At 36.8% G+C, this 144,179-nt stretch overlaps 3 protein-coding genes and 1 pseudogene across 3 annotated transcripts; 1 reads left to right on the top strand and 3 right to left on the bottom strand.

Annotated features, from left to right (window-relative positions):
- Positions 1-64,259: 64,259 nt before the first annotated feature.
- Positions 64,260-83,922, bottom strand: LOC144374210 (uncharacterized). The gene is made up of 3 exons (XM_078037142.1): positions 83,848-83,922; positions 65,323-65,492; positions 64,260-65,253 (listed from the first exon to the last, which is right to left on the bottom strand). The coding sequence occupies exons 1-3, from the start codon at positions 83,920-83,922 to the stop codon at positions 64,260-64,262; spliced, it is 1,239 nt and encodes a 412-aa protein (XP_077893268.1).
- Positions 83,923-84,107: 185 nt separating this feature from the next.
- On the bottom strand, positions 84,108-108,833 carry LOC144374209 (uncharacterized). The gene is given in 3 exon segments (XM_078037141.1): positions 84,108-84,195; positions 107,467-108,368; positions 108,456-108,833. Coding segments are annotated over 3 exon segments (1,368 nt in total).
- A 19,972-nt stretch (positions 108,834-128,805) lies between these two features.
- Positions 128,806-138,055, bottom strand: LOC144374208 (vomeronasal type-1 receptor 97-like). The gene is made up of 2 exons (XM_078037140.1): positions 137,918-138,055; positions 128,806-129,645 (listed from the first exon to the last, which is right to left on the bottom strand). Exons 1-2 carry the CDS (start codon positions 138,053-138,055, stop codon positions 128,806-128,808), a joined length of 978 nt encoding a protein of 325 aa, XP_077893266.1.
- Positions 138,056-138,879: 824 nt separating this feature from the next.
- On the top strand, positions 138,880-139,874 carry LOC101961030 (olfactory receptor 6E1-like; annotated as a pseudogene).
- The last annotated feature ends 4,305 nt before the right edge of the window (positions 139,875-144,179 follow it).

Here is a 144,179-nt window from a genome sequence, read left to right as displayed (position 1 = left end):
AATAGGCTAAGGAACTGAACAAACACTTCTCAGAAGAAGATATACAATCAATCAACAAATTATTGAAAAAAATGTTTCACATCTCTAGTAATTAGATAAATGCAAATGAAAACTACTCTAAGATTTCATCTCACTCTGTTCAGAATGGCAGCTATTAAGAATACAAACAACAATAATTGTTGGTGAGGATGTCGGGTAAAAGGCACACTCATACATTGCTAGTAGGACTGCAAATTGGTGCAACCAATATGAAAAGCAATATGGAGATTTCTTAGAAAACTTGGAATGGAACCACCTTTTGACCCAGCTATCTCACTCCTTGGTCTATACCAAAAGAACTTAAAATTACTATACTACAGGGACACAGCCACATCAATGTTTGTAGCAGCACAATTTACAGTAACTAAACTGTGGAAGCAACCTAGATGCCCTTCAATACATGAATGGATAAAGAAACTATGGTACATATACACAATGGAAATTTACTCAGAATTAAAAGAGAATACAATTATGGCATTTGCATCATGCTAAGCAAACTAAGCCAATCCCCCAAAACCAAAGGATGACTATTCTCTCTGATGAGTGGATGCCGACTCATAATGGGGTGAGGGAGCATGGGAAAGATGGAGGAACTTTGATTGGGTAAAGGGGAGGGGAGGGGATGTGGGGGCAGGAAAGACGGTGGAATGAGATGGACATCATTACCCTAAGTACATGTATGACTGCACATAGGGTGTGATGCTACATTGTATATAACCAGAAAAATGAAAAGTTGTGCTGCAGTTGTGTACAATGAATGAAAATACATTCTGCTATTATATATACCTAATGAAAATACATATTTTTTTTTTAAAAAAAGTCTGTGTGCTTTTGCAGGGGGGAAAAAGCAAAACAATACTTCATATATTCAGGAAATTTGGGTGAAAAGATGATGGGTTAGCCTTAGAAAAGACTAACTTGATTCAGCTTGACCAGAAGAGTAAGAGAGTACCTATCTCAGAGGACATGGAATTCAGTGAAGTTCTGTGCTTCTCAGCCCCCTGCCTAGAGTCTTTGGACAGCCCATGTGAATATACCTGAGAGTTCTGAGTAGTGACACTTTAAGGAGCAAGGCCGGGTGCCTACCTCAGTCAGCATCATTAATGTCCTCTGGACCTCCGTGCATTCAGTGATCTGCAGTACTTCTGGAGACCACCTGCTCTAAATATTCTCATTTCATGGACTCCCGTGAAGATGCTGAAATTGGTATCTAAGCAGTATGCAAACACTTCTAGACATGAACTTGTTTTCCAGGAAAACAGTATTACTGTCTTGCCAGATTTCTAGATAAAATGTATAAGGAGAAAATTGTCTCATGGGATTAAGCAAACCGGCAAGTACTAGAAAGAACAGAACAAATAAAAACAGCAAAGAGAGCATCTTGAGTCAACTTCTAAAAACAGGCTCAAAGCACCTTCTTCAGGCAGTAGAAAGTGTTAGGTGTGTGGGGTTTCTTTAAAGGGATTTCAGCTTTACTGCAGATCCCGTTTTCAAAGGCAGGAATATTAGCCTTGGCCTTACTCTCCTGTGATCAGTCCGTTGTATTTAGATGGGGAGCTGCTGATGGGACTCACCATCCTCAGTAACCAGCCCTAGCACAGTGTCCCAAACACACAGGCACCTTCAACATGCCTGCACCCTACTGTTCAAGATTACATGGTCAGTGAGCCTGGCCCCCAAGAAGATTTCCTTCTGTCATCCAATGCCGCACTGATAAAATTGGACTGCCAAGCAGATCAATTATAAATTCTACTAATAAACACATTTTTATAAATGTAGGATTTCACTTCATAACCTGGAACTCCACGCTAGGAGGCTGGTATTTATTTTAGAACTCGGCCTTAGTTCAACATTGATTTTTATCTTCTGACCTTTCAGCATTTGGCCAAATATGTATTTGATGGAGCTTCAATATTTTTCTATTATTCTCAGGAGCTCAGGAAAAGGCCTCAGTGCTTTCAGGAGTATTAACGGTTTATTTCCTCACCCAGTCCAGCCGGGTGGACAAATTCAATAAAGAATTTTTGTAATCTGTTATTTTGGAGTGAGGAGGAGCAGCTTAGGTGATAGAGGAGGAGAAGCCCCAACCTTGCTCCTCTTCCTGCAGGACTTTAGAACACAATGCTGACATTCTTCACCTCAAATGATTCTAGGTGAGATCATCATTCCCCTACATCCATGTTTCATCCTACCTATGATTATATAAGGTGAAGAATAAGAACAAATTTAAAAAAAAATATAAGAGAGACCAGTAGAATAGAGGAAGGGTATCACAGGCGGGGAAGGGAGGTACTGGTGAATGAAATTGATCAAATGATACTGTTTTGTTATGTGCCCATGTGAATGTATCCTAAAAAACCCCACCATCATGTAGAATTATAATGCACCAATAAAAATATTAAAAAGAAAATAATGATTCTAGGTAGGAAATACTGAGATGCAAATGACAACATTTGACCACGGATTCATTCATTAATTAGTCCATCTGTCTGTCCCAAGTGTCGTTGGATTTTGGAATTCAGGTTCCAGGATTGTGGAAGGGACAGAACCACGTATCACAGATCATGCAGTGGAGCAGGGTGGGCACTGGAGCAGTCCCAGCTGGTACCCAGTGTGCTGTGTCTCTACCTGCCTTTTCTCCAATCCTTCTGGGAGCATCATATACAGCTCCTTCCCTCAGAGGCAAGGGGAATGCTCCTCACTGCAGATTCCCTTTTAAGCCTAATAAGTTAGAGACGGGCACCTCCTTTTGTTGGGCTCAACTGTTTCACTTTGGAACGTTGAGCTGCATGGAGTGACATTAAACAATACAAAAGAACATCTGGTACTGAAGCCAGGGTTGGAGATCCAACCTTGCGTCACTTGTGGATCCATTGCCTTTCAGATCCAAATCCATCCTTTTGTCTGCTGCCAACATCTGGGCCCTTTAATTATTTTTTCTTTACCACGGGGCACAGGATCAAGACTCATCAGTAGAGGATGCAGGAGAGAGGCTGCGGATACCAGGGTTTTGTTTTCTGGTCCTGGAGGTTCATCCAGCTCTTGCAGCCTAGGAAGGTTCTCTAGTGCCCCACAACTGGAAACCACAGCAGGAAGCAGCACCCAGGCCCAGAAGCCTCCCCCCTTACCACTCTTCCTGTATTGTTGCTTTTGCTGGGGCATCTCCATGGAGACACAGCCCTGGGAACAGGTTTTATCATGGCCCTAGTGGAACAATGTCTGGCAAATTTCAGAAGGCAGGCTTCAGCAAGTTCTGCAAACCCTGCCGTTCATTGATCATGCAGTAGAGCAGGTGTGCACTGGAGTGGTGGTATTGATTGCCATTCATTGAGCCATAGCTGCCCCCTCCAACAAGGAAGGACTGGGTCTCAGCCTCGTGTGGTAGGGTGCACGGGGTGTTCTCAGTGGGTGCTCTCTCTCTCCACCCTGGGTGGTACCTTCTTCTTGTATCCACTGCCCTTACACTCTTGAGAATTATTTTTAATTCTTACTCGCCAGTGAATCATTATCTCCATTTCTTCTTTATTAAGCAATTATTTTCATTAAAATTTCCTCCTTCAAATGATTATGTTGTCGGACTGGAGTTGTGGCTCAGTAGTAGAGTGCTTACCTAGCTTGTGAGAGTCACTGGGTTCAATCCTCGGCACCACATTAAAAAAAATGAATAAAAAAAATGTTGTATTTGTTTTAAAAAGAAAATTATTATGTTGTATCCCTACTGTTTGAATCCACACTGTTATGACCTCTGATCCACCATGGTGTTGTAAACCTCATGACCTTCCAACCAAATTACCTCATTTCTCATCTTTCAAAAATAGTGAAATATTTACTTATAAGGCACCCAATTTGTGATAGCAATTGCCCCTGGAGAGAGAAGAGGAAGAAAATGGGGAAAAGATAGCTAACTTTTGCTGTACCTTTTACTTTTTTTGATTTATTTAAAAGTCCTTGAAGGATTTCCCTATCTGCTGAGGAAGAAATAATTGCAACAAAATTACCCTTCCACTGTGAATAAGTAGAAAAACAAAACAGAAATCAATAAAACATTGGCTTCCAGGCATCAGAAAACAGCAGAGCATGACCATGGTGATTGGGGGGAGGCCATCTAGAGAGGTGGGCCCTGGGAGTGCCCTGCATAATGCCTTCAGGTGATTCTCAGGCTCAGGGCAGCCAGGGAAACCTTCCATTAGACTGAGAGGAAGGAGAGCTAGTTTGGACGAAAAAGAGCTGAATAGAGACAGAACTCTAGGCTTTTGACCACTTCATAACTTTGAGTATTTGTTTAAGAGCTATCTGCACAAAACTGCATCATTCCTAGGACTGAGGAAAGAACAGCTGGGAAAGATTAGGTTGAACAATCCATTGAGGGTACAGGTCTGGATGCATTAGCATTCCTACCAGTCTGAGCACAAAGGCATTGTAGGGGAGTGATCCATGAGGTTTCCTAAAGGAACAAACCATTTTAGTGAGGCAAAATTCATCCAAGATTAAAGTCTGTTCTGGACCTGCCATGATATGTCTTTTGAAAAAGTCTCCAAAAGATGGTAGAATTTGATTCATAAAAAGGTACATCTGTGAGCAATCAAAACCCACCACTTTCTAAAATAAAAACCCAAATCTAGGCACCATGGCATACACCTTCAATCTAGTAACTTTGGAGGCTGAAGCGGGAGGATTGCAAATTTCAGAAAACCCGACTCAATATAAAATAAAAGGGCTGGGGATGTAGTTCAATGGTAGAGAAGCCCAGGTTTCAATTCCCAGTACTACCAAAAAAAGAAAGAAAGAAAGAAAGAAAGAAAGAAAGAAAGAAAGAAAGAAAGAAAGAAAGAAAGAAAGAAAGAAAAACAAAAGAAACCAAAACCCCAATATAAAATTAACAATATTGAAGAACAAATTACCAGAACAATCTACAAAAATAAACCCACATTTCATTATATACAAGAACCTTGAAATAATTATTGTAAATATAAATAATTGCCAAGATTTGGAAAATAACAACTAAAATGATTAAAAAGAAAACATAATAAGAGGCACAAATGAATTTTCAGAAGTTAATGATTCACTATTCAGAAGTCAGACATCATAACAAATGTAATTACCAGAAGAGTAGGCAACAAGAAAGGAAAGATTAGTGGGCTCTAAGTTCTAGCAATAGAAAAAATTTAAAAAATGAAGCACCAAGTAAAAGAATAAACAAGAAATGGTTCAGCACTTCAGAGGGTTGCGGGGCAATATTTTTTAATAAATTATTAATTTATTTTAATTAGGTCTATAAGACAGCAGAATGCATTTTGATTCATTGTACACAATGGCAGCACAACTTTACATTTCTTTGATTGTACCCAATGTATAGGCATACGTGTACCTAGGGTAATAATGTCCATCTCATTCCACCATCTTTCCTGCCCCCATATCCCCTCCTCTCTCCTTCATCCCCTTTGTACAATCACAGTTTCTGCATTTTTCCCATGCCTCCCCTTTATCATGGGTCAGCATCCACTTATCAGAGAGAACATTTGGCCTTTGATTTTGGGTAGATTGGCTTACTTTGCTTAGCATGATATTCTCCAACTCCATCCATTTACCTGTAAAGGTCATGATTTTATTCTCTTTTAATGCTGTGTAATATTCTATTGTGTATATATACTGCAGTTTCTTTACCTATTTATCTGTTGAAGGGTATATAGGTTGGTTCCACAGTCTACCTATTGTGAATTGAGCTGCTATAAACATTGATGTGGCCACATTACTGTAGTATGCTGATTTTAAGTCCTTTGGGTATAGACAGAGGAATGGGATAGCTGGGTCAAATGGTAGTTCCACTCCAAGTTTTCTAAGAAATCTCCATACTGCTTTCCAGATTGGGTGCAACAATTTGTAGCAATGTATGAGTGTGCCTTTTACCCCACATCCTCACTAATACTTATTGCTGTTTATAGTCTTGATAACTGTCATTCTGACCTACATGAGATGACATATTTGAGTAGTTTTGATTTGCATTTCTCTAATTACTATGTTGAACATTTTTTCATATATATGTTGATCGATTGGTGGGGCAATATTATTCTGCCTAAGAAGTAGATCATTATAGATCCCAAAAGAAGAGAAATGGGCAGAAATAAATACAGAAAATAATAGTAAAATATTGTCTGGTAGTATGAAAATGAAAACCACAGATCCAAGGATTTCAACAAACTCAAGCAAAAGAAATGTACATGCATATGAATGTTAATCTAACTGCTGAAAACCAGTGATTAAAAAGAGAAGTGTATGGGCTGGGGCTGTAGCTCAGCAGCAGAGCGCTTGCCTAGCATCCGTCAGGCACTGGGTTCAATCCTCGGCACCACATAAAAATAAGCAAATAAAATAAAGGCATTCTGTCTATCTACAACTACATTTTTTTAAGGGAAGTGTCCTTAAAATAGCCAGGGGTGGGGGGGGGGAGACAAAGATAAGAATCTCAGAAGCCTTCTCATCCCAAGCTAACTGAGCTAATAGATAATGGAGTATAATCTTTAAGAACTGGATATATGCATAGATAGTTTTAAATGTAGAGTATTTTTAGATGGGTAAAACAAAATTGATGTAACATCATTCTCAAAGTTGAAAGTTCTCACCATTAGCAGATTTGCACTGCTAGAAATATTAAAGCATTCTTTCAGAGACAAGAAAAAGGATATTACATAAAATGTCTAATTGGCACAATAATTAGTATCAAAAATGTTGATTTTGATAGAATTTACCTTCTCATGATCCATATCCTTTACCTCTGTTCTTTAACTGTTAGTGAAAGCAGAGTTTATTGAAGACAAAATTCATTATAGATTCATGCAATGCAAATCAAGTATGTAGTGCTCTTCAAGATTCCTTGTTTTCATTATAATTTGATTTCTGAGTATAGTTCCTAGAGTACAGTTTCTGGGGATTAAAGAAACTATTTTTTCCATTTTCCATTACCTTCAAATCCTTTCAACTACCACCAGGACAGATTTGAAGATGGGACAGATAAGTAAATGTTCGACAACTACTTTTCATTCTGTGGTATATCCAGAAATTTAAAGGGACAAACTTCGGACACATGAAATTATGTGGATTATCCTCTAATGCCCAATGCCAAGTAAAACAAGTCAGGAGTAAAAGTGTTCCATAGTGTGTGCTGTAGGATTCACTTATGTGAAATTTTAGGACAAAACAAATAAGAGTGAAAGAAAGCTATTGTAATCTGCACAGTGTGGTGTTAACATAGTAAATGAATGGAACAGAACAGAGAGGACATAAATCAGCTCACACACATATGGCTAATTGATTGCCAGTGAAGGTGTCATGGACATTCATTGAGGAATAGATAATCTGTCCACCAGGGCTGCTTCAAAACTCACATATCTACATAGAACAAAATGGACCTAGACCCTTACATCATGTGCAAAAGTTAATGAGAAATAAAGAGTGACTCTAAACATATTTTAGTCTTAAATTACTGTGTTAGGTAAAGCTTTTTTACATATGGCATAAAAGGAATTAACTACCAAATTAAAATAGTGATCATTTTAAGAGTTCATCAAAATTAAAAAAAAAAAACTATTTTTTCCCTTTGAAAGATATTTGTAATGAAAGATAAAGGGTCACTGTTAGAAAATATTCACCAAACATTTCTGGTAAATATCATATACAGAATATCCAAAGATCTCTTTTCATGGAGTATGTAGCTAACAACTTAAAAAACTAACAAACTGTTTTCTGAAATAGTGGTCATATCTTACATTCCCAAATGCGGTATCTGGGAGGCCCAAGGGTATTTCTTACTTCACAATGTATTATATGGTCAGTTTTTATAATCTTTATCATGGAAATGAGTATGTGGTTACTTTAATTAGGATTTAATCTGTGTCCATCTATAGACAAAAATGTTGAGGCTTTTTTTCTGGGTTTATTTGACATTCATATATATATATATATATATATATATATATACATAACCTTATAATATATATTACTGTAATATATATATATATATATATATATATATATATATATATATATATATATATAAATCTTTCATCCAGTAATTTATCATGGTGCTAGTGTTGTTGCTATAGGAAAGAGCTGTCAGACAAATGATTGTGTTGACCCAGCCACAGTTACGGATTCGGAAGCTGACATTTAGCAAGGCTAGATGGCTTAAGTTTTGCAGCTAATGAGTAGTCAAGAGACTTGATTTTGAGCTATAAGAACTCAGATCTGCACAACCTGAAAGCCTATGTCCTCATATATTTATGTATTTCTTCCACTATAGAGTATGTTCCCTGTGATGTCAATTTTACGTAGCCACTTGACTGGGCCAGAGGGTGCCCAGGTGTTTGATAAAAACACCCTTCTGGATCTGTCTGTGAAGGTGTTTTGTGAAGAGACTGAATTGGTCTGCTGAGTTACGCAGGCGGTCCTTCCTGCTGTTAATGTTCTTGATCTGGCCTGTTGACATCCTGAATAGAACACAGAGGCTGACAGTGTGCTGATTCTCTTTTTCTGATTGTTTGGAGCTGGAATGTGGCTCTTGTACCTCTGCACACAGATTTGGACTGACTTTATGCCACCTGTCTTTCTTGTTTTCAGGCTTTAGGACTTGGAGGAAGGCTGCACCTGCAACAGGTCTCCAAGGTCTCAACTTGCCACCTGCAGGCCTCAGCAATTCTTTGTATTCACAATCTGGTAAGCCAGTTTGTAGGGGTTCTGTGTTTGGGATTGGGATCCCTGATGACTTCAGGGCTGTGGCATGCTCGGTGCCTGGGAAAGTTTATGTGCAGTGGCATAGGATGCCTGGTTGCTATGGCAATGCCCTCCATGCTAGAGTCTTATCAGCTTCCACCTTAATCTTAGCTTCCACTTTAATCATAACTCCTGGGAATAAAGGAACTTGCTGGCTGGATAAATACAATGTTTCACCAAGCTCTGGTGCTCCTGGAGCTGCCCATCCAACAGTAACTTCAGACAATGGACCTTCTTGAGAGCTGCACAAATCTCCTAACATTGCATATTGTAACTAGGAAATGTAACTGCAGAAGAGCAACCTTCCTGATACTCTAAACAATAATGTGGTTATGGTACTGATGACCTAATGGAACCTATGGGTATAAATAAACGTGGCCTCTTGGACAAAGAGCCAATCTGCCACTTTGGCTGCCTCTGCCCTTGCACCTTTTATTATTCTTTATACCAATTCCTTACAATCACTGTCTCTCATATTTATATGAATACATATGTCTATTCTGATTCCGTTGCCCTGTAGAACTCTGGCTAATATAATTGCTGAGAATTATTTTCTCCAAAATACCTACATTGAGGCCAGGTATCTCAGTACCAACCTGAATGGACAACTCCTTACTAAGAGACTGTGAAAGTTCTCACTGAATTTTTGATCCACAGATCGGGTAAAAATTCTCATCGAATAAAAATTCAGATGGGTTTCTATTACCATTAACCTTTTAATAAAGGGAAAACACACGTTGTAAAGAAAGCAAAGAATTATGGAATTTGGGGCAAGGTGTGGTGAGCCGTTCCTGCGGACTGTGGTCGCCATTACATGATGGCGCTGGCTCCGTTGTGGTCTGTGAAGGACAACTCCATATCAAAGAGAGTTGGCGTGTTCCCAGCTCCTTATCAGAGAAAGTTGGCGTGTCATTTTCTAGCACCCTGTGAGAAGGGTACACGTGGCAGTTTTGCATTGGGGTTTGCGGTGCTTTATTAAGGCTGGGAGGGGCATCCGAGGTAGAGTAGAAGAATTATTAGAGTAGTAGAAGAATTATTAGAGTAGTAGAAGAATTATTAGAAGAATATCAAGGGCCTGAATAAACTGCTGAAAGAAGATTCCTGAGTCGTGTCTTCCTTGTGGGCAAGGGGGGTCGCGACAGCAAGGAATTGAAGAAGCATCTAGTTTGGAGAGTTCCCAGCATTACAATGGTGAATTGATTGAGTTAGAATCTTTCAACCCTCTTGAGTTTATTTAATAATTTATATGTCAAGTTCCCTAAAAGCTCTCAGATCTTTGAATGAAAGCAGGCATCTGGTAAGTTAGAGGTTGACACAAATTCTGTCCCGTGTCATTCTGTTTCAATACAGTACTCAAGTGATCTTCTGCCACTTTTTTTTAGTGCTCATTTATTCAAAGGGAAATACATCATCTTTGTTCTTTCCTCAATTCTAATACATCTAATAGTAAAAGTGAAAATCATCTAAGAACCATAAATGTTGGCATGCATTTATACTCTCATAGGGTAATACATATGATTGAATTACTTCCACTTTCATAGAGACAGTTGGAATTCAACTAGCAATTTTATCATGATCAAAGCTATTCAGATTTTTTTTTCCAATCTGAGTTTAGCGTCATCACTCTGAGTATAGGGCCTATAAATTTTGCTCAAACCATAGAAATAGGTGTGTGTGTGTTTGTGTGTGTGTGTGTGTGTGTGTGTGTGTGTGTGGTGTGTGTGTATGTGTTGTGTGTGTGTTTGTGTTAATAAGTTATTGAAGGGAGGAAAAATAGAGTTACATGTAACTAAAGACCAACAGGAATTTAAGAGGTTTCATAAAATGCTGTATCTACACCTGTGACAAGACTAATAATGTCAGAGAAATGAGAGGCAATAAAATCTTCCTTTAATTTATGATTGGCAAAGCATCTGCTGAGATGAGGTCCATAAACCACAGGGCACGTGGGTGACAACGTGTGTGCCTTATGGTAGTCTGCAGCGGCAATAGGGAGAAAGAAAACATTCCCAAGAACAGGAAATTTCACTTCTCTGTTTAATTGTGCTGAGATTTACTGGCTTTCAACATGGTTTTACACACTGTATAAAAGATGACACAGCTCCTTCCCCCACCATCTAGCCTTAAAGCACACATTTAAATTTTGTTATTCAATGAGCAACTTATTCTAATAAGTTCATGTTTTAAGACCTAATTCTCATTTACACCTGATTGTTCAAAATATGTGTATATTTTTTCAAAACAGGGCAAAATTTATATTCATATGCAGTTTATCATTGTCCTCTGGGAACCTGATTTTCTACAGAATTAGATTTGAATTCCCAGCATTTTGATGACTCTTTAATAAATGCATTAAATATGAAGGGAATTCTATTTATTTTATTCAACATTTATGTATGCCCAGAAGTTAATTGCAAAGAGAATTCTTATAGAACTCTTAAAATATAGAGATTTCGGGTAGTAATCTAAGACACAACTTCGGAAATTATTAAAAATTGTAAGCGATGTTTAGGCTGTGATTAAGAGCACCCCCTTAGAAAGCACAATATACTTTAAACCCCACTAATATCTCTTTATATGCACCCAAACTGTTACTATTTTTACATTTAAAAAGTGTACATTTAGGGCTGAGGCTGTATCTCAGTGGTAGAGCATTTGCCTTGCACATGTGAGGTACTGGGTTTGATCCTCAGCATCACATAAAAATACATGAATGAAGATATTGTGTCCATCTACAACTCAAAGAATTTTTTTTAAAGTGCAAATTTAAGCCAAGTGTGGTAGTGCATACCAATAATTTCAGCAAGTTAGGAGGCTCAGACAGGAGGATCCCAAGTTCAAAGTCAGCTTCAAAAACTTAGTGAGGCCCTATCCTCAAAATAAAAATAAAATAAAATTAAAAAATAAAAAAAAAAGGTTGGGGATAGCTCAGTGATAAAAACACCTGGGATAAATCCCCAGTATAACACCTGTAATTCCAGTGGCTCAGAAGGTGGAGGCAGGAAGATTGTGAGTTGAAAGCCAGCCTTAGCAATTTAGCAAAGCACTAAGCAATTCAGTGAGACCCTGTCTCTAATAAAATAGAAAATAGGGCTAGGGATGTGGCTCAGTGACCCTGAGTAATTCCTGGTACCCCAAAAAACAAAAATTAAAAAACAAACAAACACATAAATAAAAATGCAAAATGAAGCCATGCAGTTAAAGCTCCATGCACACCCCACATGTCATCTTGAGCAGGCTGACTTTGCATGAAGAAGTCCTCCTCTCATTTTTGTGTTGAGATCAATTGAATTCCTCTGATTAAATCACCAGGAAGTGGGTATGTGTACACAATATGTTCTTTAAACAGATGGCTTAGCTATAGATGTTTACGATCCCAGAGTTTTATTTTACCCTCAAGTGAAAGCAGTAAGAAAAGTGCGAAAGAAAATGCAGTTTCTATTTATCTGGGTCAAATGTTACAGATTTAAATTTGGATTCCGTGTATGTCACAGCACTGCACATAAGCCTGTTCTGCATCGTCCAATTCTTATTGACACGAGTTCCCCTAATGGAAAGTCATAAAAAAGCTCTCTTACACAAGCATAAACTTCACAATGTAACTCGTGGCCAACTCTTGGCCTTATAGACAGGGTTGTCCCATGGCTATTCTCCCCTTTTCAGGGGAATCTGAAGAAGTAAAGTTATTTGTTTTCCATAAAGGAGATGGTGAATTGCAAAGACATGATTTAAAAGTAGTTATCTGATTTCTATATGCAGTCCCTTTATTCTTGTTATTTTATTATCAGGCAATATTCTGAATATTTCATATTTTAGCATAAATATTTTAAGCCTGGAGAAGATAATTCTTTAAAGGGAAGCTGTTCCCATCTTGTGATGGCTTTTGGTGTTTTTTTCCTATTTCCAGCTGTGCATTGGAATTATCCAAGAGTACTTCAAAAATAGATCCATTCCTGGAAATGAGTCCCATAGAATCTGAGGCAACAGGCAGGTAGTGGAGCTCAGCATTTGGCATAGTTAATAAAGTCCATTTGTGCTGTTGGATCCCACAGGGAACACTACCCTTTCCGCGAGGTTTCATGGCTCTTACATTGGCCAGGATCTTCTCTGGCTCTCAAGGTTGCTGTTTAAGACAATGCCAAGAACCTTTTTTAGTTAGTTAGGCGGTTGATGGAGATTTCCTTAAGACTGACCCATTTATTCTTTGGCCTCATAAAATCCTGGTCCTTATAAGTCAGTCTTACACTCACCCAATTAATTTTGCAACATGTATATTTCTATTATTTTAGCTTGGCAACTATAAATGTTTCACAGTTTAATGAGCCGTTTCAAGCAGACATGAGCATAGAGAATCGAAGGTAAACAGTGTTAAGGCTTCTGGGTAAATTAGTAGCTGATGAGCCCACAGAAACCACCTCCAACTATGTTGTGCAAAAGGTCCAGAATAACATCATTTTGTTTTTTGGACTGCTCTATTATTTTAATTAGAAAACTCTCATTGACCATAGTCATTTATAACAAAGTAAAATACTATGTATATGAGTAATACCTGTTCATATCATGTAGACTAGTTTTAAAAAATGTATCCCTTACCCAACTTCCTGACATTAAAAATGTTTAAACCTAAACAAATATTAAAAGAGAGCAGCATTTGTATAAGAGGCTATTTTTTCTCCAATGCACGTTTTTTGGCACCTTCTCTAGATTTCAGATCAACACCCTGCCCCATATCTATCTGGTTGTAGGAACTTTTCTGCTTTTGTCTGATGAATCATAAGAAAGCATTTGGCAAACGTTAGAATTTTTATCTCTAAATATTTTTCTGTGTATCTTCTAAGAAATAGAGAGTTTTCTTTGTGACCACAATACCATTATCGCACTTAAGAAATTAACATCAAGAGCTGATTTTGTGGGTCAGTGGTAGAGTGCTTGCCTGGCACACATGAAGCACTGGGTTCCATTCTGAGCAGCACATAAAAATAAATAAAGGTTTTGTGTCCATGAGCAACTAAAAAATATGAAAAAATTAACATCAGTTAAATAATATCTTACATAAGTGTCATAAATTTTCCCCATCTAGTTCCAATAATTTTTATATTTCTTTCCTTTCAAAAGTTCATCAGAATTCACCAGAGGATGCACGCAACTTCTTTTATGATATATTAGTTACACTTAATCTGAAACAACAATCCCCTTGCTGCTTCTGTTAATTTTTATATTACTTTTTTCTTTCTTTCTTTTTTTTTTTTTTTTGGTACCAGAGATTGAACCCAGGTCCGCTTAATGACTGAGCCACATCCCCACCCCTTTTTCATGTTTTATTTTGAGACAAGGACTTGCTAAATTGCTTATGGCTGAGGCTGGGCTCAAACTTCCCAAACTCCTGCCTCAGCCTCTTCAGCTGCTGGTATTACAGGTATGTGCCTTTGCAACTAGCTGCATTACTTAATTTTTGAGACTTCAAATTTATTTTTGTTGTTGTGATTGTCAAGATTAATGTTGTTTTGAAGAATTTTTCTCATTCTGAATTTTCTGGGCAGTTTCTATTCTTTTTGGAGTGGGAATGGTTTGCAGGAGATTAAACTCAGGGGCACTCAGTCACTGAGCCACATTCCCAGTCTGTTTTGTATTTTATTTAGAAACAGGGTCTCACTGAGTTGTTTAGCACCTTGCTTTTGCTGAGGCTGGCTTTGAACTCGAGATCCTCCTGCTTCAGCCTGGGATTACAGCTGTGTGCCACAACACTCAGCTTCTGGGCAGTTTCTTATCTTTTGTGCCAGGCCACAGATTTTAACCTAATATGTAAATAATGGTATTATTACTAAGTCATATCAGGAAGCATATGATATCTTTTTATTACCCTGTTAATGTTGCCATATGATAACTTGGTGGAGATAATGACCATGAGATATCTCTATTTTAAGGTTCCATTTATTTTTTCTACCATAAAAACTAATTCTAGTGTGATATAATAAGAACTCATAAGACATTTCTTTTCTTTGTTCTCTTTAACTCACTCTTTGCTTTGTTTAAAATAATCATTGAATATGGTCACACTCTGTTGTTATGGTTCAGATGTGGAACGTCCCTCCCAATGCTCATGTGTTAGGCAATGCAGCAATGTTCAGAAGTGAAAAGACGGGGTTGTGAGCTATAACCTCATCAGTGGATTAATCCATTTGATGAATAATCTCAGTGGATTCCTGGGTGGTAACTGTAGGCAGGTGGGGCAAGGCTGAAGGAAGTAGGTCACTGGGAATATACCCATGGGATTATATCTTGTCTCTGGCTTCTCTCCTCCTTCTCCTTCTCCTTCCTTCTTCTCCTCTTCCTATTCCTCCTCCTCCTTCTTTCTTCTCTCCCCCTCCTTCCCTCCCTCCCTCTCTTCCTCTCTCACTCCCCCCCCACATCCTAGCTGCTATGTGCTGAGCTACTTTCCTTCACCACACCCTTGATGTCCTTAGATCTCCAGAGGTTCAAAAGATAAATGCCCTGCCATTTGAATCAGCTCCTCTGTGAATAATGCATTGTCTCCCTCAGACAGTTATTAATGGTTTCCTTCATTTCTAGATTCACAAGTTTAATCACGAGGTGATTTTCTGTGAATTTCTTAAATGCACCCTATTTTTAATTGACTAAGTTTCTTTACCTGTAGATTAACGTCTTTTGCCAAATTCAGGAAGTTTGCAGCCATTATAGTTTGAGTATTTTTCTAGCTCTATATTCTCTCTCCTCTTCTTCTCAAACATTTTCATGTACATAGCAGATTTTCTTTTTTGTTTCACAAGCTCCCAAGTCCTGATGTTCAGAATGAGGACATTCTGTTGATCTGTCTTCAAATTAATCAAATCTCTCCTTTTCCATTTCTGTTCTCTTGTTGATTCCACCAGGGGAAGCTTTTATTTTAGTAACTATGTTTCTCATTCATCTAAGTACTCTTTGTTTATTTTTGTGACTTTTTCCCTTTGTAACTTTTAATTTTTTTGTTTCAAGATAATGATAATGATTATATCAAGGCTCCTTTAAAAATGCACCTTGGGTTATACCAGTGTGTATACCCACATATTCATCTTAGTTTTCATATCAGTGGACTATCTTTCTCATTCAAATTATAGCTTCCTAGCTCTTGAGTGACTTGGGGCTGTCCCTTGGATACCTGGTTATGAAGTCAGGAGGCCCTTAATCCTTCCTAAGTCTCCTAATCATCAGGAGTCCACCCTGGTTAGGTTTCTCATGTAGACTGTGGCCTTTGGGTAGCAGACATTTCCATGACACTTTAACTGTGAAAGCCCATATAATTGTGACCTGGGTATAGTTAATAATTGTGCCATTGCTTCTCAATCTCTGCTGGTGCTGATTGGGAGGGCAGCCATGGCTTCCCTGGACCCCTGGGTATCTTGGTGTCACCTTCTGCAGTAGGGAGGTAGGTGGAAGTCACCACACCTGGCTCTTCTTATGATGTTAGGTTGAGGGCAGGAGGACACCAGGGCTCATTGGTGCTGCACAGACTGTCCCATCAGAATCCAGATGAATCAGGGGTTGGATATGCCCCTTGGGCTTTGGAGATGATGGTACAGAATGGTTAACCTGCTTGCTCCTGTCCAGGAGAGCTTGGGACTTCCCACTAGTACTCTGTTGGACTTACTCTTTCCTCCTCTTTGTCCCCCAAAGAGCAGCAGTTCCTGGTTTTCTCTTCTGTCTGTTAGGCATAGTAGATTGCACGCCTCTGAGGTGCCCGTCTAGGAAATATGGGAGATTAAAAATAAAATGGATCATGCTATCTTTCTCAAGTTCTGAGAGCTCTGCCCAGTATGACTTCTGCTTCTAGCTACTGGAGTTTTCTGTCAATTTCCTTTAATTATTTTCAGAGTGTGTGATTAGAGTTAGATTGTAGGATCAGGAAAATGTGGTTCTCTTAGTTTGTATTTTAAGTATTTGTATAATGTATGACTTTACTGTGTATTTTTACTTGAAAGTAGAAACAGCATAAGCTAGGAGGAATAGACCCACAAGATTCACCTACACACTGAGAACATGCATGGAGATCCTGAATCCCTTCTCCTGTCCAGCTGCTTTGGAACATGGAATGTGTCTTGGCTGCAGTTTCCCCACTACTTGGGAAATTATAGCTAGTGAATATTGACATATAATATTGGAGAGACGTATTTTACACTGGAATTCCAAAAAATAGAAATAAATCAAAATTTCTGGTTTCTTGAACAAATAAATATTTTTAGCTGCATAGAAACCAGGTGTTAAGGACCATTGACTTTGATCTCTTTTCAAGGTTGGAGATTAGCATTGATGAAGACAAATGGCCCTGTTAAGATTGAGATTAAAGCTGTGATGCATTATGCAAACAAACAAAAACAAAACAAAACAACATACACAGGATCTGAAATTCAATTTGTCTAAGAAATTATGCATATTAAGCCTTAAATGACTTTAACTGCCTAATCTACTGGTAATGGACTTCAACGTCTGAAGGTCAGGATATAGTCTTACTCTCCTTGCTCAACAAATATGTAGGAAAAGTGCTGAGGAGCCATGGAAGAATGAAGAAGTCATATATGGACAAAGATGACCATGACCCTGCTGCTTGAACTCTGCAGAAAAAATGCAGGTACGACCCTGGGATAATTTTAGTTTATATACTTCAATTGTACAGACTTTTAGGTATTGCTCCTATGGTGCAGGCAGAGAAAATGCATAGAGGTTCAATGAAATCAATTTCGAAAAAAAAAATAAAAACATGAGGTGCTAGAGACTGCTATGAAGATGGTGGATAGTAGAGAATGGGTACTCAGTAGATCGGGTTTCTAAAGATGGGTTGTTCATGGCTTTGGCATTGTGGAGGCTATCACAAACCCAATTTGGAGATCCAGAGGGTTTTGTTCACTGAACTTGGCCTATTTATTCCCTAAAAGCTTGCTTATTTATAATCTTGAAGTTAAAATTCTGACTTACCATTAGAAAAATGAGGGTGCAGGGGGCAGACTCTCAGTAACCCAGTGCTTGAGACTGAAGTATAGATGAAGGCTTTGCAGATATACTAGTTGGTAGTGAGAGATGTAACTTTGGAGAATGTTTAATGGTGTCTCACATGTCATCCACTGGCTCTCGGGCTCTATTTCCTAGGCCAAATTGTGATCTGAAAATCACATGGTGGGCAAGGGATTAATGATGGGAGGTATAAGATTTTAACTGTACCTAAGTGTGTAATGCTTGCATCTGCAAACTATAGGGATGCACTACCCACTGAGACTGACCTTATTAATTTTTGGTATCACAGTGGCAATTTCCCCTCCTGGACAGTTCTTCAGACAGGGACAGACAATCCATGCATTTATAATTGCTTCTCATTTGCATTTCTTCCTACTCTACATTCTTTTAGACACACTCGCAGGGGTATTAAAAATTCCATCAGGTTGCAATCGAGCCCTGTTGGCATTACATATTTCTCCTTTGATCTTCATTAGGCTGATTTTGCAGTTTATGGTTTAACTCTGAGAGTCAATATGCTTGCCTCCTTTCCAACTTCCCAGGAACACCTTCTTTGGGGCCAAAAAAAATGGAGAAATGAGCAACCCATGTGGAGAGGCCAGAAGAAAACCATAAAAGCCATCATCAATAATAATGTTATGGATGTCATCGTATTTCATAATTGGGACGTCTTTTTGTTTTTAACTTTACAAAAGTAGTGAAAGAATTCTTCATTTAATGAGTGCTACTGGCTATGTGATAAAGGGTACACATGAACAATACACAGCCTGTCAAGAGTTGGATTGTTACATCAGACTATCATTGTTCTCAGATTCAATATACTCACGTACATAGGCATGAATTTATTTCCACATCATTTATGTAGGTTACCAACCTTAAATTGAATACCTCCAATTTTCATCAGCCATACAGTGGTTTTGTTATAGCCTCTGCACATTGGTTGCTCATTTCTCCAGTGGTGAAACATGAACCTCCATTGGCAGAAATAAAAGTCCCTCCTTACTTGACTAGAATCACCAAAAGTAGCCTCAGAATTGCTTATTCATTCAGAGCCAGAAAATGCCAATAAATTAGAGTTCAATGCATCCTTGAATGATTTTTTTAGCTTTTAACATAAGTGTGTGTGATTAAAATGCTGCTCCATATTTACTTACACTAACTCCTTCCCTTGACCTTCAGGAGGTTTTGTTATTGATTTAAGAAAATGCCAATTCCTCCACTTTTCCCATGTCCCCCCAATATGAATCAGCATCCACTTATGAGAGAGTGCATTCAGCATCTGATTTTTTGGGATTGACTTACTTCATTTTACATGATATTCTCCAACTCCATCCAATTACCTACAAATGCCATAATTTCATTTTTCTTTATGAATTCTCTGCAGTGTATCTTAATGGAATCTTTTTTTTGTCTTCTCATAGAAAAATATTAGGATATATGTTTAGAGAAAAAAATATAGTGGCAGTGAGAAGGCTTTTCATACTGAAAAGATTTTTGTGCATCTTAGAAAAAAATTTAAAGTAACCATTTTATTGTGAGCCCTTTTTTAAAAAAAATTTATCTAGGTATGAAAATAAATTCAAATAGCAGTATGTGAGGTCTTTTAATCAGTTCTTAGATTTCAGCTTGGCATAAGTTGGGGTCCAGCATAGCATATTTTATAAATGCTTACTTTTTTTTTTTAACTTTTCAAGTTTGACAGCTCACCCTACTATGAATCTGTGACAAGCAGTATTTTCATTTCACTTTGCTCTCCGTCTTCCTGTGTTTGCAGTGGATGCAGAAATCCCTCCTCTGTAAGAGTTATTCAGTATTTAATGATAGTTTTTACTCCCTATTAATCATGATTTTTAAAACGTGGTTCTGTGTCCGATGCCTCCTCTCATCATCCAAGTGAAAGGCCAAGATGTGCTTTTTTCTCAGGACTAATGTTCCTGTACTGGAGTGGTTCCTGGGTTTAGTACTCCTAAAAGCTTCATTACTTTGAAATAAAAAATTGAATCAATTCCTTCTAAACGAAAGCTTTCTTCCTTCTAAACACCACTTTTGCTTCTGAAGTCTGCTATTAATGTCTCATGTGCTTCTATGAGGATCGAAACACAGAGCTGATGGCTGAAGCAACTACAAGGTGTCGGTCATCAACTAGAGGGTTATTTTTTTAAAGGTAGCATCCTCTTTGTCAGAATTTTTATTTTCTTGAAATTTAGTGCAATAGCATAAAACTTTTTTATAGCTGATACATAATGTATGATGGACCATAAATCTGAAATCTGTCTGGCATTGAACATGTACAAGCACCATGGTATAATAAATTGATTACGATGACTGATTTTAATAGCCCCCACAGTCTAAGTTCAAAGCATTAGAGCTTTTGCAATGTTTTAAAACATTTTAAGTTCTAGCTATCCCATCACTTTCATCTGTTGAGATGGAGATGAACTAATTGAAAAGCATTTTTTCTATAACTGTTTGGTTAAACCAATTCTACCCTTCTACCCTAACCACTGGCATTTGAAAGCCTCCTGACACTACTTAATTTAAAATTCCAAATTCTTCTCATATTGAAAAAAAACAAGCTGGGATCATTTAGTTCTCAGGGAATACTGAGAATTAAGCTAAATACTCTCTGCAGTTACTAATATAGTAAACACTAGGTGAAATTTCCTCTGTAGTATCTAGTCCTTTCTTTCTCCCCATATGTCTAGTATCCTAGAACCTCTGGCAACAAGAGGCAAGCTCAAGATCAAAGCTTAAACTGCTAGAAAATTGCCACGCTTTCCCCAGGGCCATCGATGCAGAATTAATCCAAGGTGTTTTCCAACCTTTGCTGAGATGCCAGGGAGGAAGGAGCTGCATCTTCCTACCATGGAGACATGACAAGGAGTGCTGAGGGGTCACCCTGGAGACATGTCCTAGCCCCATCAAGAGAAGAACAGTCAAGGACTACAGAGGGACCTGGTCTTGATAGCACTAAGATCCTGGACCCAACTATACCTGAAGACTTCCAATTCCTAGAGTTTTCTTAGGTTACAAAATAAATGCCATTTGGACTTTGCCAGTTTGAGGTGGGATTTGTCTTTTGCATCAAAAGTGTTATGAATAATGGAGTTCCTGACTTTATTTAAAAAACAGATTGATCAACTCAGGAGGCCTCTTCTAAGTACCTCAGAAACAGCTGGGAATCAAAGGGGAAACCTTACTCATCATGTTAGGGAAAACACTGGTCACGTGTTTTGAAAAGATTCCTTTGGAGGACACTTCAGATTTCAAGTGAAAGGACCCGGGTTTAATCCCTTGATCTAGTACTTACTGTGTAAGATGTTGGGCAACTCAGTAATTTTCTCAGGATATGTAATGAAAATAATCATCTCTCTTATCTACTTTATAGAGCTACTCCAAAAAACAAATGATAACAGATATGTAGAAGCTTTTAGTATTATAGAGCACCTAAAAATAATTAATAACAGTGAAAAATAGTTTCCCACTTGTATCAAGTAGTTTATTTCTATTTTGTACCTATTTTTTCTTTTTCCATTAGGTAATCTATCCAGGTTTATCATGTTTTCAGAATTACTTCACTTAGAACTGAAACAAATCAGAGCAATGTAGGATGCTTAAAATGAGTGGCCAATTATCCCAGAGTCTTGAAAAATATTTTAATTTAAACATTTCATTTGATAAGGTCCTTTTAATAAAGCAGGTACCATTGAAGAAAATATTCTTAAAGGTTAATAGGAAGAGAGTTCCTTTTCTAGAGAACATAGTAAGGTTCCCATGAAACAAAATTAAATTTTGATTTTTTTTTAATTTGCAGAAGTTTAATGTACAACTTCGGCAATGTACATTGGCTCTCATAATTCTATTTAAGCATAAAATGAGAACAAACAGCTGTAATGTGATGGAAGTCAAATACATAGACATGTGCCAATATTAGGGGCTTAACCACGGAGTGGTTGGAAGCATCCAAGTGGAGAGAAACTCAGAAGAGGAAGTGCTATATCATGTGGGTGATGAAAGATTCATAAGTAAAAGAAAAAAAAGAATAAATACATAATTTAAGACTTTTTTCAACTTATTCTAATCAGTTATACGTGATGGCAGAATGCTCTTCCATTCATTGTACACAAATGGAGCACAATTTTTCACTTCTCTGTACATGAATTATGGTCGCACCATTAGTGCAATCATACGTACCTAGGGTACTGATGTTCGTCTCATTCCACCACCTTTCTGGCCCCCTTGCTCCCTTCTCCCCTCCCCTTTGCATCCAAAGTTCCTCCACTTTTCCCATGTCCCCCCAATATGAATCAGCATCCACTTATGAGAGAGTGCATTCAGCATCTGATTTTTGGGGATTGGCTTACTTCATTTCACATGATATTCTCCAACTCCATCCAATTACCTGCAAATGCCATAATTTCATTTTTCTTTATGGCTGAGTAATATCCAATCATGTATATATACCATAATTTCTTTACCCCCATTCATCTATTTAAGGCATCTAAATTGGTTCCGTAGCTTAGCTGTAGTGAATCGTGCTGCTATAAACACTGATGTGGTTCCCTCACCATACTGTGCTGTTTTTAAGTCGTTTGGGTATATACATATATATAAAAATCAACAAAATAATTCAAAAAATTTTTCAGAAGTAACCAAAATGCGGATTAAATCAAAATTGTGAACATAACTGGAGAACCACAGGGTTACAGAACTTTGCATGAAATTAAAAAAAAAATGACATCACAGTGACATTACAGAGGCTCAAGCAGTCCTATGGTGACACAGTCATAATGGTGACAGAGTTAAGGTGCTAGGAAAAGATGCATTATGGGGTTCCTCCCACCTGCCCCCCACACATCCCCAGAGACCCCGCCAGCCCAGGCTGCATGGCAGCCTGGTTCTCTCTGGTTCAGTGGAGAGCCTTGTGAGGTCACCACAGGGAGAATGACAGTATCCAGCCAGCTTCCTGGGGGCACCTGTTCACAATGAAGGTGCTACTGCCCTACTGCGTGCCTTGTCAAAGTAGCTGGCGTGGCAGCCTCAAAAACACAGTCACATGCAAACAGCAGGATGATTCGATGGAGCACGTGGTGGGCCACACTCTGAGAGCTCTTGCACTAAGGATGACCTTGGCTTTTGAAACCTGCCTATGGATCCTTAAGGTTAGAGAAAGCTACCGAGGCCAGGTGTGTGGAATAATAAGAGTGTCTATAGAGAGATGACATTCACATCTCCAGATTTTTTTTTCCCTGAATTCACACCCATACCCCACAGATGGCTGACGGCTCCAGGTTGATGTCTGACGGGTGTCCGTCACTCAGGATGAACAAAACCGTCCTTGACCACCTGCCCTGGATGCTGCCCCACCCACGTCCCCATGTCAGTGGCTCCCTAATAATTGCTAACGTCAGAATCCTGGAGTGGCTGTTTCCATCAGCCTCATCTCCAAGGGTGCCCTGGCCCCTCATGGCAGACACTCCTGCCTGCACCTCCAAGTTCACCTTGCCTTGCTCCGTTCATCTGCATTTGTTTAACTGAAATAGAATCTTCACAGTGACCAGGTTACCAAGGCTGCTGCCCTTTCACTGTCAGGGCTAATGAAAAACACGGCTCTCTCTGCTTCCCTCCGTAATCCACAGACATCCACTGACCCTCGACCACACCCAGCAATCACTTAACAATTGCAATCAGATCTTGGCTCACCTCAGCAGACCCAGAGTGAACATACGCCCCACTTCAATTAGGGTGGCCCCAGACTGTGTCTTCTGTCCTGATGTCCTCATCAGGAAAATTATCTTTCTCTAAACTATGCTGACTACAACTTTCATAAGTTGTATGAAAATTATATGGAAAAGTTTGCAGTGGTTTCTTATTGAAGTTATAATCAGATGCTCACCTTTGCTCAGACGGTTGATGTGCTGGGGTGTCCTGTGGCGGTCCCAACTCCCCAGCTCCCTCTCCTGAGCCACATCTCTCCCTCCTTGGGTGCTGGTCACACTGGCTGCCTGTGTCTACCTCAGACCTTTTGTACAAGAGCTCTTCTATCCCTGGGCATACTCTTCTTCCAGAAGTCTTCTTGGCTGATTTCATCTCTTCCTCTTATTGATTTACTTAAAAAACATTTTTAGATGGATCCAATGACTTTATTTTGCCTAATTATTTTTATATGGTGCTGAGGATCGAACCCAGGATCTCACACACGCTAGGCAAGTGCTCTGCCTTTTAAGCCCCATATATTCTTCTTGAAGTCTCATTTTTAACCTTAGATAAATGCATCTGACTGCTCCATTTAAATCAGGCCCCCAGCCATTTGCTGTCACTGTCCTATATTTATCACTGTCTATTTGCAACATGTCACCTGCCACATGATATTCTGTTACTTCATTTATGTGTTTATTAGTTGTAGCCTCCATTATAACATCATCTCATAAAAGCAGAGATTTTTTTTCTTCTTGTTCACACTTATACTCCCAGTTATAAAGGGATCCTGTGCTAAGGGGAGTCTCTGGAAATGTTTGTTGAGTGAATGAATGATGAATGAATGATGCCTATAGACAAATTATCTCTTCTCTCGGTATAACTCATCAAATCGGGTAACTCCTTGCTTTTCTAGTTGTTTCACCACTGGAAAGCTTTGAAACAAGTTTTTTTTTTTAATTCTCATTTGTTATATTTGACAGCAGAATGCACTTCAATTCATATTACACATATAGAGCACAGTTTTTCATATCTCTGGTTGTTCACAAGGTAGAATTACATCATTTGTGTGTTCATACATGTACTTAAGGTAATGACATCCATCTAATTCCACCGTGTCTTCTACCTTCATACTCGCTTCCTGAAACAAGATTTTGATGAAAAAGCCGAATGCACATCCTTTCGTTCTTTCTTTTGTTTTTGTTTTGCCAAAATGCTGCAAAACAGTCATGCAAAGATTTCCTTGATTTGGGTGGATACAGAAAAGTTTCATATCTGTCTTAAATTCGGTGCCAATTCCCTGTCTGGGTCATTCTGCAGGGTGGATTCTGAGACTTTGTTGTGATGTGGGATGCCCCTCAGAAGAGCTTTGTGTTTGGATGTTGAAAAGGTGGCTTGGGAAGCACCTTCCGCCTCACACACATGAGGCAGAAGCAATGCTTTTAGCTTCTTTGGAGAGTAGAAGTCTGGTACTCACCCCTTCAACAAGCCCCGTACCATGTATGACCCCCTCTTAGGTTTGGCCCAGTTCTCAGAGAACAGCATTGAATCCCACTGTTTCTCTCCTCCTCCTGCCCATCATCCATTTACACCAAACATAGAAGGCATAATAGACACTGCAGTGTGACTTTTTTTTTCTACTGTGGTTCCCAAGGACATGGGACAAGCAGAACTCAGTAGGGCAGAGAAGGGGCCTGGACTTTTCGATCAACTCCTGTGACTTATGAGTTGTGTCCACTCCCTCTGTACCACCTTTCCAAAAAATGGGAGTGATATGAGTGCCTGCCTCATCCAGGTGCTGGGATGCATGTGCAGGACAATTCACAGGCAGTGCTGAGTACAGACAGTATATGCCATATACAAGAAGAAAAGAGGTTTTATTATCAGTGCATGTTTTCTATGATTATTGCTTTTGCACCCGGGTCTGGCCTGGGTGCTCCCTGCAAGCCTTTTCAGACAGCAGCAGGATTAATGGGAGCCAGATGCATGAGTCTCCCTCCACAGGCAGCCCTGGGGCAGCTCCTCAGGTGGCTGAAGACAGAGAACAGAGTGGCAGAGAGAGCTGACCATTGCCATGGGGTGCAGAGAGGACTGAACACAGCCTGAAGCTTCAAGAGCAAGGCCAGAGTTCTCTTGCATTTTGGCCCAAGAAGTGATATAACTGGGTGGTTTTTATATTTCCTTGAGAGAGAAAAGAAAAAAAAAGAACCCTTTAGAATTGTTTTTCTGTTTCTCGTTTATTGAAATGGGTCTGATTTTTGGGGGTATGAAATTTGAAATGCGTTTCCTTTCCTCACTTGTCTTCCTGTAGCCATCAAACCAGTATTTCCTCTTGAATACCTATGGCAGCTGTACCTTCTTTCTAATGACAGCACACAGACCCAGGTTTGGTTCTGACCATGTGGCTTCCCTGAAGCCACCTCCTGTTCCTTTGAAATATGTGCCATCTGCGGCCACATAAATCTTTCCTGAATCCACATGGGAATTCAAACATATGGTAAAGGAAATTCTGAGGTTTTATCTGCCAAGCCTGACCTCCAACTTCCAGCTAACAGATTGCTGTGTGATTTTTAATTAAGTCTTCATACTCACAAGGACCGGTTGTTAGATAAATGTGGTGTAGATAGCATATTGTGGCATCATTATGGTTTTTAGTCTGAGTATCATTTCCTTCAAAGAAGCTTATCAAAATGAAATTGACATTATTTCACTTTTTGTTGTTGTTGTTGTTGTTAGTGGGGATGGAACCCAGGAGTGCCTTACCACTGAGCTACATCTCCAGCCCTTTTCATTTTTTATTTTGAAGCAGAGTCTCACTCAGTTGCATACAGCCTCACTGAATTACTGATGTTGGCCTCAAACCTGTGATCCTTCTGCCTTAGCCTCCATAATGAGATGAGATGGCAGGCATGTGCCACTCCTCCTGGTCCATTATTACACTCTGTCACTATTGGGCTTCATAAGAACTTTACAGGATATTCACTGTCCAATGTATTTTAAAAATATAAAAACATGGGAAACTACCAGCAGAATGAACCTGGCAAAAAATGAAATATTCTGATATTGTAGACTTCTGTTTTCCCCTCCACAGGGGATAAACCCCAGATGGAGTCATGATTTAAATACAAACAAATTAATCAGTAAATAACTTGGAGGAAAGTACAGAAAATGACTTGCATTACCTTGCGATGAGGAGAGTTTTCTTCAATAAACTATGTATCACAGGGAAGAGGCTGCAATGCTTGATTGGTAACATTATTTAAGAGTTTGCAAGACAAAAATACAGCAAAAATACCAAATAAGTATTTGTGCAACATAGTATTAAACTGGAGGCAGATCCATGAACCCGAGATATAATAGATACTCAAAAATGAATGTCAAGTCAAAATACAAACATTCCAAACAGGTATCTGAATACGAGTGACATCTTTTGATCCCTAACTTGCATTATAAAAGGATCTGGGCAGTCATTGGTGGTAGGCTGAGGAAGGGTGGAATGGAGACTGGAAGAAGTATTTGTCCAGGGGATATCTGGGGGTAACTGCTGCTGTCCTAAAAATCCCCATCCTTGTCCCCTTACTCCAAGACTAGTGAGAGGGGCTTTGCTTGAATCATAAGGAAATCCTCTCTGGTGCATTTGGAGGAGAACTATCTGGGCTAAGAGCTGAGCTCCCAAGCTGACCTGCTGAGCCACAGGAGTTGCTCTTACCGTAGTGTCTGATTGTTCTCCCAGAATGTACCAGGGCAGTTTGTCCTGATTCATGTGTGGTTAGGACAGGGATGTATCCTAGAGATTGGCTGCAGGACCCCATGTCCAAAGAGGAGAGATCCCAGGAGGGCTTATTTATGGCCACAGGGGAGTCTGACTGCAGAATCTGCAACTCTAAGAGAGCAAGAGTCCGTCCTGTGACAGTGTCCAATGATGAAGAGCCTCTGCCCCCGCCCTCAACTTTTTCTTCCTCCTCCATACCTCAGCCACACAGGTCCTAAAGTTAGCCATTGTGAGAGAGTAGAAAATGAATGAAAACCCAGCCACACCCCAATTTCCAAACAGAGGCTTCTCTGTCCGACACAAACCAGAGCTTTAAAACAACCTGGATCTTTGATTATTGAATGAGATTCTGCATTTTCTAGTTCTATGTTATCTTCCTACTCTTGTTGCTTTCTGAATCTACACAGTTTGTGTGATCTAAAAGTTTACCGAGTTTTCACTCAGAGACAGAGGAAGAATGTGTGTCACAGAATAAATGGAAAAATGAAAAGGTGGGGAGAAAATACTGACTTAAATGAAGCTCCCGAGTCCTGCTTATTCAATATTAGTGGTTGCCTTCATGGTATAGGTAAGAGACAAAGGCCTAACTCTGGGATTCTTAAAGACTTCCTAGACATCCACGCTACTTGTTAGGAAATAAAAATAAGCACTACAGATGAAATTATGCTCAAGTCAAGAAGGAATCTAAGAAAAAAGCAACAGAAAGCAAAGAGGGCTCATTCTTTGGGCTCATTAAATGGATAAAAAATACTCAAACTAGTAATCGGCCACGTTCTTAAGATGGGAAAGAAACAGGCATATCCATCTACCATTGATAAGGCCGTAAATTGGACTCTCCATTTTAGAAGAGAACCTAATAGAAACGATCAGATTTTAAATTGGACATACCATAAGACACAGGAACTCCACTGTTAGTGATGCTCTTGAGATAAATCTTTACACCTCTGTACTTAGAGATATTCATATTTTTATCTGAAATCATAGAGAATGTATTATATCAAAGAAGTATGCTAGAAACTGGCAAAATCACATCACAGGTGAAATAAACACAAGGCCTCTGCCCTTATGAGGCTTACTTTCTATAAGTACAGTTTTAAAAAATTTATATGAAGGGTGCAGTGGTGCACACCTGTAATCCCAGTGGCTCAGGAGGCTGAGGCAGGAGGATCTTGAGTTCAAAGCCAGCTTCAGCAACTTTGTGAGGCCCTGACTCTAAATGAACTATTTAAAAGATCTGGGGGATGTGGCTCAGTCCTTAAGTACCCCTGGGTTTAATCCCTAGTACAAAAAAAAAAAAGTAAATTACAAGACAGTGAGTTATGGAGACAGGAGTGGAATTAACAGCCATGTGGAATGCTTGTATGGGGCAAGGTGAATATTTGGTTTTGTAGTCCGACTGTGCTTGTGAAAGAGGTAAAGGGGAAGCCACATGATCATGTGGAAAATAAAAGAGGCACAGAGGGGTGGGGGACCATACAGTGGCTGCAGAAGTGACTTACTGTCCAGCCTTCCTGAATGCTTTCCTAGAAAAATATCAATGAAAATAATAGATCACACAATAAAGAGTATAATCAACTCAAGCAAACAAACAATGTAATACTAGTAATTGAAAGTTCAAAAATTGATGTTGTTAATTATCTAAGTAATGCCAGAAAACCACCTGAAATATGTTTAATAAAATAAATAACAATGTAGAAAATTGAAAAAAAATCAGAAAAAAATAGCAACAGAAAAGGTAAAAATTATATACTAAAAATATTCTTTTAAAAACAATGTCTCAGGCTGGGGACACAGCTCACATGTTTGAATGCTTGCCTCACATGCAAAAGAATGGGCTTAGTCCCCAGCACCACACACACACACACACACACACACACACACACACACACACGCACGCACAGTCTCATAAATTAAAAATTTGAGGAAGAAAATATATCAAAGGCTAGAATCAATTAAAATACACAGGTACTGATCAAAAATGTGGTACATGACTGTAATCCCACTATCTGGGGAGAATGATGTGGGAGCATAATGAGTTCAAAGACAGACTCAGCAATGGTGAGGCACTAAGCACATCATGAGATCCTATGTACTTTTATATAATTCCAAAGGAATGATAAAATAAACATTGAAGGGAATAAAATAAAATAATCCCATAAAATCTATGAAATACAAATTAAGGCAGCTTTTTTCATAGTAGAAAAATTTATAAAATATCAACAAAATTTGAAATCTACAGAAGTAAGTCCTTTATCTTCAGTAATTTAAGTAGAAATGAACTAATTTGAAAAAACTAATCAGAAAATGTGATTAATAAGAATATATTAAAATAAAATAAAAATATATTAATAATGTCAGATGCAAATCTACAGAAAGTTCTCTTATGATATAAGGTCACAAAAGACTAAAAACAAAAAGATATAACAAATATTACATTCAAAATTGCAAAGGTGATAATAATTATACAAATGAGATAGAAAGTAGAATATCATATAAAGATAAATATGACTAAACACTGGAATACAATCATAGAAGAAACATTTATAACTTCAATCATATTTTTATATATAGAAAGAAATCACAGAAAAAAAAATCTAGAAAGAAATCACAGAAAAAGTTTCAATAGCACAAAAACCAACACAGTAATAGTAGGATACATCAATCCCCAGTTAATGCAAATAAAAAAACATTATTGCATTAGTACCCAGAGAGTGAAAAAACTTTAGAAAACATTAAAAAACTAACTAGGTTTACAGAGGCAATCTTCTTTGTAGTGTATGGAATATTGTTCCAACGAGATCAGGTTAAAAATACAAAACAAATGTTAAAGATATTAAAATATTGAAGTTGCTTTGTAACATAAAATAATAAGTTGAAACACAAAAGTGAAAGTGATATTCAAAATTTATGAATATTAGTTCATAAACCCAAATTCAGCAAGGAAGCAAGGCCCTAAGCAACTTACCTAATCACTGTCACAAAATAAAATATAAAAACTGCTGTCAGCTAGGCACGGTAATATACACCTGGAATTCAAGCAGCTTGGGAGTCTGAAACAGCAGGATTGAGTGTTCAAAGCAAGCCTCATTAACAGCAAGGTGCTAAGCAAATCTAGGAGACCATGATTTTATGTAAAATAAAAAATGAGGCTTGAGATGTAGCTCAGTGGACAAGTGCCCCTGAGGTCAATCTCCAGTACCCTTCCCCCAAAAGATCTTTGATGTAGCTCAGTTGTTAAGCACCTGTTCTAAGAAACAGTGTCAGTAGCACCCCCAAAAAATCTAAGAAGTATATGTAACACCAAATAATAAGCATTATTTTTATATAAACAAAATAAGTTATTTGAACAATTCTTTAGAATATTCTTGGTGCATCAATAACTACACATAAATAATAAAAATGCTTCCTGACATAAAATAATAAAAGCCACAATATTCAATTGAATGAGGTTAAATGAGAAAGCCATGAGTAATAAAATTGAAAGTATATCAATTAGCCTTCAACTTGATGGTCAAATCAAAATATATTTACAGAGCTATTCTCATTAAACAACATTCAAAAGAGACCAATGTTGCAAGCCAATCAAGTATCATTTCAAATTACTACATGTAGGCAATTTGGAATGAAAAAGTCAGAAATCTCTTCAAAGATAATAAATTATGTAATATCTACAATGATCAACATTCAGGAGAGTATGTTAAGTAAAAGAGTAATTCACACACCCCCCCACACACACAAAAAAAAAAAACAGGTAATTCTTCTGAGAGATATCTATTATACCCAAATATAAAGACCAAAAGAAATGGCATTAGGGATGAAAAAGTAAGAAAAAGGAGAACTTGTTTGAAGAAAATATTTTCTGACGTATTTTAGCTTATCAATTAACATTTTTAAATGTGAATTCCTCTTTAACTTTGGACCTCTTATCTGTATTCTTTGCTTCATTGGTTTCTACCCAATTTGATATGTCTACTGTCATTTTTCTCTTCAGATCCCAAGGTTATTTTTTTGGAGATCAAATGGTGACCAAAGATTACAGAGAGACATCAATATTTTGATGGAATATGTCACATTTTGTTATTTTCTTGGAAACTAAATAAGTCTTTTTAATGTTACCCTCAGTAGGAAAAACCATTTTCATTTTCTACATTGTGAGCACTACTTAGAAAAGATAAGTTACACCTGAAAAGAAAAAATCTTTAACATTTTTTTTCTACATAAACAAATGCCCAATCTTTTTACTAAAAAGAAGAAACAAACTTTTTAATGCAGAATGAAAGCTACCATAAGATACTCTATAAAGTTACTAAAATAAATATTGGTTTTGAATTAAAAATTCTGAATGAAATTTAGGCTCACCAATAAAGAGTATGTTTTTACAGATCTCTAACATCACATCTCCATATAAAGTATGCTGAGAAGGGTCTAGGAATTTCCATTCCCCTTCCGAAAATTCAATGACCACATCCCTTAATGTCAATGGTTCCTGAAATAAAAATGAAGAAATACATATCACATAAACAATATAATTAATGACATAGTATTTAATTTCATACGAATTTTAATGAAAGTTAAAAGAGGTGGCTTTCACAAATGGTAGTGATGTCAACCATTCAATAATGTACTTTTTTTGTGGTGCTCAGGATTCAGCCCAAGGCCTTTTGCATGAAAGGTAAGCACTGTAACAACTGAGCTATATCCCAAGCCCCAATAATTCATTTTAAGCAGTAAAATTGGTAGAAAATTTTGTTATAATGAAACCCAGGGAGCAGCACAGGTGAAGCAAAACACTGAAGCAAAAAAGTGGGAAAAAATCCAAAATAATTCCAAAAGATAAATAATAGTTGCAATTAGTTATTGAATATTCAAAAAACCACAACCAAACAAATCAATGATACTTGAGATATACATAGCAAAATTGTAAATAATAACTATACTCATATGACGGTGGTCACCTTAGTGAGTAGAAGACATAAGAGATCACTAAAAACACACTAAAATTTTCAACAGTCAACATAATTATTTGAATGTTTATCTCTAAAGTTGTCTATTTTCTCATTGTTTAAATATACCATAAATCTATACTGTATTTAAAAAATTACTTTCACAACATCACAACTCACTTCTGAAACAAAAGAATAAAGTTTTTAACTATCAAACTATTACAAAACACTTAGGTACTTGGGTCACCTTGAATCACATGGCACAATGTTATAACAAAAAATAAATAAATAAATAAAAAAGCAAATTAAGCGAATAGACTCTTAATCTCTCAGTTCATAAGGAAACTGACATATCAGGTTTAACATTCCCAGATTTGTAAAACCACTCTCACTGTGAAACTGTATCCTCACTTGGCTCATTTCAAAGTAGAAAGTGAGAGAATACTAAGCAGTTAAGGGAAAAAATTCTGAAAGGTTCTTGCACCCTAAATGCCTCTCTGACAGCTTGGAAATACTTCTTTTACCAGGGTCTCAATTATCACTAGTGAACAAACACATACATGAAGTTACTTTAACAGTCTGATCTGTGATGTCTTTCTTCTGAAACAGCATTATTATTATTATTATTTTTAATTTAGGGGCACTCTACCCCTGAAATGCATTTCAAGAAGTTTTGATTTTTTTTTATAGTGATGAATGGGCTTACAATGTTGCTTAGGGTCTCTGAATTACTGAGTCTTGAATCATATTTACTTTCTTCCTACCTTATTTTTCCATATCACTATGATTACAGGTTTGTGCCACCTTTCCTGACTCTGCAACCACTTTTGATACCAAATGTGAAAACTTGCACAACAACCAATATTTCAACAACTATTAGTCCAATAATTCAGTTCTAACACTATCTAGTACAGATTCCACAAGTTTGGTGTTCTCTACTATCAAATTTTACTAACTTATGTGCCAGTTTCAAGCCCCAGAATAAAACAATATGAATATTTATAATTCATTTCCTATAAATTAGGGGTCTCTACATCTACTCACTAAATTACTTATTCTGATAAGAAAAAGAACACACTTATGTATACCAGCTTGTTATAAATTATATAAATCTGGAAGTTGACAATTGAAACATTGCACAGAATATAAAAAAAAGTCAGAGGAAAATGGGACACTATATAGGCCATTTTAGGAAATAAGTGGTTGAAGATATTACCTCCAATTTTTATGTTCTGCCATAGAAGAGCCCCTTTCCCAATATGATTTAGAAGATCCTCACTATTTTAAATATGCTGATTCAGATACTCATTCTGAATATTCCCATTGTTTTACATAAAATAATATTTAATTGAAAACTTTACATTCAGGGATAAGAACAAAATATTTGTTAAAAAAAAAAACAGGTTGGTATTCTCTAGATAATTTCCTTCATATGAAACCCTTAGAATACTGAGCCATCTCATGGCAGCCCAAACCAACATACACACAATTTTCTTAAAACTCCTAAGTATTCTTTGGCTTCAGGGTAAAGGATACTTCATTTGGAATTTTGATTTTTTTTTTTTTTTGGTTCAGGGGGATTCTACAACTAAGATATATTCTAGGCCTTTTATTTATTTAATTATTTTTGAGACAGTCTCTCACTAAGTTGCTACACTAAGCTTCAGTTTTGAACTTTCTTCCTCAACCTCCAGGTTGTTGTGATTACTGGCATGTCACAATATGCCCAGAAAGATAGGAATGCTCTAACCTCCTTTGGTCCATTTTCATTTCACCTTATTTATTTGCTATTTCTTCTAAAAAGAAACCCTTGACAAACTAAGATTTTGGATGCATCCATATCTTATATTTGATGAATTTAAAGTATTGCAAAGTAGATTTAGTAAAACAAAATCTAATTATTGCCTATCTCTGATTTTTTTTTCCAATCTGACATTCTAGAAATAGCTCCACAGCAATGAAAATTATAGCCACAGATACAACTAAGATCTTACTTAACCTTCAATGATGTTCTTTTTCAGGCTCAAAAAAAATTACCTTAGTTTGAATACAATTTTATTTGAAATTTGCCTCTATCTTTTCTCTTCAACAACTTTTCTTAATTTTTCAAATATTAGTGATACATTGCATTTTATAGGTAATAAAAATATTAGACTAAGTGAGATATGCTCAATTCACCAAACTATTTATTTAAATATTTAGTTTCCCCCCCCAAACTTGAGGCATTACATTATGTCTTCCAATTAGCATATACTGAGTTTTTCCTTGAAGACTTCTGCACAAACACACTAGAATTTTTTTTTCTAAATCCTTGCTACAGCTTATTCTTCTTTCAAATTATGGCCCCTTAAAATCAATCTTCCCTACATGAGTAAGAACAAGGAGGACAACAAATCATATTTGCCTTTTTTTCAGTTACAGAATCAATAGATCTGAGCACTAATGTGTTTCTGGGGAGCTGAACCTAACATTTGGGGAAGATAAAATTAATATTCCAATATCTGAACCATTTAGATGAAACCTATAAAAGATATTTTTGTAATCTCTAGAGTATCTAGAGTATCCAGCTAGTCCAACAAGGTGTTCCATTCCCTGACCACAAGCTGCTCTGTAGGAAGAGAGGATTACACACAGGTTAGCATTCTCTAGGTAATTCAACAAACAGGGAACCTGTGGGCACCTTGGATCAGCTTCATGTAATTTTTACCCCATACCCTCAAAGACATGGCAGATACTGAAGAGACATGACACTCTAAACTTTCTTAAGAGGGCCCTAAACTTGCTGTCTATGCTTATGAAAAACAAATAAACACAAGTTCAAAGATTTTTTTAATTTAATATCAAGGATTAAACTCAGCAGTGCCTACACACTGAGCAACATTCACCTCCCCTTTAAATTTTTATTCTCAATATATTAATTTTAATAGGCTGAATTATTCTGAGATTATGAATTTGCATTTTCACACTTGATATTAGGTACAAATACTTTTTAAAGAGTTTCATGTTATAATCACATGTTCCTCTCATGTAAAAGTACAACCACACAAATGCACACACACACTCACTTTTTAAAATTCCATACAAAACTAAAAGAAAAAGATGAATTCAAACTCCGTGTAATTTGATATATTCCAGAGAACAATACTTCATAATATATAGCAGAGAAAATATGGCATTTAGGAGAATCATGCTTGCCTACATTGGAAGATGCACTTAAAAAAGTGGGTGCCCCCTGATAAGGAAAGAGAAACTGAAAACTCCTTGGACCACAACTCCTCTCAAATATGAATTATTTATATGAGTCAAAATTCTCATGTCCTGATCCTGTATTTAACAACCACTCTTAAGGGGTGTAGGTAAGAAAGTACAGAGCTGGTTTCAAGCCAGACAGAGGTCACCAATCAGAGGACAAAAAGTAGAATCCTGACTGTCAACCCCATTCTTAGGGACAGACGTGGCAGTATATTGAGCTCTATCAAATTTAGACTAGGGTTAAAATATTACAAAGGTGACCTCAGAAAAGTGCAGGTTCTCACAGTTAGTTATGAATACTTTTACTCAGCCCATTTGTTTTATTTTATAATGCCCAGCCCTGAAGTCGTCTTATTTTTAAATAATCTAGACCCTGAAAGTCAAAAGGAAAGGGCCCATTACAGAGGCACCCAGGCATCCAAAAACCTGGAGATGGATCAAGAGATATGCCTGAGACAGAGATGAATTGTTTCCCAGAATTTGAAGCCTTACCTCTATTCTATCCTTTTTCCTCTGATTCAATAATTATCACCTCAATCATTTTCATTTTATAATTTTTACCTGAATAGAAAAATACCATGTTTAGACCCCTGTGCCTCTGAGTGTAAGATGAATAATTTCTACTCAGGCTGTAGGACCCAAAAATAATAAAATGTTAATTATATTCCTTCTCAGACAGAGCTTTCTATGTGCAAGAATACCTGGCCATAAAAGGGGATATAAGTATTTAATGTTGAATATAATTTTATATCAATTATCAATGACAGTAATACTAATGACAGATTCACAAATGAAAATAATAGAGTGAAAATAACTTTACATTTTTGGATTTCATAACCTTTATACTCTGGATAAATAAGGCTTTTTGTTTGTTTGTTTGTTTTTGTTCCAGAGATAGACCCCAGGAATGCATTACTGAGGAACATCTCCAGTTGTTTTCATTATTTTTTTTTGCCAGAATCTCACTATGTCTTTGAGGCTGTCCCTAAGCTTATGATTAAATTTCTTTAGTATCCTGATTCACCAGCATTACAGGTATGCAACAACACACCCAGCTCATGTTCAGAAATTTTGAAGCTACTAGATTTTAGAAAAAGTAGACAATCTTCTACACATCATAGTTGGAAGAAATAAAATGATAAATATATGTGTAACTGAACTTTTAGAGTTTGTAAGGAAAACAAATAAAATAAAGTATTATAAGAATGTATAAATAAATTCTTATAAATTATTATAACTTATAGGTTATTACAAATAATTGGCACTTTATAATTATTTAAATTATAAAATAATTAAACATTACATTATATAATAAAATCATGATTAAAATTTCTAAGTTTTTTTTTTATATTTTTAACCCAAATATTCATAATTGGGTTAAAAATATAAACAATGAAAATTGTTAGCTAACTACATGTATTTTTTTATTAAATTTTCAAATCTCAAACTTCTTTCTACTTCTAATACTTCTCAATGAAGATCAACCACATTCCAAGAACTCATTACCCACATGTGGCAAATGGCTGTCACATCACAAGTGTATATCTGATATGCTGTGATTCCCTGGACTGCAGATAATTGAATGAATAAAACCCTTCTTTCTTATCAGAGGTAAAGAAATATGTCTTCCTTAACAATATTGCTCCTTTAAACCAAATGAGAAAGAACTGATATTTTTAGACCAAGGAGTGTGATCTAAGGTGAGACTTGCCTAAGGCAGGCCATTCTTCCAAACTGAAAACTCTTAAGGTCAGTAGCCTTTTCATATATTAGACAGAAAACAATGGATGATGCAAATCCAGGGAAAAGTGTCCTCATGTCTTCATATCTGTCTACACCTTGAAACTAAAATTTAGTTGTAAACAAAAAAATTAATTTTTTTGTTTGTTTTGCCATTGGGCCTTCATCCTAGTGATCAAGCTATGGTTGTCTGGTTTATCTTTTGTTGCAGAGTTAAAGTACTACTAACATTTTCATGTCTACATGAATTTTGGCATTACTCAATATAATTTTATAGGACTTTCAACATTAAATCAAAAAAGATAAATTCAGTGCTTTTTCCAAGCCTAAATCTATGCAGTTAACTTGAAATTAGAATGTTTTGAATTCTGGCTTCCTTTTTCCATTAAATGTATTTAAGCTATTAAGTATTACAAAGCTGTTAATTATCACAAACTACCAGCAAACTAATTCATGAATCAAATGAGCAGTTTATGAGCAAGCGAAATTTGGACTGAATTTATCTGAACTATTTTGATTTCAGCAGATACTTTACAAGTGTAAGCTCAGCTATTCGACATGGTTACCCTATTTCTGGAATATAAATGGCTGTCCACTCTGGTCTTTTAATTTTGATGAAAATGAAAATCTACTGTTGTTTTTCATTCTCATCCACATAACCTCTTCTCCTTCATAAGCTTAATATGAGCTTCTTCTTCTTAAGATGATGAAGTTTACAAAGACAAAAACAGAAAGAATTCAAGACACTTTAGATCTAAGCACAATACCAGTACATTTGCATACTCTTTCTCTTCTATTTGGTGTAATATAATAGCTATTTTTAAATTCACATATTGGCAAAGAGATACTGCCTCTTCATAAGGACACTTATAAAAGAATATTGCCAATTGCTGAGATACAGGGAAGGATATGGAACTGGAGATACTTTTTTCATTTTATGCTTTTTTTCCTTTTCTTTCAGAGAACATTTTTTATGTTTATTCTAAATGAATAAAACTTTAAAATGCCACAGGTACTAAAAGGTTATTCAAGTTTTAAACTTAGAATCACAATGGCCTGCCTCAAGAATTCATATTTTCCCCAGGTCACAATAATCATGAAACTTTTCTAGGGCTCTTGATATAGTTCAATTGAATGCAAAAGACCATGGGTTGAATTACCAGCACTAAAAAAATCATAAAAAATTTTCTAAGAATTAAGAAACTGAAGAATTACCCCTATGCTATAGAAGCACAATTTTTTAGGCCTCATATCCTTTACTATTTTTTTCTATTTAAACACTTTTAAAAGCATTCAAGTTTGTGTGTGTGTGTGTGTCTGTGTGTGTGTTTAATAGGGAATAATTTGGGTAAGTCAATTTGGACTATGTTTTAAAAATAAAGCTAAATGATTCATTTTTATTTTTTATCATGAGATAATAGTAAAAATGTACATTACACACAATGTATCTTTAACTTCATTTATTTTTTTTTTTGGTGTTCATAGTCTACTTATGATTTTTAACCTAGAATAACCTTAGACATAATATTTATAAAAGAGTTTCTTAATATGAAAGCAAGAGAACAAGATAGGTATACTGAAAAAATATTTCCTCCACAAGGAGTTTGAATAAACATCTGAAGATATATTAAAAAAAAAAAAAACATTCTTTGATTTTTTTTTCAACGTGGCAAAACAATTCACTATATACCCCCACATGAAAGGCTGAAGTGGACAACTCCAAACAACACACAAGGAAACCACTTGGAGCTAATGTGTTTTCAACTATGAACCAATGGTTCCTAGTTCTGGCTAAAGTGTACAGTCACCTGAAGGGCTCCTTAATTTCCAAAAATAAAAATAAATAAATATTGCATTAAAACAATGCAATCCATATCCCTGGAGAACAACCCAGGCATATGTGTCTTTGAAAGATATGAAATAAATTACCATGTGCAGTAAAAACAAAACAAAAAAAACTACTACTTTAAATTAACATCTTTTGATGAATGAGTTGCAAAGGCATATAAGATATGTGCTCATGACTTTGGCCACCTAATTTCTCAGTATTTTTTGTTTGTGTGGTTTTTTTAGCTATGAAATATACTTGTGATAATCAACTAGAAAATAAAAAATTTTATTTTTAAATCAAAGTTCTGGAGATTATTGTTGATAAATGCTTGGTGTTATACATTTATGTTTGAGGTGAATGAGCACATTATGGCAGAAGCCCATGGAAAATAGAAGCACCAGGTGTCAACAATTCCTTTCATGTACATACTCTAAATATGATTTATTTTTGCAAAGTTGTCACTAAATAAAACATCCTTGAAGATAAACCTTAAATATATGGACTATTATTGAGCAATTATTCAAACCTGAGTGCCTGTGTTATATTATTGATATCCTTTGCATACACTGATAATTGATATTCATTTTGCCAATTCAACTCAGTTAAAAATTACTGGGAATGCACCAGAAACAGTTTTAAGTGCCTTGATTATGAACCACATCATTTTATCAAATAATTTAATTGTAGAAAATTGTTTAAAAAATGTGTTAAGCCATGTGTTGTGCTGCATGCCAATAATCCTAGCAATGAATGTGTCTTATGCTTTTGGATTGCAAGTTCAATGACAGAATTAGTAACATAGTATGGTGTCATTTCAAAGAAAAAAAAATTATATTCACAAAGTGAATATTTTTCCAGTGGGGGGGAAATAAATATAAATATAAATATAAATATAAATATAAATATAAATATATATATATACATATATATATATATATATATGTATATATATATCTCCACTGGTGTGTGTGTGTGTGTGTGTGTGTGTGTGTGTGTGTGTGTGTGTATTTAGTGATACTTACTTTCATCCTCTGTACTGAGAAAAAAAGTGAATACCAAATGGTTGCTGAATTAAATAAATAAATAAAGTTATGTTGAAGTGTTAGAACATGGATAAATGCTTGAGAATGATAAAATATTAAAATAGAAAGAAAACCAATTAGAGATTTATACCAAATCATAAATTTTTACTAGTATTCTGAGAAACATAATTATTTCACAAACATAACTTTTAAAATTTTCATTAAAGTATGGACGAATGGGGGGAGAGAAAGGGAGAGAGAAGGGAAAGCTTATGGAAATGGTAGGAGACCTTCAGTGATACACAAAATTATAAGAGGTTATGAGGGGCAAGGGGGAGGGGGAAAAAGGGGAGAGAATTGAACAACAGCAGAGGAGGTAGAGAGGGAAGATGGGAGGAAAGGGGACGGGAGGGGGGATAGTAGGGGATAGGAAAGGTAGCAGAATACAACAGTCACTAATATGCCATTATGTAAAAATGTGAGTATGTAACAGAAGTGAGTCTGCAATATGTATTTGGGGAGTTCAAAACCCAATTGAGTCAAATGTATGAAAGATGATATATCATGAGCTCTGTAATGTTTTGAACAATCAATTAAAAAATGGAAAAAAGTATGATGCACATATAAAACCACATAAAGCATTTATGTAAAGATTCAGAAGTTATTCAAAAGTAAACACATTTTGAATCAGCCTTGCTCAGGACAGTGTAAATCAGTTTTTTCATCTACTATTCCAAAGAGCAAAAAGGTTCTTTTTTTTTAAAAAAAAAAAAGAGTGAGGGGGAGAGAGAGAGAGAGAGAGAGAGAGAGAGAGAGAGAGAGAGAGAGAGAGAATTTTAATATTTATTTATTTTTTCTTAGTTCTCGGCGGACACAACATCTTCGTTGGTATGTGGTGCTGCTGAGGATCGAACCTGGGCTGCACGCATGCTAGGTGAGTGCGCTACTGCTTGAGCCACATCCCCAGCCCCGCAAAAAGGTTCTTAATAACTAGCATGGGAATGTTTTATTACATAAATGTAAAATGTATCTTAAAAAAGTAAATATTTTACCAGTTACCCAGATTTAATAACTGCATATTATATGCCATTTTTATTTTTTCTATGCTTCTACCCATTTCACAACATAGGCCACCCATCCTCCTTGTATATTTATTTTTTGTTGATGTCATATGTACATGTCTTGAATGTCATAGAAATACATTACACAGTTATTAAAAAATTGGAATGTTAAAAACTTTCACTGCTTTTAAGCACAGAGTATTTACATCATTGCCCCCCACCAAAAAAAAAACATTTTCTTTTACATGCAACTTTGTTTCCCCCAGAAGAATGTTAGTGTAATGTATTATAAAAACTATAATTTTAGTTTTCCTGGCATAATGCAATATAATTTACATACAGCTGCTGAAAGAGTCAATAAGCATGTGTGCATCAGTAAAGTGTTCCTTTATATTGATGACTGCTTTTGTATTTTATGGATGCACTACAAATTGTTCATTTCAACATTCAAGAACATTTGAGTTATTTCTTATTTTGGATCATTAGGATGAATGGGGCCATCAATAACTTTAAACAAATAATTATTCCACTCAGCTTATTCTTTCCTAGTATTTCAATGACACTATATTTTATTTTTACTGGTTCCTAAGAAAATTATAATTTCTATCTTATCATTTCCATTTAATTAGAGCCAATATTATATGATTTTACTAAATACAAAATAAAACCTTACCACAGACTGTTTATTTTCTTGTACCCTTTGTGCAAGTACTATAAATGTTTATGTACACATTATCCCAAAATACACTGCATAATTTTTGTACAAAATAACCATAGATTATTATAAAACAAAGAGAAACAAGTGTCAATCTAAAGGTTGATAATATATGTTAGCCATGGTACACACCTATAATTCCAGTGACTTGGGAGGATGGGGCAGGATCATCACAAGGACAAATAGTTCCTCTGCTACTTAGCAAGGCTCTAAGTCACTCAGCAAAACACTGTCTCCAATAAAAATATAAAAAGGGCATGGGAGCACAGGATTGGTCTCAGTGCTTAAGTGTACCTAGGTTCAATCAATGGTACCCAAAAAACAAGAAGATTTCTAATATATTAAAAGATTTAGGAAGTGTGGTAAAACTTTGACAATAATATAGCACATACAGAATTCAATAGATAATACTGAGAAATTATAAAATGTTATTAGTGACATTTTGGCTGCAATATTAATAGGTATTATTAATAGTTTTTGTTAAATTTTCTTTCCTATATGCACATATTTCTAAGTATATATTTTTAATATAATTATTTATAGGTTGAGGTACCATTTAAACAGCAGAATATAGTATTCTTTTATACTGATTGTTTTATGTTTTACAAGACACGTTTTCTCAGCTTTTTAAAGTTTCAGGAAAGTGAATACATAAATGGTTTCAAAGTCACTGAACACTAACAATAATGAGTATAGAGATCCTTTAATACCCCTGGTAAAAACTCTAAGACACATTAGAGATGAAAAACAGTTCCATGTGACAATTTTGAATTTAAGTCTTCACTCTCAAATTTTTATGTAAACAATGACAACACAATTTAGATAACATTCATCCAGAAATTCACCACATTAGTCAGAAGTCCAAGTGCATATGCTTTGTTGACTTTTCCATTGTATCTAATTTTTTTCTATTTTTTAACACTTCATTTATGGCGACCTTGAAAATATCTACTTTTTTAGCTCTGTTATAACTCATTAGGGAAAGAATCAAAATTAAATAGCAAGAGACATAAGTAAGCTACTTAGTACATACCTTACTTTTACCATATTAAAAACGTTGATTTGAACCTCAAAAATCTACAATTCAGAAACAAAAAGAAAAAAAAAAACAAGACCACGAACGGAAACAAATACATCTACTCAGTGAAAGAAGTGAAAGAAACATGAACCAGTAAATTTTCTATTCTCAATTAAGTAGATGAGAGATGCAATGAGGAATTACTCCAATTTTTAAAAATAAAAACATATTTTCAGGAAGTTTGTCAGAATCAGCCCTACACTTTTGAACACTGGAAAATATAAAATATATTAAAAAGTATTTTAGAACAAAATATTTTATAAAGAAAAAGTAATGAGAAGTTATATAAAAGATAGAGTCACATCTGCAGTAAGCAGGAGGTAAGATATTACAGAAAGAAAGAAGGAAAGAAAGAACAGAAAGAAAGAAAGAAAGAAAGAAAGAAAGAAAGAAAGAAAGAAAGAAAGAAAGAAAGAAAGAAAATACTGAAGAATTTGCCTTACCAAGCTCATTCTGTTTCTGAAAATATGCTAGGAAGCTTTCAATTACACTTGCAAATATATATAAACAATCTGGACAACCAGTATTTATATTTGATACCTACCACTTTAGGAGGATTCAGTTTGGTTACATTGTCAATTAAACTTGCAAAAAAATCCATAGATTCTTATTGCAAATAAGGGAAATAATCACAAATATAACAGCTTAAAATAATAAAAACTCATTCTTTTATAGTTATGGATGTTTCTATTATCAGGACAGAGGATTAATAATAAATATTAGCAAAGAAACACTCCTTCAGAAACTCTGGAAAAAAATCATTCCAGCTTTTAATGGCTATCGATAATTTTTCTGTGGTTACAAATGTTTCCCTTCTCCTAGTAGTAATATAGCCTTCAAAAGAATAAAGAGAGACTACACACACACACACACACACACAGAGAGAGAGAGAGAGAGAGAGAGAGAGAGAGAGAGAGAGAGAGAGAAAGAAAGAATGGTGCTGTGATGACAAGTTACAACATTCAAGCCTCATAGAATCTGAGAACTATAGCAACATAGAAATTATATCCTCCTTTGAGCTTATTTTTATTCTTGCACAGAGTATTTGACAGAATCACACAAAAAAATAAAATTTCTTGCACAGTGGATGAAGGAAGAGAGGGGACACTGATCCAGGAGAATCTAGTAAGACAGGTTAATTATGCACAAAAGTGACTATGACAGATTAAAATGTGACATCATACACTATCTCCAGATGCAGAGCAGAGGACAGAGCTGTGTACAGAGTGGAAGTCTTATTTCTTTTATTCTTGAAACCCTCTCAATTACATGGAGCTTTGGATTATTCCCACTAATACTCTATTTATACTTTCTGCCTGTCCTTGGTCATCCTCTTACAATGAATGTGCATGGTACTTATTAGAATACTGGGAAAAAAAAACTATATCTGTGACCTATATTACTCAATTTTTAAGACCCTTTCTTGTTTATTTTCATGGATTTCTGTATGAGAAGGCCAAGTTTTAATATTGTAGATGAGGAACACTCAGGTATCCAAGCTAAAATATAAAGTGAGAGAAAATACTTGCAAAGTACATATGTAGCAAAAAGTTGATATGACAGAATGAAAGTGGTTTATATTTGTGAGGAAAATATAGGCATACCAAAAGCGTATGTTATGGTCAAAATATTTCTAAATTCACTTAATTAAAGAGGAAATATTAAACCATTATGTCAATTTACAAAAAGGAATATAAATCATGACTATTGAGACAAGTTTACAAAAAAAGTAAATTCACTATTGCATATCAATCAGGAAGGAGAACATGAAATAGAAAGACAAAAAAAAGTGACTGAAATTACAAGCCTTGTAGAAAATTGACTTGGTACTGCCTACATAGGTCTACCTCAATGAGTCATCAGTTCTACTCTTGGACACCAAAATATTATAAATTTTCCAACAGGTTACTGCCACTGCTGTTTTCATCATGAAAATACACTGCTTCTGCCACCATCTTCCACTGTCCAGGTTCTCTAAGTCAGGGCCCTGGTTACCAACATTCCCATGAGCCCATGCCCAGTCTTACAACAATGTCAGAGTAAAGCATAAGGAATGTGCAATCCTTGAGAATCAAGGATCTGAATGTGGACACAATGAAAGAAAAAGCAAATTGGAACAAGTAGAAGAAAAAATGGTGAAGTACTAATAGAATGGCTCTAAGGAGGATGAAAAAACTGCTAACTGTGTATTAGATGAGAAAAGTGGTTGATCCCTATGGGGGAAAAGACAGGAAATATTGTGGCAGCAGGATACTTACCCCAGTGGCCTCATATTTGGACATTTCTAAAAACCAGAATGCTGTAATCAAACAAGTATGCCACACACCTGGCTTCCTGCTCTTAGAGCTTTACCAGAAATGTCACTCTCATTTTCTTTCAAGACTTTGAATTTATCCCTATCCAGGCACTGCTCATCCAACTTACATCTGCTGGTCCTCTACTTCTGAACCTGTTCCATTTGAGCTCCCTCAGATTGTCTCCAGTAACTCATACCTAATTTTTTTTGTCTTTTTCTTCAAACAATCCCACCAATCTTTATACTCAGGTAACCTCTCAGAACTGAACTCTTAATGCTCCATCCCTGACATTTTGAGCTACCCCTCTTTTTTATGACTCCTGGAACACTCTCCTATTTGCTCTACCAAAGAAGTTTCAGGCATAATTGTTGTAAGATTTTGTTTGCTACACAATGAGATACATATTTTACTCATTTCTTGTACAATTAATAAAATAAATAAATGATCCCACTTGTTTTTTGTTTGTTTGATTGTTTATTTAAAGAATAATACTTTAAAATAACTAGTTTAAACAAAAAAATATTGAAGTTACCACTAGGGTGACTGGAGTGTATAGTGAAAGCAAGCGGACACGAAGCTGTTCTCTGCATCATTAATGTTCTATTTCTTAATAGAAATAGTAGTCACATAGTATGTTCCACTTGTAATAATTCATTGAGTGTGATGCTGATCAAGTATTTGCATTGTTAAATATAATCAAATTAATTTCATAAAAGTTGGTGGGGAATAGCATAAGGAAGACAAAAAATTAGGGTACTAGAAATTACACTATTAAATGATTAATTCAAAATAAAAGTAATAATTCATTCACTAAATATCAGTCTCGATATTTTGAGAAAGGCAATTTTTATAGGTAGAGAGTATAGAGAAAATACTAACAAAGGAGTAATACTTGATCATATTAACAGTGACTATAGCATAGAAAGTATCAGTAATTCCAAATGTTGCACTGAGAACACAACTAAAATTAAAAGAGCTCTGGTAAATTTTGTAAGTAAAATTTTTATATTATTTATATATTATATACTTGTAAAATGTATGGCATGTATAATGATACCTCATTTAATTATGTGGATACATTATAGAAAATGCACCATAAGGTGATTGATGCAGGGTACTTAGATAATTCTACATGGTATATACTACTACACACCTAGGTTATAATTTAGTCATTAGAGTACATAAAGTCCATCATTAATGAAAATATTGTGCTACATATGACTATTGAATTTAACATTATAGCAATCAATATAGATATCATGATGAGGTGAGTTATTAGCCCTGTGGAACTAAAGACAGAATACTTAAGAAGACTCTGGTCATTTAGACAATGATATAACACAGAAACAGAACTACCATAAAGGAAAAAAAAAAGATAAACTTTCCGAAAAAATCTGCTTAAACAATGCAGTATCTGCATAACAAAACATTCCATTGTATCATTTTCTGGTATTACTTAATAAATCATTCACTGGTAAAATATACCTTAATATAAAAAATATAAGACATGCCAAAGTTTTTACGAGAAAAATTTATACAGTGTACATAATGGTTGTTGATTGTAATACCAGCTACTTGGAAAAAAAAGAAATATTGCAAAATTAAAATCAGCTTAAGCATCTTAGTGAGATACTTACTCAAAATAAACTTTAGAAATGGCTGTGAATGTGTCTGAGTAGTATGACACACCTTTTTTTTTTAATCATGAAGAATAATAAAATAATAATAACATTAAGAGACAGAAATATGGTTGTTTATTTTCAAAGTTAAATGATACCTTTATTTATTTTTTTTGAGAGAGAGAGAGAGAGAGAGAGAGAGAGAGAGAGAGAGAGAATGTTTTAATATTTATTTTTCAGATTTCAGAGGACAAAACATCTTTATTTTATTTTTTTATGTGCTGCTGAGGATCAAACCCAGCGGATGCCAGGAGAGCATGCTATGGCTTGAGCCACAGCCCCAGCCCCTAAATAATAACTTTATAACAAAACAAGAAAATACTTAAATGCAAATCATATTTATAATATGATACCATTAAAGGGTACAAACTGAAGTAACAAATTTAGAAAAAACTAATTGCCTCACATATGACAAAATGTATGCCTCACATATGAAAAAGGAGTAACAGAAGCTAGGGCAAGAGGATCCCAAACCTTAGCAATACATCCAAGCCCATAAGCAAATTAGAGACCCCATCTAAAACTTAAAAAAAAAATTAAAATATTAGGGGATGTTGCACAGTAGTTAAAAATTCCTAATTTTTTTTTGAGAGAGAGAGAGAGAGAGAGAGAGAGAGAGAGAGAGAGAGAGTCAGAGAGAGAGAGAATTTTAATATTTATTTTTTAGTTTTTGGCGGACACAACATCTTTGTTTTTATGTTGTGGTGAGAATCCAACCCGGGCCGCACGCATACCAGACCATCGCGCTACCTCTTGAGCTACATCCCCAGCCCAAGAATCCCTGATTTTCAAACTGGGCACCAAAATAGTAAATAAAAATAAAAAGAATATTAAAAACAGAGACTCCAAAATAGAGAAATAGATCTTAATTTTGCTTGTGCTGAAGAAGAATCCTCACATTAATACTAATAAGAATACAAAAAAAATGATATTTATCTATTTTCTTGCAAGGGCATCCATGGGCTTAAGACCCTGGGATTGGAACAGAGAATTTAAATCACAAATAACTTAGTTTATGGCTTTATGGGTGTTCAGCAAACAAAGAGCTTCAGTCTTCAGCTTGCCCCTCTAAAAATTCCATGAAAGCCAATTTTTCCCAGCAGGAAAATTTTTCTTTATTGACTGATGTAATATCTCAACATCTTCCAGTCAATGGAAGAAACTAGTTACCTCACATATAAGAAAACATTTTAGAGAAAAAAAAGTAGGAGACTTAGGCAGAGGACCCCAAATAAAAAGCCATTCCATATGCTCAAGTTATAGAAATAAAGCTTACTGATCATAGGCAAATCACCCCTAGATCACAAAATATTTGTTTACTATTGATTTGCAAGCATCTAAATGGGCTTCTAATATCGCAAGCAGTAGTTCAGATAAGGGGTTATAAAGCATATATATTTGTTAATTCCCAGAAAAGGTTTTCACACACTCTCTCTGTGGATACTTGACAAACTGGACTCCACAATCTTCCCTGACATATTTGATAAACAAGTCAAATAGTGGACAATTGTATACTGAACACAGGTGTTAGAGTAGCTTTCATCACCAGTCACAGTTGCACATGCCTGTAATCCAGGCAGCTTTGAAAGTTGAGGCAGTAGGGCGTCGAGTTCAATGCCCAGACTCAGAAAAAGTGAGGCACTAAGCAACTCAGTTAGATGCTGTCTCTAAATAAAATAAAAAATAGGGCAGGGGATGTGTCTCTGAGTTAAATCCCAAGCTTGACTTCCAGGGCACCTGGAGTTACATGCATGTGCCATCACAACCCTGGTAGGGATAAGTCTTTTTTGTCTTCTGTAGTTGTAGTTGAGAGAGTACCTTATTTTTGTGCTGAGGATTGAACCCAGTGCCACACATGTGCTAGGCAGGTGCTCTAACCCTGATGCCAGACCCAGGGAAAAATTCTTGACTTTAATATTATAGGTTGGCTTAGGATAATGTCTAGGTTTGCAAATGTGTATAATGTCCCCATTTTGTGAGTAGAAGGTAGAGGCCACAATGAGAGAAAATGTCTATCCTTATCCTTGGAAGAGGAACATCAACTGTGGATTCACCTGCAACTTACTATTTGAGGATTTCCCAGATATTAAAAATATAAGCAGGAGACAGGAGGTTAAGGCTCTGAGAAAGGGGGACTAAGTATTTCAAATTATGAGGCATCAAACTGAGAAAAACTACGCTAAGGTAGCTGGGTATGGAGAATAGGGTCCCTCAAATTTAACTGTAGGATCAGGATCCCAGAAGATATATAAGAAAACAAACCATTTACTGGGTACATTTTTAAAAGACGATCATGGGTAGGACTTGGTCAGAAGTCATCAGTATCACACCTCCCCACACGCCCACACACTTTACTTAGCTTTTACCTCTTCTCCTCTTTAGCAGTCAAGTCAACATCCACTCCTCAAGGTTGTGTTATTGCATGAAGAGAAAGGAATGAGCCACAGTGCCCTGGGGATTACAATGGGCACATCTTTGCCTAGCTTATGGCAGAAACTAGCAAAGGAATGGCAGAGTTCAGGAACATCTCTGTCTCCTTTCTCTCACAAACAAATAACTAGAGATTTCAATTATGAATATATGGGTGAAGTGAACTTGGTAGTATTGGGCCAAATATTTGGAACACTGAAAATATAAATATTCACCAGCCTAATGTCTTATTTCTTTTTTATTTTTGATTTTGTTTTTAATGCTTTGGATTGAGCCCAGGGGTACTCAACCTCTCAGCAACATTCTTGATCTTTTTTATAATTTAGTTAGAGACAGGGTTTCACTTAATTGCTTAGTCCTTTCCCAAGTTTCTTAGGCTGGCTTTGTATAGGCTCCAGAGCCACTGGGATTGCAGTCATGCACCACCACACCTTTCTAATGTTTTATTTCATTTTTTGCACAAGAGTACTTTTTTATGTAATATAACCTACTGAATGATCTCAAAATATTGCACTTTGTGAAAGACTCAGAGAGATAGCTTATTGACTTTATATTAACAAACTTAAAGAATATGATTTTTCTTATGCCTTGGCTTCTTTTCACATAATAAAATCAGGTTAGGACATAGTTTTCTAGTTTCTTTATTCTCTTTTTTTTTGGGGGGGGTATACTAGGGATAGGTCCCAGTATCATTCAACCTCAAAGCCACTTTCCCAGTAATGTTTAATTTTTTTTTTAGAAGCAGGGTCTCACTGAGTTGTATAGGTCCCTGTTAATTCACTGAGTCTGTCTTTGAACTCGTGAGTTTCCTGCCTCAGCCTCCCAAGCCATTGGGATTTCAGGTATGATCCCCCACTCCAAGTTTCTTCATTCTTTTGTAGTTGTTGCTTTCTTTTGTTACATAAATTCAAGTTGAATAACAGTATGTTTAACAATACAGATATAGAGAAAAGCCAGTGATGTAGGTAAGCAATTGAACATATCCACCAGAAAGTATATTATATATACACCATGGTGTCTTACTCAGCCATCAATACAAACTCCTATAATGGTCAGCAAAATAGATGAAATTGGATGATGTCATGCTAAGTGAAGACATACACAATAGTGTCACATCTCATATGTTAACTAATATAATATCATGTGCAAGTACAATAGTGATTAGTATGGCCGAGGAATGTGTGTGGTGCATCAAGGGCAGAAGGGGATGTTTGGATATTATGAATACATGTATATGCATATATATAAACATCACACTGAATCCCATAAGTATGTGCAATTGCTATGTGATGATAAAACCCATCATCTCTCCTAATTATCAAATTCTACACTAAAAACACAATCCTGCTGTCTTTTGGAATTCCAGTACATGATGTGATATTATTGATGATGCTCCCTGATAACAACCAGGCTCTCACTACACATCCATTCCATTTTCTTCCAGGCTCTGAACATAGAGTATACAATGTATTTCTGCATCTGAATCATCTCACGTTTCCTAAAGTCCTTCAGCTTGTCTTTGTTTTTTTTTTTTTTTGTCTAATCTGTTGGTGATGCTTTCTATTGAACGTATAATTTGGTTTACTGAGGATTTCTGCTTTCCCCCCCATGATCAGCTTGTCTTTGTTATTGGAGAATATTCTTTTGTTCCTGGGGTTTCAGCCCAGGGTTGCCTTACCAGTGACAGAGATCCATCATCATTTTCTTTTTCAGTTTTAAGACAGAATGTGGAAGATCTCTGTAGGTGTCTGTGAGTGTGCTTCCAGAAGGCTGATTCAGAAAGCATGGGGGATACCTGTAATGAACATATATATTGGTGTTCAGTAGGTTTGATTTGGAAAAAAGCAAGAGAAGCAGTCACTTGCTTATGCTCCAAGCTTCTTGAAGTCCCCTTTGTGGACATCCACCAGTGGCTCTACTGGGGTCTTTTTAAAAAAATTTCTTTGTTTTAATTAGTTATCCATGACAGTATAATGCATTTATATACTTTGATATATCATACATAGATGGGATATAATTTCTCATTTTTCTGAGTATACATATTGTAGAATCACATGGGTCATTCAGTCACATACATACATAAAGGACTAATGTCTGTTTCATTCTCTTTCTTAGTCGCCCATCCCCTGCCTTCCCCTTCTTTCACTTTGCTCTACCTAATGTAAGTTAATGTGATTCTTTTTTTCTTTTGCATTACAATTCTTAATACACATATAAATCACAATTTTGTATCTTTTTATGTAACGTATGTTGACACCCAATTCAAGTTTTCATACATGTACTTTGGATGATGTTGTCCATTACATTCTACCATCCTTGCTAATCTCCGTCTTCTTTTCTTTTGCTCCCATTTCTCTGCCTTATCTAGAATTCATCTATTCCTCCTATGCTCCCCCTGCGTACTCCACTATGAGTCAGTCCCCTTATGTCAGGGAAATATTCAGCATTTGTTTTTATGGGGGGGGGGGCATTGGTAACTTCACTAATCATTATCTTCTCTAACTTCATGCATTTACATGCAAATGCCACGATTTTATTCTTTTATTGCTAAGTAAAATTTCATTGTGTATATATATGCCACAATTTTTATCTATTCATCTACTGAAGGGATTCTGTGTTAGCTCCAGAGTTTAGCTATTGTGAGTTGTGGTGCCATAAACATTGATCTGGCTGTGTCCCTGTAGTATGTTTTTTTTTTTAAACCTTTGTGCTTAGACTGAGGAGAGGGATAGGTAGGTCAAATTGAGGTTCCATTCCCATATTTCCAAGGAATCTCCATTCTACTTTCCAAATTGGCTGCACCAATTTGCAGTTCCACCAGTAATGCATGAGTGTACCTTTTCTCCACATCCTCACCAACACTTATTGTTGTTTCTTTTCATAATTGCTGCCATTCTAATGAAGTTAGATAAAATCTTAGAGTAGTTTTGATTTGCATTTCTCTGATTCCTAGAGATGATGAGTATTTTTCATATATTTATTGATTGTATATCCTCTCCTGAGAATTATCTGTTCAGATCCTTAGCCCACTTGTTGACCAGGTTATTTGTTTTTTCATCTACCAGGATCATTTAACTTCTCTATCCTCGACAACAGCTGCTTCATTTGCTTCCTCATATTGTGAAGCTTCCAGCTTTTTGGACTGAGCTGTTACCAGTTTCCCAGTGTTACCATCCTGTAGGCAAACATTTGGTGACTATTTCTCTCATGATTATGTGAGTAAATATAATAAGCTCCCTTCTGTATACACATGTACATTTTGTGTGTATTCTATTTTTCTGAAGAATCCTAAATATAAAGGAATATTCTCAAGGTCTAGGTAATATTGCAACTCTAGTTATAATTTTTTTAAAAAAACCTTTATATTTTTTTAATGTCTATTCAAATTTATATTCCTGGCAAGGATGTCCAAATGCTTCCTTTTCTGCATATCCACTGCAGTATGTGTTACCTACCAACATTTTGAGGATTGAGTCCACAAGCGTGTGGTTATATCTCATTGTGATATAACCTAACCTGAAAGCATAAAAATTCCAGAAGAAAAAGAGAAAATTTTTCTTGTCATTGGTGTTGGCAATGGTTTTAGAAAGAATATGCAGAGACGGGGCAAGGAAGAACAGCTAAGACTATATGAAGCTAAAAATGCTTCTGTACAGCAAAGGAATCAATCAATGAAATGTAAAAGTAGACTGGGTTAAAGAAAACCGATTCTAGCCCCATGTCTGAAAAAGCTCAACATCCAAAATATAAGAAACTTACACAACTCACAAAAATTTAATATAAACCCCTCATAACCTAATTTAAATATGGTAAACTACTTAGATTCTGCCCTGAAAATTAAACAAGAGTGTAAAGACATATGAAAGTTACTCAAGATTACGTATTAGGCTACATAAAATGATAATTTAGCTTTTCTGCTTTATTTGTCTCACAGAATTATGGGTGCACACTCTCCATCCTTCACAAAGTTTCTTGAGTTCAAGTAGCAAAATGCCAGGTTCTCATTTTTCCACATTATGCTTCCCCATTATTCCATCTTAATTGACAAGAAAATCTCGAGCTGGAAAACAACAAAATATAGATAAATTGCTACATAATCATCAATTTTGAAAATTACTTCAGAAATCAATAAATACATTAGTAGACCCAGATGTGAAAAAATATAAAATAGACCTACAAATCAACATTTAACTTTACAACTGCTCAAAAAACACTTGCAGTTATGCTGATATGGGAGCACATGCCACTAGTCTTCACTACCTCGATGCCAGAGCAGGAGAAGGATTTAGGCTAAAAAATTTGTGGTCAACCTAGCAAAAACTCAGCTCTAAAAATTGACCCACCAAAAAAACAAACAGTAATCATATTTTTTAAAAGGAGCCTTCATTGGTGATTTTTATGAAACATGTAATAAGGATCAGTAACAATAATTCATGATCACGTCTAAATGTAGAAGAAGAAAATTGACTAATTCTTTCTGTAAGGCCAGAAATATCTGCTAACACAGCATAAGTATGGAAATTGCAGACCATATATATGTATTCTATATATGTCAGTTAAGTTAATCACATTTAATCACTAGGCCTAAGTTATTTTTGGTGAGATCTATATATAAATGTCATATGCCAATTCTTATGAATTTATTTTTTTAAGTTAAATATTATATAAATATTTTTACAGTATAGGCTTAAATTGATCTATATTAGCATGTAAAAATAACTTAAAAATTGTTTTAGATGTAGCTGAATGCCTGCAATCCCATTGGCTCAGGAGTCAGAGGATTGCAAGGCCAAAGTTCAGTAACTTAGCAATATTTTTCCCCAATATACAAAATGGCTGATGATATAGTTTAATGACTAAGTGCCCTGGGTTCAATCTGTGGTACAAAGGAAAGGAGGAAGGTTTTAAAATTGCCTTGTCTCAACAACAAAAACAAATGTGAAATTTAAAACCAAAAACTGCATTCTATCACTTTTCTGTGACAAACAGAATCTGCTTTAATTCATTTTAAACATTTGAATCCTACACCATCCAAGTTTTCTAACTATCAATAAATGACATGTTTTAATCACGTGTGTCTCCAGGCCATTAGATGAATTTAAGATCAGTGTAGCTGAGGAAAATGCAGTCATACAAACTGGAGTGTGCATGTGCCATGAATTTGCAGTAATAGTCAAGAACTCATGGATGGGTTGTTTATTGCCTTGAAAGTGTTGGAAAATTGTTTTCTGATGATCAACTTCTATACTAATATTGGGAAAAACTTAGACCCTTTCCTGATAGTATGCTTCAAAGAAAGGGACACAATTTCATGCAATAATGAGGAGAACTAATCTTCAAACAGATAGTGGCCAGGAGAAAGCACAGTGTGGTCATTCTGCTTGCTCCAGTCTTGAACCACAATCATCACTGAATGATGTGCATCAAGTATATATGGTTAAAATTGTGTAAATGTACCATTTAGTGTTGTGAAGAAATATCTATAGTAGTGTTTATCCTGAGCTATGTACCTTTCCAGCTGTGCACATTATGCCTGGCACAACATAGTCCAGGAGATCATGTGACATAACACAAGCTCTCTGACATCAGGGAGGTAATCTGAGAAACAACACTTAAACTAGGGTCTATGGTGTGATGCTTTGAGCTTGGTACAGGGATGCACTATTGTACTGTGCACTCGTGTCTTTTATGCTCTGGAGAAATCAAGCTGCCTTTTAGAGTGGGCATTCTGTGTGGAAGGATATGTAAATCACAAGGAATCAAACACAGATTTCTGAAATAGGTTACATTTGAGGAATTCACATATGGTAAGAAGAAGGAAAGGCCAAGTGAGGATATGAGGAAAAAACAGATCACACATGAAAAAGAAATTTTCAAAAAATTGTCAGAAGTTTTGTTGGTTAGGGCTGATAGTAAAGTCTCCCTCTAGTATCTAAATCCAGGAAGGAGTCATGTTAGATATGGTGCTGTCACTAAAGTCAGGGGTGGCTGTATGATACATGCACCATCATCTGTGTTGCAACCATCTAGTGAGGACTGCTCAGGCAGTGGACACAAGCTGGTGGTCAGGACAGAAGTAGAGAGAATTACAGGAGAAGGATACCGTGCTGCAAGTTAGGGTTATCTGGACCCTCTGGGTGGGCACATTCCAGGGTGAAAGTGAGAGGAAGAAACATCTCTTCTCCCATATGCAGTGTGAGCACCATCCTGTTCATAACGGGAGAGGAAATAGGATCTGTCACCCCTAACAACACATGTGCAGACTTACACCTTGGGGTTGTCCTCATCACAGAGCTCAGCTTCACCACTACGGCCAACCCTCCCCATGTCCTCTTTGTATAAACTAACAGACAAAAGGGAGATAGCAATTTGAGACTGGTCTTGCTTGAAGCAAGTGGGCTTGTGACTGATGTCAGCCTAGGCAGAAACCTCTTACATGTGGCTCTTAGTTTGCTGGGTATCAATGAAGAGCACTAGGGAGAAATGACTGACACCTCAGAGAGGGCGACACCATCACCCAGCCCCTCTGCTGCAAAACACACCCTCCAGTAACATGATGAGCAAACCCTGGGCAAGACTTGACTGAATGAATGGCAGCTCTTTGTGAGAAGTAGATATGAGAACCATGGCTTGCTTTTGTAAATTGTCAGGGTTTTGAAATACAGCTCAGGGTAAACACTTACATCTATGATATTTATATTACTATTTTTTAAAATTTTTCCTAAGAAAAGCCACTAGAAGATAAATTGTTCTTTAAAGTCAGGAAAGAAGAAGCACCAGAGGTGCTGCTCTGTGGGCACAAGTGCATGGAGTAGTGCATACAGGGCATAGGTTAATGGCATCTGCGTGGTAGGCCACTCCCCATGCTAGGCGTGTGAGTTGCAATCTGCTTACCCCATCAGCACAGCTCCGGGCACAAGGCCATGTGTTGCACACCCACTCTTTGATTGTTCACCGCAAAGACAGTTAGCAGACATTGCATTGGTGGCTGTCTATATTTTGCTTAGGCACTGCCTGAGTATATATACATGGTAACTGCACAATAAAATCGGGCCTGCTTCCTGATTGGTCTATGGAGAACTTGATTAGAGATCCCACAGCCACACTCTCCTCTACTCTGTTCTGTGGACCAACTCAGGGATGAGAGAGCCCATGCACTTTTCTGCAGACCCCAAGCTCTGATTCTGAAAAACCTACACGATCCTGCAGGAGAGTCATTTTCCCCTGACTGATGTTGTGATGGAAGAGTCAAGTTCAGCTTTCAGCTTTCCTGCTTTATCTTGCTTTGTGTGTCTTAGGGTCACATATATCTGTGCATGCTAATGACATGAAAAATTGAATTGTGGAAAAAAATCTGAAAGTGACCAGGGCAGGATGGGTTTCAAGTGTCCTGAATGTTCCTCTAAGCAAAATTGAATTTACACATTTCAATTATTAGATATTTCAAAAGGTTTTTAGTGATTAAAACAGAATGGACTAATACATAAAAATATTTTTCCAAATTCTTGTGAATTATATTCACAAGCCTATAATTTGCCACCATGAATTGAAACTTACAAGCACATTTATTTGATTTTCTAAAAGACTTAATGTACTTCCTTTTGATCACGGTCTCTTGTTTGACATTTACCAACTGAAAGTTCTTAACCGTGTGAGATTAAATTTTATAAAATGAGGTTTTGAACATAGAACCTCATTTCCATCTAAAGATTTCAAAATGTACAATTACTCAAACCATAATTGTTCTATGAGTTATGAAGATGACCAAAGAAAGATGATCAATCAAAATATTAAAACTTATTAATTCCTTGGTAATAAGTATACAAATTAGTAGTGTTTAAAAATCTCTACATGACATACCATATGTAAGTTATGTCCCATGAAGTTATTAAATTGAAAAATGAAGAAGTAAAACTGACATTCCCTATAAGAAAAATTGACTCATTGTAGCAGAATATCAAAGAAGCAAACATAATTAGAAGACAATATCCTCATTACTCTATACAGAACATGGTCCTCTGGGCTCCTACAGTCTTAATGAGCTCAGAGGACCATGTTCTGTATGGTGCAATGAGGATATTGTCTTCTAAAGATATTTTCTTCTTTGAGAAGCAAAGAAGCTACTGGGAAAGCTCACTAGTAGATTGAATTACTTCCTCCAATGCCCTTTTTAGAATCCACACTAACTCTGCTTCTGACAATACAGAGGAATTTTATCACCTGAATAAGCTGAACAGAGCACAAACACTTGTAAGTTTTATGGAAAGGATGTGTTTAAGTTCTGTCTCTGCAGATTTGTAATTTTAATGTCTGTAGAAAGGCAAGAAGTTTCCACTGGAGAACATAGAACTGTGGCTTCCCCAGTGGGACATGTCATATCTCTTAATTTTATTGTCTTCTCTGATGGATAACAGCAATCCAAGAGATCTGGGCTTCAAACCCTTAAAGTTTCCTGGACACATCTGGAAAAGGATCTTGACTGAGATAATTTTCTCATTTTGATAAGGAAACTTAAATTACTCTAATTCTGGTCCTAAAATCAAATTATTCCAAACATGTCCCAACACTTATAATGCCTCTACTTTGATGTAAGGGACTCCTGGCACCCCAATAATTTCCCTGAAGCCCTGAAGTGTGTGATGGGCCTCTCTGTTTCTAGTTTGCACATGGAGCACACCTTCTTTGAGGTAGTGATGTTTTCGTAAGTCATCCTTTCGAAAGTGACAGTCCCGTGTCTCAAGCTCTAAGTGAAATATTAAAATTAAGAAAAGAAGAGGAAGAGCTGTAGGTCACATGTTGTGGAAATCACAGGCAGATGAAATCTTATCAGAGCCGAGGCAGAGTCCGAGCTGGAGTCCACTCTAAGAAACCTACATGATCAACTCCACCTTCTCTGAGAGAAAACCATGTAAAAAGCAGGCTCAGTCTCCTGGGTACTGTATCTAAGTATACATATAAGCATTAAAGCACTATATTAAAAAGGATCCCCATTATCTGGAGTCAAAAGAAAGGACAGTCATTTCAAGCAGACCCACTTATGTTCCAGTTGTAGAAATCAGAAGATAGTTCTTGAACACTGCCATTATCAACATGTGAAAGGTAAGCATGATAATGAATTAAACATTTGTTTTTTCTAGAGGTAATGGAAACTTGGACTAAATGGAAATATATACAATGAAAACTAATATCCACAGACATAAATTTCACATGGATGGGATAGGGAGGCTGGTAAACTGAAGAAGAAAATGACAATAATTGCCAAAGCATGAGACCTCCAATGCTACATGAGAGTGAAACATAAAACATGCATGTCATTGAACAAGTATTTCAGCACATGCACAGTTAGGAAAGACACTTCAAGGGCAGAGGAAAAGTACCCCCTCATGCAGCTCCCATCCTCTGCCAGCCTCATGAAAGTTTTGTGCCTTTGGTGAATTAGGCTCCACCTTACTCCCTGGAATAGCCCATTAATTACCGAGATGCAACCTACAATAGTGTCCCTCATATATACTCACCTCCTGGGAGGCTTCTGAATGAGCCATGGCACAGGGTGGGCAAGTACTCCCTACTGTGTGGAGCCAAGAAGAGCTCTTTGGAGAGGTGGAGATTTACAGACCACACCTTTGTTGTAATGTGTACATGCTGTTAATTAGGTCTTGTTGAGTCCAATCTCTTTGTAGCCATGATTTTTAATAGAGAGGAAAATAATTTCATTGCTAATTGTGAGGATTAGGCAAAAAATACTGAACAAGTGGGTTCCAACCAGTTAAAGAAGGCTCTCTGGGGAGCTGGGCATGGTGGTATTTGCCTGTAATCTCAGGAGCTTGGAAGGCTGAAGAAGGAGGGTCATGAGTTCAGAGCCAGCCTCAGTAAAAAAAATTTACTAAGTAGATCAGTGAGATCCTGTCTCTACATAAAATAGGGATCGGGATGTTGTTCAGTGGTTGAGTGCCCCTGAGTTCAATCTTCGTCATCATACCCCTCCAAAAAAGAAGAATGTCTGGGGAGCGAGTTCCAGGCTTTGGATTTATAACAGCTTTTATGGAGGTTATAAAGTGTAGAACTAGTATAGGGTAAGTGTTATGGGCCAAGCTCTGGGTTGAATGTGCATGCATTTGAATCCAGGCTTTTATATATGTATTTATATATATTATCAATTTGATGTTGATCTACTGATGGAATATTTTCTGCACAAGGCATGTATGTGCTTTATTTAAAGTCTGAAAGAGTAGATATATATTTTAAATAAGCTGAATCTACATATTTAAAAATAATAGTCATCAGAAAATCATGTATGTGAAGCTAGATCATTTCATGACTCTTCAGAACATGTAGTTCTATAAGAAACAATAAAACTGAAACATTCATGAACTTGGGATACCATTTAAAAATCTGAGGTGAATGTTGGTCCACAATCTGACTTCCATAACAAAACCCCTACAGCACAAATATTAAAAATCAAGAATAAATAAAGGGGATAGATTCAAACTAAAAAGCTGCTTCTCAGCAAAAGAAACAATGTGAAGAAAGAACCTACAGATTTTATACAAATCTTTACCACACGTAATTCAGAAAAAGCACTAATGTCTAGGGAATATAAAGAACTCAAAATTAACACAAACAATAACAACAATAACCAATTAACAAATTGACTCAGTAACTGAACAGACAACTTCACAGAAGAAATATAAGCCATTAGCAAATATATGAAAAAACATTCCACCTATCTAGCAAGTAGGAAAATGTAAATCAAAATTACTTTAAGATTTTATCTCACGTCAGTCAGAATGGCAATCATTAATAATAGAGACAACAATAAATGTTGGTGAGGTTGTGCGGGAAAAAGGAACACTCACACATTGCTCATGAGATTTACTCTAAATTGGTGAAACCACCATGGAGAGCAGTATGGAGACACCTTAAAAATCCAGAATGGAACCATCATTTGACCCAGCTATCTCTCTCTTTTGACTATACCCAAAGGACTTAAAAGCAGTATACTAGAGGAAAACAGGTGCACCAATGTTTACAGCAGCACAATTCACAATAGATAAACCATAGAACCAACCTATGTTTTCTTCAACAGATGAGTGGATCAATAAAATGTGATATATATATAATTTTCCCCACCAATGGAATATTACTTACCTTTAAAGATGAATGAAACTATGCCATTTGGTGGTAAAAAAAATAGAGTTGGAGAATATCATGCTAAGTGAAATAAGACTCAGCCCCACCTCCCCCCCACACACACACACCGAAACACAAAGGCCAAATGTTCTCTCCAATAAGTGTATGCTAATTCACAATGGGGGTGCCGAAAATAGTTATTTAGATTAAGTAGAGATGATTGCAGGGAAGGCAGGGATTATGGGGATAGAAATGATAGTAGAGTGAAACAGACATTACATATAATACAGAATATATGTAGATGCTAAAACACTCAACAAGGGGGGAGGGAATAGAAATTCAGTGGATAAGACAAAGCTGGATTGAAGGGAAGAAAAGAGAAATAGGAGTACAAATGACAGTAGAATAAATCAGACACAACTTTTAAATGTTGATATATAAATACACCACCAAGGAAGGTCCACACCATGTACACCTCAAAAATGAAATGCTAACTAAAATGAGTTTTACTCCATGTATAATATGTCAAAATTTGCTCTACTATCATGTATAGAAAGAGTAAGAAATTTTAAAAATGACAAGGGAAAATTTGTATACCGAGAAGGTTTGTGAGTTAAAAACTCTTCAATGAATGGTAATTTCATTAAGGTTAAATAGAAGTATAAAAGAGTACCTTGAGCCCATACAAAACAACAATGGTAAATAGAGTTGTCCAAGTCAGTCTGCTCAACTAGCTATAATGACCAAATTTGGCATTTACAACACTTTTCTATTTGTTTTACAAAACAGCATAAGAAAAATACTGACAAGTTGAGCATAGAGAAAACATTACATAGCAGTGTTATACTATGAATAGTGCTGTGGGAACTCAAAGCATTCTCAATTTCATCCTCCATGAAATAAAAAATCATGCAGTTGAAATATACACTACTTACTGATTAGATAACACATACATGTGTTTGTGACATTCAGTTTGTGGGCAGCTGCTCAACTTTGCAGGTCAGATCCAATAGATAAGGATGACACTGTCTTTACACCAGACAGTGTTTCCTTGAGTAATACTATGAAAACAAGAGAGAAAGCAAAAGTAACAGACACAGGCAACTGTACTGCCAGATTAGGAAAACCCAACCACTGAACCTATGTACTGGGGAGTCCCACAGAGCTTTTCAGGGTCCTGACTGGGAAGTGCTGGGCAGAGCATCCTCTCCACAGGTGAGAGTCTGAAGTCTTGTTCTAACTTGTATTGAAAGTGAGGCCAAATAAGTACAAGTGACAACAAAGAAAACTTTATTCTAACATCTTGCATGACCTGGTGATCCCCTTAAGAACACCAAGTCCTCCCAAGAACAGGTCAGATCCTAGATAAGGGAGTGAGAGCCTTGAGATGACTAAATAAATTGGGATTTCAATGTGTGAGCCACTGAGCCAGATTCATTGAGAAATCAGCATTCTTTATCAGTTTCATCAAGGAATGCAGACATCATTCAATCAAGAAAAGGGAAGATCTTTAGTATTTTCCTCAGAGCTCTAGGACTGAATCTTCCCTCCTGGCCATATAAAAAGTTTAAATTCTCATATGTAAAATGAAGCCAGTTTTCTGCATAAAATAATGTGGAGATAAGCATGAAACCTAGATATTTACCCTTTGGAATAAAGAATGGTGTGAATATTACTCTCCTAGAACTTATCATTATATTTCAATACTTATTTTTTCAAATAAAGTTAAATGAAATGTTGGTGAGTGGTGTTTTTTTGACCCAAAAGGCTCACATATAAAGAGAATATTGTGTTTTTACTTTTTGAACAGGACTTGTAAATGAGAGGCCAGAGGTTTATCTCAATCAAAATTGTGTTTCCCTCTCTGTGGTGTAATGAGCTCTTGGAGCTATAAGATCTAAGGAGGGACAAGGTTAGTTTATAGTATCTTATAATTACTGGGTTGCAGAGGGTTCTGGGAGACCATGACACATGCTATCTATCGTATAATCCAATAAGTATAACAAACATTATATTGTAAATTATTAAGTAGAACCAAAGGGTCTACAAAATCAAAATATATAATGAAATAAAAAATGTGGGGGCATAAATGCTCCTATAGTATGACTTTTTTTTTTACAGTCAGCATTTTACATGTTTCTAGTTACACTTTTTTTGCTGGGTATCCAAAACTAAAGAAGTGGTCCCAAATTGTGATGTTTTTCTTTTACTAGAGGCTAGTATAGTCACCTCAGTGATGAAAGTCATAGAATTCATGAGGAACTGCATGGTTTCTTCAGTCTAAGAGTCAGGATGGGCCTACTGACCATGTGGATTCCCCAGAAAACATTAAGACTATTTCCCCCTTCAGCAACCCTCCTTTATTGCCTGAATAAACACTTTGGCTCCTAGTCTCTTGGGTTTTTCTTTTCTCCCTGATTGGTTGCTTGTATAACTCTCCGGAGTTGTAAATTCCTTAGGGAGTACTGCTACTCTATAAGGTGAAATGTTAAACTCATAATTCAAACTAGGGATATCTGGGCATTATTTTAGTATCCCTAGGTCCTTCCTATAACTGTCTTAATTTTCCCATAATTACAAACAAGAGAGTATATAATTTACATAAATAATATTATCCAAATAATACCTGATTAAACATATGAAATAATTAATGGAGAGGTTATAGCATTATTTACCCAACAGAATGTTTTACTATTGCATCGATCCATTAGCAAAGTGATTCGTGGGAGATGTGTGACCTAATAACATCATTAAATGCATGACAAGGTTAACATTAAGAAATTCACACTTTATTTAGCAATAAATTACATCTGTAATGAAATATAAGTAAAAACACTCTGTAAAACTTGCATGGTGAACCATGCTTTGACCCTAGGAAAGTGAGAAGCTTTGCAAGTTCAAATTCAGGCTCCATAATTTAGTGAGGACGTATGAAACTTTACAAACCCTATCTCTAATAAAAAAGAAAAAAATCTGAGGATATAGTTTACTGATTAAGTGTCCCTAACTTTAAGGGGCTCTGACGATTTTAAATTTTAAATTTCATATAAATATTAAAAGACTTCTGAATAATAAACTCTGAGTATTATTATTCCTCCAGTTGTGAAAAATGAGACTCTTTAATAATTGTGGATTTATACTAAAATTATATCTTTTTAGGGATGCACAATTCTGTACTTGTATTTCCATATTTCTACAATATCAGCTCAAGATGTTAAGAAAATTTTCAGCAAATGTCACAAGCAATTACCCATTTTCTTCATTTAAATGATTTGTTTTTCTCCTAGGTCCCAAATACTTCAAGGGATGAGCTATAGATATGAAACCTACTACCATCTTTATATTTGTCAAGCTGTTTTTGTAAATATTTTACTGTTTTCTAAGGTACACACTTTGGACAGATGCTACTCCACATTTGCTACAGATATGAGGTCAGTAATTAAAAAATGTCGGAAATTTGAATACAGTCTTGGACACATTCTTTGGGTTTCTATATGCTATAAATCTTCCAGTGTTTCAAAAATGATGGATCAATGGCCAAAAGCTTTGCAAAAATTTTTCCGTAAATCCTCTCACTCGTATAAATTCTGAGGTGCTATGTAGGGTGTGAACAACTATTGGAGACTCTGTCACCTATTTTACATTTATATGATTTCTGTGGTATCATATCTCTGGTGTGAAATAGTGTTGAACTACTGTGAAATAGGGTTGATTTATCCTTAAAGATACTGATGCAATGTTTTCATTGTAAAAATTCTTTCCAGTATAAAATCTTTAATGTTTTGTAAGATGTGATCTTCAATATTAAAAGCTTTGCCATTCTTCACATTTATAGGACTTCTCTCTAGTATGGGTTCTCTGATGTCGAGTAAGTATTGATTTTTGATTAAAAGCTTTGCCACATTCTCTACATTTGTAGGGCTTCTCTTCAGTGTGAATGTGCTCGTGCTGAGTAAGTGATGATTTTTGACTGGAACTCTTGCCACACAATTTACATTTGTAGGGCTTCTCACCAGTATGAATCCTTTTGTGACAATTAAGCTGTGAGATGGTATTAAAAGCTTTGCCACATTCTTTACAGCTGTAGGGCTTCTCTCCAGTGTGTATTCGCTGGTGCTGAGTAAGTGATGATATGTGATTAAAACACTTGCCACACTCTTTACACTTGTAGGGCTTCTCTCCAGTGTGGATTAGCAGGTGATGAGTAAGTGATGATTTTTGACTGAAACTTTTGCCACACACAGTACAGTTGTAGGGCTTCTCTCCAGTGTGGATTCTCAGGTGCTGAGTAAGTACTATTTTCTGATTAAAACTTTTCCCACATTTTTGACATTTGTAGGGCTTCTCTCCAGTGTGGTTTCGCTGGTGCTTAGTAAGTGATGATTTTTGACTGAAACTCTTGCCACACACTGTACATTTGTAGGGCTTCTCTCCAGTATGAATCCTGATGTGGTAATAGAGATGTGAGTTTTTACTAAAACTTTTGCCACACATTTTACATTTGTAGGGCTTCTCTCCAGTATGAATACTTTTGTGCCAATTACGCTGTGAGATGCTATTAAAAGCTTTGCCACATTCCTCACAGCTGTAGGGCTTCTCTCCAGTGTGAATTCGCTGTTGCTGAGTAAGTGATGATGTGTGATTAAAACTCTTGCCACACACTTTACATTTGTAGAGCTTCTCTCCAGTATGAATACTGTTGTGGTGATCAATTTTTGAGTTTCTATTAAAACTCATGCCACACACTTTACATTTGTAGGGCTTCTCTCCAGTATGAATTTTTTGGTAATTTTTAAGGCTTGGTTTTTGACTGAAACCTTTGCAAAATTGTTTACATATGTAGGGAATCAGTCCAGGGTTTGTCCACTGGTGACAAATAAGATTGGAGCTTTTATTAGAAGTTTTGTCACATTCTTTGCATTTGCATGGCATACCTCCTGTATGAACACTGTGATGTTGAGTAAAGTTCTTGAGTAGATTGCATTCTTCACATTGGTAGGTCTTCTCTTCAGAATAAATTTTTTGGTGTTGAGTGAGGGTTAAAAAATGTTAAGGCTTTCCCACACTTTTTACATTTACAGGTCTCTTCTTCAGTCTAAATCCTCTGATACTTAACAAGTTGTAACTTTTCACTAAAAGTTTTTTCACATTTTTTAAATTTGTAGAATTTATCACTGTCATAGTATCTGCTGTATTTAAAAATATATCAAAGCATTTGCTTGCTCAATATCTTCTATACTTATAGGGCTCTCTTTTTCTATAAATTCTTTTGTATTAAGCAAGCTGTGAACTGTGGTTAAGAGCCCTTTCACATTTCTTACACTTGCAGGTTTTGTCTTCGCTATGAATATTTTAATAAATAGTAGTTTTTTGATCACTAAAGCAAGACTTTCCTACATTTTTCATCATGGTAAATTTTCTTTAGACAAGGACTAGAATTTCTATATATTCATAATTTTTATCATCAATGTAAATATACTGGTCATTACTAAGGGTAGAGACATGGCTTATTGTGTTACTTACAGCATTATCTGTATAGTGCACTTTCCCGAAATCTGTATCAGAATTGTCATTGAGCAATAGTGGGAAAGTAGAAACTTTTCTACAATTCTTAATATTATCCATTTGGGCAGAAGAAGAAATTAATATTTTGTTTCAGATAAAATGTACATTTTATAAAGAAACTCCCAAAAGGATCACTTTTAGAAATAACTTTTCTGTACAAATGTTTGACTGGAATTTTAAATCAGTGCTACTTTTATAATTGGCCAAGTTGAAAACTGATGCATGGACTATATTTTAAATTTTCCACATTGTCTTTCAGTTCAAAAATGGCTGGGGATTTATTCTTAAAGACATATAAAACTTTTCAAAATAATTGGAATACATTGAATTTTTGTTTCAGATATTAATTTTCTCTGGTTTCTATTGACCATAAAATTTTTATCATAAATAGAGACTACTGATTGATTTTGTCTAATATAATACAATTTTTGAACTTTACTCTCACCTATACTTTCCCATTGTTTTCTTGGTTGTAAATAGTCAAAGTCACACTTTCCATATCTTCCTTCTCTCTCTTTTATTCCCTGCTCTGGTAAAATTTGTCGAGGATGATGAGAAGTCATGGCTGTAATAAATAAAAACGACAAACATGTTTACTTACTGTACTGGTCTGAGTATATTTTGCAAACCTAAGAAATTACAGCAAAAAAACAATATCAGCAGGGGAGTGGATTATTAAATCCAAGTGCATCATTAATGTAGAAATGTATAAATCAAGTGAAAATACACACAGAAAATTACTTTGAAAATTTTCCTAATCATCTTTGTGTTCACTGTATCCAAGATGAGTACATCACAATGAAGAGTAATATAGTAGAGAAAAATACATTGTGTTTTAAAAAGATTTTCCTGCTTAAGAATATATATTCAAAATCTACCAACTTTCTTCTGTTACATTAAAGATAAAAATATAAAACATGTGAATATTTTGGGACTTTTCAAAAAGGGCTTCCTGCTTACCAACAGAAAAAAATATGGCTAAATCAACTGTAGACAAAGTTATGAATCACTCAAAGGGAATAGTCAATCATCATTTAAAAGAAGGTTACTGAACTAAATCAACACACACAACAAAACAGAATAAAAATTAGTCAAGAATTGTTAATAGTAATAAGCAGAAAATGTATATTGAAAGACTTTCTTTAGAAAACGTCTGAAAGAATCAGGGTGGTTGTACATAGCAACATAGAAGGTTGAGCTAGAGCATCAAAATTTGAAGGCAAAATAAAGTAAAAAATGCAAAGTGCTATATCACCCTTTATTTCTCTTTCCAGTACTAATAAACACATCTCAGAAAATAGAAAACAATGAACATCCAAGCAGCTCAGTTTTCTCCAAGTTGTAAAGACTCAAAGTAGGTTTTAATCCAAGTTTTAAAACTCAGAATACTGAGAGCATCCAAGAAAAAAAGATGGGTCACCTAAAAATGTGTAACTATATAATTGTGAAACCCTTAGTTGAATCTTCACAACACAGGAAGGAATTCAAGTCTATCTATATTCAAGGGATGAAAGAATAAAATTATCAACCAAGACATTGTATTAACAGCTACTACCTTTCAAAAGAGAAAGAAAATGAAGACTTTAAACATATACAAATATACACAGTTTTCATCAACACTGAATCTGTTCTTCAAATGTACTAAAGGTAATCCTTCATAATAAAATGTAAGTGCACACCATCATAAGTCATATAAAATATAAATATTTCTTGGGAAAAATAATTTTATTTTATTGTAATGACAGGTCTCAAAACACGTAATTTTGTAATAGAATTTGAAAGAAAAAAGCATACCAATAATACTGTTAATAGGCATATATACCTGCAACAAAAATATGATTTTAAAAGGACACATAAATATATTCAGTTTTATAATAAAGTGAAGTCAAGTTGATTCTCATACAAAGTATGAGTAGGAGATTCTTCATTTTTAGAGTTTTTTGTTGGCAAATGCAAGATTATAAAATTCTGATCAAAACAAAACTTGGATATCTGAATTATCTCTAAATATTGCAATTGTAGATAGTCTACAGGATACTCTAAATCTAAGTACACACACACACTGAAAACAAAGGGATATAATAATGACACATACAAAAGCGATTGAACAAAACCTGGGCTGTCTAAATTATATACACAAAACATAGTTTAAGACAGTTATAGGACATAGAAGACGTTTTAAATTAAAAATAACTTTGAAAAGAGGCAAAAGAGAGAAAAGGACCCTATCCCTAGGTTCTGAATTAAGAGTAAACACATCCGCTACGTACTTCATACCTTCCAAACACACAAAGAAAACACTTAGAGGGTTGAATGAAAACGAAGAATCACTGTCATACTAAGAGACATTAATCTCCACTTACTGAAAAGGGAAATACAGTGAAGCAAAATGGTAATTGCAAAACATAAGACTTTGAAAATATTTTGAAACTACTATAGACTTTTAGAATCCCTGTTCTTAATCACAAGTGGGATATTATGCTGGTTAGATCAATTTCATATATTAAAACAAAGGTTAATAAATATTTAAGTGATAGTTATTTTGTAACCAACAAGGAATAAATATTTGAAGTCAAATGTGGTAGGGATTTTCAAAAATCCCTAAATATGTGTCAGTTGATTGAAAACTCTTGGGCATGCTGTTGTTCAAAATTGAAAGATTAAATTTAAAGATGTTTATACTACTTAAAGTTAACTAGAGGCTCCATGTAGTATTCATCAACCTCCCATTTTAAATTTTTTTTTCAGAGAAATTTATCCTTTAAATTGTATGAATATTCCCCCCCAAAAAACACAAATAAGACTATTTTTCTGCTAAAAAAAATATACTAAAAGTTACAGCATCCAATTGTGAATGCAAACATGAAGTCAGGTAGAGGGAGTTCTTAGTGTGTGTGGCAATAAGCCCTCACATCAATAGCAAATTAGACACATTGCACACCGGTGTTGTTACATTGTTATTCAACAGAGCCATCATGGGGGACATAAACCAAATATCCCTTGAAAAGAACGATGAGCCATATTGGAATATAGAAACTATAGAACTTTTAAGTCAAATAATTTATTCTAATTATATGTTTTACAAAATGTATAAAAACTAGGTTAACTGAAATGTCACAGAAAGAATACTGCAGAATTCTATTAACATGACATCTCTAAACTAAAAAGGAAGCTTTCTGAACAAAGAGAATAGTTTTATGATGAGGAGACAGAAATGAGTCTTTGCTTTTAAGGCATTCCTTTTTTTTTTTTGAGATGTAAATTTTGTAGAGATATATTGCATAACAATTTGAATTAATGATACTGAACTGTATATTTACAATTTTGGAGACAGTAAGTTTTATTTTATGGTTTTGATTACAATGAAAATTAAGATAAAGAGAATTGCAACATTTCTCAAGGCTACATTTAAAATAATGTGGTCTTTATCATATAAATAAGAACAAGCTCATCCATATACAAATGATGGGCATGCATGTAATCTCAGCTACTAGAAAGTCTGAGGCAAGTGAATTGCAAATTCAAGACATCCTCAATAACTTAGTGAGAACCTCTCTCCAAATATGAGTGAAAAAGAGCTTGGGGTGTAGCTCAGCTTGAGAGTATCACTGCCATCATTCCCCATTACACGTATACATAGAAAACTTCAATTTCTATGTACATGAGCAGAATGAAAAGCCAATCAAGATAAAATACAAAAGTCATGGACAAAAGAGTCTTAATATTTATACAAGCAAAGCACATATAATTATTTGGCAATACAAACAAGAATGATACATATCTTATTTTGTGAAGCAATTAACTGATATGAAAAAAACCCAGTCTATAACATGGAACCTATTGTACACATTTAAAAAAAAACAGAAAAAAAACAACCGAATTGTAAATATCCACAGATGTATTATTTTACAAATCTTCTAACTCAAATTAAACTTACACCATCTCTAAAAAAAGCAGTCTTTCTCCAACTTGACATTCATTCCATGGCAGATATTTCACAGAAAATCCATTACACATATCAGAAAGAACACTGATAAGAAAATTTTAGTGAAAAAAATGTACAAATAACATTAGAGACACTGACTTATGATAGTAATGTATTACAATGGGTGGACCTAGAGGTCTTGAGAAATGTGTAAAAACTTCCTGCAAATAATGAAGAGGGGTTGGAGTAGGTGACTAGTGTTAGAGTGCTTGCCTAGCATGTATGAGGCCCTGGGTTCACTTCTCAGTATTATATACAGATACATAGGAAATTCATTAACAACTAAAAATATTTTTTAAATTATGGAAGACCTGTCAGATAATATTGACACTCACAAGGCAAGGGGAGTGTTTTGTTGTTAATTTGAATGTATGGAGACATTACTGAAGGAAAAGCAGGATACTATATAATTTTAAAGCACAAAACACAGAACGGGTTTTTCTATGATAAAAAGAGAAAAAATTCAAACCTTCTAAAAAAATGTTTTCTGCTGGATAATGTCTCAATGAACCTTTTTGAATTTAGGTTTCCTCCTCTACCTTAACTATGTCCTCTGCTATATGTGGGCCACAGGATTTGACATCACTGCATTCCTCTAAGTCAACCATATGTCAAGTGAAAGATATATATCTTGCCACCAAAGGAAAACATTAAGGATGAAAGAAAACATCATTAACATTTTCTTGTCGGCACCAAGAACTACACCATCTTTTTTATTGAAAGCATAAATCTGCAACACATTCTTGTGGAGAATTTCCCAAAAGATATACTTCAAGGGAAGAAAACTAAATAATGATAATTAGGAATTTTGAAGAAAAGTTATGCTCACCCACAAAGACTAGGTTGCTGTAGTTCTCCAACATCACTTCTTTATATAAATTCTGCTGAGCAGGATTCAGGCATTCCCATTCCTCCTTAGAGAAATCAATAACCACATCCTCGAATGTCAATGGCTCCTGAAATAAAAATTGTTAGATCAATAGAACATGGACCAAACCATTATTCAGTTTTTAATTTGGATTAAGAGTTAGTTAACTGACTGTCATGTAGGAGAGTGAATTTAATTATGTAATAAGATACTTTCCATTATCTAATTCAGAGGAAAATACATAAGTCTAAAAACAATATATATACTCCATATTAGAGTGAAGTGAAGGATATACACCATAATCCTAGCACTGAATAAAACCCCTACTCCTAACTTTTCTGCCATCAGTGAATGTGAAATTTGGCGGACATTCCAGATGCAAATCAGGCTTGTCAAAGATATTCTCCTAAGGTTATATTGCCCAAGGGAGACAAAAAGACTGGTAAAAAAGCTTTTGAAAACAGTCTGGTTTCTATTCTCTCTGCTTTCTATCCATGAGATAGATTGAGATCCCCAATACAATTAGTTTCATGTATCATCCATGACAAATTCCCAATGTGTAAAATATTTATAAAATATTAATGTTTGGAGACATGTAAATTGACACTTCCACCTCGTGAAAAGACAAACTTGAAATATTTCAAGTTTTATAAGCAGTTCAACGAGTCAATCGATTTGGTACAGTAGAATAAACAATGGGTTACAGAAGACTTCAAGGAGGAGATTAGAAAATTCATTGAGGTAAACAAGAACATAGACACAACATATCAAAATCTTTTGGACACTATGAAAGCAGTACTAGAAAGAAACTTCAATGCATGGAGTTCATTCCTTAAAAGAAGAAAAAGGCAATCATTAATCTCATACTTCATCTCAAAGCCCTAGAAGAACAAATCAACAGTAAAAGCAGTAGAAGGCAAAAAATGATTAAAATTAAAACTGAAGTTGAATTAAAAGACACAATTAAACCTTGACAAAAAGTTGGTTTTCTGACAGACCCCTACCTATGCTAATGAAAAAGAGAGAGAAAATTCAAAATACCAGCATAGATGATGAAAATGGCAATATAGAACAGACACTACAGAAATAGAGAAGATATTTACAAAATTTTCTTGAAAATGTATACCCTAATAAAATAGAAGCATTGAAGGCATCAAGAAATTTCGTAAGTCAAATGATATGTCCAGATTGAATCAGGAAGACACACAATTTAAACAAACCATATTAAATGATGAAATACAAGATTCCATCAGAAGCTTACCAACCAAGAAAAGCCCAGGCCCAAATGGATACACTGCTGAGTTAAACAAGACCTTTAAAGAAGAAATTCAAAAATACCAATATTCTTCAATTTATTTCAAAAAATACAGAAAGAAGCAGCACTTCCAAACTCATTCTATGAGGCCAATATTACCCTGATCCCAAATCCAGGCAGGGACAAATGAAAGAAAAAAAAAACTTCAGGCCAATCTCTCTAAGAATCATAGATGCAAAAATTCTGAATAAAATTCTGGCAAATTAAATACAAAAGCATATTAAAAAGGTCGTGCAGCAAGATCAAGTGGGGTTTGTTCAGGAATACAGGGTTGGTTCAACATGTAGAAATCAATATAGTTAATTCATCACATCAATAGACTTAAAAATAAGAATCATATGATCATCTCAAGAGACACAGAAAAACCATTTGACAAATACAGCACCCTTTCATGTTCAAAAAATTAGAAAAGCTTGAGATAACAGGAACATACCTCAACATCATACTGGCTCTCTGCATTAAGCATAAGGCCAACATCCTTTGAAAGGAAGAAATACTAAAGACATTCTCTAAAAAACAGAAACAATACAGGGGTGCTCTCTCTCATCATTTCTATTCAACATATTTCTTGAAACACTGGACAGAGCAATTAGACAGATAAAAGAAATTAAAGGAATAACTACAGGAAAAGAACTTAAATTAGCACTATTTGCTGAGAATACGATTCTATACCTAGAAGACCCCAAAATAACCACCAGAAAACTTCTAGAACTAAAAAATAAATTCACCAAAGTAGCAAAATATAAAATTAACACACATAAAAAGGCATTTCTGTATATCAGTGACAAAGCCTCAAGTATAAAATAAGAAAAACTACCTCATTTACAATAACTTCAAAAAAAGAAAATATGAGATACTTGGGAATCAACTTAACAAAAGAGGTGTAAGGTCTATACAATAAAACCTACAGAACCCTAAAAAAAGAAATCAAAGAAGACCCTAAAAAATGGAAAGTTCTACCTTAGTTTTCCATAGGCAGAATAATTATTATCAAAACGACCATACAACCAAAAGCACTACACTGATTTACTGCAATTCTGATCAAAATTCCAAGGACATTTCTCATAGAAATAAAAAAAGCAATTATGAAATTCATCTGAAAAAATAAGAATTTCAGAATAGCTAAAGCAATTATAAGCATGAAGAGCAAAGCAGGTGGTATCACTATAACAGATCTTAAACTATACTACAGAGCAATAGTAACAAAAACAGCATGGTATTGGCACTAAAACAGGCCAGTAGACCAATGGTACAGAATAGAGGACACATAGACTAACTCACATAATTACAGTTATCTTATATTAGACAAAGGTGCCAAGAACTTGGATTGGAAAAAATGTAGCCTCTTCAACAAACGTTGCTTTGAAAACTGGAAATCCATCTTCAAAAAATGAAATTATAACCCTATCTCTCCATGCACAAAACTCAACTCAAAGTGGATCAAGGACCTAAAATTTAAACCAGAGGCTCTGCATCTAATAGAAGAAAAAGTAGGCCATAATCTTCATCACATGGGGCTAGGCCGCCCCAACTTCCTAAATAAGATGTCTATAGCAAAAGAATTAAAACCAAGAATCAAAAATGGAATGGATTAAAACTAAAAAGTTTCTTCTCAGAAAAAAAAATCTGAGGTGAACAGACAGCCTACATCCTGGGAGCAGATTTGTTACCCCTCACACATCAGATAGAGAACTAATATCTAGTATATAAAGAATTCAAAATGCTAAGCACCAAAAACCCAATAATCCAATAAACAAATTGGCCAAGGACCTGAACAGACACTTTTCAGAAAAGAATGTAGAATCAATTAACAAATATTTTTTTTTAAAAAAAGTTGATCATCTCTTGCAATTAGAGAAATGCAAATTCAAACCACTCTAAGATATCATCTCACTCCAGTCAGAATTGGAGCTATCATAAAGAAAAACAACAAGTATTGGCAAGGATGTGGGGGAAAAGGCACACTCATACACTGCTTGTGGGACTGCAATTTGGTGGAAACAACATGGAAAGCTGTATAAAGATTTCTTCAAAATTTGCAAATGAAAACATCATATGACCCCACTATTCCTCTTCTTGGACTATTCTCAAAGGACTTGAAAACAGCGTACTACAGGGTAACAGCCATGTCAATGTTTATGGCAGCACAATGCAGAATAGCAAACTGTGGAGCCAACCCAGAGGCCTTCAGTGGATGAATGGATAAAAATATAGGGTATACACAATGCAATTTCACTCAGCAATAATAAAATCATGGCAATTACACGTAAATGGATGGTATCGGAGAAGTGAAGTTAGGCAAACCCCAAAATTAAATGTTAAATGGTTTCTCTGATATAAGGAGGCTGACTATAGTGGGGTAGGGAGGGGGAGCATGGGAGCAATAGATAAATTCTACATAAGGCAGAGGGGTTGGAGGGGAGGGGAAGAGGCAGGGGATTAGCAGTGATTGTTGAATGTGATGACACCATTATCCAAAGTACATGTATGAAGACACAAATTGGTGCCAACATACCGTATATACAACCAGAGATATGAAAAATTGTTATATATATGGGTATTAAGAGTTGTATTGCAGAAAGAAATGGGTACATATAAAATGGCATAAATTAGCATGAATATACTTTCTATACAGAGAATGTATATTCATGCTAATTTTTCATAAATTGTGCTCTATGTGTGTAATAAGAATTGTAATGCATTCCACTGTTGTCATGTATTTAAAAAATAAATACATTTTTTAGAATGAAATGTATTGAAACTCATTGGGGACACTGTAAGCTTACATGGCTATATATCTAAAAAACACAGAGTTTGAAGGGAAGATGCATGATAACATGAGAAACCAAGAAAGAACGTGCCTCAAACAAAGATGCTACATTATTAGAATCTATGGTCAGAATAGCAGGATAAATGGGAGAAGCTACTTAATTTTCTGTGAATTAATGGATGATCTGAGAGCAAATACAGGCAGCAAAAAATTATTTTGATAAAGAGTGACATAAGCAACTATAGAAAGCAAAAGATTCCTTCAATAAGGAGACAGAGATTTTTGAATAAAAAAAAACCCACAAAACAGCGATCCTTGAAATGAAGAAAACAGTAAACCAAATTAAGAACTCAATAGGAAGCATCTCCAACAGAATAGATCACTTGGAAGACAGAACCTCTGACATTGAAAGCAAAACATATAATCTTGAAAAAATAATGTTGACCCCAGTGAAGATGGTAAGAAACAATGAGCAGAAGATTCAAGAATTGTGAGATAATATGAAAAGACCAAATTTAACAACTATTGGGATAGATGAAGGCATAGAGGTCTAAACTACAGTAGGTCTAAACTACAGTAATGAAAAATCTATTCAATGAAATAATACCAAATAAATTTCCAAACAAGTAGAGTAAATTGGGAAATCAAATACAAGGATCGTATAGGACACCAAATGAACAAGATCACTACAGGTCTACACCAACGCAAATCATAATGAAAACAGCATACAGAAGAAGCAGAGCACTCCAAAAGCCACAAGAGAAAGGAATCAAATTACATATGGGAAAAACCAAACAGGATCTCAGATTTCTGAACTGAGACCCTGAAATCTACAAGAAACTGCAAGAATACAAACCAAGCTCTGAAAGAAATGGATGCCAACAAAGAAGCATACCCAGCAAAATTAAATTTTGATTAGCAATTAGATTTTGATTCAGATGTTATTTTATGACAAAATAAAAACCTTCCATCATACACAAAATTAAAAGAATTTACAACGAGAAACCTGCACTATAGAACATCCTTGGCAAAATATTCCATGAGGAGGAAATAAACAACAATAAAAAATCAGAAAAGGGTAGTATCACTCTAAAGGAAAAACCTATCTAAGAGAAACTGTCTTAGTTAAATACCAAAAATAATAAAAAATAACTCTGAATATAAATCTTGTCTCAATAATAACCCTGAAAGTTTAGTTCCAACTCAGCAATCAAGAGACAGGCAGATTGGATAAAAAAAGACCAACAATATGCTGCCTCCAAGAGACTCATCTCATAGGAAAAGACATATATAGACTGAAAGTGACAGGTTGGAAAAAAAATATATCACTCAGGCTGGGGCTGGCACTGGGGCTTAGTGGTATAGCACTGGCCTAGCACATGTGAGGCCCTGTATTTGATCCTCAGCACCACATAAAACTAAATAATAAAGGTATTGTGTTCATATGCCAAAAAAATAAATATTAAACCCATACCACTCACATGGACTGTGGAGGTAAGCAGGGGTTTCCATTCTTATATCTAATAATGTGGACTTCAAGTGAAAGTTAATCAAAAGGGATAAAGAAGGACACTACATACTGCTTAACGAAATTATATACCAACAAGACAGAACAAGTATAAATATACACACCCCCAAAACAATGGAGCATCTATGTTCAAATAGACTCTTCTCAAGTTTAAGGGCAAAGAAGACCAAAAGACAATAATTCTGGGTGACTTTAACACACATCTTTTACCACTGGATTGATCTTCCAAACAATATCCAGACAAAAACTATGGAACTCAATAATACAATCAACAATTTAGATTTAACTGACATATATAGAATATATCATCCTTCAACAGGCGAAGAGACTTTCTTCTCAGCAGCAAATGGATCCTTCTCTAAAATAGACCATATGTCATGCCAAAAAGGAACTCTAAGAAATACAGAAAAGTGAAGATACTACTCTGCATTCTATCAGATCATAATGATATGAAATTAGAAATCAATGATAAAAATAGAAGCTACTCCTATACCTGAAGAATAAATAATATGCTAGTGAATGAACAATGGGTTGCAGAAAACATCAAAGAGGAGATTTAAAAGTTCTTAGAGGTGAATGAGGACACAGATACAACATATCAAAATCTCTGGGACACTATGAAGGCAGTACTAAGAGGAAAGTTCATTGCATGGAGTTCATTCCTTAAAAAAAGAAAAAGTCAAATAAATGCCCTAAAATGACATCTCAAAGCCCTAGGAAAAACAATTAATCAACACCAAAAGCAGTAAAGGAAAGAAAATAATTAAAATCAGAGCTGAGATCAATTAAATTGGAACAAAAGAAGCAAATAAAAATTGATATAGTGACTGGGAATGGTACCACCATTTGACCCAGCTATCCCACCCCCTGGTCTATACCTAAAGGACTTAAAAACAGCATACTACAGGGACACAGTCACAATGTTTTTAGCAGCACAATTGACAAGAGTTAAACTGTAGAGCCAACATAGATGCCCTTCAGTGAATGAATAGATAAAGAAAACGTGGCATTTGTACACAATGGAATATTACTCAGCAATAAAAGAAAATAAAATCATGGCATTTGCAGGTAAATGGATGGCATTGGGGAAAATGATGCTAAGTTAGCCAAACCCAAATAACAATGCTGAATGTTTTCTCTGATATAAGGAGGCTTACTCATAGTGGGGTAGGGAGGGGCAGCATGGGAAAAATAGATGAATTCTATTTAGGGCAGTGTAATGAGAGGAATAGGGAGGGGAAAAAGATTAGCAAGGATGGTAGAATATAATAGAGATCATTATCCAAAGTACACGTATGAACACATGAATTGATGTCAACCTACTTTATATACAGAGATATGAAAAATTGTGCTGTATGTTTAATAAGAATTGTAACATTTTCCGCTGCCATATATTTTTAATTTTTTTAAAAAATTTCAAAATGAAAAGTTGGCTCTTTGAAAAACAAATACATTTGATAAAACTTTATCCATGCTACTGTAGAGAAAGAGAGAAATAATCCAATTACTAAAATTTATGATGAAAAAGGAAATATCACAATGATCACTAGAGAAATATAGAAGATAATTAGAAATTATTTTGAAAATTTGTACTGCAATGAAACAGAATATATAGAAGTCATCAACAAATGTCTAGAATCATGTGACTTACCCAAACTGATTAAGTTAAACAGATCATTTTCAAGCAATGAAACAGAAGATAACATCACAAGCCTACCAACCAAAAAAATAAATAAATAAAGCCCAGAACTCAATGGATTCAAGACCATGAAAAAAGAACTAACACTAACACTCCTCAAATTATTCCATAAAATATAAAAAGAGGGAGCACTTCCTAACTCACTCTATAAGGCCAATATCTCCTTGATGCTAAAATAAGACAAACACTGAAAAAAAGTGTACTTCAGAGCAATATCTCTAAAAAGCAGAAGCAAAAATTCTGAATAAAATTCTGGCAAATCAAATATAAAAACATATCCAAAAAATGGTTCATCATGATGAAGTGCTATTCATCCCAGGGATGCAAGGTTTGTTCAACATACAGATATCAATAAATGTAATTCATCTCATCAGTAGATTTAAATATAAGAAACTTATGACCATCTCAACAAATGCAGAAAAGGCATTTGAAAAAATACAGCATCTCTTCATGTTCAAAACACTAGAAAAACTAGGAATAACAGGAACTTATTTCAACATTTTATACGCTATCTATGCCACACCTCAGGACAACATCATTCTAAATGGAGAAAAACTGAAGACATTCCCTCTAAAATTTAAACAAGACAGGGATACCCTCTCTTACCCATTCTATTCAATACAGTTCTTGAAACACTGGCCAGAGCAATTAGACAGATGAAAAAAATTAAAGAATAAGTATAGGAAAATATGAACCTAACCTAGCACTATTTGCTGATGATATGATTCTGTACCTAGAAGACTCATAAAACTCCACTAGAAAACTTCTAGAACTATAATTCAGCAAAGTAGCAGGATATAAAATCAACACCCGTAAATCAAAGGCATTTCTGTATATCAGTGACAAATACTTTGAGAGAGAAATAAGGAAAACCACCCCGTTCACAATATCCTCAATAAAAAAAGATACTTAGGAATCAACAATAGGTGAAGGATCTATACAATGAAAACTATGAAACACTAAAGAGAAATCAAAGACCTTAGAAGTTGGAAAGGTTTAATTTGATCTTGAATAGGCAGAATTAATATTATCAAAATGGCCCTACTACCAAAAGCACTCTACAGATTTAGTGAAATTCTGATCAAAATCTCAATAGCTTTCCTCATGGAAATAGAAAAAACAATCATAAAATTCATCTGGAAAAATAAGAGACCCAGAAGATCTAAAGCAATCTTTAGCAGAAAAAGGGAGGCAGGCCTCATTGCTCTACCAGACCTTAAACTATACTACAGAGCCACAGTAACAAAAAACAACATGGTACTGGCATCAAAACAGCCTGGTAGACCAATAGCCCAGAATAGAGGACACAGAGACCAACCCACTAAACCACAATTATTTTATATTAGACAAAGGTGCTAAAAATATGCACTGGATAAAAGAGAGCATCTTCAACAAACGGTGCTGGGAAAACTGGAAATCCATATGCAGCAAAATAAAATTGAATCCCTCTCTCTTACCATGCACAAAAGTTAACTCAAAATGGATCAAGTATCTAGAAATTAAACCAGAGAATCTTCAAATAGAAGAAAAAGTAGGCCCTAATCTCCACAACTTCCTTAATAATACTCCTATAGTACATGAATTAAAACCAAGTATCAACACATGGGATGGATTGAAACTAAAGATTTTTATCAAAAAAACTCAATAGAATAGAGAGCCTAGTATATGGGAGCAATTTTTTACCCCTCATACATCAGATAGAGCACTAATCTCTAGGGTATATAAAGAAGTCAAACATCTTAACACCAAAAAAAAAAAAAAAAGAATCCAATCAATAAATTGGCCAAGGACCCGAACAGACACAACTCAGAAGAGGATATACAATCAATCAACAATTATATGAAAAAATGCTCATCATCTCTAGAAATCAGAGAAATGCAAATAAAAACTAAGATATCATCTCACTCCAGTCAGAATGGCAGCTATTATGAAGACAAACAACAATAAGTGTTGGTGAGGATGTGGGCAACACCCTTCAAAATTTCACCATGATTTCCTTTTCATTGAAGAAGGGTCCAAAGCAAACAGTTTGAAAATTCTCCTGGAAGGTTGAATTGATATGAAATTAGCCAAGATTTCTGAACTCTAAGAACAAAAACAGGAGCTATCATTTCCAGGCATTAATGCATGTTATAAAATTATGAAATTGCAATAATTTGAGGACCAAAAAAATCACAATGCAGAAATTTTATAGATGACACCAAATGTATGTAAATGTCATTATTAAGTGCAATGAAAAGGCCTAGATAAATGCAATCATCTTCAACAGAGGATTTCATGTGTATGAACAAGACAACCCAACGTGAAGGAAGGTGTGGGAACTGGAGGCGCAGAGCACTGGTAGGGCTTGGGGGCAGGACGTGCATGGTACTGGATTATACTCCAGCACCCCGAAGAAGCACATATTGAGGAGGATTATATTTCAAAATTACACCAGAATAGGAGGCTCCTAGATTCTCTCCACACATTGATACACCAAATAAACACCTACTTTAGTTTTGAGTCACTCTTAAATAAAGTTACACATGGATTGAGAGACCTATGCATTGGACCACTCAGAAAATCTCTACCATTCAAAGGGCAGAAAAAGTTGGGGGACACTTGGGCATTAGTCCTGCCTTGAGCGATGTGCCACATAATTTGGACAGAATACCCAAATCCAGTGTCACCCAGAATAGATGAAGACTTCTTGGGGTCACAAATGGAGCACATTGGACACTAAATGACTTGTAGCTGGAAACACAATTTGTGTGGTGCTCATAGAAGAAAGATCTGGATATACACAAGTATCAGGACTGGAAAAGGGATGGTTTTCTATGGCTGTGGAGGGTCATGAGCTTTATCCATGGGACCAGGGCAGAAGGGGAGTGAGATCAAGGGTCCCAGTTTATCCCTAGAAGAGATTTGCAGCATGATCTGCAAACTGTGGATGCTAACAGTCGAGCTCCTCTCTCACCAGTCCCTGAGGGTAGACAGGACAAATGCAGTCCACCCAGCAGGCCTGCCTAAGCCCTCTCCCCATTTCCTCAGTAATAACTCCAGGCCTGAACAGTTCTTTCTGGAAAAAGGATGTCCAGGCACTCAGGGTCTCAACAGTTTTTTTTCTATTCCATGGACTTCATCGTAACCCACCAAGCTTTGGGAGCAATGGCAACTGTGCATGTGCAAATCTCCCTGGATGAAAAACAAGTGGCTTCACATTGATGTGCAAGCACTTCCAGGGACTACTATCACCCCCCCACGCTGGAATGAAGGAAAAGGATGAAAACCACAGCTCCCTGTTTCTTTCTAGAATAGGCTCACACCACCTTCTTGCAGTGAGCACAGGCAGCCTAGGTTCTAACCATTTGCGTCAGGAATTCAGTCCCCAGCCAAGTAGGAGAGTTTCTGCAGCCTTAGCCCAGCTGTGGGGAAGGCTCCTATCTAACAGGTGAAGAAACTAGTCCTCCAATGACATGGATATGGAGCAAGAGACATGCTGATGACATGGGGCTAAAATATAAGCTTAGTGCAGACAATTTTTAAAATAGCATGGAGTTCTTTAAAAGCTAACAGAGTACCAACCACTGTGGATGCATTTCCAAAGGAACTTGAACCAGTGTGTTTATCAATGGCTGCATGCCCATCGCTGTTCCAGGATCCACAGGAGCCAGGACGAGGGGACACCTGAAGTGGCTTCTGGATAAGGAGACTCCTCCCAGTCACAGGGACATCACCTACTTCCCTGAGTAACTACTTCCCCTAAATGCACCTGCTCATAGGTCAACAGGTGGCTGATATGTACCAGATGCTCAGGAGACCTCAGGTGTGCCAGGTGTGGAATTCTTGTGTCAGGCAGAGCCAAAACAGGACCAGGAAAATATCACAGAGGGCATGAGACCCCTAGGAAATGCAGTCCACAGCGGGGACACTCAGCCCAAAGACATTATGACAAGGTGTCTGGCCTGGGAGAGGAGGGGAGAATTCACATGCACACACACGTGCACACACAGACACACACATGCACACACATATTTGTACTGGAAATGGGGACAGGGGACTTGAATTTGAGGGATTCATTGATAAATGTGTACAGGTTTTGTTGGGAGATGGGGTTCTGGATCTGACATTTGCTTCCCTTACATTTAGAACATTCAGGGGGAAAAGGCAAAAGGGCACACACCTGTAATCCCAGCCAGTCAGGAGGCTGAGGCCCAAGTTAAAGGCCAGTCTCAGCATCTGTCCCAAGATAAATGATAAAAAGTAGGAGAGATGTAGCTCAGTGGGAAAGGGGCTCTGTATTCAATACACTATGCCCCATGCCCCCCCCCAAAAAAAAAGAAAGAAAAGCTCAGGGGGAAAAAAAACCTGAGACCCCCGCAGATCCCAACCCCCTTGGGTAGAAAAGAGCCCATGGAGTTGTGGTTCTCAAGGTCCCAACACTCTGAAATCCACCACAGAAGAAATTCAGGGAGGAGACTTGAGCTGCCAATTTGTACAGGATATATCCATGTGTTCAATAATGAGAATAAAAAGAATCCAACATCTTTAAAATCTGAGAAATGTGAAATAAATGCCTATCATAAATAAAATTAAACAGTATCAATGAAGATAGGAAACAAAAGAATTCTAATAAACTCAAAGAATTTAAGTTCTTCTTAATTATTTGTGGAAAGTGTTTTGCCATTAAATACACGATAGCTCCTGCCACAGAGACTTGCTGAAATCAGTTCATAGGACCAGGATAATACATTAATAGTCATGGGATATTCAGATTAAAAATAGTGTAAAATACCATGGGTAATTTTTACATGGGTGTCATATGTAGGTGGTATTATGTATAACTCTTATGCACTAATAAACAATCCAGCATGCTTTACTCTTAATGGAAGCATCCAATTCGAAATTTCATCCACAAAGTTAAATATTAGTAAACTTAACCAAGAAACTTTTGAATTATAAGAGAAAAGAATTATAAGAGAAAAAAGAATAATAAGAAGAAGTTATTACCTAACACGTGCATTGTGAAGCTGTTCTGTTACAATTCTCATCAAGGAATCACGACTTCAACAGAGTCCACCCACAAAACCACGTGGTTGTAAAAATCATACACTTAATTGCAACGGAAAAATGATTATAAATCAAACCCTAACAAGGCCAATCTCAGCAACTTAGCTAGACCAGCGGGCAGAATAAACACTAAAAACTACCAGGGAGAGAGCTCAGTGGTAAAGCACCCTTCTGTTAAATACCAAAACACAACAACCACCAAAAAAAAAATAAATAAATAAATAATAAATAAACTCCACAAAACTAGCTTAGAAATAGGCAAGGTCCCTGTTCACTGCAGATTCCCTCCTGCAGGAAAATGGTGTTTGGAAATTTGATTTTTTTTGGGGGGGGAGGGGCAGTGCTGGGCATTGAACTCAGGGGCACTCCACCACTGAGCCCCATCCCCAGCCCTATTTTGCATTTGATTTCGAGGCAGGGTCTCCCTGGGTCTCTAAGTGCCTCATCCACTTGCAGAGGCTGGCCTTGACCTCGCAGTCCTCCTGCATGAGCCCCCACCCCCAGCCGCTGGGATGACAGGTGTGTGCCATTTCCAGGCTCAGAGATTGGAGTCTTCCAGTAGTACAACCTGTCAATCACCACAGCCAGGAAGATGCCTGGCAGCCTCGCTCACCTGCCAGATAGATAGGACTTGAGCAGGGGCTGAGACTGCCCAGGGGATGCGGAGCCTGCGAGGGGTCTCCGCCATTGTCACGCTCCACACCAGGCTGGCCAGGGGGCTGATGGGCGCTGTCAACAATGGGTTCATGCCTGTGGTCTCAGAGAGCGCCCGAAGTCAGCGTCCACCAGCTTGGGTTCCTGTCACAGCCGGTCCTACCAGATGGCCTCCCTGCCAGACCTCCATCCGGAGCCTCCCTGTCCAGGCACCAGGTGTCACTGCACACTCACCATTTTCTGGTGCCCAGCAGGCAAGCCTGGACTGGTGAGCTTTAGCCCCTGCATGGCAGGGCCACCCTGGATCCTGGGCACAAGCAAAGCCTGGAGTCCAACTGCAGGAATCTGAGAAGAAGCGCCTACTGCGGAGAAATAAATCCCATTCCAAGAGCAGAGGCCTGCCCCCTGCTGCTGGCTACGCTCAGGATTGGACAGCGCTAAGCACGGGGGCTTCTGATTGGAAAGGGAATCAGTCAGTCTCTGCTCGCCACAGCTGGAGCCCAGCAAGCCTTCTTTTTGAGTGACAGGGGGGGTGATATCTGCTCCAGGAAGAGGAAACAACAATGGCAGGGTTTGGGTGCAACTTTTCTCTTTTTTTTTTTTTTCCCCTTTTGAGGTCTCGGCATTGAGTCAGAGTCAGGGTGACCAGAATTCTAAGTTCTGTTGGGTTTTGATGTTAGGAAATTGAAGTCATTTCTTGACAGTTTCATCACCTGGGCCCCCTCCTACAATAAGACCACCAAGAGCGTCTTCGGGTGCTTACTTGTCCTTTGTTCATCTGTGCAAAATTCTCCAAGCAGAATTGGCCTTTCCTCCCTTGGGAACTGCCCAGTGGTGGAGGCTCTCGACTGGGCCTGGCAGGCGCCCTGGAGGAGGCTCCAACCAGGTTGGCAGCATTAGAGCTGATTTTCCTCCAGCTGAGTTGAATCTGTATCTCCAGCCCATGTTGAGGCTGGAGGCAGAGTAAGGAGATCAGCACAGAAGAGACCCGGAGACCTGGTAAACCCCAGCTGCACCCAGACTCCCTCGCTCTCTGGACACTGGGGGTTGAATTCACAAGACTCGAACTCTGAGTCTCTTCCCCAGCCCTAGTTTGAATTTTATTTAGAGACAGGGTCTCACTGAGTTGCTTAGCACCTTGCTTTTGCTGAGGCTGCCTTTGAATTCCCCGTCATCCTGCCTTAGCCTCCGAGGCTGCTGCAATGACAGGCGTGTGCCACGTTTTTTTTTTTTTTCTTTCTTTTTGTGAGAAATACCTGCGGTGGACACAGGATAACAGCCTTGCACAGATCAAGGCCACCCTGGGTGCTCTCCCTGGTTCCTGCCAGTTCCCTGGATTCCAGGCAATGGAATCCTGCCTCCTCCTAAAACCAGAGACACCCTTCCCAGGTGTACATCCTTAGTATCAGCTGAAGACTCTGCACAAGAAAAAAGAAAAAAAAAAGACAGACCCTACCTGCTTGTCTTCATGCAAACAAAGTCAATATGTTTCCAAAGAGAACTCTGGTCTTGTTCCCCCAACTCAGTGATGCAAAAAGTCACATAATACAGAGAAGTCTTCTCATTAAGAGGGGCTCAAGGGTCTCTCTCTTTAAGGAAAAACAATTTGCGTTTGACTCGGAGTCCAGGAAAGCCAATTCCATGTTTTCCTAATTTGGTAAATAGCTCCATAGCCTCCAATGAACCCTGCTCCTCCCTGCCTTAGTTAACCATGGAAGCCTCAAGGTTACCTGCCCCTAGGACCCCTGCACCTGCAGATGAATGCGGGTTGGGGGTCCTTTCTTCTCCCTGCAGCACCCTGAACCTCCACGTTCCCACAGGCTTCAACACCTTTGGCAGCATCCAAAGGGGGAGCGGTTTAGAACATTCTGGAATGTACCTAAAGACATTTCCATATCTAGCTTTGATGCTATCAATTTGGTCCCATGGTCCTTTTCAGTACTTTTAAATCTTTTTCTATTTTATTGGTTCTTCGTAGTTATACATGACCATAGAGTCCATTGTGGTAAACTTATCCAAACATAAAGTATACCTTATTCTCCTTAGGACCTCATTCTTGTGGGTGGGCATGATGGATGGATTCAGTTAGGTATTTTCATATATTTAAATAGAAACACTGTGGTCACTTCATGCTACTGTCTTTTCTGTTCTTAACTCTCCTCCCTTCCTATTGCTCCCCTTTGTCTCCTCTACAGAACTACTCTTCTTGACTCCCACCTTCCTTGTGATATAGATTTGGTTTTGGGGGATTGTCTTATTTTACTTTAGCATGATATTCTAAAGATCTATTCATTTACTGGCCAATGTTATGAAGTCATCCTTTTTAAAAGCTGAGTACTATTCCACCATGTATATATACAACAATTTCTTTATCTATTCATCTGTTGATGGGCATTTAAGCTGGTTCTGTAGCTTAGCTATTGTGAGTTGTGCTGTCATATACGTTGATGTGCCTGTGTCCATATAGTATGCAGATTTTATCCTCTTTATGCTGAGCAGTGGGATAACTGAGTCCAACGGTGGTTCCAGTCCTAGTTTCTTGAGGAATCTCCAACCTGCTTTCCAGAGAGGTTACACCAACGTACAGTTTCTCCAAAAAGGTGTGGGCATTCACTGTCCCCCAAATCCTCACCAATTTATTGTTACTGTGTTCTTGATAATTGTCATTCTCACTGGAGTGAAAGAGAAGCTCAGTGCAGATTTAATTTGCATTTCCCTAAGTGCTAGATCCATTGCCTTTTCAGTATTTTTTAAAATATTATTTCTAGTTGGACTCGGACCAATAACTTTATTCTATCCATATATTTTTCTGTGGTGCTGAGGATGGAACCCAGGGCCTGCACGTGCTAGGCAAGCACTTTACGGCTGAGCCCCAGCCTCAGCCCCCATTTTCAGTATTTTATTACTTTTGCTTCTCAGAAACAGCAGCCCAGGTATTTGGGGGACCAGTTTTACTGCATTTATGAAATGGGAACATTTCTCTTGAAGGAAGGCTGAGAAGGTCAAGCCACATGCCCAGGATTCCAGGGATGAGCAGTACACGGTTGTCTTTCCCAGGATGAGAAGATTATGTGGGTAAGAAGAAGGAAAGAGCTGGGGACACCTTGGGACCAGAACCACTTCTTCCCCCATGAGAGAAATGATTAATTATTATTGCTGTTACTTTTCTTCACCAAAATGTGATTTATCCCTAAACTCCCAGTTCCACTAAATTTAGGTCCCTGGATGAAGCTCAGATTTGTCTTGAGAGGCAAAGAAAAGTGAATAACCAACCCAGTGGTTCCAATAACCAACAAGATAGACCTTGGGCTTTTTGGGGGCAAAATACTGGGTTTTACCCAATAATTAACAATCCAAAAGCACCCAACACCCAATTAATGAAGGACAGAGAATAAGATGGGTGGGTGTGGGGCCTGTGGGTGGCCAGCTGCAGAAGCTTGCCTCTGGGTGCATTCCTTGCACCTAGGAGGTTTTTCAACACCAATGAGAAAAACAAAGTGGTGAGAAAACTGGCAAAACCCTCTGCTATATTATAGCCAGAAAAATTCATAAGCACGTTAAAAGCATCTTAATGTTTACCCTCAGTCAAATGTGCCTCAATCCGAATGAAACCATTTGAAAAGAGCTGTCAACATGAAAAGTTTCTGAAATCTGCTGGTTTGTGGATCACTGCAAATCCATATGAGTCCATGGCTAAATACATAAGTAAAAATAGAAATCTAATAATTAACATTCTCTTAAGACTTCCATCCTGAAAACACTGCCCTATGTGCTTTGATAACTAAATGATCATTTAATCATTCCTCTAGCAACACTTGAGGTCCATGAAGAACTGTGGAACACGTCTGGTTGAAATAGAAATGCTGGGATACCAAGAAGAAAGTTACTCTGAACCTCAAAGGAAAAGATTCATAAATCACCAGAATGCAGGAATGCCCACAAAATATTTGAAATTAAAAACAAGGGACTGGGGTTTTGGCTCAGTGACAGAGCACCTGTCCAGCACCTGTGAGGCACTGGGTTCAATCCTCAGTACCACATTAAATAGAAATATATAAAATAAAGGTATACTGTCCAACTAAAAACTATTTTTAAAAATAGAAATCAGATTTATAAAAAAAAAAAGCAACTCTCTGCAATGCAGCATTTCTCCCAGACCAGCTTCCTGGACCCCCAAATACTAGCATGATGTGAGCAAGCTTAGAAAAATGGGTGAGAAATTACAGAAGTCTGATCTGGCCCCATCTCCAGTCCAGCTCCACTTAAATGTTCCTCTCTAAATAGCAACTCCTCAGACCACGTATTCGCTGTCTCTCTCTTTAGGGCTTTCTCACATTTTTTCCTTTCTTTCTTCTTTTGGTGCTGGGGATTGAGCCTGGGACCTCCTGAATGCAGGGCAAGAACGCTACTGACCTCGCTGCATTCCCGGGATCCTCACGTTCTTTCCTGAATGTGGATCTATTTTCTAAATAGGTCTGTCCATGTGCCTGACAAATGAAGTTCTTTTCTGCCATAAAAACTAAAGAACCTACTTTTTCTTAGCTGATGTCTCTCTCTCTCCCTGGAATCTCTTCCCATCACATAACCTCTCACAGCCAGAGTCAGACTTGAGCTCTGGAATTGTGTGGGATTTTTATTGTTTGGGCTTTGATATCACATACATCACTGGAGGGAGGTAACCAGCAGCTATGCAATTTTTTTAATAAGCAAAGACAAGGTTTGGTAGCACATGTTGTTAAGGCCAGGCATTTGGGAGGCTGCTGCAGGAGGATCTCAAGTCTGAGGCCACAATTGGCCTGTTAGCAAGACCCTGACTCAGAATAAAATATTCAAAGTTCTGATATTGGGTGAGTCTTCATGAACAATGAAGGGTCAGAGTTTCTGTTTCAACAGTCTCCTTTTAGGATGCTGTGTGTAGGTGTGTGACTCTTACCTTCTAACAGGACCTAAAGCTGTTGCTGGTGTCCACCTGTATTAATAAATAGATCAAATGAAGTGAGTAAATAAGTAAAGCAATAAATGATCTTACACTGTAGCTGGTTGTGATCCCAGGGATATTGAGGTTAGGTTGTGTTTCTTGGCTCTTGTGTTCTTGCAGGAGAGGATTTTAGATAATACACAAAATGTAATCAAAGTACAGCAAAGCTCATTGGCCCAGAAATCACTCTCAAGAAATAGAGAGGAAAACAGTGAGGCTTCTCTGACATCTCTAGGCCTCATACCCCTTTGATTCTGAAGTTTATGGTAGATGCTGTAGGTGATTCCAGAATTTTGCCCATGGATCATTTCCTACTCTTAACTGGCAATAGGATGACATCGTATTTGTAGGTTCCTACTCCACATGGTCTTGTCCAGAGACACCAAAGGAAAACCCGAGTGTGTGTGTGTGTGTGTGTGTGTGTGTGTGTGTCTGTGTTTGTGAATTTTACTAAGGCTCAAGGCTCAACTTCCAGGGCAGCTGGGGTTACATGCATGTGCCATCGCAACCCTGGTAGTAATTCGCCTTTTTTTTTTCTTTACTTGTAGTGGACAGAGTAACTTATTTTATATATTTATTTTTATGTAGTGCTGAGGATTGAACCCAGTGCCTCACATGTGCTAGGCAGGTGCTCTAACCCTGACGCCAGACCCAGGGAATAAATTCTTGACGTTCATATTTCAAATTGGCTCAGGATAATATCTCAGTTTGCAAACGTGTATAATGTCCCCATTTTGTGAGTCAAAGGTAGAGGGCACAATGACAGAAAATGTCTATCCTTATCCTTGGAAGAGGAACATCAACTGTGGATTCACCTGCAACTTAGTATTTGAGTATTTCCCCAATATTACAAATATAAGCAAAAGAGACATGACCTAAAGGCTCTGAGGAAGGGGAACTAAGTATTTCAAATTGTGAGGCATCAGATTGAGAAATACAATGCAAAGGTAGCTTTGTATGGAGAATAGTGTCCCTCACATTTAACTGTAGGATCAGGATCACGAAAGATATATAAGAAAACAAACCATTTATTGGGTACATTTAAAAAAGATGATCATGGGTAGGACTTGGTCAGAAGTCATAATTATCACACCCCACCCACACACCCACACACATTACTTCCCTTTTACCTCTTCCTCTCTTTAGCAGTCAAGTCAACATCTACTCCTCAAGGTGCATCCTTGCATGAAGAGAAAGGACTGAGCCACAGTACCCTGGGGATCACATAGGGCACATCTTTGCCTAGCTTATGGCAGAAACTAGCAAATGAATGGCAGAGTTCAGGAACATCTCTGTCTCCTTTCTCTTACAAACAAATAACTAGAGATTTCAATTATAAATTGATGGATGAAGTGAAATTGGGAGTATTAGGTCAATTATTTGGAACGCTGAAAATGTAAATGTTCAGCAGCCTTAATGTCTTATTTTTTTATCTTTGTTTTTACTTTTAATGCCATTGATTGAGCCCAGGGGCATTCAACCTCTCAGCAACATTCTTGATCTTTTTTTGTAATTTAGTTAGATACAGGGTTTCACTGAATTGTTGAGTCCTTTCCTAATTGTTGAGGCTGGCTTTGTATCAGCCTCCAGAAACACTGGAATTACAGTCATGCACCACCACACCTGGCTAATGTGTTATTTCATTATTTGCACAAGAGCAGTTTTTAATGTAACATAACTTACTGAATGCTCTCAAATTATTGCACTTTGTGAAAAATTCAAAAAGATAACTGATTACCTTTATATTAACAAACTTAAAGAATATGCTTTTCTTATGCCGTGGCTTCTTTTCACTTGATAAAATCAGGTTTGGACATAGTTTTCTAGTTTCTTTATTCTCTTTTTTTAGGGGGGTATACTAGGAATAGGTCCCAGTATCACTCAACCACAAAGCCACTGCCCCAGTCATGTTTAATTTTTTTTTTTTAGAAACAGGATCTCACTGAGTTGTATAGGTCCCTATTAATTTGCTGAGTCTGTCTTTGAACTCGTGAATTTCCTGCCTCAGCCTCCCAAGCCATTGGGATTGCAGGTATGTGCCCCCACTCCCAGTTTCTTCATTCTTTTGTAGTTGTTGCTTTCTTTTGTTACATAAATTCAAGTTGAATAACAGTATGTTTAACAATACAGATATAGAGAAAAGCCAGTGGTATAGATAAGCAATTGAACATATCCACCAGAAAGTATATTATATAGTCACCATGGTGTATTACTCAGCCATCAATACAAACTCCTCTAATGGTCAGCAAAATAGATGAAATTGGATGATGTCATGCTAAGTGAAGAAATACACAATGGTGTCACATCTCATATGTTAACTAATATAATATAATGTGCAAGTACAATAGTGATTTATATGGCTAAGAAGTGTGTGGGGGGCATCAAGGGCAGAAGAGGGTGTTTGGATATTATGAATACATGTATCTGCATATATATAAACATCAGACAGAATCCCATAATATGTGCAATTGCTATGTGATGATAAAACCCATCTTCTCTCATAATTATCAAATTCTGCAGTAAGAACACAATCCTGCTGTATTTTGGAATTTTCAGTATATGATGCAATTTTATGGATGATGCTCTCTGATTACAACCCAGCTCTTCCTACACATCCATTCTATTTTCTACCAGGCTCTGAACATAGAGTATACAATGTATTTCTGCATCTGAATCATCTCACTTATCCTAAAGTCCTCCAGCTTTTCTGTGTTATTGGAGAATATTCTTTTGTTTCTGGAGTTTGGACCCAGGGTTGCCTTACCAGTTAGAGAGATGCACCATCATTTTCTTATTCAGTTTTAAGAAAGAATGTTACCAAACTACTAAGGCTAGGCTTCACATTTTGGCAACACTGCCATATACATCATCCTTAGTTTAAAGTTGAGTAAAAAGTGAGGTGTGGAGACACATTTCTTTTGTCATGCTAGGGACTCCATAGGCTGAGGGATGAGAATCACTATCTTGGAGCCAGCCTCGCATCTTGATGACACCCACTGCACCTTAAAAGACCTTGTCTCAAAATAATGGTAGAAAAACTGAAAAGGTTATATATGTATGTTATATATGTTATCATTGTAAACACAATGATAAATCTCTCTTTTGCTATTATCTGTAATATACCATAGGTTCTTCTTCCTGAGTTACTCTTTGGAAATTTAGGTTGTGGATAATATAGTGGTTAACATGGGAGGGTAGATATTCCTAAAGATGAATTTTATTTCCTTCATTTGTTAAAGTGGTTAATGTCAGATGTCAATTTGAGTGCATTGTGGTACCCAGAGAATTGGTGTGGACAATCTCTGCAGGTGTCTGTGAGTGTGCTTCCAGAAGGCTGAGTCAGAAAGCCTGGGGAATACCTGTAATAAACATATATATTGGTGTTCAATAGGTTTGATTTGGAAAAAATCAAGAGAAACAGTCACTCACTTATGCTCCAAGCTTCTTGAAGTCCTCTTTAAGGACTTGCACCATTGGCTCTACCTGGGTCTTTTTAAAAAAATTTTATTTGTTTCAGTTATCCATGACAGTAGAATGCATTTATATACTTTGATATATCATACATAGATGGGACATAATTTCTCATTTTTCTGAGTATACATATTGTAGAATCACATGGGTCACACAGTCACATACATACATACATAAATCAATAATGTCTGTTTCATTCTCTTTCTTATTCCCACATCCCCTGCCTTCCCCTCTTTTCACTTTCCTCTACCTAATGTAAGTTAATGCGATTCTTTTTTCTTTTGTATTACAATTCTTAATACACATATATACCACAATTTTTGTATCTTTTTTATGTAACATATGTTGACACCCAATTCATTCTTCATACATGTATTTTGGATGTATGACACATTTCATAATCTTTGCCAATTCCCGTCCCCCTTCTTTTTCCTCCCACCCCTCTGCCCTAACTAGAATTCTTCTATTCCTTCTATGCTCCCCCTTCCTACTCCATTATGAGTCAGCCCCCTTATGTCAAGGAAATATTCGGCATTTTTTTTTTATTTTAGAGGGGGGGCATTGGCTAATTTCACTAATCATTATCTTCTCGAACTCCATCCATTTACATTCAAATGCCACAATTTTATTCTTGTATTGCTGAGTAAAATTTCATTGTGTATATATGCCATATTCTTTTATCCATTCATCCACTGAAGGGCATCTATGTTGGCTCCATAGTTTAGCTATTGTGAATTCTGGTGTCATAAACATAGATGTGGCTGTGTCCCTGTAGTATGATGTTTTTAAATCTTTGTGATTAGACTGAGGAGAGGGATAGGTGCGTCAAATGGAGGTTCCATTCCCATATTTCTAAAGAATCTCCATACTACTTCTTAAATTGGCTGCATCAATTTGCAGTCCCACCAGAAGTGTATGAGTGTACCTTTTACCCACATCCTCACCAACACTTATTGTTGTTTCTATTCATATTTGCTGCCCTTCTGACTGGAGTGAGATGATATCTTAGAGTAGTTTTGATTTGCATTTCTCTGATTCCTAGAGATGATAAGCATTTTTTCATATATTTATTGATTGTATATCCTCTCCTGAGAAGTATATGTTCAGGTCCTTAGCCCACTTGTTGACCAGGTTATTTGTTTTTTCATCTACCAGGATCATTTTAGTCCTCTATCTCTGACCACAGCTGCTTCATTTGCTTCCTCATATTGTGAAGCTTCCAACTTCTTGGACCAAGCTGTTACCAGTTTCCCAGTGTTGCTATCCTGCAGGCAAACATTTGGTGAATATTCCTCTCATGATTATGTGAGTAAACATAATAGGCTCCCTTCTGTATACACATGTACATTTTGTGTGTATTCTATTTTTCTGAAGAATCTTAAATATACAGGCATATTCTCAAGGTCTAGGTCATATTGCATCTCTAGTTATATTTTTTTGAAAAAAACCTTTTATAGTTTTTTAAATGTCTATTCAATTTTATACTCCTGGCAAGGATGTCCAAATGTTTTCTTTTCTGCATATCCTCTGCAGTATGTGTTTCCTACCAACATTTTGAGGATTAAGCCCACAAGTCTGTGGTTATATCTCATTGTGATATAACCTGAAAGCATCAAAATTCCAGAAGAAAATGAGAATTATTTTGTCATTGGTGTTGGCAATGGTTTTAGATAAAATATACAAAGACTGGGCAAGAAACAAAGCTGAGACTATATAAAGATAAAAATGCTACTATACAGCAAAGGAATCAATCAATGAAATGTAAAAGTAGACTGGGTTAAAGAAAAACGTTTCTAGCCCCATGTCTGAAAAAGCTCAACATCCAAAATATAAGAAACTTACAAAACTCACCAAAATTTAATATAAACCCCTCATAACCTAATTTAAATATGGTAAAATACTTAGATTCTGCCCTAAATATTAAACAAGTGTGTAAAGACATATGAAAGTTACTCAAGATCACGTATTAGGCTACATAAAATGATAATTTAGCTTTTCTGCCTTATTTGTCTCACAGGATTATGGGTGCACACTCTCCATTCTTCATGAGGCATCTTGAGATCAATTAGAAAAATGTCAGGTTCTCATTTTCCCACATTATGTTTCCTCATTATTCCATCTTAATTGCTAAGAAAATCTCGAGTCTGGAAAACAACAAAATATAAATAAATTGCTAGATAATGATAAACTTTGAAAATTACTTCAGAAATCAATAAATACATTAGTAGACCCAGATGTGAAGAAATATAAAACAGACCTACAAATCAACATTTAACTTTACAACTGCTCATAATAATACTTGCAGTTATGCTGTTATGGGAGCACATGCCACTAGTCTTCAATACCTTGAGGCCACAGCAGGAGGAGGATTTAGGCTAAGGAATTTGAAGTCAAAGTGGCAAAAACCTAGCTTTAGAAATTGACCAACCAAAAAAAATCAAACCGTAATCACATTTTTAAAAAGGAGCCTTCACGGGTGATTTCTATGAAACATGTAATAAGGAATCAGTAACCATAATTCATGATCACGTCTAAATGTAGAAGAAGAAAACTGACTAATTCTGTAAGACCAGAATTACCAGATAACAAAGCATAAGAATAGAAATTGCAGACCATTTTCCTATAGATGTTGACGCAGATATTCAAAACCCCTAGCTAACTAAGAAAAACAACAAAAAGTATTATCGGACTTCATGACCAAGAGGGACATTGTCATATGGTAAGTTTCCAAAAAATCATTTTGATAGAGAAAAGCTTTTGGCAAATCACTTACCAAATTACTGTAAAACATATGGCCAATTACAACCAGGAAAAATTATTTTTAAATCCACTTAAGGGAAGCTATGACATGTTTTCATACTTAATGGTGCGAACTGAAGTATTTATCAATTTATTTTTAGAAAAAGAAAAAATGTATGCTTTTCTAACGTCTAAATATTGTTTGAGAATATTAAATGGGATTTTATACATCAAAAATCAAATAGCATATGCAGATGATACTATTATTTCTATAATGTTTCTAAGCAATATCCATGAACTAATGAAACATAAGAATTAGTTCAATAATGTCATGGGTTAAATGGTAAACATTAAATCATTTAAATTATATACAGTACCAATGAGCAATGTTAAAATCGAGGCACAATCAATTCAAAAATATAGGGAAAACAATCTAAATGAAAGTATTAACAAAATAACGGTTCACTGCAACATAAAAAATTAAGGTGAAAGTACAATGAAAAAAAAGATCATGAAAAAAAAAATGGGAAAACTGTTAATATTCAATGATTAAAAGTTTGATTTGGGTTTTAAGGGTTGATAGTCTTTCTCCAGATTAGCGCATGGGGTGGGGCCAGGCTTCCTCCTCTGGTCTGGCCTGGTGCAGTGCCGGGCTTCTTTCTCTGATCTGATATGTATTGTATATATGTGAGTTAAGTTATTAATTGTGTTATTGAGCTCTATAGTTTATTTAACTTTTGTTTGGAAGATCTATCCAGTGGTGAGAGAGGGGTGTTAAAGTCACCCCAGATGACATTGTGGTCAATTTGACTCTTGAACTTGAGAAGAGTTTGTTTGAACATAGGTGCCCCATTGTTTGGGGAATATACATTTATGATTGTTATGTCTTGTTGGTGTATGGTTCTCTTGAGCTGTATGAGATGTTCTTCTTTATCTATTTTAATTAACTTTGGCTTGAAGTCTACTTTATTTAATATAAGTATGGAGACCCCTGCTTGCTTTCAAGGTTCATGTGAGGGGTATGTTTTTTTTCCAATCTTTCACCTTCAGTCTGACTTTTCCCGAGTCTCCTGGAGACAGAATATGGATGGATTTTTTTAAAACCCAGGCTAATAGCCTCTGTCTTTTGATTGGTGTGTTTAAGCCAGTAACATTTAAGGTTACTATTGAGGCATGGTTTGTATTTTTAGCCATTCTTGTTTATTTTTGCTACTTGACTTGAAGTGTTAATTATTCTTTAATTTTTAATTGGTATCTACATATAGGACCCAGCATTTTAATTGAATATGTTTAGTGATCAAATCTGTGCGATTTCTACCTTCTAAAATATCATTTTGATGTTTGAAACCTGTGAACTCTTTTTAAAATGTCTACACTCTAATAATTACTTGTCCGATTCAAACTGTGGGCTATAAAACCTAAGAGTTACTTTTTCCTCTTAACGGCTTTTTGGCACTCCTTGCCATCTGTCTCTTAAAACAGATATAAAAAGCTTTTCTCATTTGTGATTCTTTGTGATCAACTTTTTCAGCTTCAATATATGAGTGCAAACATACAGGATTTGTGAAATATGAAAAATCACTAGAAAAAGACAGTCTCCCATGGTAAATCCAGAAAAAAGAATATAAATTTAAAAACTGTAAACTATAATCCCAGTGCTTTGTAAGGCTAAGACAGGAGGATGATGCATTCAAATCCAGCAACAGCAAGACCCTGAGCAACTTGGTGAGATGCTGTCTCTAAATAAAACACAAAATAGTAGTGGAGATGTGGCTCACTGGTTGAGTTCCCATGAGTTTAATCACTGGTACCCCCCCCCCAAATATATTAGGGTTTACGTTTAATCACTAGGTCTTAGTTATTTTTTGGTGAGATCTATATATAAATTGCATATGTCAATACTTATGAATTTATTTTATGTAAGTCAAATATAAATATTTTTATAGTATAAGCTTAAATTAATGTATATTAGCATGTTAAGAATAACTTAAAAATGCCTTTAGGTGAGGCTGAATGCCTGCAATTCCATCGGCTCAGTAGTCAGAAGATTACAAGGCCAAAGCTCAGTAACTTAGCAAGATTTTCTCCCAATATAAAAATGTCTGGTGAGATAGTTTAATGACTAAATGCCCTGGGCTCAATCTGAAGTACAAAGGAAAGGAGAAGGGTTTTAAAATTGCCTTATCTCAACAACAAAAAGACATGTGAAATTTAAAACCAAAAACTGCATTCTATCACTCTTTTGTGACACACAAAATCTGCTTCAATTCATTTTAAACATTTGAATCTTACACAATCTAAGTTTTCTAACACTCAATAAATGACATATTTTAATCACATGTGTCTCCAGGCCATTAGATGAATTTAAGATCAGTGTAGCTTAGGAAAATGCAGTCATACAAACTGGAGTGTGCAGGTGCCATGAATTTGCAGTAATAGTCAAGAACTCATGGATGGGTTGTTTATTGCCTTGAACCTGTTGGAAAATTGTTTACTGAGGGTAAATTTCTGTACAGTATTGGAAAGAACTTAGACCCTTTCCTGATAGTATGCTTCAAAGAAAGGGACACAATTTCATGCAATAATGAGAATTAATCTTCATACAGTTAGTGGCCAAGAGAAAGCACAGTATGGTCATTATGCTAGCTCCAGTTTTGAACCACAATCATCACTAAGTGATGTGCATCAAGTATACATGATTAAAATTGTGTAAATGTACCATGGTAGTGTTGTGAAGAAATATTTATAGTAATTTCTCTGCTGAGGTTCCATTGTTGTTAGGAAGCATCCTGGAGAATGGGAATGATTCATAGATGACTGAAATCCTGAGCTATGTACTTTCCCAGCTGTGCACATTATGCCTGGCACAACATAGTCCAGGAGATCATGAGACATAACACAAGCTCTCTGACATCAAGGAGGTAATCAGAGACACCCCTCAAACAAGGGTCTATGGAGTGATACTTCCAGCTTGGTCCACAGATGCCCTATTTTACTGGGAACTCATGTCCTTTATGCACTTGAGAAATCAAGCTTCTTCCTGGAGTGGGCATTCTGTGTGGAAGGATATGTAAATCACAGGGAATCTAACACAGATTTCTGAAATAGGTTACATTTGAAGAATTCACATATGGTAAGAAGAAGGAAAGGCCAAGTGAGGAGATGAGAAAAAACAGATCACGCATGAAAAAGAAATTTTCAAAAAAACATCAGAAGTTTTGTTTGTTAGAGCTGATAGTAAAAACTCCCTCTAGTATCTGGATCCAGAAAGGAGTCGTGTTAGATATGGTGCTCTCACAAAAGTCAGGGGAGGCTGTGTAACACATGCACCATCATCTGTGTTGCAACCATCTAGTGAGGACTGCTCAGGCAGTGGACACGAGCTGGTGGTCAGGACAGAAGTAGAGAGAATTACAGGAGAAGAACACCCCACTGTAAGTTAGGGTTATCTGGACCCTCTGGTTGGCACATTCCAGGGTGAAAGTGAGAGTAAGAAACATCTCTTCTCCCATATGCAATCTGAGCACCATCCTGTTCATAACAGGAGAGGAAATAGGATCTGTCACCCCTAACAACACATGTGCAAACTTACAGCTTGGGGTTGTCCTCATTACCCAGCTCAGCTTCACCTCTACTCTCAACTCTCCCCATGTCCTCTTAGTATTCACTAACAGACAAAAGGGAGATGGAAAATTGAGACTGGTCTTGCTTCAAGCAAGTGAGCTTTAGACTGATGACAGCTTTGGCAGAAACCTTACTTGTGACTCTTTGTGTGCTGGGAATCTATAAATAGCAGTAGGGAGAAATTACTGACACCTAAGAGAGGGCAACACCATTACACAGCACCTCTCCTGCAAAACACACACACCAGTAACATGATGAGCAAACCCTGGGCAATACTTGACTGAATAGCAGCTCTTTGTGAGAAGTAGATATAAGAACCATGGGTTGCTTTTGTAAATTGTCAGGTTTGAAAATACAGCTCAGGGTTAACACTTACATCTATATATTTATCTTACTATTATTTTAAATTTCTCCTGAAAAAAGCATCTAGAAGAGAAATTGTTCTTTAAAGTCAAGAAAGAAGAAGCCCCAGAGGTGCTTCTCTGTGGGGACAAGTGCATGGAGTACAGCATACAGGGCATAGGTTAAGGGCGTCTGAGTGGCAGGCCACCCCCTATGGTAGGCGTGTGAGTGGCAAAATGCTTACCCCATTGGCACAGCTCTGGGCACCAGGCCATGTGTTGCAGTCCCATTCCTTGATAGTTCACCACAAGGACAGCTAGCAGACATTGCATTGGTGGCTGTCTATATTTTGCTTAGGCACTGCCTGAGTACATATACATGGTAACTGCACAATAAAATCAGGCCTGCTTACTGCTTGGTCTCTGGAGGACTTGATTAGAGACCCCACAGCCACACTCTTCTCTACTTTGTTCTGTGGACCTCCTCAGAGATAAGAAAGCCCATTCACTTCTCTGAAGACCCCAAGCTCTACTTACTGGGAAACCCACATGATCCTGCAGGAGGGTCCATTTTCCCTGACTGATATTGTGATAGAAGAGTCAAGTTCTGCTTTCAGTTTTCCTTCTTTATCTTATTCTGTGTGTCTTAGGGTCACATTTATCTGTGCATGCTAATAACATGAAAAATTGAATTGTGGAAAAAAATCTGAAAGTGACCAGGGCAGGATGGATTTCAAGTGTCCTGAATGTTCATCTAAGCAAAATTGAATTTACATATTTCCATTATTAGATATTACAAAAGGTTTTTAGTGATTAAAACAGAATGGAATAATACATAAAAATATTTTTTCAAATTCTTGTGAATTATATTCACAAGCCTATAATTTGGCACCATGAATTGGAACTTACCAGCACATTTATTTGATTTTCTAAAATATTTAATGTATTTCTTTCTGATCACGGTCCCTTGTTTGACACTTACCAACTGAAAATTCTTAACCATGTGAGATTCCATTCTATAAAATGAGGTTTTGAACATAGAACCTCATTTCCCTCTAAAGATTTCAAAATGTACAATTACTCAAACCATAATTGTTCTGAGTTATGAAGATGACCAAAGCAAGATTATCAATCACAATATTAAAACTTATTAATTTCCTTATATTAAGTATACAAATTAGTAGTGTTTAAAATCTCTACATGATATACCATATGTAAGTTATCTCCCAATGAAGTTCTTAAATTGAAAAAAGGAAGAAGTAAAACTGACATTCCCTATAAGAAAAACTGACTCATTTTAGCAGGATCTCAAAGAAACAAACACCTTTAGAAGACAATATCCCCATTACACCATGCAGAACATGGTCCTCTGGGCTCCAATAGTTCTAATAAGCCCAGAGGACCAAGTTTGGTATGGTGCAATGAGGATATTGTCTTCTAAAAATGTTTGCTTCTTTGAAAAGCAAAGAAGCTACTGGAAAATCTCACTAGTAGATTGAATCTCCTCCTCCATTGCCCTTTTTAGAATCCACACTAACTCTGCTTCTGACAACAAGAGGTACTTTGTTACCTGAAAAAGCTGAGCAGAGCACAAACACTTGTAAGTTTTATGGAAAGAATGTGTTAAAGTTCTGTCTCTGCAGATTTGTAATTTTAATGTCTGTAGAAAAGCAAAAAGTTCCCACAGGAGAACAAGGAACTGTGGCTCCCCCAGTGGGACTTGTCATCTCTCTCAATTTTATTGTCTTCTCTGATGGATAACAGCAATCCAAAAGATCTGGGCTTAAAACACTTAAAGTTTCCTGGACACATCTGGAAAAAGATCTTGATTGAGATCATTTTCTCATGTTGATAAGGAAACTTAAATTACTCTAATTCTGGTCCTAAAATCAAATTATTCTAAACCCTGTCCCACAACTCATAATGCCTCTACTTTGATGTGGGAGACTCCTGGGACCCCCATAATTTCCCTGAAGCCCTAAAGTGTGTGATGGGCTTCTCTTTCCTAGTTTGCACATTGAGCACACCTTTTTGTGATTAGTGATGGTTTGGTAAGTCATCCTTTCCAAAGTGAGAGTCCTGTGGCTCAAGCTCTAAGTGAAATATTAAAATTAAAAAAAGAAGAGGAAGAGCTGTAGGTCACATGTTGTAGAAATCACAGGCAGATGGAATCTAGTCAGAGTCGAGGCAGAGTCCGAGCTGGAGTCCACTCTAAGAAACCTACAGGATCAACTCCACCTTCTCTGAGAGAAAACCATGTAAAAAGTAGGTTCAGTCTCCTGGGTACTGTATATAAATATACATAAAAGCATTAAAGTGCTATATTAAAAAAGAATCCTTGTTATCTGGAGTCAAAAGAAAGGACAGTCATTTCAAGCAGACCCACTTATGTTCCAGTTGTAGAAATCAGAAGATAGTTCTTGAACACTGCCATTTTCAAAATGTGAAGGGTTAGTACAGGCATGATAATGAATGAAACATTCGTTTTTTCTAGAGGTAATTGCAAACTTGGACTAAATGGAAATATATAAAATGAAAACTAATATCCGCAGACACAAATTCCACATGGATGGGATGGGGGAGGTTGGAAAACTGAAGAAGAAAGTCACAATAATTGTCAAAGCATGAGACCTCCAAAGCCACATGAGAGGGAAACATAAAACAGGAAAAGGGTGCAAGTCATTGAACAAGTATTTCAGCATATGAACAGTTAGGAAAGACACTTCAAGGGAGGAGGAAAAGTATCCCCTCATGCAGCCCCCATCCTAGACCATCCACATGAAAGTTTTGTGCCTTTTTGTGAATTGGACTCTGCCTTACTCCCTGGTATAGCCCATTAATCACCAACGTGCCACCTGGAATATTGTCCCTCACACTCACCTCCTGGGAGGCTTCTGGAAATAGCCTTGGCAGAGGGTTGGCCAGTACTCCCAACTTTGTGGAGCCAAGAAGAGATCTTTGGAAAGGTGGAGAATTGCAGACCACACCTTTGTTGTAATGTGGACATGCTGCGTAATTAGGTGTTGTTGAGTCCAATCTCTTTGTAGCCATGATTTTTCATAGAGAGGAAAATAATTTCATCTCTAATTGTGAGGATTAGGACAAAACATACTGAACAAGTGGGTTTTAACCAGTTCAAGAAGGCTCTCTGGGGAGCTGGGCATGGTGGTATTTGCCTGTAATCTCAGTAGCTTAAAAGGCTGAGGAAGGAGGGTCATTAGTTCAGAGCCAGCCTAATTGAAAAACATCTACTAAGCAGATCAGTGAGATCCTGTCTCTACATAAAATAAGGTTAGGGATGTGGATCAGGTGTTGAGTGCCCCCGAGTTCAATCTTCATCATCGTACCCCTCCCAAAAAAGAAGAATTTCTGAGAAGTGAGTCTCAGGCTTTGGATAAATAACAGCTTTCTTGAAGGTTCTAAAGTGTAGAACTAGTATATAATAAGTGTTATGGGCCAAGCTCTGGGGTGGATGTGCATGCATTTGAATCCAGGCATTTATATATATATATTATAGATTTGATGTTGATCTACTGATGTAATATTTTCTACCCAAGGCAAGTACGTGTTTTAGTTAAAGTCTGAAATAGTAGATATATAATTTAATAATCTGCAGCTACATATAGAAAAATAACAGTCATCAGAAAATCATGTATGTGAAACTAGATCATTTCATGCCTCTTCAGAACATGTAGATCTATAAGGCAAGATAGTAAGAGAAACAATAAAACTGAAACATTCATGAACTTGGATGCCATTTAAAAATTTGAGGTGAATGTTGGTCTACAATCTGACTTCCATAACAAGACCCCTACAGCACAAAAATTAAAAATCAAGAATAAATAAGGGGGATAAATTCAAAGTAAAAATATGCTTCTCAGCAAAAGAAACAATAATGTGAATAAAGAACCTACAGATTTTATACAAATCTTTACCACACGTAATTCAGAAAAAGCACTAATGTCTAGGGTATATAAAGAACTAAAAATTACCACAAACAACGGTAACAAAAACCAATTAACAAATGAACTCTATAACTGAACAGACACTTCACAGATGAAATATAAACCATTAACAAATATATGAAGAAACATTCCACCCATCTAGCAATTAGAAAAATGTAAATCAAAATTACTTTAAGATTTTATCTAACTTCAGTCAGAATGGCAATCATGAGTAATACAGGCAACAATAAATGTTGGTGAGAATGTGGGGGAAAAGGAACACTCACACATTGCTCATGAGATTGACTCCAAATTTGTGCAAGCATCATGGAAAGCAGTATGGAGACGCCTTGAAAAACCAGAATGGAAACATCATTTGACCCAGCTATCCCTCTCTTTGGACTATACCCAAAGGACTTAAAAACAGCATACTACAGGGAAACAGCTGCACCAATGTCTATAGCAGCACAATTCACAATAGATAATAAAGAGAACCAACCTATGTTTCCTTCAACAGATGAATGGATAAATAAAATGTAATATGTATATATATATATAAAATTTCCCCCAGCAATGGAGTATTACTTAGCTTTAAAGATGAATGAAACTGTGCCATCTGGTGATAAAAGGATAGAGCTGAACAATACCATGCTAAGTGAAATAAGCCCCCCTCCTCCCCCCCCACACACACAAACACAAAGACCAAATATTCTCTCCCATAAGTGTATGCTAATTCAAAATGAGGGTGGGGATGAATACTGATTTAGATTAAGTAGAGAGGAGTTCAGTAAGGAAAGGGAATATAGGGATAGAAATGATAGTAGGATGAAACAGACATTACATATAATACATAATATATAGAGATGCTAAAGCACTCAACAAGGGAGGGGAAGAGAATAGAAATTCAGTGGATTAGAATTTCTATGTCCCTCCTCATATCTTATAGCTTCAAGAGCCCATGACACCACAGAGAGAGAAACACAATTTTTATTGAAATAAACCTTTGACTCTCATCTACAAGTCCTGTTCAAAAAGTAAAAACACAATATTCTCTTCATATGTGAACCTTTTGGGTCACATATGAAGAGAATATTGGTCAATGGTTATATATAAATACACCACCAGATAAGGTCCACACCATGAACACCTCAAGAATGGAATGTTAACTAAAATGAGTTTTACTTCATGTATAATATGTCAAAATTTGCTCTACTATCATGAATACATAAAAAGAGTAAGAAATTTTAAAAATGACAAGGGAAAATTTGTATACCGAGAAGGTTTGTAAGTTAAAAACTCTTCAATGAATGGTAATGTCATTAAGGTTAAATAAAAGTATAAAAGAGTACCTTGAGCCCATACAAAACAACAATGGTAAATAGAGTTGCCCAAGTCAGTCTGCGCAACTAGGTATAATCACAAAATTTTAGGTTTACAACTCTTTTCTATTTGTTTTACAAAGCAGCACAAGAATAATACTTACAAGTTGAGCAGAGAGGAAGCATTACATAGCAGAGTTATGAATACTATGAATAGTGCTGTGGGTACTCAAAGAAAGCATTCTCAGTTTCCTCCCCCATGCAATAAAAAATCATGCAGTTGAAAGACACATTAGTTACTGATTAGGTAACACATACACGTGTTTGTGACATTAAGTATATGGGCAGCTGCTCGACTTTGCAAGTCAGATCCAATAGATAAAAAAGACACTCTCTTCACACAGGACAGTGTTTCCTTGAGTAATACTATGAAAGCAAGAGAGAAAGCAAAAGAGAAAGACAAAGGCAACTGTATTGCCAGACTAGGAAAACCCAACCACTGAACCTATGCACTGGGGAGTCCCAAAGAGCTTTTCAGGGTCCTGACTGGGAAGTGCTGGGCAGAGCATCCTTTCCACAGGTGAGAGTGTGAAGTCTTGTTCTAACTTGTATTGAAAGTGAGGCCGAATAAATACAAGTTAGAACAAAGAAAACTTCATTCTAACATCGTGCATGACCTGGTGATCTCCTGAAGAACACCAAATCCTCCCAAGAACAGGTCAGATCCTAGAGGAGAGAGTGATAGCCTTAAGAGGACTAAATAAATTGGGATTTTAATGAGTGAGCCACCGAGCCAGATGCATTGAGAAATCAGGATTCTTTATCTGTTTCATCAAGGATTGCAGACATCATTCAATCACGAAAATGGAAGATCTTTAGTATTTTCCTTAGACCTCTAGGACTGAATCTTCCCTCCTGGCCTTAAAAACAGTTTAAACTCTCATATGTAAAATGAAGCCAGTTTTCTGCATAAAATAATCTAGAGATAAGCATGAAACCTAGATATTTACCCTTTGGAATAAAGAATGGTGTGAATATTATTCTCCTAGAACTTATCATTATATTTCAATATTTATTTTCCCAAATAAAGTTAAATGAAACGTTGGTAGGTGGTGTTTTGTTGACCCAAAAGGTTCACATATGAAGAGAATATTGTGTTTTTACTTTTTGAACAGGACTTGTAGATGAGAGTCAAAGGTTTATTTCAATAAAAATTGTGTTTCTCTCTCTGTGGTGTCATGGGCTCTTGAAGCTATAAGATATGAGGAGGGACATGGTTAGTTAATAGTATCTTATGATTACTGGGTTGCAGAGGGTTCTGCTAGACCATGACACATGCTATCTATCATATAATCCAATAAGTATAACAAACAGTATATAGTAAATTATTAAGTAGAACCAAAGGGTCTACAAAATCAAAATAAATAATGAAATAAAAAATGTGGGGGCATAAATGCTCCTACAGTATGTCTTTATCTTTTTTTACAGTAATCATTTTACATGATTCTAGTTAAATTTTCTACTGAGTATCCAAAACTAAAAAGGTGGTCGCAATTTGTGATGTTTTTCTTACACTAGAGGTGAGTATAGTCACCTCAGTGATGAACGTCATAGAATTCATGAGGAACTGCATGGTTTCTTCAGTTTAAGAGTCAGGATGGGCTTATGGACCATGTGTATTCCCCAGGAAACATTAAGACTATTTCCCCCTTCAGCAATCCTCCTTTATTGCCTGAATATGCACGTTGGCTCCTAGTGTCTTGGGTCTTTCTCCTCTCCCTGATTGGGAACTTGTATAACTCTCTGGAGTTATAGATTCATTAGGGAGTGCTGGTACTCTCTAACGTGAAATATTAAACTCATAATTCAAACTAAGGATATCTGGGAATTATTTTAGTATCCCTAGGTCCTTCCTATAACTCTCTTAATTTTCCCATAATTACAAACAAGAGAATATATAATTTACATAAATAATATTATCCAAATAATACTTGATTAAATATATAAAATAATTAATGGAGAGGTTATAGCATTATTTACCTAACAGAATGTTTTACAATTGCATCGATCCATTAGCAAAATGAACAGTGGGAGATGTGTGATCTAATAACATCATTAAATGCATGACAAGGTTAATATTAAGAAATTCACACTTTATTTAGCAACAAATTGCATCTGTAATGAAATATAAGTAAAAAGCCTTGTAAAACTTGCATGGTGGACCATGCTTTGACCCCAGGGATGTGAGAAGCTTTGCAAGTTCAAAGTCAGGCTCCATAACTTAGTGAGGACCTATGCAACTTAGCAAACCCAATCTCTAAATAAAATAAAAAAAAATCTAAGGATGTGGTTTACTGATTAAGTGTCCCTAAGTTCAAGGGGCTCTGAAAATTTTAAATTTCATATAAATCTTAAGAGACTTCTGAAATGATTAACTCTGAGTATTATTATTTCTCCAGTTGTGAAAAATGAGAATGTTTAGTAATTGTTGATTTATACTAAAATTATATCCTTTTAGGGATGCACAATTCTATACTTGTATTTCCTTATTTCTATAACATCAGCTAAAGATGTTAAGTAAAATTTCAACAAATGTCCAAAGCGATTATCCATTTTCTACATTTAAATGATTTTTTCCCTCCTAAATCCCAAATACTTCAAGGGATGGGTTATAGATAAGAAACTTACTACAATCTTTATATTTGTCAAGGTGTTTTTCTAAATATTTTGCTGTTATCTAAGGTACACACTTTGAACAGATGCTACTCCACATTTGCTACAGATATGAGGTCAGAAATAGAAAATGTCTGAAATTTGAATAGAGTCTTGGACACATTCTATGCTATAAATCCTGCAGTGTTTAAAAAAAGTTTGATCCATTGCCAAAAGCTTTGCAAAAATTTTTCTGCATGTCCTCTCACTCCTATGAATTCTGAGGTGCTGAGTAGGGTGTGAACAACTATTGGAGCCTCTGTTACCTATTTTACATTTATATAATTTCTGTGCTATCATATCTCTGGAATGAAATAGTGTTGAACTACTGTAAAATAGGGTTGATTCATCCTTAAAGACACTGATGCAATGTTTTCATTGTAAAACTTCTCTCCAGTATAAAATCTATAATGTTTAGTAAGATGTGATCTTCAATGTTAAAAGCTTTGCCATTCGTAACATTTATAGGACTTCTCTCTAATATGGGTTCTCTGGTGTCGAGTAAGTAATATTGTTTGATTAAAACTTTTGCCACATTCTTTACATTTGTAGGGCTTCTCTCCAGTGTGGATGCCCTGGTGCTTAGTAAGTGATGATTTTTGACGGAAACTCTTCCCACACTCTTTACAGTTGTAGGGCTTCTCTCCATTGTGGATTCGCTGGTGATAAGTAATTGATGATATGTGATTAAAACTCTTGCCACACACTGTACATTTGTAGGGCTTCTCTCCAGTGTGGATTCTCAGGTGCTGAGTAAGTAATATTTTTTGATTAAAACTTTTGCCACATTCTTTACATTCGTAGGGCTTGTCTCCAGTGTGGATTCGCTGGTGCTGAGTAAGTGATGATTTTTGACTGAAACTCTTGCCACACTCTTTACACTTGTAGGGCTTCACTCCATTGTGGATTCGCTGGTGATAAGTAATTGATGATATGTGATTAAAACTCTTGCCACACACTGTACATTTGTAGGGCTTCTCTCCAGTGTGGATTCTCAGGTGATGAGTAAGTAATATTTTTTGATTAAAACTTTTGCCACATTCTTTACATTAGTAGGGCTTCTCTCCAGTGTGGATTCGCTGGTGCTGAGTAAGTGATGATTTTTGACCGAAACTCTTGCCACACTCTTTACACTTGTAGGGCTTCTCTCTAGTGTGGGTTCGCTGGTGATAAGTAATTGATGATACGTAATTAAAACTCTTGCCACACACTGTGCATTTGTAGGGCTTCTCTCCAGTGTGGATTCGCTGGTGCCGAGTAAGTGATGATTTTTGACTGAAACTCTTGCCACACAATTTACATTTGTAGGGCTTCTCTCCACTATGAATTCTGTTGTGGTAATAGAAATGTGAGTTTGTATTAAAACTTTTTCCACACAATTTACATTTGTAGGGATTCTCTCCATTATGGATACTTTTGTGCCAATTATGCTCTGAGATGCTATTAAAAGCTTTGCCACATTCTTTACAGTTGTAGGGCTTCTCTCTAGTGTGAATTCGCTGATGCTGAGTAAGTGATGATATTTGATTAAAACTCATGCCACACATTTTACATTTGTAGGGCTTTTCTCCAGTATGAATCCTGTTGTGGCAATCAAGATTTGAGTTTGTATTAAAACTCTTGCCACACACTTCACATTTGTAGGGCTTCTCTCCAGTATGAATCCTGTTGTGGCAATCAAGATGTGAATTTGTATTAAAACTTTTGCCACATACTTTACATTTGAAGGGCTTCTCTCCAGTATGAATTCTCTGGTAATTTTTAAGAATTGGTTTTGGACTGAAACCTTTGTAAAATTGTTTACATATGTAGGGCATCACTCCAGGGTGTGTCCACTGGTGACAAATAAGATTGGAGCTTTTATTAGAAGATTTGTCACATTCTTTGCATTTGCATGGCACATCTCCTGAATGAACACTGTGATGTTGAGTAAAGTTCTTGAGTGCATTGCATTCATCACATTGGTAGGTCTTCGCTGCAGAATAAATATTTTTAAGAGTTGAAAAATTGTTTAAGGCTTTCCCACACTTTTTACATTTACAGGTCTTTCCTTCAGTATAAATCCTCTGATACTTAACAAGTTGTAACTTTTCAATAAAAGTTTTTCCACCTTCTTTAAATTTGTACAATTTATCACTGTCATAGTATCTGCTGTGTTTAAAAAATATATCAAAGCATTTGCTTGCTCAATATTTTCTGTACTTATAGGGCTTTCTTTCTCTATAATTTTTCTTGTATTAAGCAAGCTCTGCACTGTGGTTAAGAGCCCTTTCACATATTTTACACTTGCAGGTTTTGCCTTGGCTATGAAAATTTTAATGAATACTAGTTTTTGATCACTGAATCAAGACTTTCCTACATTTTTCATCTTGGTAAATTTCCTTTAAAAAAGGACTAGGATTTCTCTATATTCATAATTTTTATCACCAAGGTAAATATACTGGTCATTACTCAGGATAGAGACATGGCTTAATGTGTTACTTATAGCATTATTTATATAGTGCACTTTCCAGAAATCTGTATCAGAATTGTCATTGAGCAATAGTGGGGAAGTAGAAACTTTTTTACAATTCTTAATATTGTCCATTTTGGCACAAGGAGAAATTAATCTTTTGCTTCAGAAAAATGGACATTTTATAAAGAAACTCCCCAAAGAATCACTTTTAGAAATATCTTTTCTGTGAAAATGATTGACTGGAATTTTAAATGAGTGCTACTTTTATAATTGGCCAAGTTAAAAACTGATGCATGGACTAGATTTCAAATTTTCCACATTGCCTTTCAATTCAAAAATGGCTGTGGATTTATTCTTAAAGACATATAAACTCGTCAAAATAATTGGAATACATTGAATTTTTGTTTCAGATATTAATTTTCTCTGGTGTCTTTTCACCATAAAATTTCTATCATAAATAGAAACTACTGATTGATTTTGTCTATTGTAATACGATTTTTTAACTTTACTCTCACCTATATTTTCCCATTGTTTTCTTGGATGTAAATAGTCAAAGTCACACTTTCCATATCTTCCTTCTCTCTCTTTTATTCCCTGCTCTGGTAAAATTTCTCGAGATTGATGAGAAGTCATGGCTGTAATAAATAAAAATAACAAACATGTTTACTTACTGTACTGGGCTGAGTATATTTTGCAGACCTAAGAAATTACAGCAAAAAATATCATCAGCATTGGAGTGGATTATTACATTTAGTCTATCATTACTGTAGAAATATATAAATCAAATAAAAATACACACAGAAAATTACTTTGAAAATTTTCCTAATCATCTTTGTGTTCACTGTATTCAAGATGAGTACATTACTATGGAGAGTAATATAGTAGAGAAAAATACATTCTGTTACACAAAGATTTTCTTTCTTCAGAATATATTTTCAAATTCTACTAACTCTTCTGTTTCATTAAAAAATAAAAATATGAAACATTTGAATATTTGGGGACTGTTCAAAAAGTGCTTCCTGCTTACCAACAGAAAAAAAACATGGCTAAATCAACTGTAATCAAAGTTATGAATTACTCAAAAGGAATAGTCAATTATCATTTAAAAGAAGTTTACTGAACTAAACCAACACACAAAAAACAGAATAAAAATTAGTCAAGAATTGTTAATAGTAATAATCAGAAAATGTATGTTTAAAGACTTTCTTTAGAAAATGTCTGAAGAGAGCTGGGGATGTGGCTCAAGTGGTAGCGCGCTCGCCTGGCATGCGTGGGGCCCGGGTTCGATCCCCAGCACCACATACCAACAAAGATGTTGTGTCCGCCGAGAAATAAAAAATAAATATTAAAAATTCTCTCTCTCTCTCTCTCTCACCCTCTCTCCTCTCACTCTCTCTTTAAAAAAAAAAGAAAATGTCTGAAGAGTCAGGGGTGGTTGTACATAGTAACATAGGAGGTTGAGGAAGACTATCAAAATTTGAAGGCCAGACAAAGTAAAAAATGCAAAGTGCTAAATTGCCCTTAAGTTCTCTTTCTAGTAGTAATAAACACATCTCAGAAAATAGGAAAAATAAAACATCCAAGCAGCTCAGTTTTCTCCAAGTTGTAAAGACTCAAAGTAGATTTTAATCCAAGTTTAAAAACTCAGGATACTGAGAGCATCCAAGAAAAAAAGATGGGTCACCTAAAATGTGTAACTATATAGTTGTGAAACCCTGAGTCAAAACTTCAAACACAGGAAGGAATTCGAGTCTATCTATATTCAAGGGATAAAAGAATAAAATTATCAACAAAGACATTATATTTACAGCTACTACCTTTCAAAAGAGAAGAAAAATGAAGACTTTAAACATATAAAAATACACATACTATTCATGAACACTGGATCTGTTCTCCAAAATGTACTAAAGGTAATCCTTCATAATAAAATGTAAGTGCACAGCATCATAAGTCATATAAAATTGTAAAGATTTCTTGGCAAAAACAATTCTATTTTATGGTAATGACGGGTCTCCAAACATGTAATTTTGCAATAGAATTTGAAAGAAAAAAGCATAACAACAATACTATTAATAGGCATATATACCTGTAATAATAATATAATTTTAAAAGGACACATAAATATATTCAGTTTTTTAATAAAGTGAAGTCAAGTTGATACTCATATGAAGTATGAGTAGGAGATTCTTCATTTTTAGAGTTTTTGTGTCAACTGCAAGATTACAAAATTCTGATCAAAACAAAAACTTTGATATCTGAATTAACTCTAAATATTGCAACTGTAGGTACTCCACAGGATACTCTAAATCTAAGAACACACACATACTGAAAGCAAAAGGATATAATAATGACACATACAAAAGTGATAGAACAAAACCTGGGCTGTATAAATTATAGTACACAAAACATAGTTTAAGACAGTTTTAGGACATAGAAAGCGTTTTAAATTAAAAAAAAAAACTTTGAAAAATGGCAAAAGAGAGAAAAGTACCCTTTCCCTTAGGTTCTGAATTAAGAGTAAATACATTCACTACGTACTTCATACTTCCAAAACACACAAAGAAAACACTGAGAGGGTTGAATGAAAACAAAGAATCACTGTCATACTAAGAGACATAAATCCCCACTTACTGAAAAGGGAAATACATTGAAGCAAAATGGTAATTGCAAAGCATAAGAATTTGAAAATATTTTGAAACTACTATAGACTTATAGAATCCCTGTTCTTAATCACAAGTGGGATATTATGTTGGTTAGATCAATTTTATATATTAAAACAAAGGTGAATAAATATTTAAGTGATAGTTATTTTGTAACCAACATGGAATAAATATTTGAAAACAAAAGTGGTAGGAATTTTCAAAAATCCCTAAATATGTGTCAGTTGATTGAACACTCTTGGGCATGCTGTTGTTCAAAATTGAAAGATTAAATTTAAAGATGTTTATACTACTTAAAGTTAACTAGAGGCTTCATGTAGTATTCATCAACCTCCTATTGCTAAATTTTTTTTTTGCAGAGAAATCTATTGTTTTAAATTGAATTAATATCCCCCAAAATACAAATAAGACTATTTTCCTGCTAAAAAAAATATACAAAAAGTTACAGCATTCAATTGTAAATACAAACATGGAGTCAGGTAGACAGAGTTCTTAGTGAGTGTGGCAATAAGACCTCAAATCAATAGCAAATTAAAAACATTGCACACCAGTGTTGTTACATTGTTATTCAACATTGTTATCATGGGGGACACAAACCAAATATCCCTTGAAAAGAACGATGAGCCATATTGAAATATAGAAACTATAGTTTTTTGAAGTCAACGAATTTATTCTAATTATATATTTTAAAAAATATATGTACACTAGGTTAACTGAAATGTCACAGAAAGAATACTGCAGAATTCTACGAACATGACATCTCTAAACTAAAAAAGAAGCTTTCTGAAAAAAAGAGAATAGTTTTGTGATGAGGAGACAGAAATGGGACCTTGCTTCCTAGGCATTTTTTTTTTTGAGATGTAAACTTTGCAGAGGTATATTGCATAACAATTTGAATTACTGTTACTAAACGGTATATTTAAAATTTTGGAAACAGTAAGTTTTATTTTGTGGTTTTGATTACAATGAAAATTAAAAGAAAGAGAATTGCAACATTTCTCAAAGCTACATTTAAAATAATGTGGTCTTTATCCTTGAAATAAGAACAAGCTCATCATTATACAAATGATAAGCATGCATGAAATCTCAGCTACTAGGAAGTCTGAGGCAGGCGAATTGCCAATTCCAGACATCCTCAATAACTTAGTGATAACCTCTCTCCAAATATGAGTGGAAAGAAGCTTGGGGTGTAGTTCGGGATGAGAGTATCATAGCCATAAATCCCCAATACAATTACACATAGAAAACTTTAATTTCTACGTACATGGACGAATGAAAAGCCAATCAAGATAAAATACAAAAGTCATGGACAAAAGAGGCTTAATATTTATACACGCAAAAACACATATAATATTATTGGGAATACAAACAAGAATCACACATATCTTAGTTTGTGAAGCAATTAAATGATATGAGGAAACCCAGACTATAACATGGAACCTACTGTGCACAATTTAAAAAAGAGAAAAAAACAACCAAATTGTAAATATCCGCAGATGTATTATTTTACAAATCCTCTAACTCAAATTAAACTTACACCATCTCTCAAAACAGCAGTCTTTGTCCAACTTGACATTCATTCCATGGCAGATAATTTTACAGAAAATTCATTACACATATCAGAAAGAAAACTGATAAGGAAAATTTTATGAAAAAATGTACAAATAAGATTAGAGACACTTACTTATGATAGTAATGTATAACAATGAGTGGACCTGGAGGTCTCCAGAAATGTGCAAAATTTTCCTGCAAATAATGGAAGAAGGGCTGGAGTTGTAGAGTAGTTTTAGAGAGCTTGTCTAGCATGTGTGAGGCCCTGGGTTCAATTCTCAGCACCATTTATGGATAAATAGAAAATTCATTAACAATAAAAATATTTTTTAAATTATGGAAGAGCTGTCAGATAATATTGACACTCACAAGGCAAGGGGAGTGTTTTGTTTTTAATTTTAATGTATGGAAGAAAAGCAGGATACTACATAATTTTAAAGCTCAAAAAACAGGACAGGTTTTTCTATGATAACAAGAGAAAGAATTCAAAGCTTCTCAAAAATATTTTCTGCTGGATAATGTCTTAATGAACCTTTTTAAATTAGGCTTACTCCTCTACCTCAACTATGTCCTCTGCTATATGTAGAACCAACTGTCATGTAGGAGAGTGACTTTAATTATGTAAAAATATACTTTCCATTAACATTCCATTATCTAATTCAGAGGAAAATACATAAGTCCAAAACAGTGTGTGTGTGTGTGTGTGTGTGTGTGTGTGTGTGTGTGTGTGTATTCCATAACATGGAACCTACTGTACACAATTTAAAAAAGAGGAAAAAACAACCAAATTGTAAATATCCACAGATGTTTTATTTTACAAATCCTCTAACTCAAATAAAACTTACACCATCTCTCAAAACAGCAGTCTTTGTCCAACTTGACATTCATTTAATGGCAGATAATTTCACAGAAAATCCATTACACATATCAGAAAGAACACTGATAAAGAAAATTTTATGAAAAAATGTACAAATAAGATTAGAGACACTACTTATGATAGTAATGTATTACAATGGGTGGACCTAGAGGTCTTCAGAAATGTGCAAAACTTTCCTGCAAATAATGGAAAAAGGGCTAGAGTTGTAGTGTTAGAGAGCTTGTCTAGCATGTGTGAGGCTTGGGGTTCAATTCTCAGTATCATATATGGATACATAAGAAATTCATTAACAACTAAAAATATTTTTTAAATAATGGAAGACTTGTCAGATAATATTGACACTCACAAGGCAAGGGGAGTGTTTTGTTGTTAATTTGAATGTATGGAAACATTAATGGAGGAAAAGCAGGATACTACATAATTTTAAAGCACAAAACACAGGACAGGTTTTTCTATGATAAAAAGAGAAAAAATTCAAAGCTTCTATAAAAGTTTTCTGTTGGATTATATCTCAATGAACCTTTTTGAATTTAGACTTCCTCCTCTACCTAAACTATGTCCTCTACTATATGTGGGCCACAGGATTTGACATCACTGCATTGCTCTAAGTCAACCATATGTCAAGTGAAAGATATATATCATGCCACAAAAAGAAAACATTAAGGATGAAAAGAAACATCATTAACATTTTCTTTTCGACACCAAAAACTACCCCATGTTTTTTATTGAAAGCATAAATCTGCAACACATTCTTGTGAAGAAGTTCCCAAAAGATATACTTAAAGGGAAGAGAGCTAAATAATGATAATTAGAAATTTTGAAGGAAAGTTATGCTCACCCACAAAGACTAGGTTGCTGTAGTTCTCCAACATCACTTCTCTATATAAATTTTGCTGAGCTGGATTAAGGCATTCCCATTCCTCCTTAGAGAAATCAATAGCCACATCCCCAAATTTCAATGGCTCCTGAAATAAAAATTGTTAGATCAATAGAACATGGACCAAACTATTATTCAGTTTTTAATTTGAATTAAGAGTTAGTTAACTGACTGTGATGTAAGAGAGTGAATTTAATTATGTAATAAGATACACTCTATATATTGATTTCCATATATTGATATGATCATCTCGATAGATGCAGAAAAAGCATTCGACAAAGTACAGCATCCCTTTATGTTCAAAACTCTAAAAAAATTAGGGATAACTGGATTATACCTCAACATTGTAAAAGCAATCTATGATAAGCCACAGGCCAGCATCATTGTGAATGGAGAAAAATTGAAGGCATTCTCTCTAAGATCTGGTACAAGACAGGGATGCCCTCTCTCACCACTTCTGTTCAACATAGTCCTCGAAACACTGGCCAGAGCAATTAGACAGACAAAAGAAATTGAAGGCCTAAAAATAAAAAAAGAAGAACTTAAATTATCACTATTTGCAGATGATATTATTCTATACCTAGCAGACCAAAAAGGGTCTACAAAGAAACTATTAGAGCTAATAAATGAATTCGGCAAAGTGGCAGGATATAAGATCAACACGCATAAATCAAAGGCATTCCTGTATATCAGCGACAAATCCTCTGAAATGGAAATGAGGACAACTATTCCATTCACAATATCCCCCCCAAAAAATAAAATACTTGGGAATCAACCTAACAAAAGAGGTGAAAGACTTATACAATGAAAACTACAGAACCTTAAAGAGAGATATAGAAGAAGACATTAGAAGATGGTAAAATATACCCTGTTCATGGATAGGCAGAACTAACATCATCAAAATGGCGATATTACCAAAAGTTCTCTATAAGTTCAATGCAATGCCAATCAAAATCCCAACTGCATTTCTTGTAGAAATAGATAAAACAATCATGAAATTCATATGGAATAATAAAAGACCCAGAATAGCAAAAACAATGCTAAGCAGGAAGTGTGAATTAGGCGGTATAGCGATAACAGACTTCAAACTATACTACAGAGCAATAGTAACAAAAACAGCATGGAACTGGTACCAAAACAGGCGGGTGGACCAATGGTACAGAATAGAGGACACAGTAACCAATCCACAAAACTACAACTATCTTACATTTGATAAAGGGGCTAAAAGCATGCAATGGAAGAAGGATAGCATCTTCAACAAATGGTGCTGGGAAAACTTGAAATCCATTTGCATCAAAATGAATCTGAATCCCTATCTCTCGCCATGCACAAAAGTTAACTTAAAATGGATCAAGGAGCTTGACATTAAATCAGAGACATAGCATCCGATAGAAGAAAAAGTTGGTGATGATCTACATACTGTGGGGTAGGGCTCCAAATTCCTCAATAGGACACCCATAGCACAAGAGTTAACAACTAGAATCAACAAATAAGACTTACTCAAACTAAAAAGTTTTTTCTCAGCAAAAGAAACAATAAGAGACATAAACAGGGAGCCTACATCCTGGGAACAAATCTTTACTCCACACACTTCAGATAGAGCCCTAATGTCCAGCGTATACAAAGAACTCAAAAAATTAGACAATAAGATAACAAATAATCCAATCAATGAATGGGCCAAGGACCTGAACAGACAATTCTCAGAGGAGGACATACAATCAATCAATAAGTACATGAAAAAATGCTCACCATCGCTAGCAGTCAGAGAAATTCAAATCAAAACCACCCTAAGATACCATCTCACTCCAGTAAGATTGGCAGCCATTAGGAAGTCAAACAACAACAAGCGCTGGAGATGATGCGGGGAAAAGGGCACACTTGTTCATTGTTGGTGGGACTGCAAATTGGTGCAGCCAATTTGGAAAGCAGTATGAAGATTTCTTGGAAAGCTGGGATTTGAACCACCATTTGTCCTAGCTATTCCCCTTCTCGGTCTATTCCCTAAAGACCTAATAAGAGCATGCTACAGGGACACTGCTACATCGATGTTCATAGCAGCACAATTCACAATAGCAAAATTGTGGAACCAACCTAGATGCCCTTCAATAGATGAATGGATAAAAAAAAATGTGGCATTTATACACAATGGAGTATTACTCTGCATTAAAAAATGACAAAATCAAGGAATTTGGAGGAAAATGGATGGCATTAGAGCAGATTATGCTAAGTGAAGCTAGTCAATCTTTAAAAGACAAATGCCAAATAACTCCTTTGATATAAGGGGAGTAACCAAGGACAGGGTAGGGATGAAGAGCTTGAGAAGAAGATTAACATTAAACAGGAATGAGAGGTGGGAGGGAAAGGGAGTGAGAAGGGAAATCGCATGGAAATGAAAGGTGATCCTCAGGGTTATACAAAATTGCATATAAAAGGAAAGGAGGGGTAAGACATGATAATACAAGTGGAAGAAATGATTTACAGTAGAGGGGGTAGAGAGAGAAAAGAAGAGGGAAGGGGAGGGGAGGGGAGGGGGATAGTAGAGAATAGGACAGACAGAATACATCAGACACTTGAAAGGCAATATGTTAATCAATGAAAGGGTAACTGATGTGATACAGCAATCTGTATACGGGGTAAAATTGGGAGTTCATAACCCACTTGAACCAAACTGTGAAATATGATGTATTAAGAACTATGTAATGTTTTGAACCACCAACAATAAAAAAAAGAACCCATAGAGTGAAACTGTATTTAGTAATGTGAATGAATAAAGCATTGAAAGAGGCAAAAAAAGATACTTTCCATTATCTAATTCAGAGGAAAATACATAAGTCTAAAAACAGTATATATATATATTTCATATCAGAGTGAAGTGAAGGATATATACCATAACCCAAGCACTGAATAAAAGCCCAACTCCTAACTTTTCTGCCATCAGTGAATGTGAAATTTGGCGGACATTCCAGATGCAAATCAGACTTGTCAAAGATATTCTCATAAGGTGATTGTACACAAGGGAGACAAAAAGACTGGTAAAAAAGCTTTTGAAAACAGTCTGGTTCCTATTCTCTCTGCTTTCTATCCATGAGATAGATTGAGCTCCCCAATACAATTAGTTTCAAGTATCATCCATGACACATTCCAAATGTGTAAAATATTCATAAAATATTAATGTTTGGAGACATGTAAAGTGACACATCCACCTCGTGAAAAGACAAACTTGAAATATTTCAAGTTCTATAAGCAGTTCAACGAGTGAATCAATTTGGTACAATAGAATGAACAATGGGTTACAGAAGACTTCAAGGAGGGGATTAGAAAATTCTAAGGGTTAAACAAGACACAACATATCAAAATAGACATAGACACAACATATCAAAATCTCGTGGACACAATGAAAGCAGTACTAGGAGGAAACTTCATTGCATGGAGTTCATTCCTTAAAAGAAGCAAAAGTCAATCATTAATCTCATACTTCATCTCAAAGCCCTAGAAGACCAAATCAACAGCAAAAGTAGTAGAAGGCAACAAATAATTAAAATTAGAACTGAAGTTGAATTAAAATTAACAATTAAACCTTGACAAAAAGTTGGTTCTCTGACAGACCCCTAGCTATGCTAATGAAAAGAAGGAGAGAGAAAATTCAAATTACCAGCATACATAATGAAAATGGCAATATCACAACAGACACTACAGAAATAGAGAGGATATTTAGAAATTATCTTGAAAATGTATGCCCCAATAAAATAGAAGACATTGAAGGCATCAACAAATTTCTTAAGTCATATGATATGCCCAGATTGAATCAGAAAGACATACACAATATAAACAAACCAATATTAAATGATGAAATAGAAGATGCCATCAGAAGCTTACGAACCAAGAAAAGCCCAGGCCCAGATGGATACACTGCCAATTTAAACAAGACCTTTAAAAAAGAAATTCAAAAATACCAATACTCTTCAATTTATTTCAGAAAATACAGAAAGAATCAGCACTTAAAACTCATTCCTTGAGGCCAATATCACCCTGATCCCCAAACCAGGCAGGGACAAATGAAAGAAAGAAAACTTCAGGCCAATATCTTTAGTGAACATAGATGCAAAAATTCTGAATAAAATTCTGGCAAATTAAATATAAAAACATATTAAAAAGGTCGTGCACTAAGATCAAGTGGGGTTTCTCCAGAGATACAGGGTTGGTTCAACATATAGAAATCAATATAGTTAATTCATCACATCAATAGACTTAAAAATAAGAATCATATGATCATCTCAAGAGACACATAAAAACCTTTCGACAAATACAGCACCCTTTCATGTTCAAAAAATTAGAAAAACTTGAGATAACAGAAACATACCTCAACATCATACTGGCTCTCTACATTAAGCATAAGGCCAACATCATTCTAAAGGGAGAAAAACTAGAGGCATTCCCTCTAAAAACTAGAACAAGACAGGGGTGCTCTTTTTCACCATTTTTATTCAACATATTTCTTGAAACACTGGCCAGAGCAATTGGACAGATGAAAGAAATTAAAGGAATAACTACAGGAAAAGAACTTAAATTAGCACTATTTGCTGAAAATACAATTCTATACCTAGAAGACCCCAAAAAGCACCACCAGAAAATTTCTAGAACTAAAAAATGAATTCAGCAAAACACCAGGATATAAAATTAACACACATTAAATAAGGCATTTCTGTATATCACTGACAAAGCCTCAAGAAGAAAATTAGAAAAACTACCCCATTTACAGTAACTTCAAAAAAAGAAAACATAAAATACTTGGGAATCAACTTAACGAAAGAGGTGAAAGATCTATACAATGAAACTTACAGAATCCTAAAGAAAGAAAAGAAGACCTAAGAAGATGGAAAGATCTACCTTATTCTTGCATAGGCAGAATATATATTATCTAAACAACCATACAACCAAAAGCACTATAATGATTGAATGCAATTATGAACAAAATCCCAATGACATTTCTCATAGAAATAAAAAAAGGAATCATGAAATTCATCTGGAAAAATAAGAAGCCCAGAATAGCTAAAGCAATTATAAGCAGGAAGAGCAAAGCAGGTGGTATCACTATACCAGTCCTTAAACTATACTACAGAGCAATGGTAACAAAAACAGCATGGTATTCGCACTAAAACAGGCTGGTAGACCAATGGTACAGAACAGAGGACACATAGACTAACTCACAAAATTACAATTATCTTATATTAGACAAAGGTGCCAAGAACATGCATTGGAGAAAAGATAGCCTCTTCAACATACGGTGCTGGGAAAACTGGAAATCCATTTTCAAAAAAAGGAAAATAAAACCTTATCTCTCACAATGCACAAATCTGAACTCAAAAGGGATCAAGGATCTACAATTTAAACCAGAGACTCTGCATCTAATAGATGAAAAAGTAGGCCAGAATCTTCATCACATGGGGCTAGGCTGCCACAACTTCCTTAATAAGATGCCTACAGCACAACAATTAAAACCAAAAATCAACAAATTGGATGGATTCAAATTAAAGTTTCTTCTCGAAAAAAAAATCTGAGGTAAACAGGGAGCCTACATCCTGGGAGTAGATTTTTACCCCTCACACATCAGATAGAGAACTAATATCTAGCATATAAAAAACTCAAAATGCTAAACACCAAAAATACCAATAATCCAACCAACAAATTGGCCAAGGACCTGAACAGACAGTTCTCAGAAAAGGATGTAGAATCAATTAACAAATATTTTAAAAATGTTCATCATCTCTTGCAAGTAGAGAAATGCAAATCAAAACCACTCTAAGATATCGTCTCACTCCAGTCAGAATGGCAGCTATCATAAAGACAAACAACAAGTGTTTGCAAGGATGTGGCGGAAAAGGCACACTCATACACTGCTGATGGGACTGCAAATTGGTGCAAACAACATGAAAAACTGTATAGAGATTCCTTCAAAATCTGGGAATGAAACCACCATTTCACCCAGCTATCCCTCTTCTTGCACTATTCTCAAAGGACTTGAAAACAGTATACTATAGGGTCATAGCCATGTCAATATTTATAGCAGCACAACGCAGAACAGCAAACTTTGGAGCCAACCCAGATGCCCTTCAGTGGATGAATGGATAAAAATATGGGGCATATATACACAATGCAATTTTACTCAGCAATAATAAAATCATGGCAATTGCAGGTAAATGGATGGTATTGAGAATTGAAGTTAGGCAAAACCAAAAAATAAATGTTGAATAGTTTCTCTGATATAAGAAGGCTGACTATAGTGGGGTAGGGAGGGGGAGCATGGGAGAAATAGATGAATTTTACATAGGGCAGAGGGGTTGGATAGGAGGGGAAAAGGCAGAAGATTAGCAGTGATTGTGGAATGTGATGACACCATTATCCAAAGTACATGTATGAAGACCCAAATTGGTGCCAACATACCTTATATAGAACCAGAGATATGAAAAATTCAGATATATATGGGTATTAAGAGTTGTATTGCAGAATGCCTGCCAATGTTGGGGACATTTTCTTCTCTTTTTTGGGGGTTGTAATTTTCATAAGCCATGAAATAGAATTCAATCAGAAGCATCCCCACCCGATGAGTTCCATTAGTGTTATACTGAACTAAACTACATAAAGATCAAGTAATGTGTTCTGGTTTCTAGAATAGAGTTTCAATTCAAATGTGTGAGCCTGTGTATTTCTTGCTATCTGAGAAAATATAATAAAATAAAATTGCATCCAAAATCATAATAGTGGATGACACTTTTTTTTTCTGTATTTGATTTTGGGATGTGGGGAGCATTGGGGATTGTTCCCACAAATGCTTAACCACTGACCCAAATATTCAGCCATTTGTCTGTATATTATTTTGAGACAGGGTCTTCCTAAGTTGGTGAAACTTGGTTTGAACTTGCAATTCTCCTGCCTCAGCGTTCTGAGCTGCTGGGATTACAGACTTGCAAGGTCCCACCTGGCTTACCTCTTTTTAAAAAATGCATTTTAAAATATACATTTAAAGTATACATTTGTGGCATGTAATGTACATATACATAATAAATCAGTTGCTTCTATAAAGCCTTCGTTTTGCAAGATGCCTTTAAGAATGTCATAGGGCAAATGCCTATAAATCTTGTTGGGTTTTTTACAAACCTCGGGCCCAAAGAAAATCTGTGGGGCCTGAGAGTTTCTTTTAGGAGTGTCTCCTGCAGGGTTTTGACATTTTTCATGTCTCAGCTTCAGTTTCTTCATTTGTAATATGTGGCTCTTGATCTCTGCTTCGTTATGTTAGGAGAATTCAGCCAGATGTTGGTAGGAGACAGCTGCCTTAGAAGGTCCCTTAGGTGCTGAACCCATAGAACATGTTCTATCAATCCCTCATGCCCTTTTAGAGTCTGTGGCAGTGAAATTGAATGGGACATTTATATAAAGAACATCATGGGGACTTTAATAAGAATTAAAGATCCTTGCATTGGATCTGTAGAGTGCTTTCAGTAGTATGGTGTTTTAACAATATGAATTCTGCTTATTCAGGAACGTGGGAGGTCTTGCCCTCTTCTGACATCTTCTACAATTTAGGGATGAGGGTCAGAAAAAAAGAAAGACAGTCACATGAACCTGACCTGACTTTGCTCTGCACATATACGAATACACCACAGTAAATTTCCACATCATGTACAAATACAGGACTGGAACCTAATTAGAATAAGACCTATTTCATGGTTGTATAAATATGTCAAAGTAGATGCTATTGTCATGTATAATTTAAAAGAACAAAAAATAAAATAAATATGAGCTGGGCACAGTGGCATACTCATGTATCTCAGCAGTTCAGGAGGCTAAGGCAGGAGGATCATGAGTTCAAAGCCAGCCTCACTAAGAATGAGGACCTAAGCAACTCACTGAGACCATGTGTCTAAATAAAACACAAAATAGAGCTGGGGGTGGGGTTGGGTCAAATGCTCCTGAGTTCAATCCTGGTACCCCCCAAAAAAATAATTAATTAATAACAAGTGTGCATAAGCTATAAACATTCAAACCTTTGCATAATTACAGATCCAAAACTAAAAGAAAAACAAGGGAGTAAGAAGTGGAAAAATAATGGACTAAGTTTTTTTTTTACAAGCTTGATGAAAGAATATTGACCAAAAAAAAAAAAAAAAGAAAGAAAGAAATGGAAGAAATCCTAGATCAAAATATAGTCAAAATGAATGGAAATCCTCTTGCTGAGACCACGTTAAGAATTATACAAAATTCCGTGTAAACTTGAAAAAGTTGTAAGTATAGTTTCTGTTTCAGAATATTGACATTACCGATACATTAGAATAAGTCTCCAGCAGTTCTGGGAGAAAAAAGAATGTTTTTCTTTAAAGTAAAGAAATGGGGGACATTCATAGTGGTGCACACCCGTAACCCCAGAAAAAATCTTGACATCCCAAAAATCTGAGTTTAATGGGCATAAAATATTATTTTCCCAAGTTTTAGGAACTTGTATTCCTGGATATTTTGTCACCAGTAATGGGAAACCACCACCACCTTTTCTCTTTAAATATCCTTGCAACCTCACTGTTATGCACCTAAGTGGTTGAGTACAGGACTGACTCTATTAGCTTGTAATTTGTAAAATTAGTTTTGGACAAGAAATTCTTTGTGAGAAAATCCTAGCAAATATTTTTCAGTAATGCAGGGTTACCCTGTGTAAGCTGAGGTTTTGATATAGAACCCAACTTCCTTCTAAGGTCTTTGAAACTTAGAAAAATTACACAGAGTACAGAGTCACTTATATCAATAGTATTTCTATTTGAATTATGATATGGTCAAAAAACACAAATGACAATGGCACTTTGCATTTAAACTGCCAGAAAGCAGGAGGTTGTCTTAAAAGCAGATGATGCCCTCCAAAATCAGCTCATCAGAGGCCATGGATAACAATGAAAGCAGGTTGCTCTCAGAGACCCTGGAACCCAGAAGACAACAAGACCATATTTTAAAAAAAATAATTTTTTTTAAGTAGTTACACATGACAGTAGAAAACATTTATGCACTTTGGTATATCCTACATAAATGGGATATATTTTTTCTCATTTTTTCTGAGTGTACATGTTGCAAAATCGTATTGGCCATGCAATCACATATATACATACAGTAATAATGTCAGTTTCATTCTACTATCTTTCCACCCCCACATACCCTCCATATCTTAAAAGTGTAAAAAAAAATAAACAACTCTTTTTCTCCAAATGTTATACATGAAGACCAAATATTTTTCAAGAATAAAGTTGAAAATGACATTTTCCAGATACAGAAACCTGGATGTATTCATTCACAGGACATACACAAATAGAATATGTCCAGGATCCAGATAAAACAAAACAGAAGTTTTCCAGGATTCGGATAAATGATAAATGATGAGAACCTAGACCTGTGGATCGAAGGGAAGCATCAAATGCATGAGAAATGCCCAGGAGAACCCAAGACACTATGTTTGATCTGGGTGGCAAAGAATGGCAGCAGATATGTGTCCATCCATCCCTTCTGCTCAGATCCTGTTCTTTATTGGACTTTGCTTACAAAACACAAGTACAATGGTGATGTTTATCAGAATTTCTCGAGGGCCGTGACAGGCATCCAACCAGGCACAGGGCACCTTCCACAGTCATGGTGACCTTTCCTTTCACATCATCACCCTCCTGACTGCTGTGACAGGACCTCACCTTGTGGTGGCTCTGATTTGCACTTCCTTGAGAACTGATGGATGTTGAGCGTCTTTTCTTTGCTCGTTGGCTACATACGTGTTTTTGCTTGGGTGAGATATCTATTCATATCTCAGGCTATTTTTAATGAAGTTATTATTTTTATTAAGTTCTGAGGTTATAATAAAGGTTAACTTTTTGGGGTGCTGGGGACTGAACCCAGGGCCTTGTGCTTACAATGCAAACACTCTACCAACTGAGCTATATCCCCAGCTCCAAACGTTGAAAATCAACCTCTTTCCTGATATATGATCTGAAAATGTAATCTTGATCCTGTGTGTTGTCTGTTGACAGCTGATTGTTCACCTTCCTGTACAGAACTATTGTAGTTTCATGTCATCATATTGCTGACTTTGTTGCCTGTACTGTGGGTGTGATATCCCAGAAAATCATTTTCTTTTCCAATGTCATGAAGATTTCCAACTGTTTTCTTTTGGCACAGATTCAGGTCTCACGTCTACACTTTCAAAACATCTCGACTTGATCTTTGTGTGTGCCGTAGGAAAAGGGTCCATCATTTTTCTTTTGCATACAAATATCTGTTGACAAGACTATTTATACTACATTGGCTATATATGGCAGTGCTTTGAAAGATGTCTTAATGACGTTGTATGAGGATGTTTATCAAGGCACCCCATTCTGTTCCACTAGTTTATAGGTTTACTATTATGTAACTATACCATAATGTGTTTTTTCATTCTTCCTTTTCTATTTCTTTTGTACGCATGTGTGGTTTTCCAGTGTTGGTGATGAACCCCAGGGCCTGTGCATGCTAGGCAAATGCTACATTTCCAAGTTCCATCCCCAGCCCTAACACACTGTTTTAATTTCTATAGCTTCATAATATATTTAAATATTGAGTGTGGTTCCATCAGCTTTGTTGTTTATCAGGGTTGATCTACCTATTCAGGATCTGGTAGGGTCGCATGTAGATTTTAGCTACCTTGTTTCCTATTTCTATAAAATATTCTCCTGAGATTTGGATAGAGATTGCATCTGTACATAACTCTGATGGTATGGACATTTTGATATTGACTCTTTGCATCATGAATATGATGAATGCTTCCTCTAATTTATGTTTGCTTTAATTTATGGCATCATTATACTTTCTGGGTACAAGTGTTTTCTTTCCCTGGCCAAGTTCATGCCTCGGTGGTTTGCTCTTTATAATGGTTTATTGTGGGGATTGTTCTCTGAAACAAAGCAGAATTCTTGGAATGTTGCCTTTGTGTTCTGCTGAATGCCTGTCAGAAAGGAATTCTGTGGGATCTTTAGTGTTTATACATATATGAACATGTAACTCCTGAGACAACGTCTCTCCTTCCTTGGAATTTGTATGCTATTGGGTGTCTCTATAGATGATCTGCATGTACTGAGCCACCTGTGTCCCACAGATAAACCCCAGATCTTCACCATGGATGATGCTTTCAACTTGGAGAAGATCAAGATGGTTTTGTGCTAATTTTTCAATGTGTAGCCCTCCATCATTTATTTCTGTGTCTCTGGGCTCCTTTTTGGAGGGGTGGGGTGTCTTGGGTTACTGGTTCACTCTCCTCCATCAAAAGTTGCTTTGTTCCACTTTCCAAGCTCAGTGTTCTGAAGTTGTGTGTGTCTAGGGTTCTCTTTTTTTAATCTTGTTGTGAATGGAGATGTGTTGCTTCAAGTCTCTGCGACATCCTCCTGATGCACCCCCCAAGTTTTAGTAGGTGGTACTTTGATCTTCGTTTTTCTCAAAGAAATTTCTTATTCCACTTGTGAGTTCTCCTTGTGTGACTGGTTAAAAAGTGTTGTTTTATCTCCACATAAAACTTGGGATGGACAGTTTTAAGTCTTTATATTCACTCTATGGTGCTTGTTGATATACTTGACGGGATATCAGTGTCCTTAAGATTGAGGAGGCTTGTTTGTTACCTGGTGTGTGACATCTTGTGAACGCTGATCTCAGCACATCAGAGTAGTGTTTTCTGCCCTTGGTGGGATGTTCTACATGTCTCTTGTATCCTTTTGTCCTGGTTTACAGCTACACCTTGATGTGCAGTCTTAAGATTGTGTTGCAGTCATTGTGATCTCAGCCACCCAATATCAATTTATTGAGGAGTTTAATTGATTCAAACTTAACACCTATTCATGGTAACTTAAACAGCCTCTTTGTTCTGTCCTGTAATCCTTTGAACCCCTTTCTCCTCTTTTCTATGTTCCTTTTCTGATTTTTAAAATGTTTAGTCTCATATTCTTTGCTTCCTTTACTACTTACATTTTTTATAAAGACATTCTATTTGAGAGTATTTTATATTTGGCTAATTTTTCTAATTAAATAGAATATATGACAAGTGCATAATTTTCACAGCACTGCTGTCATGATTGGTAAACTCCCACATGTGACTTACTGTCTAAACCTGGTGTTCTGACTGCATGCACCTCTCACCCAGAAAGCCTCAACATGGGAGCTATCCACTGTGATGCTGAACATCTTTGGAAGGCTGAGAGTCCCAGAGTGGCGTATAACAGCATCCGCATGGAGAACACCTCTCCTGGGAGAGGCTGAGATCAGAAGTGAGCTTCTCAAAACCAATCTTCACATCCCTGGGACAAATCAGCTCAGATGTTTAAAAGCTCATCAAATGACCCTGCGGCACGTTTAGAGTCTTATCCCTTACTTTATAGTTTCAGAAAGAATGTTTTTCACAACTGAGTTGATAATTAAAATACTTTTATGAGGATAAAATGTATACAACATAAACATTCTGATCACTTTTCAGCATTCAGTAAAGTGGCCTGGCATCTATTCAGATTATTGCACAACAGTCACCACCACTCATGACAGCATTCACTTCCTAACTGAATAGAGGTTCTCCACATACCAAGGGATAGTACCCCGCTGCCCCCTCTCTTGGTCTCTGGGACACTCTTGTGTTCCTGCTCTGTCACTCTGCCCACTCCAACTCCCACAATCTTTAAGTACATTTATACAATGTTTGTTCTTTTGAGACTAAACCAGCTTCACTGAGTATAGTAACTTTAGGAGTCAGCTATGCAGCCCCATGTTCCAGAATATTTTCTATTTTAAGGTCATTGCATATTGCTTACATATTCTTATGGTTGTAGGTGTTGAGTTGTTCTTAAGTTCAAATATTTAAAGCATGGTTTTAGGAGCAGTGATGTGGAAATGACTATTTGATTCCCTGCATGTAAAATGTGTGTGTGTGTGTGCCTTTGAGTGTGTATTGTTTGTGTGCTGGATCATGTGATATTTTGTGGTAGAATATGTTTACAAATGTAGTTAGGAAAAATACAGATAATAGAGATGATGCAATATTTGAAAACCATTGGAACTGTTGTGTATCTAAAAAGAGTTTGGAATAACCCAAGTTATGACAAGTGACATCCAACTCACAGGCCCCTATTAAGGATTCAGTGAGAAATATGACATTGCCATAATATCTCAGAGAGGCACATGGTTTTGCTTTCATTGATGTAATTGTCATCCCTGCATGTCCAAGTGGATGGTTTAACAGAGGGAGCGAGACTTTGCATTGCATTTAAACCAAAGACTCTAAACACTCTGTCATGATAAATCACTCTAGATTCAGTGCAATTTCTTGCCTTAACAGAACTTATTCACCACTGCCTACTGAAATGTTTACAGTCTTCTCCCACATGTATCTGAAAATAACAATTATACGTTTTTCAGTACAAATAAACACCAAAGGGCTGAACGAAGCATAGCTATGGGTCACAAGGATCTGGATACAGTAAAATATTGGATCATCTTTCAGTGTGATTCTTGCATAGGATATTATGCTGTCCAAGATGGACATGACCATGAAGCAACTCATGAGCAGCAGGATTGTCTGGGTGGCCCTCAGTTCTGGGGATGACACTGGAGACAGGCTGCTGCTGTAGAGATGTTGGGACTGCCTCTTGTGCCTGCACAGGAGAGCCACCATGTATCCATTGGAGAAGGCCATGATTCCTATAAAGGAGACTTCCCTGAAGGTCAGCAGGATGGACAAGCTGTGCCGAAGGAAGAAGGTCATGGGAATGAAGGAGCAGGATTCTTTGATGTACATAAAGTTGTCTGAGGTCCAATTGGGGGTAGTAGCAAATGAGATGAAGAGATGACTACTGAAGGACGAGTAGATGACCCACAGGAAGAGAAAAAAACACAGGTTGTGAAGAGAGGATTTATGTTTGAACCTTGCCAAGCAGGAGCTCCTGGGGCTGAGGGTGATGGCTTGGAGGACACTCAGCAGGCAGGTGGCACAGATGGAAAAGCCCCTCATCAACCTGTACAGGCAGATGAGCAATTTACACGTCAGGTCATCCCACCTTTCCCCCTGAGGTATAAAAATGTCTGAAGCTATAAAGCCATTGATGAGCAGAATTGCCAGGTAAATCAGGGCCAGGAGACCAATGGGCAGGTCAGTGGGCTGAGGTCTGTGCCCAGTAATGTGCTAGGAGATGTGAACGATGTGAACTGTCAAGCCTCAATGCTGCAGTCTGGCTGGGCATAATTCAGGAGCCACTTGTCAACAGAAACTAACTTTACTTTTAGAACACACACACCACACCACACAGCTCCTCAGGAAAAACTCTCAGAGCCCAACTGCAACCACCGGCTTCCCACAAGCCTCTCAACCTCCCCCACTCCTCCTGCTTTTGAGGCCAATTGGCTAGGTCGTGTGGGCAGAGCCAAAAAAAGTTCCCCAATGAGCATCACCGCAGAGGAGCAAATTTGTAGCTCCTTCTAGTGTAGAGAAAATATGTATGTCATGTGTAGTTTTATCTGCTAAATCATTGCCCAAACTGAGGGCTGCAGGCAATCCTCTATGTGCCCTAATATGTTCTATAAAGAACGGATCTTTTCTGTCCCAGATTAGACTTTGTACAGTGGAAAGCAAAGAGAAAACAGTAGAGGAAGGGGAAATCCCATTTTCAAGGGATACTACAGCATTAACTGAGTTGGAGCCTCATCCCACATGTTGGAGATTAGGGCCTACTTTTTTTATTAGATGCAGGGTCTCTGGTTTTATTCCCAGGTCCTTGATCCATTAAGAGAAACTTGAAATCAAAAAAAAAGTGAGGAGGGGAGATTTTGGCTGCAGGGTGTTCATTCCAGTTGTTAGTTGGTTGGTTTTCTGTTTTTTTTTTTAGGGGGAGGGCATTAGTATGGAACCCAGGGGTGCTTAATCTCTGAGCCCCAGTCGCAGCCCTTTGCATTTTTATTTAGAGACAGGGCCTCACTGAGTTGCCTAGGGCCTCACTAAGTTGCTGAGGCTGGCCTCCAACTTATGATCCTCCTGCCTCAGTCTCCCAAGCTGCTGGAATAACAGTTATGCACCACCCAACCTTGATTCATTCAGGTATTTAATATAAAATGGTTATTTAGTAAAACTTTTATATTTACATAAAATTTACCAAAACAACAGAGGAATTTCCTAAATATCCTCCACCTGGGAAGGAGAAATCCATCCTCCATTTTACAAATTTAGCATTACTGTGTGTACTGGATTGCTACAGCTATCAGATCAGAATACTACAGACTGAGTGCTGAAAAGGTTGGAAATCCATGATGAATGTTTCTTAGATTTGCTTCCTCCTGTGTCCTTTCTTCTTGACTTGCAGATAGCCACCTGAGGTTGTATCCTTTTCTGGTCTCCCTTCTGAGCATTGTCTGAATCCAAAACTTATAAGGACGTGAGTAACACCTTTTTAGGACAAAGCCATGTGAACTCGTGTGAATGTACCATAACTATATTGGTAAAGGTTCTGCCTTCCAATGTTAACTCAGTATCAAGGTCTGAGAGTTAGGACTTGAATGTAGAAAGTTTGAGAGTACATGAGTCATCCTGTGACACAGGGCACCAAACCAAGAACTGACATCAAACACTACCAAATAAGAGTTATCTTTTGAATTTCACAAATTTTTTGTGGGGGTCATTTATTTATGTGCACATAGAAAAGTAAAGTTCATTTCATTCTACTGTCTTCTATATTCAGATTGCCCCTCCCTTTTCATCATTCCCCTTTGACAAATCCAATGTACTTCTATTCTTTCCTACCTACCACTTATTGTGAGATAGCATCAACATACTAGAGAAAGCATTGGTTCTTTAGTTTGAGGAGTTTGAATAACTCCCATTAGCATGACAGTCCCCCATTCCATCCACTGACTGGCAATGTGTATCACTCCTCTTTGTTCAGGTATATTCCATGGTGTGTATGTAGCACATATTTTTCACCCATTCATCTGGTGAAGGACACCTGTGTTGGTTCCACAGTGAGCAATTGTGAGTTGAGCTGGTGTTAACATTGATGTGCCTGCATCACTATAGTATGCTGATTTTAAATCCACGTGGTGGTTCCACTCCTAGTTTCCTGAGCAATCTCCACCGTGATTTCCAGAGTGGTTGCACTACTTTGCAGTCCCACAGTCATGCATGAGTGTAACTTTTCCCCCACATCCTCACAAACACTTCTTGTTACTCATATTCTTTATAATTGCCATTCTAACCTGCATGAGATGAAATCCCGGTATAGTTTTAGTTTGCATTTCTCTAATTGCTAGAAAAAAAAAAAACTCAAGAAATATTGAACATTTTTTTCTATATTTGTTGACCATTGGTATTTCTCTCTCTATGAAGTGTCTGCTCATTTTCTTTGCCCATTGATGGATTATTTGTTTTTGTGGTGTTCAGTTTTTTGAGTTATATCCTGGAGATTAGTGCTCTGTCTGAGATGTGGGTGGCAAATATGTTCTCCCAATTCTGTAAATCCTCTTCCCCACATTCTTGATCATTTCCCTTGCTGTAAAAACTTTTGAGTTTGGTTTCATGCCATTTATTTATTTTGATTGAACTTTTTGCGCTTTAGGAGTTTTATTGAGGATGTTGATTCCTAAGCCAACATGAGGTAGATTGGGGTCTCTGGGTCTCTGGTCTAATGCTTAAGTTCTTGATCCACTTAAAGTTAGGTTTTGTGCAGGTTGAGTGACAAGGGTTTAATTGCATGTGGCTACATGTGGATTTTCAGTTTTTCCCACTCCATTTTTGTGAGAGGTTATCATTTCTCCAATGTGTGTTCTCAGCGCCTTTGTCTAGTATGAGGTCACTGTATTTCTGTGGATTCGTCTCTGTGTCTTCTGTTCTTACCATTGGTCTACCTGTCTGCTTGGTGCTCATACACCATGCCGTTTTTGATACTGTAGCTCTGTAGTATAACTTAAGGGTCTGGTATTGTGATATTTCCTGCTTCATTTTTCTTGCTAAAGATTGGTTTGGCTATGCTGGGCCTCTTGTGTTTTCCAAATGAATGTTATGACTGATTATTTCTATTTCTATGGAAAATGTTACTGGGATTTTAATAGGAACTCTATTCAATCTGTGTAGCACTTGTGGTAGTATGGCCATTTTGACAATGTTAATTCTGCCTCTCTAAGATCAAGAAAGATCTTTCCATCTCCTTAGGTATTCTTCAATTATATTCTTTAGAGTTCTGTGTTTTTCTTGTTAAAGTCTTTTATCTCTTTTGATTGATTTCCAAATATATATATATATTGAGGCTACTGTGAATGGGGTAGTTTTCCTAATTTCTTTTTCAGTCAATTCATCACTGATGTATAGGAATGCAATTGAATTATAGGTGTTGATTTTACATCCCGCTACTTTGCTAAATTCATTTGTGAGTTCTAGAAGTTTTCTAGTGGAGATTTTTGGTTTTTCTAAATATAGAATCATGTGATCAGCAAATAAAGATAGTTTGAGTTCTTCTTTTTCTCTTCATGTTCCTTTAATTTCTTTCTTCTGTCCCTTGCTCTGGCTAGAGTTTCAAGATGATGTTGAATAAGAAGTGCTGAAACAGGCATCCTTATCTTGTACCAGTATTTCAAGAGAATATGTTTTCAATCTTTCTATTTAGGATGATGTTGGCATTGGGTTTAGCATATATAGCTTTTACAATACATGTTCCTCATATTCCTGGTTCTTCTAGAATTTTGAACATCAATACTTGCTGTGCTTTATCAAAGTTTTTTCTGCATCTATTCAGAAAGTATGATTCTTGTCTCTAAGTCTATTGATGTGATGTATTACATTTACTGATTTCTATTACGTTGAACCAAACTTGCATTTTTTAGATGAACCCCTCGTGATCATAGGACTCTAGATTTTTAAAATGATTTTGTAGGTATTTTGCCAGAATTTTATTAAGAATTTTTGCATCTAAGTTCATCAGGGTTATTGGTCTGAGGTTGCTTTTCTTGGTGTGCCTTTGTCTGGTTTTGGTATCAGGGTGATACCAGCTTTATGGAATGAGTTTGAAAAAGTTCCCTTCTCTTCTATTGCATGGAATGATTTGAGAGGTGTTGGTGTTAGTTCTTATTTGAAAGTCTCATAAAATTGGCTGATTCCTATCAGAACTCAAAGATGATAGTTAATCAGATATGATTTCCATTTTCAGTCATTTGGGTTTATTTTTGCCTTTTAACTTGAATTAGTTTGTTCTTCCCTCCCTTTAAAAATACATTGTTGGTTGTTGAAAACATTACATAGTTCTTGACATATCATGTGTCACACTTTGATTTAAGTAGGTTATGAACTCCAATTTTTTACTCCATATACAGATTGCAGAATAACATAAGTTACACATCCACTGATTTACATATTGCCATACTAGTGTCTGTTGTATTCTGCTGCCTGTCCTATCCTCTACTATACCCCCTCCCCTCCCCTTCCCCTCCCATCTTCTCTCTCTTCCCCATCTACTGTAATTCATTTCTACCCCTTGTTCATTTTCCTTTTTCCTCACTTTCTCTTGAATGTAATTTCGTATAACCATGAGGGTCTACTTTCATTTCCATGCAATTTCTCTTCTCTCTCTCTTTCTCTCCCTGTTCTTGTTGCTGTTTAATGGTGATCTTCTCATGCTCTTCCTCCCTATTCTCTTCTTAGTTGCTCTTTTTATATCAAAGATAACATTTGGCATTTGTTTTTTCAGGAATTGGCTAGCTTCACTTAGCATAATCTGCTCTAGTGCCATCCATTTCCCTGCAAATTCCATGATTTTGTCATTTTTTTAATGCAGAGTAATACTCCATTGTGTATAAATGCCACTTTTTTTATCCATTCATCTATTGAAGGGCATCTGGGTTGATTCCACAGTCTAGCTATTGTGAATTATGCTGCTATGAACATCATTGTAGCAGTATCCCCATAATACGCTCTTTTAAGGTCTTTAGGGAATAGTCCAAGAAGGGGAATAGCTGGGTCAAAAGGTGGTTCCATTCCCAGCTTTCCAAGGAATCTCTATACTGCTTTCCAAATTGGCCACACCAATATGCATTCCCACCAGCAATGTACAAGTGTACACTTTTCCCCACATCCTCGCCAGCACTTGTTGTTGTTTGACTTCATAATGTCTGCCAATCTTTCTGGAGTGAGATGGTATCTTAGGGTGGTTTTGATTTGCATTTCTCAGACTGCTAAAGATGATGAGCATTTTTTCATGTATTTGTTGATTGATTTTATGTCCTCCTCTGAGAAGTGTCTGTTCAGGTCCTTGGCCCATATGTTGATTGGGTTATTTGTTATCTTATTGTTTAGTTTTTTGAGTTCTTTGTATACTCTGGATATTAGGGCTCTATCTGAAGTGTGAGGAGTAAAAATTTGTTCCCAGGATGTAGGCTCCCTATTTACCTCTCTTATTGTTTCTCTTGCTGAGAAAAAAAAAAACTTTTTAGTTTAAGTAAGTCCCATTTGTTTATTCTTGTTATTAACTCTTGTGCTATGAGTGTCCTATTAAGGAATTTGGAGCCTGACCGCACAATATGTAGATTGGAGCCAACTTTTTCTTCTAGCAGACGCAGAGTCTCTGATTTGATATCAAGCTCCTTGATCCACTTTGAGTTAACTTTTGTGCTTGGCCAGAGAAAGAGATTCAGTTTCATTTTGTTGCATATGGATTTCCAGTTTTCCCAGCACCATTTGTTGAAGATGTTATCCTTCCTCCATTGCAGCTTTTAGCCCCTTTATCAAATATAAGATAGTTGTAACTTTGTGGATTAGTCTCTGTGTCCTCTATTCTGTACCATTGGTCCACCCGCCTGTTTTCGTACCAGTACCATGCTGTTTTTGTTACTATTGCTCTGGAGTATAGTTCGAAATCTGGTATCGCTATACCACCTGATTCACACTTCCTGCTTAGAGATTCTTTTGCTATTCTGGGTCTTTTATTTTTCCATATGAATTTCATGATTTCTTTATCTATTTCTACAAGAAATGCCATATGAATTTTGATTGGCATTGCATTAAACTTTTGAGAACTTTTGGTAATATCGCCATCTTGATGATGTTAGTTCTGCCTATCTATGAACTGGGTATATTTTTCATCTTCTAAGATCTTCTTCTATTTCTCTCTTTAGGGTTCTGTAGTTTTCATTGTATAAATCTTTCACCTCTTTTGTTAGGTTGACTCCCATGTATTTTTTTTTTTTTTGAGGATATTGTGAATGGAGTGGTTTTCCTCATTTGCATTTCAGAAGATTTGTTGCTGATATACAGGAATGCCTTTGATTTATGCGTGTTGATTTTATATCCTGCCACTTCGATGAATTAATTTATAAGCTCTAGTTGTTTCTTTCTACACCCTTTTGCGTCTGTTAGATATAGGATCTTATTATCCACAAATAGTGATAATTTAAGTTCTTCTTTTCCTATTTTTATGCCTTTAATTTCTTTTGTCAGTCTAATTGCTCTGGCTAGTATTTCAAGAACTAAATTCAATAGAAGTGGTGAGAAAGGGCATCCCTGTCTTGTTCCAAATTTTAGAAGGAATGCCTTCTGTTTTTCTCCAGTCAGGATGATGCTAGCCTGAGGCTTAGCATAGATAGCTTTTACAATGTTGAGGTACGTTCCTGTTTTCTAGTGTTTTGAACATAAAGGGATGCTGTACTTTGTTGAATGCTTTTTCTGCATCTATCGAGATGATCATGTGGTTCTTATCTTTAAGTCTATTGATGTGGTGAATAACATTAATTGATTTCCATTTATTGAACCAGCCTTGCATCATGGGGATGAATCCTACTTGATCATGATGCACAATTTTTTTGAAATGCCTTTTTATCTGGTTCACCAGGATTTTGTTGAGGATTTTTGCATCTAAGTTTATTAGAGATATTGGTCTGTAGTTTTCTTTCTTTGAAATGTCTTTGTCTGGTTTCAGTATCAGGGTGATGTTGGCCTCATAGAATGAATTTGGAAGAGCTCCTTCTTTTTCTATTTCTTGAAATAGCTTCAAAATATTGGTATTAATTCTTCTTTGACGGTTTTGTAAAACTCGGCTGTATACCCATCCGTTCCTGGGCTTTTTTTAGTTGGTAGTCTTTTGATAGCTTCTTCTATTTCCTCCTTTGCAATTGGACTATTTAATTGCGTGTATCCTCCTGACTCTGTCTGGGCAAATCATATGACTTAAGAAGTTTATTGATATCTTCACTATATTCTATTTTATTAGAATATAGCTTTTCAAAATACTTTCTAATTATGTTCTGTATTTCTGTAGTGTCCGTTGTGATATTGCCTTTTTCATACAGTATGTTAGTAATTTGAATTCTTTCTCTTCTTCTCTTCTTTAGCATGGCTAAGGGTCTGTTGATCTTATTTATTTTTTTGAAGAACCATCTTTTAGTTGTATCAATTTTTTCATTTTTTTTTTGTTTCAATTTCTTTGCTTTCTGCTCTGATTTTAATTAATTCTTGTGTTCTACTACATTTGCTGTTTTTTTGCTTTTCCTTTTCTAGGGTGTTGAGATGAAGTGTGAGTTCATTTATTTGTTGTTTTTTTTTTTCTTTTTTTGAGGAATGACCTCCAGGTGATGAATTTCCCTCTTAAAACTGCTTTCATTGTGTCCCATAGGATAGGAGGGTTTTGGCCCAGAATGAATTAGGTCCATACTTTGAGACAGCCTTTTTGAGTTCTTTCAAGTCTTGGGCCTCTCATAAGGCTGGTCTATGGCCCCCAGGATAAGCATTTACCAGGAAAGCCATACAAGATGGCAGCTTCCCCGGCTTTTCCAGGTTTCCACAAGAGGGTGGAGAATTTCCATGGCGGGAGAGATGATATTATGGCGGAGGCCACTCCCCATCCCATCTCTCTATCATGTGTTCTGGGACAGGAGAACTTGGTGTGGAACCCAGAGGACAAGGCCAGGGATCAAAAAGATCTAGGAGGCCATTGTCAGAGGAAGCTTTTAAATCTTTCTCCTCCTGGGCAGTGAGAGGACTGACTCGCTGTGACCCAAGAGGCTCCTTAACAATGGCTTCCCAGTAAGGGTCGTTGTACTTAGTATAAGATTGCCCCATCTTTTCCAGGGATACCCTTACCTTGAAACTCCCTTGGCTTGGATCGCCGATACTTCCTTGGCATCTGGGTTTGGTGTCCGGGTTCGGTGTCCCTGTTCAGGCACTAGATGTTGGGGTTTTTAGTCCCCTATCTCCTCCTGACTGGCGGGAGAAGTTGGGAAGAACGCCCCGACCAAGACAAGCCAAGAAAGGTAAAGGTCTACTGGTGGCCTGAACCCAGCCCTCCCTCACTGGAGGACAATCAGATGCGCCAGGGAGATGAGTTGAAGCAGGATCTCATTCATTCAGGAAGTACACACAGCTTATATACTGCACAGGAGCCAATCAAGATAAAGGTCTTAGGGTGGAGTGAGTTCACTTGTACACCCACCCCAGAGTCTGTAAGAGAAGCACAAGCTGTCCACGAGGGCGGGAGAGTCCTGGACCTATCCTGGAGGTGGTCCGCCTCTTCCTTCACTGGCCACAGCACCTCCTTCTGGCTGATCACCAGGAGCCATCCCAGGCACATATTCAGCCACAAGACCGGGAAGCAGGCAGCCAGGCCCTTCAGAGCTACACCTCTGAATATTTTTATTTATTTATTTATGAATTTATTTTTATTATGAGACAGGTTCTCGCTAAGTTGCTGAGACTGGCCTTAAACTTGTGATCCTCCTGCCTCAGCTTCCCAAGTTCCTGGGATGACAGCAGTTTGCTCTAGACCCTGGCTTTCCTGTTTTTTTTTTTTTAATGTTACTACTACACAGTGCTCAAGTATATATATGTGTCTCCTTTTTGTATCCCACATTATATCTCCCTTATTTTTGTGGTTGTTGTTGTTTTTTGCTTTTTGCAGGGGGTTGCTGTGGATTGAATTCAGGAGCACTCAACGACTGAACCCCATCCCCAACCCTATTATGTATTTTATTTAGAAACAGGGTCTCACTGAGTTGCTTACTGCCTTGCTTTTGCTGAGGCTGACTTTGAACTGGTGAACCTCCTGCCTCAGCCTCCTGAGTCCCTGGCACGACAGGTGTGCACCACACCCACTTTTTACTCATCAGAGAGCAGTCTTCTTGGAGGAAGCAGGTGCTAAGTCTCATGATGAATGTAAGTATTACTACCTGAAGTGATATCATTGTGGGCTACATAAGCCAGCTTTCCTGTGGTGTCCACACCATGACCAGCAATGTAATAAATGTCACTTGTCTCGTCTCCACAGAGCAGCAGGATAGGCACTGACTGTCTCTGCATTTCCAAAAAGTCACATTGACCAAGAGACTAAAGATAGGCCAGGAGCAAGGACAGGGACCAGGCTAGGAGAGCAGCCACTCCCAGCCTGGTGCCTGGGCAATGGCACCTCATGAACCCATCCTCACTGCTGTGCTTGATTTGGAGCTTTTAGGGGTCATAGATGTGCGAGGGCTCCAGCTCCTTTTTTTCACGGTGCTCCTAATTATTACATGCTAACACTCCTGGGAAACCTGCTCATTATCACCCTGACCTTGGCAGACCGCCACCTGCACACTCCTATGTACTATTTCCTGCGCCATTTCTCCCTGCTGGAGGTGGGGTTCACGTCCAGGGTCACCCCACAGATGCTGGCACACCTCCTCTCTGGTCACAGGACCATTGCCCGTGCCAGGTGCTTTATGCAAACAAGGCTCTACTTCATCTTGGGCACAGTGGAGTCCTTGCTACAGGCTGTTATGTCTGGTGACCGGTACCTGGCCATCCGCCTCCTGCTGCAGTATCCCACTCTCATGAAGCCCCGGGTGTGCAGCTGGCTGGTTCTGGCCTGTTGGGTCACCAGCGTCTTGGTCCTTGGGGTGCTGTGTGCCTGAATGTTCTTCCTGCACTTCTGCTGTCCCCGCATCCTCAACCACTTCTTTTATGACAGCATCCCCTTGCTGGAGCTGGTGTGTGATGACACCAGGATTCTGCAGCTGGTCAGCTTCCTGGTGGCTATATGCACCCTGGTCAGCTCTGTGCTTGTGATGGTTTTGTCATACTGCTGCATCATTCACACTGTTCTGCACCTGCCCGTATCTGGGGGTCGCAGCAAGTTCTTCTCTATTTGCTCCTCCCACACGCTGGTGGTTTCGCTCAGCTATGGGAGCTTCATAATCATGTACCTGAAGCCCATTCAAACTGGGCACCTGACCCTCAACAAAAGAGTGGCTTTCTTCAACACCCTAGTGTCACGCCTGCTGAATCCCTTCATATACTGCTTCAGAAATGATCTGGTCTAGAAAGCCAGCAGGGATGTGCTTCTCAGGGGGAGAGTGCTTTCTTCTCAGATATTCAGAGGGAAACCTTTCCAATGCTCTGCTACTAAGCACGGCACAGTGGCACACACCTGTTATCCCAGTGGATGGGGAGACTGAGGCTGGAGGATAGCAAAGTTGAGGCCAGTCTCAGTAACTTAGTAAGGCCATAAGCAATTCAGCAAGACATTGTCTCAAAAAAAAGGAGGAAGAGGAGGAAGAGGAAGAGGAGGAGGAGGAGGAGGAAGAAGAAAAGAAGAAGCTCTATTTCTTTTGGTTTCATTTTATTTTATTTTTCAATGAACATGAAGACCATTTTACTAGAGTGAAGAAAAAAAATATTAGTTCAAATATCTGCTGGGGGGCTGGGAATGTGACTTAGAGCTCTCCTGGCATGAAGGTTCAAATCACTAAGCACAAAAAAGAAATAAATAGATAAATAAAATTATAAAAATAAAGAAAGAAAAGAAAAAAAGAAAGAAAGAAAGAAAGAAACAAAAAACACCTGCTGGTGCTCTCCTGTAATCTCACTGACTTGGAAGGATGAGGCTTGGATATTACAAGCAAAAGTGAGGTGCTAAGCAAAATAGGCCTGGGAATGGGGCTCAGTGGTTGAATGCACTGAGTTTAATCTTCAGTACCCCCCCCCAAAAAAAAATTTGATGCTGGTAACTTTAAAGTGGAGAAGATTTACAAACCCTTTTTTGTCCAGCTGATCAAGGTCAAGGTCAATAGTGACAGGTCATGTTGACACCATGGTGTGATACAAATTTCTCTTTAATTTTTGTCATCTTCTACCAGAAACCAGTGATCCCAGGATGATAATTAGAAAAACTTTAGACAAATTCCAGTAGAGGGAGATCCTATAGCATAACTTACCAGTGCTCCTAAAAGCGATCAAGGTCATCAAAGATGAGGAAGTCTAGGCACTGTCATGATGAAGAGCCAAAGGGGACATGCTACCTTCATGGAGGTGGTGGTCTTTAAGCAGAATTCTACACCAGTGGAACTCAGGAAATCTGAGTGACTCATGGACAAAATTTATTAATGCTTCATTGACTGTAACAAACATGCCATGCTATTATGCCTTGTTCTCCTCCTCCTCCTCCATCTTCTTTTCTTCCTTCTCTACCTCCTCCTCCTCCTCCTCTTTCTCCTCCCCCTCTGCCCTCTACTCATTCTTCTCCTCATTATCATATTCATCTCTCCTCCTCCTCCTTTCTCCTCCTCCTCCTTCTCCATCTTCCCCTTCTCCTCCTCCATCTCCTCCTCCTCCTCCCCTCCTACATCATCTTCTCCTCCTGCTGCTCCTTCACTTCCTCCTCCGAATATCTCACCTCTTTCTCCTCCTCTGTCTCCTCCTGCTCCTTCTTCTCCTACTCCTCCTGCTTCTACTTCTCCTCTTCCTTTTCCTTGTTATCCTCCTCCTCAACTTCTCCTCCTCCATCTCCTTATTATTATCATCTCTTTTCTCTTCCTTCACCTCCTCCATCTCCTGATACTCCTTCTCCTCCTCCTCCTCCTCCTACATCATCTCCTCCTCCTGCTGCTCATTCACCTCCTCCTCCAAATATCTCACCTCTTCCTACTCCTCCATCTCCTCCTGCTCCTTCTTATCCTACTCCTCCTGCTTCTACTTCTCCTCTTCTTTTTCCTTGTTATCCTCCTCCTCAACCTTCTCCTCCTCCATCTTCTCCTCCTCCTCATCTCTCTCCTCTTCCTCCACCTCCTCATTTTCTGATCCTTCTTCTCTTTCTTCTCCTCTTCCTCCTCCTCCTTGTCTATCTCCTCCTCCTTCTCCTCCCTATCTCCTCCAATTCCTCCTTCTCTTCTTCTCCTCATCATATTCAACATTATCATCTCTACTCCATCTCCTCTTCCTCCTCCTCCTCTTCCTCCTTCTCCTCTTCATCCTCTTCCTTCTCTCTTTCTCCCACTACTTCTTCTCTTTCTCCTCCATCTCCTCTTTTTTTGTCCTTTATCTTCTTCTCTTCTCCTCTCTCTCCTCCTCCTCCGTCTCTTCTTCCTCCACCTTCTCCTTCTCCTCCTCATCATCATCCCTCCTCCTCCCCTTCTCCTCCCCCTCCTCCCTTTCATTTTCTTCCTACCTCTCCTTCTCCTTCTCCTCACTCTCCTTCTCCTTCTCCTTTTCCTTTTACTTCTCCTTTTCCACCTCCTTTTTTTTCATCTCTTCCTCCTCGTTCTCCTTGTCCTCCTTCTTCTCCTCTTCAACATCATCATCTCTCCTCCATCTCCTCCTCCTCCTTCTTCTCCGGCTTCTTCTCCTTCTTTTCCTAATCTCTCTCTCCTCCTCCTCCATATCCTCCTTCTTCTTCACCTTCTCCTCAATCTTCTACTCATTCTCCTCTTAACCTCCTCCTCCTCCTCCCTCTTCTCCTTATCCTCCATCTCATATTTCTCTTTCTTCAGCATCTTCTCCTCCTCCTGCATCTCCTCCTCCTCCTGCTACTCCTCCTCCTCCTTCTCCTACTTCTCCTTCATCTACTTTTTCTGCTCCCTCTCCTCCTCCTCCTACCCCTCCCTCTTCTCCTCTTGCATCTCCTCTTCTCCTCTTCCAACTCTTCCTCATTCTACATCTTCTCCATCTCCTTCTTCTCATGCATTCCTCTCTTCCTCCTCATCAACATCATAATCTCCCCTCCTCCTCCATCTCCTCCTCCTTTTCCTTTCTCTACTTTTCCTTCTCCTCATCCCTCTTTCTTTTCCATCTTTTCTTCCTCCTCCTCCATCTCCTCCTCTTCTTCTCCCTATCCTACTCCTCTTTCCTCTTCTCTTCCCCCTCCTTCTCCCCTCATTCTTCAACACCCTAGTGTCACGTTTACTCCGTTTTCTTTTCCTACTTATGCTGCTTCTCCTACTCCTCCTCATCTCTCTCCTCCTCCTCCTCCATCTCCTCTTCCTCTTCCATCTCCTCTTCCTTCTGCTCCATCTCCTCCTCCTCCTCCTCTCTCCTCCTCCTCTTATCTCTCCTCTTGTTTCTTCTCCTCCTCATCATCATCATCTCTCCTACTGTTCCTCATCTCTCCTCCTCCTCCTCCTTATCATCATCATCATCGTCATTATCATCTCTCCTCCTCCTCCATCTCTTTCTTCTCCACCTCCTCCTTTTCTATCTCCTCCTCCGTCTCTTCCCTCTACTACTTCTACTCCTCCATCTCTTCCTTCTCCACCTCCTGTTTCATCTTCTACTCCTCCTGCTCATCTCTCTCCTCCTCCCTCTTTTTCTCCATCTCCTGTACTTCTCCTTTTTATCCTCCTCAATCTCCTCCTGTTGCTTCTTCTCCTCCTCCTTCTCCTCCTTCATCATCTCCTCTCCTCCTCTTCCAACTCCTCCTCCTCCACCTTCTCCTTCTCCATCTCCTCCACCTCCTGTATTTCTTCATCGTTCTCCTCCATCTGCTCCTTCTTCTCCTCCCTCTCCTCCTCCTCCTTGTCCTCCTAATCACTCCTTTTGCTCATTTCTTCTCTTCCTCCTCCTCATCAGCATCATCTCTCCTCTTTTTTCTCAATTCTCCTTCTCCCCTTCATCATCATCTTCATCATCTGTACTCCTCCTCTTACTTCTCCACCTACTCCACCTCCTTCTGCTCAATATCCTGCTCTTCCTTCATGTCCTCCTCCTCCGCCTCCTCCTCCTCTATCTCCTTGTCGTCCTCCTCAATATCTTCCTCCTTCTCTTCTTTCCTCCTCCTCTTCCTCATCCTCCTGCTCCTCCTAATCTTTGCTCCTACTCCTTATACCACCAACTCCTCCTCATCATCATCACATCGTCTCTCACCATCATCTCTCTTCCATCTTTTCCTCTTCATCTTCATCCTCCTCCTCCATCGCCCCCTCCTCTTCCTGCTCCTTCTCCTCCTCCTCTTCCATCTCCTTTTCCTTATCCATCTCTTCCTCCTCCTCTGTATTCTTCTTCTTCGCCTTCTCCTCCTCCTTCTCCTCACTCTCCTCCCCCTCCACTTCCTCATCTCTCTTTTTTCCTCCTACTTTTCCTCTCCCTCCTTCTCCTCCTCCTCTATCTTCTTTTTTTCTCCTCCCGTTCCTCTTCAACTCTCTTTTTCTCCTCCTCCTCATCATCTCTCCTCTGTCTCTGCCTCCTCCTCCACCTCCTACTCCTTCTCCTCTTGCACCTCCTCTATCGCCTCCTCTTCATCCTGCTTCTTCTCCCTCTCCTCTTCCTACTCCATTTTATTTTTTTTTATTTTTATTGATTGTTCAAAATATTACAGAGCTCAAGACATATCATCTTTCATACATTCGACTCAATTTGGTTTTGAACTCCCCAAATACATAATACAGACTCACTTCTGTTACATACTCACATTTTTACATAATGGCATATTAGTGACTGTTGTATTCTGCTAC

This window comes from Ictidomys tridecemlineatus, unplaced genomic scaffold (genome assembly GCF_052094955.1).
Source record: "Ictidomys tridecemlineatus isolate mIctTri1 unplaced genomic scaffold, mIctTri1.hap1 Scaffold_616, whole genome shotgun sequence".
NCBI lineage: Eukaryota > Metazoa > Chordata > Mammalia > Rodentia > Sciuridae > Ictidomys > Ictidomys tridecemlineatus.
This window is presented reverse-complemented; position numbering and strand designations above follow the sequence as displayed.

Coding starts and splice junctions, on each gene's coding strand:
- LOC144374210 (XM_078037142.1), bottom strand. CDS start 83,922: ATGGCGGAGACCCCTCGCAGGCTCCGCATCCCCTGGGCAGTCTCAGCC. Junction 65,493..83,847: donor AAGTCCTATCTATCTGGCAG/GTGAGCGAGGCT, acceptor CATTTTTTAACC/CTCACTCAACACCAAAAAAT. Junction 65,254..65,322: donor TCCAATCTTATTTGTCACCA/GTGGACAAACCC, acceptor TCAAAAACCAAG/CCTTAAAAATTACCAAAAAA.
- LOC144374208 (XM_078037140.1), bottom strand. CDS start 138,055: ATGTGCCTGGGATGGCTCCTGGTGATCAGCCAGAAGGAGGTGCTGTGG. Junction 129,646..137,917: donor CTTCTCTTACAGACTCTGGG/GTGGGTGTACAA, acceptor CACATCTCCTAG/CACATTACTGGGCACAGACC.